Here is a 107,416-nt window from a genome sequence, read left to right as displayed (position 1 = left end):
TGAGTTCAAGTGTCCAGAGCACCACTGAGTGGCACAAGTCGAGTACTTGCTTAGCCTTGTTCTTTATTGTAGCTCAGTCTAAAAAACACACATCCTCAAACACGAGATCCTCTTTCCTGCAGAGTTTAGCTCTAACCCTAATCAAACACACTTGAGCATACAGTGTCTTCAGGATCATTCGAAAATCACAGGCGAGTGAGTTTGGTCAAGGTTGGAGCTAAACAGCGCATTGGCCCTCCCTTACAAGATTTGAGGAACCCTGCTTTATATGTTGAAATAAAAACAGAAATGTATGATAAAGTGCTCAATTACCAGTGGTTAAATACTCCACTGAGCAACATACTGCCTGTAGATGCATATATAAAAGTGTATTGTAGCAGTTTTTCACTTGTATGTTATTTTATCCGTTGTTTGCTTCAGTTGGTTGGACAAGCGTGTGATATGCAGTCGCAGCCGGTGATGGCGAGGACTTGGTGGTGTGTTTGTGTGCCGTTAGCGCAGCGCAGGGGAACATTCATGGGCACCGTGCCTGTAGCTGAGCAACACACACACTCACTCTCGACCTTGTGCTTGTCCAGTGAGTACATAGACTTGCTGCCACAGTGAGAGGAAAAGACAGATTAATAATATGTACATAGCTTCATGGTATTGCTGCAATAAAACATACAAATGCATTGACTTACTTTGCATAAAGTGAGTTCTATCTTCTCTTCTGACTGGCAGTCATCCACTCTAATGTAATTCAGCAAACCCACAGTCCTTCTGCACTCTGGCTCAGTACCTAAACAGACATATGCACACATCATGTTCAGATCAGTGAACATGATTTTCAGATCAACAACAACATCTAAATATAACTAAATAATAAAAGAAACATTATTGTTATAATAGTCCACTGTAAAATAAATAAAACAGTATTTAAGAAAAAATATATAGATATTATTTTATATTAAAACTAGAATTACAATACTAACATTTATGTCTTAATTTCTTCATTTTCAAATGTTCAAACCATCACATTTTATTTTGACGTAAAACAGTGTGGAGCCTCTGATTTGCTTCTTTTATGTCGATAAGCATTTCATCACAAATCTAGGAAGTTAAAGTGAGTGCAGAAATGAAGTTTGTGTGTTACAGTATTTACAGTGAACCGAGCAGCTCTGAGATCATGAAAAACACTGGATCATGAGCTGCCCACCTGTTAATGAACACAGTGACGTGCTTCACACGTGCATATATTTATTTAATTAAGTGGCAGACTTGTGATTTGATAATCTCACTAATCCATACCACAATTTCGGTTTTATTACGATTTATTGTGCAGCCATGGGAGGGAGTTTATAAACTGAGCAGGATATATGAATGATGGTTTTGGTGGTTGTTCTTACACATCTCACAGCAAGTGTCTCCAATCTGGCTTATTTTACCCTGTGGATAAAAAATACATTGTTTCACATTCATTATTGTGCGGCAAAATAAATGTTCTTTATTACAAATAGAAAGTAAAGTGTGTGTGTGTGTACCCCATGTTCCAGACAGCGTTTGCGGTCAAACAAGCATCTCCAGCACCAGTTCTTCATCTTTATTCACACTGCATGTGTGTTTAGTGCAGCCATCTGTACGCATTGCATTTGCCTGAATAGACACATACTGTATGTACAGATTTATGACACTATCTGTCTGAAAATCAGTAGAACATATAGAGCATTTATAGGGGTCTCAAACTACTGGCTCACAATGGAAGGTAGTTTCATATGACTCCTCAAGCATTTATAATTGATTTTTACATTTAGCTTGCAGATCACTTTACTTTCTGAATTTGAGTTTTCTTCTGTAGTATTCTTCAATGATTGATAAGCAGAGGCCTGATATAGACTCTACTGTTCTTACGTTTGGGATTGATAAGATTTAAAAGATTTTTGAAAGAAATCTCTTTTGTCACAAAGGCTACCTTTGTTTGATCAAACATGTAGTAAACAGTTATATTATGAAATATTATTACAATTTAAATTTCTTTTTGAATATATTTCAAAATATATTTTACCTGTGGTGCAAAGCTGAATTTTCAGCTTCATTACTCCCAATGTCACACGAAACTTCAGTAATCATACTAATAAACTAATTTGTTCAAAGAAACATTTTGATTATTGTTTTTAATTATTTTTTTAACCTGTTAACTGTGACTCACATTTTTGAAGATAGACTTGAATGTGCATGATACAAACCAAATTTTTTATAATTCATGACTGAAAACATTTTGTAACATGATTCTGATGTGCCATTTACATGGTAATGCAATGTCTGATTTTAAAATGGGTTTTGAAGGATGAATTTTGAGATTTTATGTTTTCAAGTGATATATAACTTCTGATGATTTCTAAAATGTGATTTTTTTTAAACAAAGGTCAAAACTCCTTTTGTAATGTAGATTTCTGAAGGTGCACTCTTGTCATAAATTCATCTATTACTTTTCCTACATAATTTTTAACAAAAAATATTGGTAAAATATATATTTGGGAGTCTTAGACCTTTCCAACGATATATAGTTTGTCAAGATTAGATTAAATTTGATTGTAATATAGTATAGTCAATGTAGGCGTCCTGTATACGGTACGGGGTGACATTTAACAGGTTAAATTCAAAATAGAAAGTTCCATATAACAGTGATTATTTGAAATATAAATATTTTTACAGTCACTATTGATCAATTAAATGGGTGGTCCATGCTCATTAAAAGTTATTTTAAATGGTAGTGTATATACTTCATGGGTGCATTTGCAATATTTGAAACGGTTCTTCTAAGCAAAGCTGCATGCTGAACATATGGCTTTTTTATTTTCTTGGCCATTAACTGTGTTTACTGGCAGGTAGAGGTAGTTAGTGGTGAGTGAGGGGGGATTCAAACCTGTGTCTTCCACAATTACTATTCTGGCTATTTTGACATTGACTCATGACTGTGTCTGCACATATTTATTACTTTCAGAGTGACCAGCTGTCCATCAGATCGTCGGATGCTACATGCAGTAACTACACAACGTCCACCGCAAGCATTAGGTATCGGCTCCAGTGTATACAGGTGCTGGTCATATAATAAGAATTTCATCAAAAAGTTGATTTATTTCACTAATTCCATTCAAAAAGTGAAACTTGTAGATTATAATCATTCATTACACACAGACCGATATATTTAAAATGTTTATTTCTTTTAATTTTGATGATTTTAACTGACAACTAAGGAAAATCCCAAATTCAGTTTCTCAGAAAATTTGAATATAATTTAAGACAATAATAAAAGAAAGGGTTTTTAGAAATCTTGGCCAACTGAAAAGTATGAACATGAAAAGCACTCAATACTTAGTTTGGGCTCCTTTTGCTTGAATTACTGCAGCGATGCGGCGTGGCATGGAGTGGATCAATCTGTGGCACTGCTCAGGTGTTAGAAGAGCCCAGGTTGCTCTGATAGTGGCCTTCAGCTCTTCTGCATTGTTGGGTCTGGCATATCACATCTTCCTCTTCACAATACCTCATAAATTTTCTATATGTTTAAGGTCAGGCGAGTTTGCTGGCCAGTTAAGAACAGAGATACCATGGTCCTTAAACCAGGTACATGAAGCTTTGGCACAGTGTGCAGGTGCCAAGTCCTGTTGGAAAATGAAATCAGCATCTCCATAAAGTTGTTCAATAGCAGGAAGCATGAAGTGCTCTAAAACTTCCTGGTATATGGCTGCGTTTTTGAATGGGTTTTGTTTCACAATCCTCTCCAGGATGCTGTTATCCTATTGCTTGTACACTTTTTTCCACCTCATCTTTCCCTTCCCTAAACCTCTCTATTAATGTGCTTGGACACAGAGCTCTGTGAATGGCCAGCCTCTTTTGTAATGACCTTTTGTGTCTTGCCCTCCATGTGCAAGGTGTCAATGGCACCAGGTGTCTTCAATATTGAACCTTTTCGAAATATTCTAATTTCCTGAGATACTGAATTTGGGATTTTCCTTAGTTGTCAGTTATAATCATAAAAAATAAAAGAAATAAACATTTGAATTATATCAGTGTGTGTGTAATGAATGAATATAATATACAAGATTCACCTTTTTAATGGAATTAGTGAAATAAATCAATTTTTTTGATGATATTCTAATTATATAACCAGCACCTGTATCCCTACAAAACAAAGCACACATGTGACTTTACTCATACATATAGAGCTGACAGTCCTTTTAGAAACTGTTTCCATAGAAATGAAGACTCTGTAATTGTTTATTTCTCCTCATGCCATATTTAATGACTGTCTTTCTCTTCTTATTTTCTTATTCAAAAGGCGTTTGAGGAGCGTTTGGCTTTAAGGACGTCAAAACCTGACACATCTAAGTGCAGCATATCCAACACAAAAATGTGAATGAAATTGAAGAGCTGCTTTTGAAAAGTAATGCTCCTTTTATCGCATTTTCATTGCATGCAAAAACAGCTTGGACATTTTCATGGGCAAGACATCTGCATTTGTGCTCTGTGGATGAAAGAAAGTCATATGGGTTTTAAACGACATGAGGGTAAGTAAATGATGAGAGAGCCATTTTTTTGGGTGAACTACCCCTTTAATAATCCTCAGAGTGCGGGTTTTACTTCTGAGAAGGGGGAGCAGCTCATCTTCCTGCAAGAGAGCCGATAACTCCTCTTATCTCTCACACACTCACAGAGTGTGCACACATCCAGCATCACTCGCTCACCAGCCTACTCACACACACACACACAGCAAGACCCCTAAAGTCAATCTGTTATGCACCAAGACATCTGCACACGGCACATCAGTATTCTGTATGTTAACTGTACGTCTTTACCGCAATAACAGTTTGATTCAGCATGCAGACATCCACTGGAACTGAAGAAAAAAAGCATTAATGTCTAAGGAAAGATGACAGAGAGCAGCGCTGTACGAGCAATGTGTGTACAGGCTCCAAAATTAACACTTTAGACACCGAATAGGATTTGACGAGTATTATTAAAAATCATCAGCTTCAGTCCGAATTCTTTTTTTTATTATTATTAATGGACATTTTTAACAAGACTTCAAGGAAAATGTTATCATTTTTTTAAATAAAATATCAAACTGCAATAGCTCATATAACAGCTCTATTTTTATATCACTGTGTTGTTATTAACGTTGACATGTTATGTTTTAATTTTTTTATTTGTACTATAAGTTTGCCTTTGCTGCTTTATGGTGCATTAAATGAATAAATAAATATTACGAGTCATATTAAATGATTCTTATGAATTGTTTAAATAAAACTTAATTTAAATTCAATACTGGCTTTGGTTTATCGGTATTAAACAATTATACATCTTTGTATTGTATATCTAATTGTTGGCATCTAAATTAAGATTTAGATGATCATGCAACTCTCACCTAAAGGAACACCGATTATGCAAAGATTTTACTCTTCAGATGAGTTGTGAATGTGAATTCCTAATATTTAGCTTTTTTGCCACAAATATGCAAAGAAAATTGCATTGTCATATTTGAATAAATATAAAAATTTGAAGCCTTTATCAATGTGGAATCATAAATAAATGTCCCGGGCTTACTATGCATGATTCATCACTGCCTGTTATTGTAAGTGAAAAAAATATGCCCCTTTCCTCATCAAGTAATAGCTTTTCTTCAGTTTTAAATTGTTTCCTGTTGTTTATATGACTAAGGGGAGGGAAATTAGATTATATTTGTACATTTTCTGAACAAAGTACTGTTGTTAGTAGCTGGCTGGGTATTTGGTTGCCACGATGTTCTTGGTGGTTAATTACTGACACAGTCAAAAGAGTTTATCATATTTTGGTCACTATATGGGAATCGATTTATAAAATAACCTCCTTTTTTGTGAATCTATAAAGAAATAATAGCTCCCCATCCAACATCATCCTGCATAATTTGAGGTATAATAAGAGACATTATATATGGAGACGGTCCACTAGTATAGAAAATAATGGGAGAAATTATAACACTTTCTATTTTGCATTGTAATGAAAAGAGCCAGTCTGAAAGCAGACTGAAAAATATAGTATTTTTGTGTGATTACAAAGCAGCATGATATGATTGTTGCCAGATTTTGTTCCTGATTAGAAATATGTTAAGCATAACATTTTTGTTCTTTTCTATTCTGGTTGTTTAGAGCTAAACATGCATGATTGGAAATAAACAATATCTTGTTTGTTAATGTCAAATCAAAATGACTTCTCTCTGGTGATGCATGTTGGATTTCTCCAATCATTAAGTCCACTTAAACGGTCTCGTTCGTACATATTTATCCCATTTTTGTGCAACATCCACATCTCAAAATCCATTGAACAATCGATGGATAGAACCAAGTCTCTTGTTTTCGAATCCATTTCACTTGGATGTATGACACAATATGAAAGAAAATATCTGTCTTTACTTCCATTTCATTGCAAATTTGAATGAACCCACTTTAAATGTTCTTTTTGTGCATACGTAAGTGCAGACAAATGTAATACCTGAAGTTAGGAATCCAAGGAATTCGAATCCCTTATGAAAGTATGCATAATAATATGCATGCTTTATAAAAAATCAGTCATAATATCATAGCCTGAAACTGATGAAATCAGATTAGTATTCATAAAGTATGTCACAATACAGAAGTTAAATGCATTGTAAAATCCACTACATATCATCTTTTAAAATGACTTATGATCTTTAAAAAATATTCAGAGTTCATAAAAATGAATCAAATTTAAAACAGTTCACAAATTAATACACACCCCTGCATCTTGAATTTAAAAGAAAAATGCTGATTTGCCAAAAAGGCCTTATATGATTATGAGTTAAAAAATATTAATAAAAACATTTGGTGACACTTCACTTACAGCGTTTATGTATAATGCATTATAAAAGGGTTATTGAATTATAACTATTCATATTGTGCATTTTTAAGGCATTATATTTTGTCATAAATAATAATAATAATAAAAACATTTTAAAAGCATAGTGTAACAATAAATTGGTAAGTGTTATAATGTATCAACTTTGGTTAGAAGTATTCATATTGTACAATGCATTATAATGTGCATTACAAGGCATAATTAATGCATTAAAATTACTTTTAAAATGCTTTCAATAAAGTGTTTTAATTATAGGTTTTTTTTTTTTACTGAAATAAGAATGAATGTTTTAATATATATGTATACAGTATATGTATCATGATTGATGTACATATCAAAATAACAAAAGCAGTTAATAGTCAAAAGTTCTCCTAAAATGAGAAAATAAACAAATAGGCGGTGATGATTTTCAAACAGAAAGGACGCACCAGAGGACAGATCTGGTTGCAGACAGGGTCCACACACTGAACAATATGCAGGCCGGTCTCTCAGTCTACTTGCTCCGTGCAGGTGTAGCTTTAACACTTCTCTTCCCACCTGCTCTCCACCTGGTAGACCACAGCGTCCACCAGACACACCTGCTCATATAAATAGTCGATTACATGCTGATTGCAGAGTACACTCATCAGGACATGGAGCTGCAAGGGCAAGTGAATAACACATGCGCAGCGAGAGCACAAAAGCGTACCAACCTTATCGGGCGTGTAGGTGACCTCTATGCAGCCGCAATCATTGGTGGTGGTCTCCGTGATGTAGCCCGGGGGGCAGGTGCGAGTGATGTTTTGACAGTCACACACACATTCACATGAATCGCAGCACTCCGACAGTGTGACCGACAGTGACTTGTATGCAGGGCAGGATGGTGTTGTTGTCACAGGGCACTGATCCTTTTTGCAAACTGAGAGAGGGCAGTAAATAGATTGATGTGATTGAAAACCATCTTTGTGAAATTAACAAGTGTGTGTGTGTGTGTGTGTGTGTGTGGCGGACAATCTCCTGGGTTTGTGAGGACAACACTGAGCCTGTGAGTGCAGTGAGGGGGATCTGACCGCTTACAGTTCAGGTCACACACAATAGACACACACAGTAGATTAACAACATTATCATTTGGTAGAGCCAACAGGTGTATCATATCTGTAAGTATGGGTGGTAAAAGCATCACATATCAAAGGCTCAAATATTTTCATTTCACGTGGATGGAATTGCGGAATCCGGTCATAAAAGTTGAATTTACAGTTGAATTCACATTTAAAGCAGAAAAAGACTGCTATTTCTACACATTCAGAGATGAAGATACAACTGGGGAAAAGACATGGAGGAGGTGTGTGTATTTATTTTAAGGAAAGCTGGTATAATACAGCAAAAGTATATAAGATTTGTAATTTAGGTACTGAACTTATCTTCCTCATGAATTCCCTCAGTTCTTTTTTATAGTAGTATAGATTCATCCCCGTGCCAAGAATGATACAGAATGGCATTTGAAAATGTTCTGGATAAACTTGATAATATATCCAAATATATTGCATTTTATATTATGTGGTTTTGATCATTGTATCATGGACAAATATTTAAAGGGATACTCCAACCCAAAATGAAAAGTTTGTCATTAATCACTCAACTCCATGTCGTTCCAAACCTGTAAAAGCTTAGTTCGTCTTCGGAACACAATTTAAGTTATTTTGGATGAAAACCGGGAGGCTCGTGACTGTCAAGTAAGTTACACTGTCAAAGTCCAGAAAAGTATGAAAGACGTCGTCAGAATAGTCCATCTGCCATCAGTGTTTCAACTGTAACGTTATGAAGCGATGAGAATACTGTTTGTAGGGCAAGAAAAACAAAAATGACGACTTTATTCAACAATTCCTCATCAACACGTCCACGTCTTCTCTGTTTCTCTCCATGTCACTCCAACTGCCTACGCTCTTCTGAATCCAGAATTTGGATAACCATAAAAAAAAGAGATGTATGAAATAAGTATTTTCAAAATAACAGCTGTCAAATCGATTAATCACGATAAATATACATACATGTATGTATTTTTGAAATGTATTTATATATACTTATATTTAATGTCGCAATTAATGAGTAGAATATACATTATGGATACATTAAATGTATAAATGCACATTATTTCTGTATTCTCTGTGTTAGATGTGTACAGCACTCAGATCCCGTCTTCTCCCGAAGAACCTCACATTGTCCACACTCTGGGGCTGTAGCACAGCAACTGTTGCCATGACAACACACTGAGAAACCACTTCAAGAAACGGGGCTGTTAATTGTGTAGTGCATGAGAGTGATAGTGAGAGACACATTGTGTCTTTACCTTCAGCATTGATGCAAGGCAACACTGTGCAGTTAATGCGCTGCTGATCCAGACACACACACACCAGAATCATGAGACTGCCAGAGGCTTATTGGTTTTATAAAGTGGTGGCAATAGCAAAATCAGAAATATGTGGTGTTTAATAAATGGTAAAATCAATATACTTTGTGGGTTTTCTCATGGTGGTCCAGACACTGGGTGCAGGTCTCTTCGCTTACACACTTATCTTCCATTAACACGGACCTTTCAGGGCAGAAACAGCCCTCTGTGGGGGTGTTCAAGCACGCTGATCCACTGCCCTTCATTAAACCATCACCCATCATGTCACCAGGACAGAACTGCCTCCCCGTCCGCACTGCTCCAAACATCTGCTTCGTCTGAGCATGACATGGCTACACACAGAAAATACAATGGGAAATTCAAGTATTCTGTATTCAGGTAGAACACAAATTATTAGTGACATGAATATACTGTAGGAAATAATGTGGGGAGAGATTTGATTGCGTCCAGAATAAATGTTTGGATATTATGTCATGTGACGGTTAAAGCTGGTTAAAATTGCAGGAAGGAAAATTGGAGAAATGGAGGTGGAGAAAGTTCTTACATTTTCATGATACCTTTAATAATGTACACTGATGAATTGAACACCATAATGGGATCAATTTTGATCACTAAATACTCACCTTCATGTTGTTTCAAACCGTTTTTTTTCCCTCCATGAAACACAGAATGTATTTTTTATTTGAAAGGATTATTTTATATGAAAATGTTTAATTCATTGCTTATTTGTTTTTATATTTTAATTTATTTATATATAAAATAACAATTTTATCACAAAATTCTATGGCATATCTTTAGAAGACTACTTTGTATTGTCCTTTTCAGAGTTTGGTCACTTTGAACCTCTGTTGGATGGCAAGATCTGTGTAAATATGTCTCTTCTTGTGGTTGTAATAGCAAGGTTTTGAACAACATGAGGGTGATTAAATAATGCCATCATTTTCATTTTTGGGGCAACTATTCCATAATACCACTGTATGCTGTATGATGTTTGCTTCTTTCTTTCAAGCTTGAGACTTTCATTACAGCACACAGATCTGTAATAACTCCTGTTTGTTCTGCTGATCAAAGTACCACCATCTCACTGAACTGAGACACGCAGGGTCCTCGCGGCTTCACTTCATGACTCATTAATCACAGAAGACTCCAGTCCTCCAGTCACACACTCCCTGCTGGATGCAGTAACAAGGTCACACACAGCATTAGGCTGGCAGGCCGCGGTCCGGCAGATCTGCACATAGTCCTGCAGGGGGACCAGCGCGTGACAGCGGCTGAACACCTCAGAGTTCAACACATCGCAGCCCTTCGTCACCCCCACGGCACACGACTGATCCTCCTGATGCTGGACACACTCATCCAGAGCCCGTTCCTTCAGATACACGTCAGGGTCTGTGGTCACTCGGCCGTCAGAAAACACCAGACCTGTGTGATCAGCAGAGATTGGCAAGTTATGTACATCACACACATACTGTATACTATGGCTGGTTGGGAAAAATGGTATGGGAGGTTAGGAAAGTGTAAAAAATGGCTCCATTTCGATTCAGGATGACACCCCCACAGGATGCTGAACTGGACTTTAAATTAGAATGACAGAAAAAGTGGATATGCAATACAAAGAAACATTTGTTTCGTGTTTAAATAAATTGTTAGATAATTAATTAAAATTTTACATTTGAAGAAATTAACATTTAAATATTAAAATAAATATCTACTATGTGTATATATTTTCAATACATTATATATAATACAATATATATATATATATATATATATATATATATATATATATATATATATATTCAATTATTAAATTCAAATATAATTCATTAACTTATTAAGAAAAAAATATTTAACGATTGAATTAAAGTTCTTATATGTGTGTGTGTGTGTGTGTGTATAAATATGAATACATACATGCACAGTCAGTCATCAAATTCAAATATAATTCTATAATTCTGAAGAAACATACATTTTAACTATTGAAATAAATACAAATTTCTATAGGTGACATTAGATTATTTCTAGGCCTATATCACAAATTGTTAATATTATTTTATGGAAATACACCATATAATTACGAATAAATATAAAATTTGTATTAACAAATGTTAAAACATTTATTTCATATGAAAAAAATCCATTCATATATATATGTGTGTGTGTGTGTGTGTGAATATGAAGATTTCATTTATATGGTAATTTCTCTCTTTCACTCTGTCTCTCTCTTTGTGTGTGTATATATATATATATATATAGTTTCATACCTATTTCATAATTCTTCAAATTTGAATTTGATAATTTTGCATGCAATCTTAAAGATTTTTTAGAAATGTAAATGAAATTTAGAATTCATTTCGAATAGCACACAACATGATACAGGCAGAATAATACTTTCCTAAGCAATCAATCTCCAAAAACTACAGTCGTAAGCTTAAAGGAAGTGTTTTTACCACATAAGCCAGTGGTGTTGGGTTTCATGGCGATGTCCATATTGAGCATAAATTGATTGCTGTGGGGAGTGAAGGTGAGTGTGAATCCATGCTGCTCTGATCTCAGCAGGTGCAGTATTGCACCAATCTGTGTGACAGTCACTCCCTCACTCCTGAATGGGACAGCAGTAATTACACCGCCCACAGTCGCCTGCAACACAGACAACATGTTGACCCTCACTGCTAACTTAGTGAACTTTGCAATGGATGCACTTTGCATGTCATCCTGTAGCACCACATTCATCCTGCCCTCTCTCAGCTCCAGACTCTTCATTCAGATCTGATTGGTCATGCTTTGACAGGCAGCTGTATGCAACACTAGCTCCGCCCCTCCTGAGCGAAGCAGCAAATAGGAGCAAGCGGCTCTCAGCTTCAGAGCCGCAACCAAAAATGACACAGCGTGACTAGTGAAGCTGCCCATACAACTACCTTGTAGGAATAAAAGTTTGCATATTAAAGCTAGAAGTTTATGCATTTTCATAATTCTCTAAATTGTTGTCACTTGGCTTCAGTGCATGATTAATTAAGTTTCTTTATGCCAAGATTGAGTAAAAATGACTATTTTTGGCAGTCTGATCACATAATGAGTCAAGAAAAAACAGGAACACAGGAAAGGTGTGGTGCAATGTATTGTGTGATATAATGGTGTCTAATGTGAGATTCATAACAGGATTGGTTGTTGTATAGTGAGGGATGTGTGTTTGTACAGGGGCAGGTCCAGGTACAGCCGTAGATGTGATTGTAGTGGAGGGCTGGGAGGCTCCATCTTCTCACAGTTGATGCGGTGGCTCTGTGCCATTACCGTTCCTGATGGGTTGCACAGCACTGAGTGACAACCATCTGGCAATGTCTCCCCAGACTGATGGAGAGAAAAAATAGAATAAATACTTACAAACCAGAACATCAGGAGCCTTCGTTAGTCAGCAGTAGATACTACACGAAAAATCCAAATAAAACCAAAATAACAATAGCTAAGTGCAAATATCAATTCAGAAAGGCTGCAATTTATTCACATATAGTATACTGAGGGATGTGTGTTTCAGAGTGAAGTGCAGCACTGTGTTCTTTTATACATGAACAACTCATGATCAAGTGTTTTCAGTGGCTCAGAAGTGCCTCGGTTCAAAGTAAAACCATCTGGAACTCTATCCCTGCATCCGCTCTATCATTGACTCATTTGTAACATGAATTTGAAAACACAGCACACGACAACTATCTTCTTAAACTTGTGAAGAAAAGTCCTTATAAACTGACACTGCAGTTTTTTTTATCCAAATAAAAGCTTGATGGCTTAACATTTGAAAATGAAGAAATTAAGACATCCATAAATATTATTATTGTAATATCATAGTTTTACTATAAAATAAAATAATAATAATTACATTATTTTTCTTAAATGCTTTTTTTATTTAACAGTGAAACATAAAAGGATTTTGTTTAATATTTGATCTAAGATGCTAATAATCATTATAATAACAATAATTATTTTACAATATGATGCAATTATTATTATATGTTATTTTAGTGGTATTGATACATAATCACAAAACTTTGGGCTAAATTGTGCAGCTCTACAAACCTGGAACATTATTATTTTCAATTTTATAATTTCAGAAAAAGCCCCAAACAGCCCTAAATCATGCAGCTAAAATGATAATTTATGCAAGTAAGTGAACGCAAACACTTCTGTCTACATGAGCTACTGTATGCATTTGTTGATTTCTGAAATGTTGTGTTAAAGGGGGCATTAGTATGAGCTGTTTTCAGTGGTCATTTTTCTTTTTAAGGCCAACAGACTGAAGAGACTCTTTAAAAGCAAACTGGTTCAAATGTTGACATTTATAGCTAAATGCCTAACATCAAACAGAGCTTTAATGGGATAAACATTTAAAAGTAACTCTATCGCCCCCTTGCGTTCAGAGGTTAGCTACTGCCATCATCACCCAAAAGTGCATGTGAAGTACAGTATGCATGCTGGTAAAGTCCAAGCATTCATGTTTGCAACATGCACAGAATATGTTACTAGCCGTAAATTAAATGAGTTGTTAGTGAACAGCTGTTGCTTTAAAGGTTTTCTGGCAGATGAAGTTACTGGTCCAGAATCAGTCTGGTTATACTGGTTACCCACTCCAATACGAAACACTGACACTCCTGTCTAGAACAAACACGTGTTGCTTGTAAGTCATAATGTTATGTGAATAAAATCATAGTAGTAGGAGTTTAAATGCATAATACTGTGTAAATAATGTAGATATTTGACAAAAAAAATATTACAGGAAAAATGCTGCAGTAGGAGTAGAGCAAAGAGTCAGCAGCTTTATAAATGCAAATGGATGTGGTGCATGTTGTTATATCGTAGTGCAGGATTTACTAACAAAGAAATCCTTGGTCTATTGCTGTATCAACATCAACTGTCATTAGTATGAGGACAATGGAGCTGTTATCTATGAAATTGAATTTATTCATAAGAAGGAACAAGACAGACATTCAGGAAATTGCCTCTTTTGTGCAATCTGAAGTAGCAGCCGGTGGCTGACTGCACTTCACTTTGATGTTATGCTCCTCATGAAGTTATGTAATCTAATAATGCTAGGACTTCATCTCATAATGCTACTACTTTATTCTTTTAAACTTTGCAATTTTTATTCTCATGAAACCCTGTTATTTTTTCAAAACACCATGATTTTATTCTCAAAATAGATTTTTTTAATATTTACATTGGTTGCACTTTATTTTACAGTGTACGTACATGTACTTATAGTGTACTTACAGTGTATTTATCTAAGAATGTTCTGGTACAACAAGGTAACTACATGGGGTAGGGTTAGGTTTAGGGGTAGGTTCAGGGTTAGTACCTAGTTATTACATAGTTATTGTAATTACTATAATAAGTACATAATATGTACATGAGGAATAGGACTGTAAAATAAAGTGCTACCACATTTTTGTAGTGACATGCTGTTTATTACTCATCTCTGTTTCAGACCCATCTCTAAAATAATTTGTGATTGTGATTTATTATTTTATTAACAAAGTTTTTACTTGCTAGATGGCTCTTGTGTTAGTAAGTCGTAGTGGCATCCTGTCGGTCACAACAGAAATGTAATAATTTTGACTTCCCCGTCCCTACCTTTGCAACTTAAAAATAAATCACATTTCATATATACAGTCAAATTATTTAAACAAAAATACCAGCTGCACGGTTTTGCTTTTAAATCTGGAATATATTGCCCCAAAGACTTTGAAAGACTGTTTTTACAGTCTGTGGGAGTTTAAGTTAGAGTGGAAATCAACAATGTACCATATATATGATTTTAATAAAGTTACATTTGTATTGAACCCTGAACATCACTTTAAAGTCCACTTAAAAGATTGAATTGATAAAGCTGTAAATAATTTCACAAACAGAAATATTTATCAAAACAGTAAAAATTTGTGAAACAGTAATGAAGCTCTTCTGATATGAATGTACCAGTCCTATTGTGTTTAAAGCTGCAGTTGGTAACTTTTGACGCTCTAGCGGTTAATAAACAGAACTGCTTGTGTCTTGCGGAAGAACATCGTAGCCGGAACTACTTCTCTCTGTTTATGTCTATGAAGAATCACGAAGGTACTGGGTTACTCCGCCGCAGTACCCCCGAAGCAATCTAAAATAGTCCGAATATAAACACTTATTATTCATATTCTACTGTCAGGACATAATGGCAGGTTTAACAAATATGTAAAAAATATATTTTTACAAAAGTTACCTACTGCAGCTTTAAGTGTTTAATAAATTTTATTGTGTTTGTTGACTCTCACAGTTACCATTCCAGGTGGACACATACAGCCAGACACACATGACTCACACACTCCATGTCCAGGTGCACTGCTCCGGGTGTGTGTTCACAGTGTGTGTGTGTGTGTGTGTGTGTGTTCACTGCTGTGTGTGTGCACTTTGGATGGGTTAAATGCAGAGCACGAATTCTGAGTATGGGTCACAATACTTGGCTGAATGTCATGTCATTTTCACTTTCAGATTCTGGTAGGTCTTGGCAGACTCTATCCCAGTGTAACCCCTCTCACCCGGGTCCTCTCTGACGCTCCTCGCACTCGCTCCGAGCGGGGCTCGAACCCGGGTCTTCCGGCATGGGAGGCGGACGCACTAACAAGGAGGCTAAATGGCTACAGCCACTAGCATCTGTCGCTAGTGCGTCTCTTGAGATCGGGGAGTGAGGTTTACCTGCACAGCACTGCTCGCTGGCCTCCGTTACACTCACCCCCCCTAAACCTCACTCCCAAATGGCTACAGCCACTAGCATCTGTCGCTAGTGCGTCTCTTGAGATCGGGGAGTGAGGTTTACCTGCACAGCACTGCTCGCTGGCCTCCGTTACACCAGCATTCCTCATACTCTCACACTCAAACGCTGCAGCGGAGGAGGACAAGAGATAAGCGCTGCCCTACAGATGAAACACACACTCATAGAATTCATTATATGTTCTTGTCTGAGCCACTTGACAATATTCTGTCCACTTTTGTGTCTCTGATGTGTTTAAGTACAATTGGGCTCCATTAGAAGCACAAAGACGTTTCCCAAAGAAGAGGTCATACAGAGTAGATCCAGTGGCTTCATTAGAAGTGCATTGCATGCATCCACTCTGAATACACTTACAAAAACATAGCCTAAAAAGCGAAAAATATGAACACAATAAGACAGGTCAGTTCAGGTGCTTGACCAAACATCAGGCTACCAAAAGCTTATGTGCATCTCTATGAAAAATAACTGTGATGTTTTTTTCCTGCTAACCAGATGGAGTGATGGTCACCAATCATGTCGCTGGGCTCAAAGATCTCTCCATTATGGTGGCATGAGCAGTGTTCGGGGGGCACACCGCGTCACTGAGGAAGAGTCCTCTGGGACAAAAACAGCCTTCCTCACAGAAGCCACAGCAATCACCTTCAGGCAGCGTCAGAAAGCGTCTGATTACACACACTCCCACATACCTCAGGTCAGTTCTGCACAAACACACACACAAACACACACATGTTTGGTCTCCTGTCCTAATAGTATCAAGTAAAGATCATGTTCCATGAAGATGTTTTGTAAATTTCCTACCGTAAATATATAAAAACTTAGTTTTTGAGTAGTAATATGCATTGCTAAAAACTTCATTTGGACAACTTCAAAGGAGATTTTCTCAGTATTTCGATTTTTCTGCACTTCAGATTCCAGATTTCCAAATAGTTGTATCTCAGCCAAATATTATCCTATCCTAACAAACCATACATCAATGGAAAGCTTATTTTTGTATAAATCTCAATTTCAAATTAAACTAAAAAATAACTAAAAAAATTTAAAATATATATTTAAATTAATGAAATGTTAATTTAAATACAAAAAAAAAACCTTACCACATTGAAGATATTTATTTCTTGTTGTAATCAAAAACTAATTTGGATATATTTTTTAGAAAACAAGACATAACATCTTCTATTCTCAAGTAAATGTGTCAGTTTCAGAATGACAATACATTTGTAGTGATAAATAAGTTGAAATACTAAAAAAATAAAATAAAATAAAAAACTTTTTTATGACATGTAAACAGACAGAATGAGCAACACAGTCTCACCCCTATTCGTCACATACTGCCGTTTGGTCATTTCCCCCTCACGTCCATAAGCAACGTTGAGGGTACCCCCTATTCGTCACTTGACAACGTAGAGGAGGGTCGTCCGATATTTGAATGCAAATCCCTCATCTTTGGATTTTGACGAACCTGGCTTATCCATCTAGCGGTTTTTCTGCGCTGGAAAGTATGGTTTCAGGCGATTAATTTTAATGCTGCTAATATTATGTTCATGTATTTTGCAGTAGCATGCTGCGCAAATACTGTTACAATCATTAATTGGTGAAGTGACCATATATTTTATTGGAGCAGAAACCCTGTTCTAAATCGGAATCACGCCTTTTTTCTTTTTTAATATAATTTTGGGCTACATTAAAATGGCATAATTGCAGGACTGCATATTTGCTGTAGGCTTAAACATGCCTTAATTTAAGTGGGATATTTTTAATTGTCGATGGTATATTTGCAATGGCTTATAGTGTATAGTGAGCCTGCTTTGTTGTTTTTTTTTTTTTTTTGCGACCAAAAAAATAAATAAATAAAAATAACACCTCAACAACAAAAAAATACCAATAGCATACTTTTATAGACCTTTCATCTCAATACTAATTATGAAGTTGTTATAAATAGCCTGCTGCGGAAATGTTTATATTACTTAATATGGACATATCCTTTGGCAAAGAGATGGATGCATTCTGGGGCGTGATGTGTTAAAATGTAATTGCTAATATATACCCATGTTTTCTTAGACATTTCTGCTGTCCCCTTTAAAATTTTGAGCGAGGATATAAAATATTAAGACTGTACTTTTTCATTATGATTTATATTTTGGCGCAATTTTGTGCAGCGCGTCACTGTGCGCGACCATCACAGAAACCATTGCCCAGCGCGATTCCACCACGGTAAGTCACTTACAACAGTCTAATAAGCAAGAGAAATGAATAGGCATTTAAACGTCCAAAATTAATACAATTACGAGTTTATATATATTAAAAAACATGGTGTGTGTGTGTGTGTGTGTGTGTGTGTATATATATGTATATAAATTCTATTAATAAACTTATTTTGAACGTGTAAATGCTTATTAATGGATTATTGGGGGATATATATATATATATATATATATATATATATATATATATATATATATATATATACGATATATATATATATATATATACGATATATATATATATATATATACGATATATATATATATATATATACGATATATATATATATATATATATATATATATATATATATACGATATATATATATATATATATATATATATATATATATATATATATATATATATATTATAATATGTAGTATGTATAATATGTAGTCACACAATGACTTCTTTTTAAAATCATTCATTTTTTTTATGATATTGTGATTGCATGTAACTTATCAACCAGAGCAGCATTTACTTTACATCTTAGCCTAGTAACGTTAGTTATTCATATTATAATATGTAGTTTGGTGATCTATTATTTTTTTATTTGTTCTTCTCTTTCTCTGCAGGTTCCTTAATCCCTCACCTTTAAAAAAAAAAACAGCACCTCATTACATTAAAAAGGCACTTTTAAGAGCCACATTTGTCTTGTATCTTGTTACTCTCTTTACTGTTGTATTGTTTTCTCTCTCTTGCTGTCTTACTGTCTCCCCCCCCCCATTCCTCTGAGTGTGGTTTTTGTTTGTTTGTTTTGTCTTTTTTTTTTGTCTGTGTGTTTATAGTGTGTTTATCTTTTGTGCCATGTCTGATCCTGAGATGGACTGTCTCCTAAATGAGATGAGTGACCTTGTCGATCAGGCTGAACATCAAGCTCACCTCCAACAGCTCATTAGCATGCACCAGGAAGCAGAACCATCCACCAGTCAGCCTTCCACCCGTAATCCATCCACCAGCCAGCCATCAAACAGCAAGCAAGATGTTAGGTGGATTAAGAGGGACAGTGATGGAAACATTATTTACAGCAGGCCCAGATCATCCCGGAAACAAGCAGGTACAATTTTTTTATTACATTAATGTTAATTAATATGTAGACTGCAGATCTAGTTTTGCATCTTGGAATGGTATACAACATGATCAAGTCATGGGTCTGAATTAGAACATATCTGAGGTTATTATTACGTACCTGTGTCTAGCATCAGGTAAAGTTTGTGTCATTGAGTGTAAAAAGTAAAAAAAAATGTTGCTACATCAGGTCCCAGTCACAGCCAGAGTCGAAAGACTGGTGTCTCTCATATCAGGGCTCCGGAAACCAGTGCGGAAATGACCAGTGACTTTCTTTCCATTACTGCAGGTGTGTTATTTATTTTGACTTCACTGGTTCAAACAGTATGTTCATTTATTATAAATTGGCCATTGTTCAATGCTATTCTCTTTTATTATAATAAACTACTGTTTTTAAATATTTTGCCTTGTTTTAACAGAGTCCTTCCTTCAAGAGCTTAAAAGCTCATTGTTTGAGGACATACATGAGGATGAAACGGCACTTCAAGCCTCAACAGACTGGTTGACCCGAAAGAGCCTCATATCAGGGTGGTGGGAGAAAGAGAGACCCCGACTGGTCAACACCATGGTGGCTCGACAACATGTGGCAAAACGGATCTGCCAACATTGTGGAAATGGTCCAGCCGTTATCCGTTGTTGTGACTGCCGACCACACCCATTCCTCTGTGGCCAGTGTGATGTCAGGGTCCACCGAGGTCACGTGTTCCACAACAGGGATTCGATGACCCATGCATTCTTTAATCCATTGCCTCCCACAACTTGTGTTGTGGAGAGGGTTCTAACCCAGTGTGGTAAGTTGTAGTTCTTAAAAGTCACATTCTTAGACTTGACTGAAAAACTGATAGGTCGAAGAAGCCGTCAAGTACATCTTGTTTAAAATAGTTGCCAGTAAATAAATGTTATTCTTTAATGCTTATCCATGTGTTTTTTTTTTTTTTCAAGAGCGTCTTGTACCTTTGGAGATGCCAGAGACAATATGCGGTTGTCAACGAGTATCGTCCAGTGTCATCGCAGGACAGTCCATAGTTGTGGTTACAATGAATGGTAAGAAGAACTTACTAGGTTTGGGTGGGGGTCACTTCTGTAGAAGTGTCTGCAGAATTTCACCCACAGCTATTTGCTGATCACACCTTGTATACTCCCTCATCACAATTATGCACATATACGGATCATGAATATGTTAAATTCATACATGTTACATTGTGCAAGAAATTTTCTTTATCATGGCTGCAAATCTAGAGGTTTCAATAGGTTGTGTGTTCATTTAGATTGGATGGGCCCAAGTATGTGATGGAAAACAATTAACCTTTGTTTGAATGGGGATAGTTAATTTGCCTGACAAAAGTATGACTTCCAATAGAGTGCCTTACAAAATGTTTGTAGAAGTGTCCTCCTGATTCACCTTAGTCACAGGTTCCCATATCAGTTGTCAGAATGACACACTTTGGTCTGTCAGACTTAACGTTGTGTATATATTTCCTTTTTCCAGGGCGATATGATCTCAGATTGCCTCAGATTAGATGCAAAGCATGTGAAGCCACTTGGAGTCCTGGAGTGGATGACCTGATCCGTAATGACTACTGGCCGGCCACTTCTCACTATTCAACTGTGTATGCAACAGATGTCCTTTTTTCTTTTGAAGAGCTGAAGATGGCAGCACCAGGGATATCTAGCCAAGCATTTCTTAGAATGCTGGATCAACGCACTGTTCGCTTTGGCCGTGTAAGTATTTGTGGTAATAATTGCGTAAATCCATAAATTATACTATGAGGGCATTATGGTGATGATAGTACACATGAACATTTACACTGTTTAGGAAACAAATTGTTAAATTTAGACCCTTTATAAACAACCATAAACTCATGTTCTCTTATCAGCAGTTTGCACTGAGACATTTCTGAAAAAAAAAACCCCAGGTCATTCTGAAGATCTCAACTTCAACTCCATTGGCTACAGACTTTGACATCTCCTCAATTTTATTTCCTGATCCCAGAAGTGTTCCCTTGGATTAATGGCCCAAACATAGCACAGGCTATATGGAACAATATGGAAGCTGTTGTTGCTCTCTTTGTGTATAGATTTAGACTGAATGTCAAACAATATCCTGTATTTTTAATGGCCAGGTCCCCCAAATACATCAGTGTATAGTGTATGAGTGAAGTCTACACATTGTTTATTTCCTTTGATATGTAGTACAAACATTCCAAAATGTATTTGATCCGTTTTACTGTTCTCCTTTGTTCTCTTTTACTGAACTCTTCTTTGAAACAGAATGGAAACATCACAGCAGACAGCTTCCGGAAAAGCTTCTTGGAGTGGGAAGCTGTCCGATTCGAAGTGGACAAATTATGCCAGGAGGACCACTTTAACTGCCCAGCATGCAGTCCAGACATGCTTGCAGTATCCGTTGATGGAAACCGTAAGCACTACAGATTCAAGAGTGCAGCTAGGTACTGTGTGTGCATGGATGGTCCATTACTTTGAAACTAACTGCTGTGAATTGAAAATCATATGAATATTTAAACTTAACATGTATCTCTTTTATTTAGATCGGAGGAAAAAGCCATCTTTGATGGCGTGTTCATCGCGAATGATGATGACGTCGCAAGATTCGTGGACTATGTCCATACCTCAACCAGTCATGTACACTTGCACAACTTCACTATATTTACCCATAAAACACCAAGTCCTACAGAGCACTTTGTTTGAACAAGTTTGGACTGTTAACCATGTTCCATGTTTTAGGTCTCTGGAAGAGGTGTCTGTGGAGGGCAATGGTCAGCGGCTCGTGAAACGTCTCAGAAGTCCTCAGGAAAAACAGATGAGGAGGGCCTGGAACTTGCTGTATGTCGTCATGGGGTTCTCCTTCGTGCCCTCAATATGTTCAGGGGCGAAATCTTTGCCTACCCCCTGTACCTCCAAAAGCAAATGGCCTGTAAGCCAGTTACATTTTTTGCAATGGATGTGGCATGCAAGTACTGGCCTTACCTCCAGAGAGTGACAGAGAAATGCCCTGAGCTTCAGGATCTCCTCAACATGAGGCCATTTCTTTCTGTTTTTCATGCCAAAGCTCATGATTTCAAATGTGAGGTAAGAAAAAATTATTGTCCATTACATTTTCTTTCCCTGAAATCCTGCATAAGATTGTTGCCACTTAGGTTTAGTTTTTTTTGTTTTTTTTTTAAAGGTAAAATGGAGTGGAGCATATCAGGAGGGGGCTGGTTCGACTCTTGGCGAAGAGGTGGAGCAGTGCAACGCCTTCCTCTCGAGGATTGCTGTTACGACAAAGCACATGTCAAAAGCGGGTAAGGAAACCAGTAAATTTTGATCCTGATTACACTGGTGAGCCACTTTGAGCTTATGCATATATGCTGACTCTGAAAATATAAATATCTGAATATATTAAACACAAATGGATGGATCGATTACAAGACCATCATCCTATTCTATTTGATGTAAGGATAATAAGGTAGGGCAGTTCGAAAATAAAAACACATCAGAGTACCATTCACCTACTGTCCTGCCATAGTGCTCTATGCCATTAAAATACTGTCCTGCATCACTGTTTCATGCTTTGTCTTCCCTGTCCTGTGCAATTACCTCACCCTTTCATGGGACAGTAATCAAATGGCACAAGACAGCAGATTAGTACCATAGTACTGTACTGTAAGTTATTATGTCTCAAAAGTTTGTGATTCAAGTCTGCACATTTTCTTCTCCTACTGCTACTGGAAAGAAGGGTGAAAATCTCATATTTTTTTATTTTTGCAGGACGCATTGACATGCTGACAATCATGGCCATGCGCTGGAACCAACAAAAGTTTGACAACTTGGCTTCTACCCTTGCCCGCCGATATCGGAAGATAAAGACACCAGTTTTCCCTTATGCAAAAATATAGACAACACTTGCCCAGATATTCTTCAATATATATTAAATGTACGGATGGTTGTATGTGTCGTGTCAGTTGTATTTTTTAGTGTCTTGATATACAATATTACATGTTCATATCACATATATTGATAGTCCATGTATATAAGAATATACTGTATATTTTATTAGTTATGTAATAGTGAAGGTACTTCACAATCCTTATCAACAATAGTCAAAATGGTAGGCGTTTCCCTCAATGTCATTTATGTTTGAAGGCCACAATAGCCCTGCAATGCCAGTTGCATAACCTGGAGGCCATGAAAACAGAAATGGACATCTCTGACAATCAACTGGAGAGGTGGATCATTGATATCAATGAGTGGGCAGAAGGTAGGAGATACTGTTTTATACTGTTTGATATGGTGCTTGATGTATCACTTCTGACTTATCTTGGCTGCAATTCCAACAATTGCAGACAATAAAGAACCTAACTAGCCTAACTATACTCAACCTTAGCTACAATTGTAGCCTCTCAGTTACAGAAAAATATAAAAGGGTTTTGGATTTTGCTCATACACAACAAATAACATTTTTTCATGGAATCAAGAAGCATATTTCTTATTTCTTAATTTCTTCCTCTCAGCAACAACATCCCCAAATGATGCTGATGTTGCCGCTGTTGCCAGCCGAATTGAGGAGCTGGTGGCAAGTGTTAAGAGGAAGTCCCAGCGTCTTTACAAGGATAGTGACGGATGCAAAGGACGTGCCCGAATCCGCCGAAAGATCAGGGAGGAAAAAAAAATCTTAAATTCTGTAGTGGAAAAATATAACACCTTGGTTCCTAATGCAGAAAAACTGACATTGGACACCATTCTATGTGACGAGAATGTTTGGCCATGGCAGCTTACCCACGGTGGTATGTACACAATTCTGTTGACTGTGTGAAATAGTCACATAGTGGGACAAAATCTGTCATGCCTCGATTTTAACCCCTGAAAATCTTTAAACACTAATCTTAAATACAACCGACTTATGTTTCATCCATGTATTCCAGACTCTGTAGATCTAAGGACAAAGAGGAAGGCGTTCGACATTGTGATGGCTGTAAGGAGACTTGAGGAGGAGAAGAGGATTCTTATTGCAGAGATGAACAAGCATTGGAAGTCTCTTTGCTCCCGTGCAGACACCCTGAAGCAGATGTCATCCCAGCTTGCTAATGTGACATCAGGTATGTATTTGTTATTATTGGCATACATTACAATATTTCTGAATGTTTCTAATTAATAAAGGCTCAATGTGTTTTAACATGTAAGGTGAAACGTGGGGCCTGCTTCAAGATGGTATCCGAGGTCTAAAGAGCTTGACATTGAAGAACAAGCAAGCAAGCAACAGCCTGGCAAAGCATGCAAAGACATTTTATGTTCAAGTTCTGACTGAAACAGAAATTAACTTTGATAGTCATTCTGAGGAATACGATACCAGTAGTGACTCTGAGCAAGATTAAACATGGCCAGAGTCCTTTTTTCTGCTGTTGTGTGCTGGGGAGGGCTGCTGGGACAGGTTGGTAAGGAAAGCTGGTTCTGTGTTTGGCATGGAGCTGGAGTTAAGTAGCAGTCTTCTGTCATGCTCAACATTGAGGAGGTCCTTTGTCCCCAGGGCAAACCAGCAACTCAATTTCATAGAGAAGATTAGGGGCATGAGTCTCACCCTGCGCCAACCATTACATCACTTTGTCTATTGTCTAGTATCCACTATCCATTTGACTTTTCTTTTAAATATATATATATATATATATATATATATATATATATATATATTTATTTATTTATAAGTTTCTGTTGTTCTATCTATTTTAACTTCTTTGTGTTCTTTTTGTTAAGCAGTACTATTATGCTCAGACTCTTTTTTCCATAGTCATATGAAATAGCAAAGTTTTGCACTGATGAAATCCCTGCACTGTTTACTTTTGCACTACCACCACTGCAAATCACTCCACAGCTGCCCATCATTTATCACAGGGTCAGTCCCTACCAGGTCTTTGTATTCAGTTGACATGCTCTTCACTTTTTACATTTGTGATTTTTGTTATGTGTCTGAGCTATGTATGTTGTTTTTGTGATTGTATAAGCTAATAAATGCTTTCATGCTTTAATAAGCTTTCATCATGACAATTTTTCCAATTCCTAGATACATCTTACATCAGGGATAGGCAACTCCGGTCCTGGAGGGCCACTATCCTGCAGAGTTTAGCTCCAACCCTAATTAAACACACCTGAACAAGGCAATCAGTGTTTTCGGGATTACTAGATAGATACAGGCAGGTGAGTTTTTCTGAGGGCTGAAGCTAAACTCTGCAGGATAGTGGCCCTCCAGGACCAGAGTCCATCTCACATGGATACACAGATAACATTTATTCAAAAAGATAATATGGCTAAATCTATCAATATTTATGTAGATGTTTTCAAGGTATTCAATACATTATTTTAATAATATAATTTCAGTCTTATTATTGGTAAAACATTACAGTATGCTGTAAGACAGAACACTACAATGTGGGCAGAGTGGGTCACATGTGAGTCCCATATCCTGCAATGCAGGCCAGGGGGTCTTCAACGCCAGTATAGCTTCAATGTACATATTTAGTCAACGGTTTTGTCACCAGCAACAACACTTTGCTCAGTTTTGAACTTTTTGAGTGTAGTTGAAGCCCATTCACAGCAGTCCACCCATCCCAGCCCGGAAGAACTACAAATAACACTAGCCTTGTAACTTGTCTTCTGTGGTGCGTTTCTAGTGGAAGCTGTATTTTTAAAATATAGTGATATTTTCCTCATAAGCAGATGTTGGCAATGTAGAATTTTGGATATACCCTGTTTTTTTTTGGGGGGGGGGGGGTGGGGGGGGTAGGATGGGGAACACACTGGTGTCATCAGATTTAAAAAATGTAATCGTTAGGTCAAAATAGCTTATTACCATATTTGACAGTGTTTACGGTTAAACATTGGACACCATATCTGCATGACAGCTAAGGTCCAAAGCTTTCTATAAAAGCTGGTACTGTGTGTGTAGCCTTCAAACATGTACTGGGTTCAAGGTTCAGAGCAGAGGTCAGTAATTCAAATCAGGAGTAATATATTCTCTTCAGACTCACATATGTTACTGTTGAGGCTGAGACCTTTCCAGTGATGTGCTTGCTATAGTCCTATGGCAATGTTTTAATTTTTACATATCATGAAGTCCACTTTGCAGGCAATATCCTCTTTTATGGTCCCCAGAGGGATGCCTTGAGTTCAAATGCTTCACACATAAGACTTAAAATATTATTTTATCATACACCCAACATATTAAACACAAACAAAGTAAGATGTAGCCAGATTGAAACACATCAAAGCCACAGTCTATTGCTCATCTTTCAACCTACACACAACGCATTATATCATGAAGCTATTGCACAACCACTGCAGCTTAAAGCAACATTATTTACTTTTTTTTAATTGAGGTAGGTTTAAATTAGAGCTCATACTTGCAGAGTTGTAAAAAGGTAGCAAAAATTTTACTCAAGTGAAAGTACAAGTTTACTCAATTAAAAGAGAACGAAAAATGCAATGGCACAGGTCAAACATGTATATTTAGTTCAACAACAACAATTAAAATGAAACAGTGTGGTTTTAATTCTAGAGTCCTAGAATTAAAACATACAACGTTAAAGTTTTTAAAGGCCACTTTATATGTTTTGTCTATTCAACAATGTCACTGCTAAAAGGACAATTCATCTTTTAAATGTTTGTTTGGGGCATTTAGAGATTTAACACATTTTGATAAAGAATTATTTGTGACCAATTAGATTAATGAGAAAAGCATGTAATTATTAAGATTAAAAAAACTATTCACTGACAGTCCTAATTCCTACTTAATGATTCACTTAATGACATTGTAAATACAACTTATCCACCACCTGATAAAAACATCACTAAACATGAACAATTAATTTAGCATATAATGTTTATCTAAACACTTTTTTGGAGATTTGTAACATTTAATAAAAAAAATTCCACCAAAAAATTATCATCACAGATTTTATTTGCACTCAGTTTTGTGCATTCAGCTAATAATATAACATAGCTATTGGCTATATAAAAACAGAACAAATTATCAATAAACCTTTTTGGGCGGGAAAATGCAACTTTGCTATATCTTTTGAAGCCAGACATTTACCTGAACTTTTGAAGCCAGACATTTACCTGATGAAAGTCATAATTGAAGTAGAAATATGTGTGTTTGATGCATGAAAACAATGATCATAAGTTCTCACGTCAGGCACACGTTTGAGCGTCTGTTTACCATATTTAATGTGCATAAGATAATGTAAAAATATAATGTACTTTTCAAGATGAAATAAAATTGTAAGGAGTAAAAAGTAGTTGTTTCTTCAGAAATATAATCAAGTTCAAGTAGTCAGTTTAAACTGTACTTGAGTGAAGTACAAATCCCCCAAAATAATACTTACCTGTAAGTACAGTAATCAAGTAAAATTACTCAAGTATTTTACACCTATGCATACTTGGCATGGAGAATAAAAACAAAACCGAGTTATGGTTAGAATAAGTGGGGACTGAGTGTATTTTATGTATAATGCAACATTTTCCTGATAATTAAGATCAGAAGCCTTTGATCATGAAGACATGAGGCCCACATTGCACAACCAGGCCTTAGATTTCCTACCACTGTCATGGGCCTTAGTAAACCGGCCCACAGTCAAGTCATTCAGTGTGAACAGATTGAGGTCCTTAGTGTCCTGGAATGCTCCCTATTGTCAGGGTAACATAGGAAACCTACCTCTCTCCCTGGTTTTATGACAAGAAAACATTAGACTTTAAAATTATATTGATGGCCAAGCTGGAATTGTTTCTGGCTTTAACAGTTTCCCAGGCTCATGTCTCCGGTCTTTCTGATCTCTTAAGTCTGATCACTTTATGTCATGCACATACTGTATGTTGATTGTTGACACAGAGGAAGGATGAGATTATTTGTGAAATTTGACACCAATCTGTCTTTGTATGAGGCAAAGGATATGAAAAAATGGCCTGAGCCTGAAAAATCATTGCTGACCTAGGTACCATTGATGAAAATTGATAAATGTGCCTCTTCTCTTCATTGGGAATGTTTAAAATGTCTTAAGAACTCTCATAATTGATCTGAACAGACAACCATGAGAACAAAAACAAACAGTGTTGTATGCTAGCGATCAGAGGTAAAAAAGGATTCAGTAATACATCCTGTCACCAGGAATAGGAGCCCATTTACTTTGCTCCAAAATTACCATCAATACTAACTAAAATTTTCATCATAAGTTAGTATAATGCCAATTTGGTACTTGTTCTGGTTGCCTTGGCTTTAGATTTTTTTAGTTGCTAAGATTGGCTTGCTAATCTGCCTTAAGGTGGACGAGGATGTAATTTTCTTCTAAAAAGAAACTTTGTTGTATTATTTTCCTGTTATCACTGTGAAGCTGCTTTGATACAATCTGTATTGTAAAAAGTGCTATAAGCTGTAAATAAAGGTGACTTGACTGTCACTACATGCAACTTTCGTCTCACTTTTCCCATCAAATACAGCACAAAGTCATGACACATTAATTATTCAGTGCAGTCAATGATTGACAGACAAATCATAAAATGTAACAATAGTGAATTTAATTATTGAGAAATATATACAAAACAAATAGTAAAACAGTATTAGTCATCAGGCGAATTTGCTGGCCGGCTCCCAGGTGTCCTCCCAGACTCTGCCACTGTAAAGAGTCCAAAAGTCATCTTACACACAGCATATACAGTACAGCTCACAACTAGTCTTCTGGCTCAAGTTTGAAGATATGTCATCTAAAATAAAGGTTTACCCTTTTTCTGTGGGATAATTTATTTTGGTTTATTTTATATGGTGTTTGTCAAGCATCAGTCATTTTGTTCAAGTGAAAACTGGACTCAGTCGCTTGGACACAGTCATCCCTACAGTCAACCATTTTTAAATGGTTAAGCCATTTTAAAATCGGCTTAACCGTGTTGCTATACAAATACTCACCACAACGGTGTGGGAACAGAAATGTGATTAAAGGCCTCTATGTCGGCCGCAGAGGGGGTCAGCAAAGACGCAATGGCACAACAAAGGCATCTGCGTCACATCTACATTTAACTATGAATTGGGCTTAAGACCCCCTCAGAGCTGAAGTGGACTAGAAAGTGATCTGCATCATCTCTAAGTGAACTCATAATGTGAACACAAAGAAAGAGTTGTTCACAGGCCTTTTAAATTGGACTACATTTGGTTCATAATGGGAGGTTTCACTTTGTAAAAAGAACTGTATGCTGTTTATCTAACTGTACAGCAAACACTTTATAAAATAGCCCAAACAGAGTTAGCAAATGTATGGGGCAAACAGGTTAGAATGTATTTGCTTCAGATGTCATATGACCAAACTTGAGCCAGATGACTACTTGAAGGCTGGTGTGCACATGTTCTCATGTGTTTAGTTCAGTTCACTTAGATAGTTCTTTGTGCCCAAAACAATTAGCGGTCCCACTTTTACTTCAAAATTCACTTTGAAGGCTGAAAGTTACCAGGTTTTAAAACACTAAGACTGTGTAGCTATTGACTAAATTACATCAGCCATCACTTACCAGGAAGAGCAAGGTAGCCAACGCACTTTCACCTCTGCTGCCTTCCCCTGCAGAAACATGCACACACACACACACACACACACACACACACACACACACACACACACACACACACACACACACACACACACAATCAATTTAGTGAAGTTACTGTAATGGTTTTACCATTCAAATAATGATGTTTTTACTTAGCTCTCTATACTGCTGTTCTTACTTGGAACATCATTAAGTTGACAAGAGTACTTATGTATTTTTTGTAAGCTCAATAAAAAATAAGAATATGCTGTTGCATTCTATTTGCATTGTTGTTTTTGTTTAGGATTTACAGTATGTCCCTTACAAAAAATAAGTTAATTCAAGTTTTCTATTAGTATACTTATTTTAAACAAACAATAAAAAAAAGTATACTTTATGCTTAAATTTTATAATTCTCAAAAATATACTTTATGTACTTTGTAGAAATACAATTATTACACTTAAGTGTACTTGACTTATACTGAGAGAAAAGTCCAATTATATTTGGCCTTTACTTGTACTCTATCTTTTGATCGAGATATACTTAAACGTATAATTAAGTATTCAAAGTATAATTGGCTTTTAGTTTTGTTAACGGTTTTTATCGAGTAGCCTATTAAATAAACTTTTTTTCTTTACATAGTTTTCATATACAGTCTTATGAAACTTGTGAAAATATCATTTAGAATATTGATATAAAACAGATATGTTTCTTATTCAGCATATCTGAAATTTTGTCTAGGCTAGTCCACTGGCATCAGTACATCAGAATTTACTTTAATTGTACTTTACTCTTTCCCCACCATTGACTGAATTTTCCAGCTATCAATGTTTTCACTGTCATACGATAGGATCCGCTATGGCACATAATTTAGTACAGAAACTAAACAAACGAGAAGAAAAAGCTGAACCAAGTGATAGTAAATTACTCACACAAATGTAAAATAACATGATCATCAAATATTAAACAGCTTGTAATTCAAAACTGCTTAAAACTGCTTGATCATCGTTCTGAATCTAATCAAGTCGCAGTCTTTAACACAAATTTGATTTTCTCAAATTCTTTGTTTAAAATGTTGCCTTTATGAAACTTACAGACATTCAAGTGTGGACAAAAAAGAAAGCATGAAGCTAATAAAATGTTATTAAAGTTAAAGTACAGTTAAATGTATACTTCATAAAATTAACTTGAAGTATACTTTTTTTTCTTGTGAGAGGGTTGATAGTTGAAAAAGTTTGATACCTACTGCTTAGTTTCTGTTTTGTCACATTTGGATTGAAAGATGAGACAATATGAGATAATCAGACAGCCTAATGAAAAATATGGTTCTACATCTTACCCCATTCATCCGTCTTTCCAATATTTTATCATATGGATAAATTGTCTGTCGACTGCATTTGCAACCTTAAATGACAAAGGCAAAAAAAAAACTTTGGTTCACTTCAAATGGGTCTGAGTTTGATTGAGGTGTTCATATATGAATCACTGTTCTTAGTTCACTTTGAGGGCTGAAAGAGACCAAGTGTGAATACACCCTGAGTTTGGTCCAATTAAAAGGGGGCTACATGCAGAAACAACTTTACACCCAATGATATACACATGGGGTACAAAGAATAGAAACAAATATACACAATGGGGTGCAAATAATGTCTACTTGCTTTTTGTTTTCTTCTTTTTGGCCAGGGTCGAGGGTGGGGCTTGTGTGGCTCCTGTACCTGTGGCTTAAGGTGCAAGGGGAAAAGATTAAGAATTATATATTCAGTATCTTGGAGAAGTGGCTTAATTAATAGAAGGGGGTGAAATTCACATTGGTAAACTTATTTTATATTAAAGCTGCGGTAGGTAACTTTTGACGCTTAATAAACAGAACTGCTTGCGTGTTGCGGAAGAACATCGTAGCCGGAACTACTTCTCTCTGTTTATGTCTATGAAGAATCACAAAGGTACTGGGTTACTCCGCCGCGGTACCCCCGAAGCAATCTAAAATAGTCCGAATATAAACACTTATTATAGGTGCACCCTAGTGATTCAGGACGAGCTAAAAACACGGTTTGGAAAACGGATTCATGATGTACTCGCTTATTATATACATTTTTCTACATTTTGAACACAAACAAAGTTACGGACCGCAGCTCTGATTGGTTATTTTTTACCGGGAGCGGATGACTTTTTGCAAATGGCGATAGGACACTGGGAGGAGCCAGAGGAGCTTGATTTTTTCACAAATTATCTGTCTCATATTCTACTGTCAGGACATAATGACAGGTTTAACAAATATGTAAAAAAATATATTTTTACAAAAGTTACCTTCTGCAGCTTTAATACAATGATTACAAAACCATGGGGCCAATTTACAGATGGGGTGCAAGGCAAGATTACTTTGTCTTTTCTTTAGTTGAGGTTGGATGGATGGTGGGGCTTGTCTGTCTTGGCCTGGGCTGGATGGTGGGGCTTAAGGTGCAAGGGAAAAAGGTTGAGAATTTTATATTCAGTATCTTGGAGGAGTGGCTTAATTAGTTAAAAGAGGTGAAATTCTCCATTTGTAACTTGTTTTATATTGTGCAGTAATTGCAAAAAAAAACATAGGACAAATTTACAGATGTGGTGGAATGCAAGCTTACTTACTTTGTCTTTTCCTTGGTGGTAGAAGCTCCACATGCTGCTGAGCCTGAGAGACGATTGGACATAGTTCAAGTGTAATCAGTTGGTGGTCTTGTGGGATTAGCTGGTCTAGGGGCTGGTCTTGCTGGGGCTGGTCTAGGGGCTGGTCTTGCTGGGGCTGGTCTAGGGGCTGGTCTTGCTGGGGCTGGTCTAGGGGCTGGTCTTGCTGGGGCTGGTCTAGGGGCTGGTCTTGCTGGGGCTGGGACACATCTGTTGTGAAGATAGCAAAAATATGACTTCAGTACAAATTGTCAAAGAAATCAACGACAAACACTAATGAACTATACATAAAACTTATCTTACCATCCAGTTTGATCATGAAGTCATATGCCCTCTTCATGCTGGTTAAGAAACGTGTGTTGTTCTGTGTCGGTGGCAGATGCGTTACTACATCTGCCATCAATTTTCCTGTGCCCTTGTGCCTCTGGCTGATAAATAATATGGGCATATAACCCAAGGCAGAAAGTTTTTGGACCTGAAATGAAACAAAGTAATTAACACATTTCCAATATATTTTGTTGCTACATTACTACATATATGGCAGTCCATTTACTATTTACAGTTTGCTTGGTGTACTACTTGATTCATAGCTCATCCCTATCCCTAGTCCCTGCCATCAGTTACACAAGTATTTTAAGATAAGTATAAGTCTAGAATATTACCTACTTATGTACATACACCAATGCATTTTCAATATTTTTTTCACAACAGAAGTACACCTGCATATTGTGTATTGGGAGCTTTTTGGCAAACTGTTTATCAGAGCAGCTTGAATGTGATGTACATTTATCACTTGAGTGTCATGTGTTGCAAAATAAATTTAATAGGGATGTATGGTGTGGTTTTTAAAGTGACTGTCTCTCTAAAATTTCATACTGACAAGATGTGCCAACTTCCAACATCCAGGCACGCATGTGAAGCTTGATACATAGCACACAGCATGGCTGCTATGTCTTCTATCCATCAACAAACAAGGTACCAAATATTGTATGTACTTTAGGCTTAATATTGATTATCACTCAATAAATGAAGCATGAGCATTTTTACTTACAGCTATTTGGGCAGAGGCCACCACCCGAGATGCATTTTTGTTTTTGATGACCCTCTGGCCCCAGTCATCATTAATTTTTGCAGTTTTCAATAACCGCTTGCTTGGCAGTGTGGCAAAACAAGCACTGCAGGTTTTGCGGTTAGCCTGCTGACGGACCTGGCAGCTTGGGCAAGGCCTGAATTTTGGCTTTGTCATTCTGAAATGTACACCCATATAAAAAATATAAATATTAAAAATCATACAGGGATCCAAACACACATGAGTACAAGACAGAGCTAGTCAATCTATTAGCATGTGTCATACAGCAGTAGGCTTTGCTTAACGTATCACTTTTCTAACATTATCAAAGGTAATATATTAGATCTGGAAGTTTGCAAACTGGCAAATTATCTAAGTGCAGAAAAACTATGAAACATAAAGATGCCAAGCGAGCTGTTTGCTTTCCTGTAGTCATAAAACATCTTTGAATACCGGCATTCCTCACAAAACTTAAGTTTGATTTACTTAGACTTCATGCAAACAGCAATATTATCTTATAGGTTGGCCTATATTGTGCAGACTCCTGCAAATTTAATATGGTGCAATAATCAGGTATTATATGCCAGTCTCTATCCATTAAATTGGTATATTGTGCACTTAAAACAACACCAACAAATTAATCTATATTCTTTGATCCCGACCTTTACACTTTCAGTTGATTAAAGTGACTGAAGAAGAGGCAGCAACCCAGTTCCTCCGTCCCTCTAAAAAACAACCACCACTCAGATGGTAGGGGAGAGAGTCAGGGATGGAGAGAGAGTGAGAGATAGAGATAGAGTGTGAGAGAGAGAGAGAGAGAGAAATAACAAGACAATAAAAAAATACAAATAAGACAATAAACAAGACAAATGTGGCTCTTAGAAGTGCCTAATGTAATGAGGTGCTGTTTTTTTTCAAAGGACAGGGATTAAGGAATCTGCAGAAAAAGAGAAGAACAAATCAAAAAAATAGTAGATCACCAAACTACATATTATAATGGATGGATAAACAAACAGGAATAACACACACACACACACACACACACACACACACACACACAGAGAGAGAGATACGGTATATATATATTTATATATCGCAATAATCCATTAATAAGCATTTATACGTTCAAAATAAGTTTATTAATAGATTGTATACACACACACACACCATGTTTTTTTAATATATATATATATATATATATATATATATATATATATATATATATATATTCGTAATTGTATTAATTTTGGACGTTTAAATGCCTATTCATTTCTCTTGCTTGTTGTAAGTGACTTACCGTGGTGGAATCGCGCTGGGCAATGGTTTCTGTGATGGTCGCGCACAGTGACGCGCTGCACAAAATTGCGCCAAAATATAAATTATAATGAAAAAGTACAGTCTTAATATTTTATATCCTCGCTCAAAATTTTAAAGGGGTCAGCAGAAATGTCTAAGGAAACATGGGTATATGTTAGCAATTACATTTTAACACATCACGCCCCAGAATGCATCCATCTCTTTGCCAAAGGATATGTCCATATTAAGTAATATAAACATTTCCGCAGCAGGCTATTTATCACAACTTCATAATTAGTATTGAGATGAAAGGTCTATAAAAGTATGCTATTGGTATTTTTTTGTTGTTGAGGTGTTATTTTTATTTATTTATTTTTGGTCGCAAAAAAAACAAAAAAAAAAAACAAAGCAGGCTCACTATACACTATAAGCCATTGCAAATATACCATCGACAATTAAAAATATCCCACTTAAATTAAGGCATGTTTAAGCCTAAAGCAAATATGCAGTCCTGCAATTATGCCATTTTAATGTAGCCCAAAATTATATTAAAAAAGAAAAAAGGCGTGATTCCGATTTAGAACAGGGTTTCTGCTCCAATAAAATATATGGTCACTTCACCAATTAATGATTGTAACAGTATTTGCGCAGCATGCTACTGCAAAATACATTAACATAATATTAGCAGCATTAAAATTAATCGCCTGAAACCATACTTTCCAGCGCAGAAAAACCGCTAGATGGATAAGCCAGGTTCGTCAAAATCCAAAGATGAGGGATTTGCATTCAAATATCGGACGACCCTCCTCTACGTTGTCAAGTGACGAATAGGGGGTACCCTCAACGTTGCTTATGGACGTGAGGGGGAAATGACCAAACGGCAGTATGTGACGAATAGGGGTGAGACTGTGTTGGAATGAGATATACCACAGTATCCATGTCCCCTCCAGTTGACTAGCACTCCCTTAGCTGGGAACAGGCCTTGTCCCAATAACACTAGGACACATTACCTAAAGGTCTGTGTTGCCATCTGGTGTTCAGTGCATATATATATCATGACATCATACTTTCAAGCAATCAAATTCCTAAAAGTGCTTTTATCTATAAATATGCATCTTTATTGGACTGTAACTGCCATCAATTAGTGTTTTGAATGCAACATTTTTAAACATTGACATGTGGTGTCCCTGATTTGTAATATTTGTTAATGTACATGTATCTGTATCTGTGTGTGAGTGTGTATTCCTCTCTTAGGGTTTAAAATGCAGGAATCTGGGGGTTGCAATTGAACATGGTCACAGTCTGCGTTCATCTTGCATGCGTTCCCGAATCCTTCGGCGCGTGTCTTCAGCAGCCCGCCCACTGTTAGGATGTCGTCTCCTTGGTTACTATTATAATTATCACACAGACCACACGTTTTCCCAGCATAGGCTGGGTTTAGCTGCAAACACACACACACACACACACACACATATGCTCACATATTAAGTTTGCAGCACGGGAGTATTTGATACTTGTCCCAGATTCGGCACACACAGACTCTATATTATGTACATGGGAAGTATTTCTGGATTATTTTCATCACGTAAAGCTCCCAGCATTCTCAGACACACAACATCTGATCCAGACTGCTGGAAATTCCAGCTAAAACCTGTTTTGGTGATTGAAAGAGGCTGTTTGGCAGAATGTTCACGCTGGTCTTTTCCATACATGAAAATAAATGGAAACAGAGGCCATCAAGCGTCAAAAGATTACAAGAAAACACCATAAAACTGATATCATATTTATTACAAAAGTGGTACATTACATTTACATTAAATTTACATTTAGCAGCAATTATTATCCAAAGCGAATTACAGTGCATTCAGGTTATATAATTATTATTCTTTTTTTACCTGTATGTGTGTTCCCTGGGAATTGCACCCACAACATTTTGCGCAGTTAACGCAATGCTCTGCTACTGAGCTGCAGGAACATATTATCTAATGGTATTCTAATGTAAATATATGGCAATATACTATATTATTATTTTTACTATTATATAAAACAATACAAATTTAGGTTTTTCCTCACACACGGCAATCAAATGACTTCAGAAGATTTGAAATACAGTGCACAAGTAATATGCACTGCACTACTTTTGTACATTTATGGTGCTTTTATTTTTCAAATTACTCAGGAGTTTGACAGCCTCAGTCAATATTCCTTTTTATTCTGTGGTATAGAGGAGTCAGAATTTATTTTTCTATTTCATGGAAAAAATTAAGTCTCACAGGTTTGGAATGATATGAGAGTAAATAAATGATAACCACTTTTATTTTGGTAGTGTGTATATATATATATATATATATATATATATATATATATATATATATACTATTATAGTATTTATTAACATTTTGAATCATGCTTTCAATTTTAATATTTTCATTTCTTTTGTTTAATTTTAGGATTCATTTTGTTAGTTTTGTACATTTTTAATTTTAGCTGTAATTTTATTTTATTTTTATTTTTATTTTAATTTTTTTTAAATTTTATTTATTTTAAAATTCAGCTTTGCATTGCAGGAATAAATTACATTATAAAAGTATATTAAAATAGAAAACCATTATTTAAAATTGCAATAATATTTCACAATATTACTGTTGTTTCTGTATTTTGGATCAAATAAATGTAGACTTGTTGTGCAGAAGAGAGTTCTTTTGAAAACATTAAAAATCCTTGATCCCAAACTTTTGAATGGGAGTGTGCAGTGTGTGTTCTTTGTAATTATTAATGATATTTACTAGCAATTTCTGAGTGATAATTTTTTTTACATTTTAGACATTTTTTCCCTTCAGTCTAGAATCTTTTTAGTTTTTTTTTGACATTCCAGTTTCCAAAAAAAAAAAAATTCAGTTTATCATGCACATTTGAATTCACCTTCAGTTAGCAATCCATAAGCATATATTTTGAATAGGATATTTGCCATTTGCTCCTTGTGACGGCATCCCATCAACAGAGAGGTGAAGCTCGAAGAATTCTCCCAGAAACAAAGTCACTCCTTTCCTCTTTCCATGAGAGAAATCACCAAGACACCGTAAACATGTACACAAAAGCAGGCATTTAATCATCTTGACAGTGTACAAACTCTGCCATAGCTTGTTTAATTCATGAAAACCTGTGTTTTTGTGTGTGACTGGCCTTTACCCAGTATTGAGAAGCTTCTGTGTTGGCTGTCTCCCGCCAGCATGTAGCTGCAGTCTCCAGGGAACTCATAAATCACACTGTCAAATGTGTGTATGTGTGACCAGACCCCTCCACTGACACCAACCCTACAGAGAAAAGAGGTAAAGAGAGTCAAGCACTTGCACACTTGTTTATAATCAAAGCAACAACTAATGTTTAAAAGTTAGGGGTCGGTAAGATTTTAAAAGCAACCAAGTCTGCATTTATTTGATCAAAAATATCATAAAAAATAATAATAATAATATTGAAAAATATAATTAAAGCTTTAAATAATTGTTTAATATTTTAATATGAAAAGTATGTAATTAAATGAATGTAATTTATTATTGTGATGGTAAAGCTGAATTTTCAGTCTCAACTAATCCTTTCAAAATCATTCTAATATGCTGTTTTGCTGCTCAAGAATAACATATTCTTATATTATTAATATAATTATTATGTTGAAAGATTACTATCTTTGTTAAAGCCGTGATATCTTTTTTTTATTAGGATTTAATTGTGAATAAAAAAAATTTGGTAACACCTTATTTAAAGCCTATATACTTAATGCGTTAAAAAATAGTAATGCACCTTATAATGCATTATAATGCATTCACTATCAATTCAGTGTTACACTATGCATTTTAAATTTGGTAATAATTATTTCTGACAAGATATAATGTATTACAGTGCACATTATGCATTATTATAATGCATTGTACTCTATAATAACCCTTTATAATGTATTAATGACTTTAAATAAAATTTTACAAAAAGTGTTTATTTAAAATGTGTTATTTTGTTATTATGACTTATGGGGAATTTAATGCATCCTTGCTGAATAAAAGTAAAAAATAAAAATAAAAAAAGCATGTTCAAAACTAACCTAAAAAAATTCAAGATGAAAACCTACAGGATTCTGCTCCATCCTTTCCATCTGCACAGTTACATCTGATTAAAGAAAGAGAAAGAAATCATAAGAGACTTAGTCCAGTTGGTAATCAGAATACCCTAGAAAGCATGTAGTGCATTGCAATGTTTAGGCACTCTATACTTTTTTCCTGAAAATGTAAATGCACTAATTGAAATGTCTAATGCACAATTGCTGGCTTCAACAATACATTGAAGAGAGCATTTGGAGGTTTCATTTAGTGAACAATAATGGCATAAGCTAAAACAAAGGTTCAGGTGGAAGTGAGAAACAAAGCAGAAATTCTGAGCACCAAAAACTCTGTCTGAGAGTTTTAGAGAAGTCGTATTCCATATAGACGGCACAGAAAGAATGCTGTTATTCTTAAGCATGAGCTTAGACAAAGTCCTTTAAGATGAGTCATGTCACTCTGCGGCCATCTTTGAAATGCCTCTCAGACATGCAAGTGCAACTCCTATTGGTTTGAATGGGGAAACATCAAATTCTCCAAAACTGTTCACTAAGCTTATGATTAAATTTAATATTTGAAATCACCAAAGAATTCTGACAACAATTCTGCTTATTTTCTAAGGCTAGACAAGCAAGTGCACATGTGCAGTCTTAAGCTCAGGTCTCAGAGCGCTGACTGCTTCTATAGCAACCAGATGCTTCTAACGGCAGCTGCAGTGATGCACTGACTTTACCGATAAGCAATTGGCTCTTTCATTAAGTAGGTGGGCTTCCTGCGAGTGAGCAGACATATTGAGTGTTGCATTTTTCCCCATTCAAAACTATACGAGTGACATGTCTTGGGTATTCTATAGTCTTTGGCTTAGGATGGGAAAACGAGCGTAATATATATTTACAAACATGCACTGGAAATACCCATGCATGGCTAAACATCAAAACATAAGCCTTAAACAACCAAACAGATGTCCACGGCTAATACAAGGATTTGAAATAATCACAGAAAAAAATGCATATTGTAATGCATATTCAGGACAGCGTGCTGGTAGTGTAACACCTGTTACCTTTGACCTCTGACCTCTGCCCAGCTGCAGGCTCCCAGCAACAGGTTCTCTGAAGCACTTTGCTGTGCAAGGTCTTTACTGTCCAGTGTCTCACAATCCTGAAGACATGACTGGAACCCAGTCCTAGAAGAAAAGAAACGCTTTATAAGAACAAGAGAGGGAGAGATGGTGTGATTCCTGTTTTTAAACTCAGAGAGGACAATAGGAGGAAGTCTGGGCATTGGAGGAACCGAAGGATTAGTCTGGAAGTGAAGACAGATAAGACAAACCAACAGAGGACCTTAGAGCCAAGCTAAACAGCATACACATGCACACAAACTGCAGCATATGCAGTGAGTTCACAGCCTCTGTGATGTAACCCGTCTGTAAAACTGAAAGATTAACTGTTGGAAAAACCTTACTGCAGCGGTGTATTCAGAGCATGTTCACATGAACTCCATTCATTATTAATATGGCTTTTGACATGCTATCATTCTTTGTTGTTCCCGAACTTGCTGGCAAAAACATGTCCTACATCAAATCCTTGCTTCAGGACCCAAACTGTACAGTACATTTGACATTAAGTGGCGACCCAACACAGCACTGAAAAGTAAATTAAAACAATGCCCAACAATTATGCTAATATATAGTAACATAAAATAGACTGAATAGGAAAATGTACATATGAACATTTACTCACCCTTAGGTCATCCAAGATGTAGATGAGTTTGTTTCTTCATCGGAACATATTTGGAGAAATTTAACATTACATCAGTTGCTCATGGGTGGATACTCTGCAGTGAATGGGTGCCATCTGAATGAGAGTCCAAACAGCTGATAAAAGCATCACAATAATCCACAAGTAATCAGTGTGACTCCAGTCTATACATGAATGCTTTGTAAAGTAAGAAGCTGCATGTTTAAATCCATCAAGACATTTAACCTTAAACTGTTGTTTTTTGGCTTAAATACCCAAAGTAGTCCATCATAATGCTGTCCATCCCCTGAAGAAAGGATGGCCCAAAAGTCCATCCCCTTTTGTCCTCTCGCATCAAAATCCACCAACAAATTTGTTTAGAACTTTTCTGGACTGTTTGCAAATAGTCCTTGATTTGTGCATACTTCTCACCTGATTCAGAAAAAACTTATTATTATTCTTTTTTACAGAAAGGTGTATTATGGATTATTTGGCAGAATACAGTCGAGTTGAGGGATGCACGGTATATAAAGTTAATAGTCCTAAGGAGAGAGAGAGAGAGAGAGACATATGTTATTGAGCTTTTACTCTCCGTCACAACCATACTTAATAAGCAGTGTAAATGAGGACATACTTTAGACTTGTCTAAATGTAAAGTTAATTATAAACACTACTAACCCAGCCCTATATTTCTGTATGTATTCTGGCACATTCCAGATCTCCATTCATCAGATATAAAACGTGTGTGGATGTTTATGACTGTTTATTCTGGATTATGAAATCATGTGTGTGGGAACTGTGAGTCAATGAGAGCTGCTGTGGTGCTTCACTTGGTTTTCATATTTTTAGTATGAAAAATTATGATTTTGGTTTAATTAAATATGAAGAAAAGTAGAAGATAAGGAACGTGAGATTAAATAATGCATCATAAGAAATTAAGAAATAGACAAAATCACACAACGATCTATTTGAAGGGTTTGATTAATACTAAATTATATCTCTTTCATTTCAATGAGAGAGACGTATTCAGTCAATCTTCATTTATGTTACAAAAAGCGGACAGGTGGCATTAACACCCGCAAATCTAAAGATGATAAAGTTCACGTATGCAACATTTAAAAATGCATGACAAGAAACCACTGGGCTCTGGTCTGACTGAGGTGACGTCATTCCATCATGACGTCATTATGATATATCATATATGCCCAGAGAATAAAGACTGAGTGCCGAATGGATCTTTCCATAAAATAAATGGTTAAAAAAATGAGTCCCAGAAATTCCCTAACAAGCATATCTAAATAAAGCGTACGCAGCGATTTTTATTAATCCTCCAAAAATAGCAACAATTCGACCTTTGGCACGTTTAATTTTGTCTCACCGAGCAAACGATTGTAAAGTTGGTCTTTGGCAGGAGGAATGAGTTTGTGTCTGTCGTGAGTTCTTCATGTGCGCGCGCTACACACTCACTCACACACGCGCGTAAAGTCAGACACAGCCGCACGCGCGAGCCGCCAGCGAGACACCGGGACACAGACGGATCTTTCACTTTCATTCAGTATTGTGTGAGGACAGACTGCTGCGATGGCGGCGTTGACCGGAGGAGAGATGTGCGTCAAGTATCTGATGTTCGTCTTCAATTTCATCTTCTGGGTGAGTGAGAAATGATTGATCTGTGGAGAGGTTGGCTCGCGCGCGGGACGTTGTTTTATAATTAACGCTACTCGCGATTTTCCTCAAAAGATACATTGATAAATGCGTGTGCATAGCGTCCCGTTTAAATTCTTAATTAGTTTAGATTGTAATTAATGACGTTGGGACGTCTGTGTGCAGCAATGCAACGGGATTGCAACCATTTGGTTGACCTAATTTGAAGGTTTTTAGCTCGCATTTCAGGACCCTGGTCGTGTAGTTAAAATACTGTGTGTGTGTGTGTGTGTGTGATGGGACAAGCACTGAATTTTGATAGTGTTTCCTCTGACTCCCCTCTGTTCGTGTTTGTGTGTCAGTTGTTCCCTCTCACGGCTGGACAGGCGCGTTCTGCTGATGTCCGTCCGATTCGTGAACAAATCGTTCATTTGAACTGGTTCTCTTAAATGAGTCATTCGAACCGATTCGCAAAGTGTTCAGTCTCGAACTCGAATTAGCATAGAACGCTTGTAGACAGTTTATAGTATGTATAAATTGTACGTAGTATGCTAATATGTGTAGTGCGCATCAGTCGGGTTGCAGAAGAAAAATGTGTATATAGAAATTGATTTTTAACTGTAACTTATACAACTTTAAAATACCTACTATGAGCTTTTGAGGTTTATGCATTTTTACATCCGAAGCAAGCATTTTGTTACCACAAGGAAAGGATGACGAATACGAAAAAAAACCGCTTATTAAAATGTTGGACTTCTAGGATGCTAAGATGCACAGTATGTTGAATAATGTATCCCACAATGCAATGCGTCTCACTTTTTATAAAATTTTCTGTCATTATGAACATTTAATAAGGTAATATCAATCTCTTTCTAAAAACTGCGTCTTCCCTCAATATTTGTTTTAACACTTTAAGACATTTTTACACAAAACTGCATTAAAAATAATTATATTTGTGATGAATGCACCTTTAGTGTCACAAAATGGTGTTTCAAATCTTTATATGCATATTACCACTACTATATAGCATGCAAAAGCAGTTTGCATTATGAATTTTGACCTAACATGTTATATTTCAGTAAGCAACAACAGACAATCAAGCTTGCACAGTTTGTTTTGGGCTTGAATCCATTTGGGTCTGCTCTGCTTTTTTTTTTTTTTTTTTTTTTTTTTTTTTTGGCAACACAGATCGCACCATACTGCAACGTTCATTCGGATGTTCAGTATCATGCCAGAGGTCAGCATATGCGTAATCGATAAGAATGGAACATTTTTGTACCCTCATCTCAAAATTAAATTGCACCAGCGGGAAAATGTCTGCAAAGTGTGGCCTTTTATTCACAGTCTAGAGCTCTGCAAACAGATCAATGATTGATCTTTCCATAGTGTTTACATATTATGGGAGAGCCGGCCTACAAATAGCTTATTTTTGTCATCTATCCACATTAAACTAGAGGAAAAAATCACCTTAAACAGTGCATTGAAATAAAAGACTAAAAGTGAAATTTTGAACCTGCTCACTGAAATGAACCAATTCACTACATGAATCTCTAATTCTTCAACGCAGTGAACATGACCCAAAGCCGTATGGTGTGTGTGTGTCCAGCCCGAGGGTTTATGTGAGCACGCGTCCTAGATTGTCTTTAATCTGCAAGTGTATTTATAGAGCATGATTATCTCATGGACAAACTCACTGTAAACTGCATTTGTTGTGGGTTTTGATGGGGAATAATGTGCACATTATGAAATTGTGTGGTGTGTGTATGTATGTTGGATCTGGTCTCATTCATTTGCAATCTGTAAATATTACTTAATATCCGCATTACTTAACACCTCCTCTGAGCTCACACACACACACACACACACACACACATACACACAGACACATATACACCTACACAGAGAGAGTGTATTAACATTAACATTAACATTACTGTCAAATATAAAACACATGTTTGTGACGTGGTAACTACTGGTAATGTCTTTTCAAAAAATATATTTAAAAAAATTTGGTGGGGGTTAAATTTGATTAAAAATAAATTAAGACTATTTAGAACCCTTATTTTTTTAGATTTAACATTATTTTTTAGGAAAATTAAGCACATTTACACCTAAATTATTCTTACCATGACATTCAAAAGTTATATGTCATATAATGTTAGTTTGTGTTGTACTAAATTTAGATTATGCTAAGTTTAATAAAAATAATTTTGTTCAGAAGATTATTTCCATTACATTTATAGTCACGAAAACTTGATTTTAGTTCTGTATTATTGATTTAGTGTAATATGGTAATGGGAATTCAAAGGTAAATCTGAGTCATTATCATGAAAATGTTGCAGTGAAAATAATGCTTCATTTTTGTAAAGCAAAATATCCATTTGTTTTTGGGATGAAATATGACCCAGCTAGAGCGTTAATGTCACCTGCAGACTTACACAACATGCTGCCTCCCACACACCTGTGAGCTCCTCCCACTGACTCACACAGACTATTGTGCAACACACAGACACTTTTCAGTTTTACTTTCGTTATACAAACAAAGTGAGGAAGGGCGTTTGTGAGCAGACTTTGTAGAAACTGATCTATTTAGCTGAGAGTGCTGGTGAAAGCATACGGTTTCCCTGAACGAGTGACTTGGACAACAGCAAAATGGGTGTTGATGGATGTCCAAAATGCATTAAAAATGCCATGTTTATCTTGAACTTTATCTTCTGGGTAGGTGCAACTTCATATTTGTGTGTGATTGTGTGAAAGTATTAGTGTTGTGTTTTTATGTGTGGAATGTGGTGGAAGGGCGAAGTGGGGTTGTTTTAATGGTGTTTGTTTAGCTAAGCAGTGGCATGGAGATTTGGAACAGATTTCTCAACCTTGAGTTTTTAAAACAAAAGATCTGGGTCAGAGAGAAAGAATCAAAGAGCAGGACATGAAACCGTTGCGATCAGCTTAGTGAGCAGGACTTGACTAGAAAGAACAATGAGTCACATGATATAATGAGGAGCTTGGTGTTTTTAAATCATAGGCTGAAAGATGATTGACCGGTGTGATGCATCTGTTTGTTTGTGTTTTTGTGCATAACTTTGAAACAAAATCTCATGGTGTTTTTCTTGAATGCAATAAGATTGCTTGACATTATTATGACATTATATATTACAGATGTTGAATCTGATCAAATGTGCTGCACATACTGTACCGTAATATTTTTAGTGTTAAAAAGGAAGCAAGCAGGATTTTTCCATGTGACAGAGTTTATTTTATCCCAGGATGGAGGAAGTAAAATCAGGCGTGCGGTTTTTCCAAAACCACAGATAAACATGCATACACACTGACTGTTTTTAGCATCACATGTCTAACAGATTGACCGAACTTGTGCCAGTTTTATTTGGATTCTGTCATGTAATATTGCTTGCTGGTTTCAGAGAAGATGAGTATAAGCCTCCGAGCCTATTGAGTTTTAATAATCGTTATTGCATAATTCATGCACCTTTTGTGTTGTGTTGTCTTTGTTTGAAGAAACACTGCTTAACACTGCCAGTGCACACCTGATCATATAAAAATAAGCATGCATTCTGACTGAAATATTGTTTCAAGTTACCTATAAATCCTATATATTTAATTATAATGTATTTAATTATAATATGATTCATTTGTACTTGTCTTTTATAGATAATAATGTATTGCAATTTATTTATATTTCTTTTGCAAGCCACCTATCAATTCTATTATGTTTTATAATAATAATGTTTTACTATTTTTGTATTTTTTGTTTCCAGTTCATTAATTATATACATTTTTTTTTTGTAATGTATTTTATATGTAATAATTTTATTTGTTTTTATAATAATAATAATAATAATAATAATAAATTGCCTTACTTTAACTTAAAGAACAGGACATATACTTGTCTAAATAAAATATATATACATAAAATACAATAATCCCATTAAATTAAGATACTTAACTGATGTATTTTTATTTTCTTTAATTTTAATGTATTGTAGTTTAATACACTTATATAATGAATAGTTGCTAATGAAGGGTGTGGGACTGTGTGATCAGGGTTTTCAGGATATAATTGTTCTGTGGCAGTAATTATCTACATGACATTTATGGTTTATATAATCCCATTAATGTAAAAAAAAAAAATAAGCAAAGGCTGGCAGCAAGCAGGCCAAGTGAATGGGAATGTAAACGGATGGCTTTTAGATCTCTTTAAATCAAGCCACCTCTGCTGAGATCATTATAGCTCTTTCTATTTAATGTTAAATGTGTCGTTCTGATCTGTGTGTATTTTAGTCTGTTTGTAAGTATTTCAGGGTGATTTATTCACAATCTCTTGTTGTTCTACCACAGATTGCAGGGACAGGCGTCTTGGCTGTTGGACTCTGGCTGAGGTTTGATCCCAAGACTAAAAGCTTGTTTGAAGGAGAGAACTCACCTTACGTCTTCTACACAGGTCAGTCGTAAAAACATGCTTTTTGTGCCGCCTCATGTGATGATCAGCCGCTTAAAGTGAGACTTGTGTTGTAGGTGTGTACATCCTCATTGCAGTCGGCGCGCTGATGATGGTTGTTGGATTTTTTGGATGTTGTGGTGCCATCCAGGAGTCCCCTTGCATGCTGGGATTGGTAATCCCCCTCATTATATTCTCAAATATCTTTACTTATAGTATTACGATGTTATCAGCCGTGGTGTTTGACTGTCGTGGTTGTTTTCCCACAGTTCTTCTTCTTCCTGTTGGTGATCTTTGCGGTCGAGGTGGCTGCTGGAATTTGGGGCTTTTCCAACCAGACCAAGGTGGGCGTCCCAAATTCTCAGTGCACATGCAAACACACCGATGATGCTCCTAATTCAAGCTACTATGATTGTGTCCATAGGTTACTGACGATATAACGACTTTCTACAAGGAAACATACAAAAACTACCAACAAACCAAACAACCAGCTCTGAAGGAAACACTCCGCCTCATCCAGCATGGAGTAAGATCTTGTTTCTCTCTTTCTAATATTCAGTACTGTGAGCTCTGTGAACACCAACTGCTAGTTGTTCCTCTGAAGCGCTCGTCTAACAGCCTGGGAGATTGTAAACATCTTCAGAACACGTTTGCTTGCTGTTTTTATGTGCTCTATGCATCAGATGCTTTCTCAAGCACTAATTATTCCTAGCTCATTGACTCCGATGCCTTGCTAATTCATGATGACATCTGTTCCTCATCTTCAGCTTAACTGCTGTGGACCGTCAGCAAACTCTAAGGATGATCTTGAAGGGACCTGCCCAGGAAAAGAGCCGTTTGATTTTCTCATTGCAAAGGTGCTTAAGTGCTTCATGTTGGTAGTTTTTATATTTACTATGTAGATGCCACTGATTACTGAGTTTTGTAATAAATTATCGGACAATATCCATATAGTGACTATGAAGTCTATGATAAAATAACAAATACATGTTAGCATAAAAATACAGATTCAAAAATGCTAAATGTGAGAACTATGGAAATAAAAGTATAGATAAATGTAAATATAAATACATTTAAAAAGAAATAAAATATTAGAAAAAAAATTATAAATTATGAAATTGATTTCATATTTATGCAGTCCTTATTTAATATTAATACAGTCCTTAACTTTGACTTTAATGTTATTTGAGAAATGATTTAATGCATGTTATTTTAGTATTTTTCTATATGCTATTAATATTTATTAATATTTCAAATTCTTTCATTTTTATGTTTAGTAATGTGTTTTTGTGTTTTTGACAATTTTTTTTATAATTCTTGAATATTCTAATTATTTCAAAAATATACATTTAGCTTTATATATATATATATATATATATATATATATATATATATATATATATTTATATATTTATATATATATATATATATATATATATATATATATATATATATATATTTTTTTTTTTTTTTTTTTTTTTTTTTTTTTCAGTTTTATTTTATGTCAAAATGAAAATGATTTTTCAAAGTTTTTGTTTTCGTTAACAATAACAACTTGAATTTACCAAGGCACATCGTTACTCCTTAAAATTGTAATTCGGTTTCATATCCATCTTTTTAATAGAATACACAAATACTTTGGTCAAATATCAGTCAATGACTGTGTAGCATTACAGTTGACAATGATGGACGAGATTCTTGTGGGCAGCAGGTCTGATTACAGGCGGTTTAGCTCCGATGTTTCTAACCTTTCTGTACGGCTCAGTGAAACATGCTGTTGTCAAGCAAGAGGTCATCATGGCATAGTAACTGTTTACAAAATTGAGAAAAGAGTTAAAAAGTGTTGAAGTGAAATGATGGTGCCTTTTCAAAAGGTGTTCTAAAGATCCAGCAGGGTTTAAGTAAACTAATGAACAAAGTCTTTACACAGCCCTGTTATATCAGACATATGAATTATGTCTAAATCTTGTTTAATGTGTTCAGAGCTGCCCTGATGCCATTGAGGAAGTCTTTAGCTCCAAACTTCATATTATTGGAGGCGTTGGAATCGGCATTGGAGTGATCATGGTAAACTTTATTCAATATAAATGTGTACATCTATGTCATTTTTATACATTTATATGCATATATAAAATGTTATATATAAATTATAAACATTTTATTTATATTGGTGTTCGTTCGTATTGTTTTTTGTACTGTAAGTCGGCTGTTCAGCATTTTGACCTTTTAGTAGATTTTGAACATTTTATAATTGTAAATTCTTAATTTAATATTTCATGAATTTAAAAACTCATTACCATTCAGAAGTTTTGGCTCAGTAGTTTTTTTGTTGTTTTTGTTTTTAGAAATTAATACTTCTATTCAGCAAGGATGCATTAAGTTGCATTAAGTGAAAGTTAAAGTATTTATACAGTATTACTTCCTAAAGAATTTCTATAAGAATAAATAATTTAACCAAATATTTCTATTTCAAATAAATGCTGATCTTCTGAACTTTCTAAATTATTTCTAAAAATAATTTAACCAAATATTTTTATTTCAAATAAATGCTGATCTTTCTGAACTTTCTATTCACGAAAGACTAAAAAAAATGCAATGCTTATACAAAAATATTAATAAGCGTTTTCAGCATTGATAATAAACAGAAATGTTTCTTGAGCAAATCAGCGTAATAGAATGATTTCTGAAGGTTTATACGACACTGAAGACTGGAGTAATATTCAGCTTTGCATTACAGGAATAAATCACATTTTAAAATTCATTCAAACAGAAAACTGTTCTTTTAAGAACATTACTGTTTTTCCACATCAAATAAATGCAGCCTTGGTGAGCATTCTTTCAAAAATCTAGAACATCTTATCAACTCAAAACTTTCCAATGCTAGATTCTACTAATGGTGCAGAAATTACAAAAAGCAGATTTAAATAGTTAAAAAGTATATCTCTTTGCACCTTGATTGTAATGCTTTTTTGAAGACATGAATTGTCACATGCACGTGTATGTGTGCGACTGACGTGTCACTGAAGAACTGTGTTCTCCGTGTGCGCAGATCTTCGGCATGATCTTCAGCATGATGCTGTGCTGTGCCATCCGGAAAACCTGGGAGATTGTGTGAGGGTCCGGTTGCCTGGGAAACTGCCAGTATATTTGTGTTGCATGATGTCTGTCCCAAAGCACTGTCTTGAACATGACCTCATCAGCTAAAAGCCAGTTAGCTCACTGCGTCAGGCACTCGATCTCTTCACGTCTCTGACTGACTGGAATTCACTCTTTTTCTTAGTGCAGCTGTATCACTGCTCACCAGTAATGAGAGAAAAGGCTTGGTTTAGCATTCCAAGCCCATTTGAAAAGGCCTTTATAAATCTTACTTTTTATATTTTTTTATCGTTCATAATAGATTTTAAGGATTAACCATTTGTTCGCTTTATTGTACTCGCTGTACTGGTTGATATGAATTGTTCTTGAACTTTTCTAATGTTTTGTTTCTGACTTGTGAATGGGGTCGGGTGATTTAGCCACATACGGCTCAAATAAAAGCCAAATTATTCATGCATTTTGTGGTGGAATGTTTTTTGCTGTATCCAGGATGAAGTGTGTTTGCATGGATTTGTTTTAATAGCCTTTATAAAAGGCCTATAAGAGTTATTGTGAAAGGGCTTAATGTCCAAAACATCATCAGTTTCCCATAATCACAGCGTGGCTCCATTATGTGACCGTTTACAACCTCTCAGTTTCCTTAATCTTGTTGTATCATTTCCTCTTTCCGTTCTTCTTCCTGTTTACTTTACTTGGTCTCATTTAGGACAAGATATGGCAAATGGAACAAAATCTGTACACTGGAAGTATTTGTCCCTTGCCTTAGGTTTTATGTGATCTCTGTTTCTCAAACACAACACTGGCACATTGTGAAAAAATGTTTATCTGCGTAAGAAGTGACAGTATGACTCACTAACAAACCCAAACAGATCCAGCAACAAAGAGAACAGAGTTTGAAATCATATTAAAGCACACCTTTTTCGTTGTGAGGGGTTATGCTTCCAAAACATTTAGCTTAACCTTCTTCCTGGTGTATATATAATCATAAACCAAGTGGATGTTGTTGTATAAGATGTTATCTAGTGTTGTTGAGTATCAGTTAGACACTATTATAGTTAGTCCTTTAATAGACCTTTTACATTTTTTATAATATTTGTATTTTCTAAATATGTCAGTAATTTTTATTTATTTATTTTAGTCCATCAAGTTCATTTAAATCAAATATTGCTTTGGGAATAAGATTAAATATGTTTATATATGATTTTATTTCTTTATAAAATCTTCTTTACTTAATGTTTATTGAACTTTTATAATAATAAAATTATAAAGATACAGGAGAATAGAAACAAACATATTATATATATTTCATTTTATTTTATTAGTTTTTTTATTGCTTTGGTTTTAGTTAGTAAAACCCTTCTATGGGCCTTGAAATACTTAAAAATACAAAATAATAATAATAAAAAAAAGCTTTCTTTATAGCGAAATGATTGTCAGTTGGTTTGATACTTTGTTATATTATTACTATTAAATAATCATTGACATAAATTGTCTATCAGTTTCAATCTCTATCTTAACAAATTACAGCAAAAAAAAGAAAATATAATTAATTATTATGATTATAACTTTATTATTGCGATTGTCACATTTGTGATTTTGCTTATTTCCCCCTCAAATATTTTGATACACTTGATATAACATGAACTTTGTTGCCCCCTGGTGGTCATTATGATTAATTATTTTGAACAAGAGGCAACTAAACAAACAAACTTTATAACTCAACAACTAATGTATTTCAGATGTTTATCAATTAGAGACCGAGAAAGAACTCTTGAGTTCCTGATGAGTCTTAATAGAAATACAGACTGGCTGACGTCTGAAGTGAACGAGCTCCATTACACTTCTAAAAGGTTTGATCACTTTAATGTAGCTGTAGGCTATACTAAAACACAGAGAGAGGAAGTGTGTTACAGTCTGTAAGCCTCTCATCGTCCTCTTCAGTACAATACTGAGCAGATGCTAGAGCTTTTTGACTTCACTTTTGTTTGGATGCAAATTAAGACAGTGTGTGCATCAGGACAAATCAGATGGTACAGGTGGGCTTCTATTTTCATGTTATTTCTAAAGATTTTACTCAAGAAACGTTGGTTTCTCTTTACATTAAGGTGTCATTTGTTAACAGTAGTAAATGTATTAACTAACATGAACGAACAATGAACAATACATTTATTACACTATTTATTAATATTCGTTAATGTTTATAAAAATACAGTTGTTCATCGTTTGTTCAGGTTAGTTCACAGTGCATTACTTATGTTAACAAACACAACTTATGATTTTAATAATGCATTAGTAAATGCTGAAATTAACTAAGATGAATAAATGCTGTAGAAGTATTGTTCATTCTAACATGTTAGCTAAAGTAGTTAACTAATTTTAACTGATGAATCTTATTCACTGAGTGGTAATGAAATGTCATATGCTTAAAAGTATTTAAATCTATAAAAAAATATATATCAATATATTAAATCTTGTCTCAATATTTTAAATGCATATTTTTAATTGAGGCTTGTGCATAAAAATATATTACTCTTCAATATACAGTATATGAGTGACTTTTGATGTGATTTGATAAATGATTTAATATGTTAGTCACTGGTGTGCATTTTAACATTATTTAATAAACAAATATATAAATAGATATATCAAAGCAATTAAATGCAGTTTTATTTTTATATTAACTATTAAATGACTTGACCAATAAAAAAAGTTATTAAATGCAGAGGAAAGTATAAATAAATAAAAGTATGGATACATTACTTAGTACATTTTGCACGTTGTATCTTATAATTTTATTTATTTATTTTACATTTATTGAATGATTAATTGTCTTTTACTAACTAATGTATAATATATACATATTAAAAATATATATTTTTATTTTAAAAATTATATGTTTTTGTTAAAATGTATTATATTTTATTGTAATATTGTTTAATAAATTTATAGGGGTTACAATTAAGTTTTTTCGATGCATTTCTCTGTACATTATAATACATTTCTTCAGTTCTATGTTTATTGTCCTGCATTAGAACAGTCATTAAAGCATGCGTGACTTTCACCACAGCAGCTCCGTGTGCAAACACACCAACTAGAGGATGCAATACTCCTGTCACACATGGAGTAGAAGCAGATAGAAACTATCCATCCTGTTTCTCAAGTGTGGGGGGTTTTGATCAGCTCGTGAGGGATGAGAACCGGGATTCATGGCATCCCTTGAGACCCCACATGACCTGCATTTTTGCACTAACCGTAGGATTGACCGCCGCCTGACCACTGACTGCTGCTTTACCTACCAGTGTCTTTCAGGTGGGACCCTGATCACCGGAGATGGATGATTTCACACCATCACTAATGGTTTCTGCTCTTTTCAAATGATCTGATCTGTGGCTATATTAAGGCTTTGAATAAGGTCAGCAATGAATAGGTTTGTTCTCAGCATCATATCCCAGTGGCAAGAGGTAACCGCTTGATTTTTTATTGCACTTTCCTTTGTTGGACTGTTTTAACTTGCATAGGATTTATATGTAATTTAATTTTTGTGGAAATCCTTCTCTGGCTGACCTGATTTTACAGCTGTGCTCTCCTTTGCAGAGCTGCATGTGCCTTTGAGGAAAAGGGGAAAGCAAAGGACAGTACGCTTGAATTTCTGTAGTGTACATGAGTACAAGCTCAAATCTGGTGCAAATGGCTGAAAACCCTGAAGACCCCCTTGTATTGTTGGAGATCCTGGAGGTGTTAGGTGCATGCCGTGGGAGCGTAACGTATGCAGATATTTGTGTCTATCTGAGTGGACACTTCAGCCTGCAACCGCTTTTAGATTTACGGAGTCTCTTATACTCCACCGCCTGTAGAGACCCCTGTTTCCCTGCCACCCTTTTCCGAGAGCGACTTCACCCACCCTGCAGCAACCGGCTTTCGGCGGCCGCTGATGTCGTCTCCCTGTTCAACCTGCTCATGCACACCCGCATGGCTCCTACATACACTCAGAACCTTCAGTCTTTGACGCCCTGTCAGGTCTGTGGGAAGGGATTTGTGCGTTACGACTGGCCGGCCGTCTTACCCGTCACAGGAGGAGGCACCGCCTCTGAGGACTGTAAATATGAGAACCTGCCTTGTGAAGCGTTCAGTCATAACACAGAGGCTTCACATGCTCAGATCACCTCCGCGTTGGTCGCTCAGCCCCACTCACACATGCACAACCGGGACAGCATGCAGAAATCACATTCTGGGGAGATTTCCATTGACGTGGATGATCAGGAGACTGGCAAGCCACCGGCGACCAATCAGGAAACCCGCGTCGCTCATTCAAGCTCCCAGAAGAGGAGTGCCTTTAAAAAAGGGCTCCACAAAATTCCACTCATATCCGTGGAAAGTGACGGCCAATGGACCCAGGGCCAAAGCCCAGATGGACCAAGATCCGATAGTGAGGACCTGATATACGCTTCCCAAAAGAACCCCTATCCAGACGCCACAGCATACTCAAACGACTACTACAACCCAGCATCGCATGCGCAAGACTATTCGTACACTCATTTGAAGGTACCTGAACTGGATGCACACGTGGCTGACACTCAATCCTACGATGATGCCGCAAACCCGTACGACCCTCAGACTCAGTGGCGTCAGGCGAAGCACGAGAGTTTGGACGAGCTCCAGACGTCCACCTACTTCGGCCCTTCGGTCTCCAGCCAAAAGCACCAAACCCCTGCTCTTCAAATCAAAAGCCACAGCTTGGACATCGACAGCAGGATGGCGGACGAAAGCCTTGAGCAGGAAACGACGAGGTTGCAGAAACCCAGATCAGAGCGGTCTGTCTTAGAGAAGTCTGGATTACGAAAGCCAGGATCTGTTAAACTTAGCTTCGACGGATCAAGCTTTGACGTTCCAGGTTTTGATCCTCGCATTGTCAGTTCGGTGCGGGATACCTTCAAGCGGCTGAGCGGCATGAGTTTAGACGCATGGTACGATTGGTCACCGAGCATTGATGGCATGGTAAGCATAGGCACCCAAACGGAGCCTGCAGATCGGCGCGCTTTACGAAGCCTCATGCTTGCCGATAAACTCTCCATCGACAACCCTGACATCGGCGAGGATGACATCAGCGCCATCTTCCGTTTCCTAGATGACATTAGCATGTGTGGCTCCATGGCAGTGCTGCCGGGGGAAGGAGGCGGAGCCCAGGAAGGGGGCGGAGCCGGGCTTCCAGAGAGGCGTGAACGTTTGGGAAAGTTAAGGAGGTTGTTTCACTCCTTGGAGGCACCAGAAGAGGGCGTTAGATGGGGCGTGGGGCGCCTGCTCCAACGAGTCACGGAGCTGGAGCAGCAGCTAGAGCCGATCGCAGAGCTACGTGAGCAGCTGGGCCTCGTGCTCTCCACGCTGAACCGTCTGGAAGAGCGGGAGCAGGTTGCATGCCCACACATACATCAAATGCACATACAGCCACAGCTCACACCAAGGCCTAGCTTTCAGCAACAGCAGGGCTCCCCGAGGACCAATTTAGTGGCAGAGGGCGTCAACGAGGCAGCAGCGAAACGCAGACGGCTGTTTGTGCGCAGGACATCCAGGAGCCACACAGAGAGCAGCGGATCGGAAGCCCCAAGAGAGTGGAGCATCAGCTTCAGCAAGGAGCCACACATACAGTCTGTTAAGGTATGTGTATATATATGTGTGTGAATGATTCATGGTATCCATCATTTTGTACACCTAGTAATAATACTATTGCATTAATGTAGTATTCAGAATTAGAACATACATGCATTTTTACTACTAGTCTCATTTGGACCTTATGTATATGTGCAGATAAAATAAACCTTGTCTGGCTTCTCAGTCGGATCATTTAGGTGGAGTACATAAAAGAGAGGGCTCTGTAGTGCAGGAAGTGATGGGCTTTCACCTTATGCCACCTGAGACCCACAATGCACCTCGCCGCACATCTGTCCATAGCATTACCCAGCATGTGACTGAACGCCCCAAAGTGACCTGGAGCCAATCAGACTTAACACCGCTGGATCTTCAGGTGACACCTCCAAATGTAATGTTTTCATTTGTGTTATGTTTTCATTTGAGTGAAAACATTTTCACTTCATGAATCTATATTTTTCTACAGTGTATTCTTGCTGGGGACAAACTGAACTAAACTAGAAAAAATATATATATATTGAATGGCAATATAGTTTTCTAAAGCGCTTAGGTTTTGATGAGGTTTCTATAACATGTTTTATAAGTCTGTGTAAAAAGGAACAGTTCACCTGATCAAGAACCTAATAAAAACATTATAAAAATCCACAAAAGTAATCCACATGACATTTAGTAATCAAATCATTCAAGACATTATTACATTCAAATAGAGTCCTCTATCCATAATAAAGCTGAATCAGGAGAGAAATATGCACATATTAAGCACCAATTACAAGAGTAAACCATTCTAAAAATTATATGTTGGTGGATTTTGGTGTTAGAGGATAATATGGTATGTTTTTTTTGGGGGGGGGGGGGGGGGGGTTGATTAGAAGCAACAGTTGACTTTAAAAGATGTTATCAGATGGACTGGAATGGTGTGGATTATTACGATGTTTTTATCAGCTGTTTGGATTCTCATTCTGACGGCACCCATTCAATGCAGAGGATCCAATAGTGAACAAGTGATGTAATGCTTCATTTCTCCAAATCTGTTCTGATGAAGAAACATACTCTAATCTTGGATTGGCTGAAGGTGTACATTTTCAGCCAATTTTCATGTTTGGGTGAACTATTTCTTTAATCTGGAATAATATTGGTTATTTTTAAAATGATCATTATTGTTTTTACATAAACATCATTGGGCTCTTTGGGAACCTAATCATTAAATCAATCTTAACAGAACATGAAAGAAAACATGATGAAACTGTTCAAAGTGTATATTAATGCAGATAAACTGGCACTTACAGTACTCAATTATTTTGTATATACATTTTGCAGGCCCCTGAGTCTTCAGAGTTCTGGACGGATGAAATTTACACGCCGGCCTCCGACACGCTCCTGCGGCGTTCGCATTCCTACATCCGTTGTAACAGGAACCAAGCGTACCGCATCGCTGCCCTCAGCATCACTGCCACCATCATCCTCATCCTCATCATCGTCATTCCAGTCAGCACCGTGTAATGTACATACAGTCACATGACACGCCTGAGGCTTCATTGAATGGTACAGTACGTGTTTATTAGATAAGGTTATCTAGATTTTAATGAACGCATGAATTCTTCATAAACCTAATTCAAGTAGCATGGCAGACTGTCCCAGTGTAAAACCTATGCAAAATAGACTGAATTTCCTGAAACCTGGGTCTTTTTGGAGTTTCCCTACCTTTAGTGTTGCTTGAATTTAAGCAGGTTTTCAGTTTAACGCTTATTCTGCACTTCATGGCTCGCGGACGTTCCGGTATGCCCTCTTTGTTGACGGACATTGGGGAGTTCCCATTAGTCTAATGTAATTCTGCTGAAACCTGAGACGGCAGCCACTTGCTCGCACAGCGGCACATGCTTTCCACATTCTTGCATTCCATTTAAATGTTTGGAAAATCCATTATTAGTTGCAAATTTACATGCAACTGCCCTTTAGATCTGCTAAATGTCCCCGTACTTGTTTTCGTTTGATCCATATTCTTCGCTACTAACCTGAATTTGTGGTGAACTCGATCACTACCAAAATAGTGCTCCAAAACATAACATCCTGCCTCACAAAAGCTTAAAAGAAAAGGAAAACAAGCCTCCAGAGATCCAGAATGGATGCATGATGGTGGATCAATACCGGCACACATTTTCAATTTGCTGAACAAAAGCACACTAAAGTTTTAATGGGCTGTGATGGGACTGAGTGAGGGAGGGAGGGGAGAGGCCGAGAGGAAGGAGCGTTTGTCCTCTTTTATTGAGCCTGGAGCTTACTGAGTCCTACTTCTGTCTGCTGCAGCTGATTAATGAGTGATTGGCTCAGGTAAAAGGGTTTCCCATTGGACCTGATGGGATTTTATCATGCAGTTTGATCTGAGATCGCTATTGTAATTCATCTTGCGCTACACACTAGAGAGGAAATGATACCTCGATCAATCACTTTTCTAAATGATCAGATTTGGTATCACAGGCAAAGTGAATCACCTACAAAAACAAGCAAAGTGCTGACAGCCGCTCAGACCAACTTAGCAAATGCATAATAAGCCCTGACAATGCTTTCAACAGCTGAAAACTGTAATGTGATGACAATTGAATGAGATGTCCTATTTTAAGGAGGCTATGTGGGAAAAGTTTTGACTTTTGACATGATTTTGATTGATATCTTTGTGTTCTTCTTGTAGAAATAGTCTGCATTTCTCTTCAGAATCATTCTTGTTTTTCATTCCATGATTGTATGAACTTATGCATTTCTGGATTGGGATTTTTCCTTTTTCAGGGCACCTTTGTCTTTTCATAAAGCTGGTTTTGGTTATTCAATGGTACTGTGTCTTGTGTGTCATTTTTTTCCACCAGTTAAACAAGCAGGAAGTTGCATAGGAAGCAGGTGGATCATGACAGTGGTTGGAGTGAGAGGTTTTCTTTAATAATATCTTAAATGCTTTTGCATACTGCTTGTTGCTTTTCCCAATGCAGTTTTAATATTTCAGAGCTCTCATAAACGTGTATTATCTATTTATGATCCGTCAGTTCCGTTATTGATGTGAAAGCACTTAACTGCACTTACACACATATCTCTCAAGCTCACATGAGGCTTCCTTCTAATGTACTTGATCTAAAATCTCCACTGCCCTTTTCTCTCTGCATACATACAGGATTGCGAAAGTGATTTGGCTTTATATTTGATAATGCTGCAAAATTCATTATAGAGATCATGAAACTTGAAACAATCAAACTTTGAGGAGTGAGCTAATTTAATTAGAAAATGATATATGATATGAATATGAAGAGAATTATTGAATGATGATTGTTGAATGATGAGATCATTTCTCATTTAATTCATGCTAATTTGTGTGTGTTTGACTGATGTCAAGGTGTTTATTTAATCAAGACATTTCTATAACTTCAGCCTATTATGTAGATACATTTCCAGTTGTTTTTATTGAAGATAAGTGCCTCAATGCCATATACCTTGGGAACAACAGTGAACACTGAGATTGTTTTATAAGCCAGTCAACTCTTAGTAACCTTAATAAATTACAATTAGTAAATTAATATGAAGACAAAATTGGTTGATGTATTACTGCAGGACGCCAGTATTGTATTTTTAAATGGAGATTAAATGTTACATTAAAAATGGGAGGTATTACTAAAAATATGTATTTAAAATAATTAATTTGTAGTTAAAATGATTAAAAGTATTATTTTAATTTACTGCATTTAAAATATAATTACAACAAATTAAAGGGTTCAAATCAACTTAATATATAGCCTAATTAAATGTTAATTTAAAATTAATTTACAGTTTTAAGACTTTTTTTCAGGAAAATAAAAAGTTAATTTTAAAATGATTGTAAAAAATCAAACTGGCGGCAAAAAGACGAACTTGTTACCTTGGACACGTAACTCACGCAAGCTCGGTAGCACACCAGTGTTGTTACGTATCCATAGTAACACTTCTTGCCTGTAGGCTGCAGTAGTCGCGTTTAGTTTCCTTTTGCGTTATACATTATATTTTTCCCAATTATCTGTCTGCCTGGTTTTACGGCGGCTGTTAAATGGCTCATGTGCGGACCTATAATCCACGCGTTCGTGTGGGCAACTGGAAAGAAGACGTAACTTTAGAAGAGGTTTGTTGTTTTAGCACATCTCATGTTTGTTGCTGTGAAGTCCAGACAGAGAAGCAAGAGAACAAGTGAGTAATGAACACTGTATCTGCAGGAAACTCTCCAGAACTTCATCCTACAAAAAGACAGAGGAGAACTCACTGTTCAGAAAGAAGGAGATCTGAGACAAAACATCCTGAAACCAGTAAGTCCAGAAAGCTTATATATATATATATATATATATATATATATATATATATATATATATATATATATATATATATATATATATATATATATATATAGTTTTTTTTGTAATTTTTTTTATTCACATTAAATTCTGGATATTTTTATGAAAATTAGCATATTTTTGTACATTTGTTTAAAAAAAAAAAAAAAAGACAATTTCTGCATATTTATACTTTAAACATGATGATCCATCAGGACCTAGGTCACTGAGTTTCTCTGATGCCATCTGGAGGGGGAAATATGACATAAAAAAGCAATTTATGTTACAGCCAATAGAGGGGCCTACAGTATCCTATGGAGATTCTTGAATTAGCCAAACAAGTGAAATCTTTAAAAGGGTCATATGTTCATATGCTCCTGTCATGTTGTGGAGGCGCTGTGTGTTTCGTTGTGAAAGCGGACACAACTAGAAATCAGTGGTTACATTTTATTTACAACACTGTTCCAGAACAGTTCAACCCAAATATTCAGAAGTGTACAGAGAACAAGTACTGTTTTCTGGGAGAGTAGCCTACAATGCCGTTGTTCTGAGAAATAATGCTGACTCACAGCCTGTAAGTAAGTTTTCATATTTAAAGTATATGCTGTTGGTGATTCATACTTTTTCAAAGTTTTGAGCAGTGTAGGGCAGTGATAGTTGTTTGTTGTTACTCAGATCATAAATGCAGACATGGTTTTATGTTTATGGCGCGCGAAGCAACGTACGCATAAAAAGACAGTATAAGTCATTATAATAAGTAATTATGTCCCCAGTGGATGAAACAAATGTCTCGTTTGTAATGGGTTTTATCTCATTGTGCCGCGAGAGGGCATCACAGTATTTTAAGGGGCGTAACATTTCCGTCACACACTTTAGGTATTCGGCCAATCATAATGCATTGGATAGCTGACCAATCAGAGCACACCTCGCTTTTCAGAACGATGTGCTTTGTAAAAATCGACGCGTTTCAGAAAGGCGGGGCATAGAGGAGGAACAATAATGTACAGTATGTGGAAAATAATGTGTACAAACCGCATAAACACAATTCATTACAACAAATACACAAAATAATGTTATTTTCTAGCAACATCATATGACCCCTTTAAAACGACACCAACATGATGCTTCATTAAGCTTTTATCATTATGCTTTCAGATACAAAAAAAAAATACATTTAAAAATCACCCCAAAAATAAAAATGACAGTCATTTCCCAAGGGAAACATTATGCATGCAATTATGTGTTTCAGTGGGAGTGTGTGTGCCTGTGTGTGTGGGTATGTGAGTTTTTTGTGCATTGGGGACATTCTGCAGTGTCAGCCTTTCGTTTGTGTATGAATCTTTTCTGGATTGTTTCAGATTTTGTGTAGTAAAAAATCAAATAAATAAAAATAAAAAATGCTTTTTTTTTCTCTCCATTCTATGACCGGGTCAAAATGACCTGTGAGGGACACTTTTATTACTTCTTATATAACACCCACTTAAACTGCTCAAATTCACTCAATTTGTTTGTAGTGTATTCTCATATCATAAGCCTCATACCATAATGATTAATGATCGATTTAAAAAATAAGGTTTTGGGATTTGGGATTTGGGAATGTATGTTGATCAACATCCCCCCAATAATCTTTGTTTTATTTACAACTTATGTGGTGCTGTGTTGCTCAAAAATGTTTTTGAGTTTTCTGCATGTGAGACTGATTCAGTTTTTTTGTTTAGGTGAGTCTTTCAGTGTCGCAGGATGGCTTTTTGCACTTCGGAGACACGGTCATGCTGGTGAACTCTGGAGGTGGAGAGCACGTGCAGCGTGGCTCCTGTGTCCTGAGCATCATTGCCGACAGCAGTAATATCACATCAAAGTCTGACACAAATTCAGTCCCCCACCTTCTCGGGCCCCTCCAAGTAGGCGGAGCCCACAGCATGACCCCCTGTGTTAGAAACGCCTTTATCATTACAAGGTATTGCACATGCACTTTCAAACTCGCTCAATTGCACACACACAGTGGCTGATCTGTTTTATCATCTGTGGTCTGTGCTTCAGTGTTGATGGGACCTCAGATGAAGAGGTGCTCAGATACGATCAAAGCTTTGCCCTGAGAACGACCGCAGGCTTTGCTGGAGAGGTAAACCAGCAAACGGCATGTATACAGTTTTATGTAATTACTGAGTTCCCGTGTCTCAGCATGCAGTCTGTTGGATTCCTCCTAGCTATTCCTCGCCAGTGATCACAGAACATTTCTGAAGTGTGCTAAGAAGTCTCGACTACAGGAGCTGAGCCTAGTAGAGGAGTTTGATTTCCTGTGCTGGTGGAAGGTGATTTACTTTGACCCCCAAGAAAGGCTTGAAAATGAAGGATACCCTGTTCAGGTTCACACTTTCATCTAAATCTTTTTCAGATGTACTTGTTGTTATTACTTAGTAACTTAATAATGTGGAGTGGATGCTTTGTTTTGGCAGGTTAACAGCAAGGTTTTGATTTCCCACTGTAAGACCAATCAATGTCTGGCTGCTCTGGGCAATCACATCCTATGGTAATATATTTCATATCTTAAGAGTAAGTGAATCATTTAAAGTGAGCTGGGAACAGCTACCTGTAAATATTACAAACACCAGTTAATCAGTTCCTAATGAATAACTAAATACTAAATCATTTTTATTATATATTATATTATTTTTCTATTGTTGATGTAATATGTCTATATTTTTATTTATAATTTTAGGTATTCTGTATTTTTATTTTATTTTAAATCTAATTTTAGAACTTTACATATATTAATATATATTTAAAATATCATATTTTATAATATGTAATATTTTATATAGAAAAAAACCTGCTTGAGCTAAAGAAGAGGTCTGCGTAGTTTATTGTTTAATTCTGTGTAGAATAATTGCTAGTGCTTATTCTTTTTTTTTGTGTGTGTGTGTGTTTAGGACTCCTTTTGGTAAAGAGTATGAACTCTCTGCTCACACCTTCTTGGATTCTCATAAAGCTGAGCGGGACAATAACCACTGGCTATTTTTCATGGCTCATCCAGCCAATCAGAATCAGAGCCTGATGCCCCCGCAACAAGACTCAGACATAACAGATGAGCAGAGAGAAAACCAAGAGGACATGCAAGTAAAAGAGTGCAGTTAAAAAAAGATAAAAGATAATAAAAGGAAATAAAAATCACACCAATAAATTTTTTTTGCAAATACAATATTTTATTTCTTAAAAAAATTCACTGTTATAGATCTGTTGAATTGTCTTGTACGAAAAGTTAAGATAATTCCATAAAGCTCCCAAAAGGAGGCAGCGTCCCCCCGTCCTCACTTCTGCCTCCTTCGGTTGACTAAAAGATTCATAAACCTGCTCAGCTCAGCATTAGTGTTTATACACACATTCACAGTCTTTGCTTTCAATGTTTCAATCTGCATCAAATGCTTTTACAAATTGCTCAATTCAGATGTTGTTTTTTATTTTTATTTCTTTGCTTTGTTTTCTTATTAATTTTATTTTTCTTCTTGTTTCTTGGTTTCTTTCTTTGTCCTTTGCTACGGCCTCCTTTTCCCCCATCGGTCACCTATACAGAGAACAAGAAATCATGTGCATTCTGTCATAACCATACACAGATATCTGAGCTTCCTTCCCATATATACACTACCGTTCAAAAGCTTGGGATCAGCGAGATCAATGAAATGAATACTTTTGCTCAGCAAGAATGCAGTAAATTGATCACTGATAGGTAGACATTTTTTCCACCACAGGAATAAATAACATCCATACATTTCTGTATTAAAAATAGAATAGTTATTTCAAATTGTAACAATATTTCACAAAAGTAAGTTTTTCTCTAATATTTTTGATCAAACAAATAAATAATTCAGAAACATAAAAAAAGCTTTTTTTTATCAGACCCCAAGCTTTTTAAACGGTAATGTACATCTGCAATAAATATTCATTGTAATTGCATGTTTATTGTAAATGAAAAAAGTTTCTCTATAATCATGCTGCCAACATAATTGCAAGTGATTTCGACGTGTTTGCACAAAAATCAGCATTTCACTGTAAGGCCAGTGAATCACAACTGAGATATTGCTTAATCAGAAGGAATCGAGAGACAGAGCAGAGGAGCTAAGGTTTTTAATAGGACACAGACATGGTACAAACAATCAGCACATAACATATGTAACCAACGACATGATTATTCATACACATCAACACATAAATAAAGAATAAATAAGGGTTTGAAAAATGGGACAGGAGATATAAATAAAGGGAGGTTTAAATATCTAGTTTACGTTTTTCCACTCGCTCCACTCGCTCCACTGAGAGAGGAGCAGCAGGTCTCTGCAGCGGCCCCTTATTTTTGTGATGGAACCCCGGACTTTGAACTTTGACCCCTCTTCCCATTCTTTAGTCTTCAGCTGAGAAGATAAAGAAGCAGGAAACGAGAATTAATTACAGCAGCTTTCTTAAAGGGACAGTTCATCCTAAAATAAAAACGATGACTTTCAGCGAGTAATGACTTGAATTTCAGTCTGTTCTCCACACAAACCCAGCGGATTTAAATGCCTTATTAAACATGGACTCATTTTTTATTTATTTTTTTACGTCTAGGGTTTTTTCTTTGGAATTTCTTCGGAGCATGTTCCCCATTTAAAGTCAATATTATGATAAACTTCCCCATGGAAGAAATAAATTCATACAGGTTTGGCATGTGGTTTTCATTCCTTTTTTGGTGAACCGTTTGTGTGTGCAAAGAGCATGTCATACCTTCCCATCGTGTCGTATCTCATACTCGATCTGATGCTTCAGAGGAAAGAAACTGTGGGGCTGCGGCCAGGTAGAGGGAGGCTCCACCTCTAATTCTACGATTTGATTGTCACTCCCCTCATTTTTTATAGTGCAGATTGAAATGTTTGGATTCGCTGGCTTAACTAGGATAAACAGAGAAAACATGTTCAATCAGTGATGATATGCTTTAGACCAGTGGTTTTCAACGCGGGGGTCGGGGGCCCACTAGAGGTCCCTAAGCAAATGATATACAGTCTGATCCAAGTGTAGATTTGAGCTTTGTTTTCGTCAATCATTAATAGCCAAGTGATTACCCGAAAATGAGAATTCGGTCATAATTTACTAACCGACAAGTTGTTCCAAACCTGTTTCATTCTTCTGAGAAAAAGGTATTTTCAACAATGTTGGTAGCCAAATAGTTACTGGTAGCCAGTGACTTCCACTGTGTGTTTGTTTTTTTCAGTGGTTCAATGGTTACTGTTTCACAACCTCAACGGCAACCAACATTCTTCCAAATATCATCTTTTGTGGTCAAAAGATGAAAGAAACTCATATGGGGTTTAGAACAACTTGAGGATGAGTAAATGACATAATTCCCTTTAACCCATATACTCACTGATGTCTCGTAGGTAGAAACTTTGTTCAGTTTTCATATAGCAGCATGTGGAAGCCGCCTCCCCTGTTATCAGCATCCGCTCGGACTCCTCGGAGTATGAATTAGTGGAATGTTGGAGAAAAAAAACCCCATCCACGGGCTGTGACACCCAGTCACCATTATCCCTAAATGGATACAATAAGCATGCGTGGTTGAGTCTACGATAAAATATAATGTATCTGGCCTTAATGTAATCTATAGGCGTGTATATATTTCTGATACCTTGTATTGCGAAGTCTGAAAGCAAATTCATCTGTAAAATCATTTATGGTCCAGGCGCATTTGATTTTTTCAGTGCAGGAAAACGTCTCAGCTGTGCAGTTGATATTAAAAGCTGAAAAGGAAGAAAGAAATTCACTGAAAAGCTGAGCCTGGCACTGAACTGACAAAACTTGAATTCTCTGACTGAAAGTAACTGCCTTCCTCTTTGTGGCCTAGACAGCCAGTAACTCAACAGGTAGCTTTTTCATGAAGTCACTTTTTAAGGAAACTAGTTTCAAACTGTTGATATCATCACATCTGTGTAATAACAAATAAAGGTTCTGAAACACAATATTCTACACACTGACAGAAGTATTTGTTTGGATGCTGCCTTTGATGACAACAACAAAAGATCTTCAAGATAAAAGTTCTTTACTGACATCAGTGGTTCCATGAAGAACCTTTAACATCCATGGAACCTTTCCATTCCACAAAGGGTTCTTTATAATGGAAAAAAGTTAGATTATTAAATATGTTCTATACTAGACACTTAAAGGATCTGTGAAGAACCAAAAATTGTTCCTCTAAGCCATCGCTGTGATGTTTAAGAGTGTGGAAAACATTTTCTCCTTGTTTGATAAGCTTTGTTATGCATGATTATATGGTTAGTTGTGTTTATTATTTGCATCTAGCATGTTTTTTTTTTCCTGCTGTTTGTTACTGTGAGGACACCATTAGTGAGAATCACGCATGTAACGAATGTGAGTTTACAGTTAAAGAAGTGACTTTTGTCAAATTAGATGAAGGATTTCATTTGCTTAATTGTACACATTTTATTTGGCTATCCCTTCTTAACTCTGTATACACAGCCTCTTATTCAGCTATTAGTAAAATACTGTGGTTTTGTGGTTTAAAACATTGTGGACAGTGTTTTAATGTGTGATGTATTAATGTAATATCGGATGGGTAACTCAGGCCATGGTTAATGAATATCAGGATGCCACATTTTTCTAAGATTAACACCCTTTTTTGGATTTTAGGAGGATGTTCCCATAATACACTCTTAAAAATAAAGATCCTTGTTCTTCATAAAGATATGTGGTTTAGTGAAGGACATTCAAAGATTAGACTTTGGTTCCATGAAGAACTTTTAACACCCGTGAAGGTTCTTCATAGTTAAAAAGTTCTTTAGATTATTAAAACCAATCCCAAATGGTTCTTTCAGGAAATGTTCACTGAAAGGATCTTCGGTGAACTAAACATTTTATGGCATCACTGCAAATAAATGAAAAAAAAAAAAAACGAGTTAACGAAAAATGGTTCTTTTACAAACTGTTCACCGAATCTTTGGGGAACCAAAAATTGTTTGTCTATGGCATTTCTGTGAACCCCTCCATCCCCCTCACCCTTTTTACAGCCTTTATTTTTAAGAATGTATGGCAAACATTAATCAATTATTATTGCTAACCATGAAAAGCGATTGCTTGATAGGAATGTTATAGATGATGTTCGGCAGATGTTCCCACCTGTAGTTTCTTTAGACTTGTCGAGCAGGAGATAGGTGTAGTCTTCAAGCCCCGAATCGCTCCAGCAGGTGTAATTCCCTGTCAGGTCTTCCTGCAGGTCAATCACGGTCAAATTCCGTCCACTGAGGATTTCAAATTCTGATTGCGATATGTTCTCTATGGTATTTGCGTCCTCTCGTCTCCATGTGATTACGTCTTTATCTGTTCTACAGGTCAGGGTAATGGATGCGTGTCTCTCAGCAATTTCAACTGCATAAAGAGAAACAATTCAGAACACAGCATGGGTGCCAGAATGTGTCTGTGTTTGTGTTTGTGGTGTGAACTAAATGTCTGTGAAATGGAAGTAAAACCAGTCAACTACTGTATTTTGTGAACATCTTCAATATAATTTATAAAACAAATAAATAATTATATTATATTATATGTTTAGTAAATACTTTTCTAGGTAAAAACCCAGTAGCCGGGGACTCCCCACTATAATATAAAACAGTGTGTGTGTGTGTACTCATGCTTAAATAATGATGTGGTCAGTAGGCTACACTCACATTTCTCAGGGAAAAAGTTCAGTGCAGACATCTTCATTATGCACAAACAGAAGAGAAGTGTGAACCTTATCAACCAAACCATCTGGAGAAAGAAACACCAAAATTGCAATGTTAATTGATTTATTAGTCACTTTCTATGAGCAAATGTAAAAAAAAAAAAAAAATGATTATAAGCAGCTTAATACATTAATAAAGAAATGGATGTATCGTTGAACATCAATAATGTAGCACTGAACATTAATAATTATTGTAGCGTGAATATAATGTTATACTGAAAATGTATCTATATTAATTGTAAAAAAAACCAGTCATAATATGCAATAATTATTAATTGCCAGTATTAAAAGTAGGGCATTTACAGATGGCCATGGACCAAAAATGAAAAAATAAAACATGTTCAGTAGAAGTTCAGTATTTGTATTAACATAGCAATTTAAAGGAATGTATAAAGGCATGATAGGCATTATCTACGTTTTATTTTCATTTGTATCTTTTTTAACTTAGTTATTTATTGCAGTTCATTTAAATAGTTTAAATTAAGTTACTATTTTTAAAAGTACAAATATTCTACATCACCAGATTAATATCGTCCCTTGAAACTATATATAGCTATGGCTATATATATATATATATATATATATATATATATCATCTGTTCTTAAAATGAAAATTTATTAAAAATAAAGATGGGATTGAAGTGAACGGAGTTGGTTGTGTAGATGTTTAGATCGTAATGCATGTCTTACCTTCGCTGCTGTTGCGTCAAATTCAGCGCAGAAATATCTGAAGTGTGATTGCGCGCCGCTCGCGTCCTCTCATGGGGTCTGTGTGCGCGCTTTTATACCCCACATTCCCACCACACGATAACACGTAACCCTTGGGCAAAAGTCTGCAGAATAATTCTCAGAACGAGTTCCCCTAGCGCTCAAAATGAACACGTGTTAAAAGTACGCTGAATTACTAAGAGAGGGGCTCTCGGTCATCACTCTTATTATAGACCAGTTTCACAAGTTAGAATGGCGCGATTTTAACAGTAGTATAGTATAGTTTAGAACAGTATAGTATAGTAGGCTCTTTGGATAAATGAACGATGTTTTCTACCTAAGAAAGTAAATAGTAAATAAAGATTATTTGAGAGCAGGTGTCTTAGACGCAGTAGTTAAAGCCCAAACTGGATGTATGTAAATACCATTTCAGCTCTACATCAATATTTCACATTTAATTGAATGTGTTATTTGCTGTATCCGCTGTACTTAACTGTGAAATTTATTAGCAATTTCAGAGCAGTCTGATGATCACATGCCCCTTCAGTATAATATCTATAGGTTAACAAAACAAAGTGAATAATAAAGTCCTTAAAAATGAGGGGGAAAATGACATATCTAACCTTATAATATTTACTATGCTGGTAATATTATATATTAAGTATATATTGCAATGTCAAAATGATTTTTTTTTCATTAAGAAGCAATATTTTTAACTTATTCTGTCACGATAAAGAAAATCTATTTAATAATTATTTTTTTTTATCATTATGTTAATTGTCAATGTTAATATTTTATGCCAGCTGTCAAATTAAATCCCTTTTTTGATCATTCATTTATCTTTTATCTTCAAAGCATTTACAGTATCTTCAAAACAACTTTATATTTGTTATATATTCAATAACACTTGCCTTTGAGATATTTATTTTAATAAAGTGCAGATTTTAAGGAGAACGCAACACTATCAGCTTTATTAGATTATAAACATTGTGTGAGTGGACAGGTTTTAGCCGCTCCTTGTTAATTGGTGTATTTTTTACATTCTTTTTCTAATAAGAAACTGAAAAATAACATGTGTGGGATGCATTTCAGAGCTTGATTAATCTAATCTAATTATTGCTGTTTTCGATTAAAACTGGAACAAGAGAGAAGATTTAATCGGTTTAGATGAAGAAACTGTGTTTGCCTTTTTTTTTTCTTGCAAGAATTTTGTTTTCCTGTCATCGATCGAAATCAGTCAAGCAGGACATGACCAGACTTTTAACCGCAAGTGCAAATATAAAGACTATTAGTGAGAGAAATAGGGAAGTGAGAGAGTCAGAAACATAAAAGAAAGCTGTAAAGTTCAGCAAGTTTCTGTAAGCACCAGATACAGTGCTAACACTTTTGTCTTATAGATAACAGTTAGTTTGCGCTTTGCCTGTAACTCTGTTAAAATGCACATCATTCAGAACAGTCTCTTTTTTGCTCAGTCTGTCTAAATTGTACATATATAAATATCGGGTCTGAATTTCCTCTAAAATAAATGTGTGACAGAAACCAAATTTGATGTAGATGTAGTTAAAGGAGATAAGACACCTGATAAATATCTGTGGTCAAGGCAGTGTAAATGTGTAGTACAGCAGTTCCTCTGTTCATGCTTTGCTTTGCAAATGAATTGAACACTGCACTTTTGTGTTGCACGCATGGGGAAACTGTGTCTGATGTAGGCGGCTGGCAGTTTTGGGTATTTCAGGAGACAAAATGTGGATGTTTTATTGCATTGTGTGCATGTTTGTGAACCTGTGCATGTTAAACTGATTCCTTCTAGGCATGTGTAAAAGTTTTCTTTTTTAAAAGGGAAAAGGGCTGACATCATTCTGGCAGCCCCCTTATCTCAGAGACGCAACACCTAGATATCAGTCATTAGGTGTTATCAAAATTCACTCGCCAAGCCGTGAATTTTCCTCAAGAGCACATAATGATGGAGATTAAGAATTTCTTTGCCATTACACCCTTTCTTCTGACTCACACATGTTTCACTTATTCATAAAATTAGAAAGTCGCATTGAAACTCAATTTGGGGCAATTCTGTCAAGGCAAGTGTTATCAGTCCAAAGGTGCAAAGTTGCTTTTTTTGTCACAACTTTAACTCGGCTATCTTATGAGGAACTCGGCTGTGATTCTCCCCTTTGTATATGTGCCCACGTCCTGAAAGCACCAAAGGGCACGTAGGTACTTCTTCTATGAAAAATGCTATTTGACTAATTAATGCTAAACTTGATGTTTCTGTTTCACTTAGAATAGGACTATGCCGAGTAGGACATTCTGAAAAGTCAAATACCCTGCTAATTTCTAGAAAGCCAGAATTGGCCTGTCCCTTGTCTAAATATCATGAACATGAAAGTACCGAATAAGGCCAGTCACTTCTCGTTGTGCTCTTTCATTTGGGTCACAAATAAACACGCTGTACATTCCTGTTCACACATTTACCTCTGTAACCTCTCGACACTTCTTCTGACGATATTGGGGTTATAGTTTAAAAGTTAAAATAATCTTTTTTTGACAAACTCTGTTTATGTATGTGAAATCATAATAAATTCTATCTATCTATCTATCTATCTATCTATCTATCTATCTATCTATCTATCTATCTATAATTCTGTTTTTCGTTCTGTGTATCTACTGTTTTATCTGTTGTTCTGTTTACATGTAATTTTATCTATAGTTCTTTCTTTCTGTCTATATATATTTTTTTAACTTTAAAATTACATAATATAGCAACTGTTTCCTAACTTTTTTTAAATTGCATAGACCTAGACAATAAAATGTTTGGGCTGATACCAGAAAATGTTTTTACTGTAATTTTTACTGTAATTGACATGTATATATTTATTATAAGGATTATAAAAACGAACTTATAAATATACAACTTTTTATGTTTTGTACAGCATTTTATTGGCAAAATATGCATTTAATATGCATCTCAATAAAGTGGAAAAGTTCATTTATCTCAGTAATTCAACTCAAATTGTGAAACTTGTGTATTAAATAAATTCAGTGCACACAGACTGAAATAGTTTAAGTCTTTGGTTCTTTTAATTATGATGATTTTGGCTCACATTTAACAAAAACCCACCAATTCACTTTTGAATTAAATCTCAACAAATGAGAATACTTCATAAGACCAATAAAAAAACAAATTAGTGAATTGTTGGCCTTCTGGAAAGTATGTTAATTTACTGTACATGTGCTCAGTACTTGGTAGGGGCTCCTTTTGCTTTAATTACTGCCTCAGTTCAGCGTGGCATGGAGGTGATCAGTTTGTGGCACTGCTGAGGTGGTCTTGAAGCCCAGGTTTCTTTGACAGTGGCCTTCACCTCATCTGCATTGTTTAGTCTCATTTCACCTTTTTTCCTCTTGACAATACCCCATGGATTCTCTCTGGGGTTCAGGTCTGGTGAGTTTTCTGGCCAGTCAATCACACCAACACCATGGTCATTTAACCAACTTTTGGTGCTTTTGGCAGTGTGGGCAGGTGCCAAATCCTGCTGGAAAATGAAATCAGCATCTACAAAAAGCTGGTCAGCCTCAGGAGTGGCTTAACAAGAGGAATACGGTAACTGTGGCCAAGTTTCCTGACACTTCTGTGTGTGGTGGCTCTTGATGCTTTGACCCCAGCCTCAGTCCATTACTTGTGAAGTTCTCTCAAATTCTTTAACTGATTTTGCTTGACAATCCTCATAAGGCTGTGGTTCTCTCGGTTGGTTGTGCATCTTTTTCTTCCAAACTTTTTCCTTCCACTCAACTTTCTGTTAAAGGGGTCGTATTATCCCCTTTTACAATGTCTTGGTTTTGTTTTGAGGGTGTACTAGAACAGACTCTCATTCTAGGTTGTTCGAAAAACCCATTATTTTTCACATATTTTACATTATTACAACACCCCTCTCCCCAGTTTGGCATGAATGACTCAAATAGTTCCTGTATCAAATAAAACTCCACCCACAGAAATACGAAATGTGTTGTGATTGGTTAGCTTGGCTAGTTGTCTGCTGCCATTGACAGCGCTCGGCGCCTGGTCAGGAGATGTCATGTCCCGTACCATAGTCGCCTGCTGCGAGCTTGAGTTGTAAATATTGTATCAAAATCAAATCAATTTGAGTGCGATTTGAACCAGGATGATTGTAACCACTCTATGTTCGTCTGCTTGGGAAAGCTAGCGTGTCTCCAGCATAGTGATAACACTCATTGCAATCTCTAGTGCTGCCCAACCAGGTTTCGTCCCATTCGTCAATATTTGTGATATCACAAATCCTGGAAAATATGCGTTGTAGTTCAAACGAGTTGGTTGTTGTAGTTTTTAAAAAAGTTATTTCTGTCAAATAAAATATTTCCTTTTGAATTAAACTTTGAACTTTATAACTTTGCAGATCATTTTATTCCTCAAACAGCAACATTACAGACTTACTAAAGTTGAAAAAGTGAAAAATGATTGGATACAGCACTCTGTGAACAGCCAGCTTCTTTGGCAATGAATGTTTGTGGCTTACCCTCTTTGTGAAGGATTTCATTGATTGTCTTCTGGATGACTGTCAGATCAGTAGTGTTCTCCATGATTGTTTGGCCTAGTGAACCAAACTGAGAGACCATTTTGAAGGCTCAGGAAACCTTTGCAGGCGTTTTGAGTTGACTGACTGATTGGCATGTCACTATATTTTAATTTGTTAAATTAACAATTAAAAGAACCAAAGACTTAAACTACTTCAGTCTGTGCACTGAATTTATTTAATACACAAGTTTCACAATTTGAGTTGAATTACTGAAATGAATGAACTTTTCCATGACATTCTAATTTATTGAGATGCACCTGTACATAAGGTGAAGTTTCCATGCTCCATATTACACTTTTTCACAATAATCTTAATAAAAGAACATTCATGTGTCTTTTTTTAACTAGACACATAACTCACAACAAATGATCAAAATGCATTTTTCAAAACACTTTTTCCACATGCTTTGATACAACACACATAAACGTAAGATCTATTGTTCATTGAACTAAAATCACCAGTTCAAAATGACAACATAATATAAAAGTATTACAATTTCAAAATGCAACTCACACATTACATCTGAATTGAGTGTCTACTCATTCATTACAACTATCAATTTATACAACTGCTCAAAATGCAACATAACGATTACTCTTGAAGCATAGTTTTTATGGAAAATAATGAACAATATAAAATGTTTAGATTATAAAAAATGAAGCAGCTGAGGACTGAGTATTTTCAGGTATGATCAGTTTCAAGATGCCTGTTGTTGGGAGAAAAAATATCCCAATCCCAAAATGTGTTTTTCCTACAATTAATGTCTTTTTGGGGGGAGCGATAGAGCTGGAAGCTGACGACAACCATTCATATTTTTGGATGAGGCAGGCTTTAACCTGGCCATGACATGGAGCCCAGTGGTTGAGGGGGGCCTGAGTACCCCCTACTGATTGTGATTTTGTGGAGCCCCATACCAAAATCAGTGCAATGGGGCCAGAATTCCTAGTGACGGCACTGAGAGCAATCATGGTTTCAGGCCCATCCACAGTTTATCACCTTATCTACCCCCATACTCCCCTTTCCTTGCCTGTTACCCGACTGAAATTTTTTTAAAGAAGGTTTACAACAGACACCCTCACAAACATGCCACTCTTCTCCAGGCCATAGATGATGTGTGCAAAGACATCACAGGAGGAGGCAATGTCAGGCCTGTATTTGCCATTCCAGACGTTTTATCCAAGATGTTTATCTTATCAAAACATGCATTACGATGTGGATGAGAACTTGTGGCCAAATCCACAGGACAGGGTTGATAAAAACATAGGAGTGCAGTGAGGAACACTTCAGTTGATATTTTACTGTATGCCAATGTAGCATTTTATTTTCTTATCTTTTTTTATGTTTTTTTTTTTTTTTACCCTGTTGTGAGTTCATTATTTCATCAATCATTTTCAAATTTTGTTTAATGATTCCAGTGTCTGTACTTTTCTCTTTAGTCTATTACAAAGATGCATGAATGTGGAGAACCATAATGAAAGCTGCATCATGTGTTTATATTTAATGATTGTACTGAAAGCTACACAGTGAAACTATGGGTATCTGTGTGTGGGTGATCTAAAGTAATGTTACTATGATATTTTATAATAAATGATTTTTTTTTAAAAACCAATGCTTCTGCAAATGCAAGGCTTGTTTAAAGATATGAACGCAAAATGCACACTTTTGAACACTGGACAGCCTGTGTTACAAATAATGTTTTGAGTTTTGTGTCTAGAGTTTTGGAAAATTGCACCAAGGTTCTGAAATTGGTGTCAAAATGATTGTAAAAAATAAAAAAAATAAAAAACACCTGGTATCTTCAGGAACTACACCCTGATTGAAAAATGTCATCAGGTTGAAAGTGGAGAAAACATTTTTTCTCTCTGTAATCTTTTATTTGGGTCACAAATAAACATGCTGTACATTCCTGTTCATTAGGACAGTGCATTAACCATCCTTCATCCTGTGCATTAACCTCAGTAACCTCTCGGCACTTTCTCTCACAACATTGGGGTTATAGTTCAAAAATAAATAAATACATAAATTACAAAATCAAGTCAGGATATCATTAGCCCAAGATGTCTTTTCAGAGAATATTATTTTGACCACCCTTTTTATCAAACTGAAAGTCAAAATGAACTCAATACAAGATTTACGGTGGGAGACATTTCAATGAGGAAAATTATACTTACTCTACATATCAAAAACATAATTTAAACAGAAAAGTACAGTAGTAAATGGAAATGTAGGCTAATTCTGTAAAACGATAGGCTATATATTTCCCCCTTTTAAATCAATGTGTAAATATTTGGGATGATATTGCCAAAAAATAGGTTTTACTGTAAGATGTATGATTTTCACATAATGGAAAAACTATTTCATGTTTTATACACCTTTTTTATTTTTTTTTTATTTTTTTTATGTGTCTAAATTTAAAGTAAAGTTCCCAGGCTCGAGCTAAAGATACTTTATTAAGGAAGTCCTGTTTGAAAAATGTCTTCAATAAGAAAGCGAAGAAAACGTATCTGATCATTTGCCGTTGCGTGCACAATATGTATTTGTTACGGAGCCCCGCACGTGACATGCAGGAAAAAATATTAGCCTAGGCTAAATCGTGTGCACGATTTACTAATTCGTTCCCTCACTGTACTAAAACGTGCACATTATTACTATTGCGTTCACTCGATTGATACATTTTGCGCACGATGTAAGTCGCTTTGGATATAAGCGTCTGCTAAATGGATACATTTAATTTAATTTAATCGTATGCACGTTTAAGTACATTACGGGAACGAATTAGTAAATCGTGCGCACAATTTATTTATTTTTTCTTGCATGTCATGAGCGGAGCTCCGTACTGTTTTCACAAAAGAACAGTTAGTTCCTCCTCTGTGTTCATGTGAGGTGTGCAGTAAAGTTGCCTCGAAACCGGAAATGTGACGTCACGCAATGGCTGCCTCCATGTGGCTGTAGAATCAACGTGATTCTGTTCATGTTTTCTTGTCTGTAACGTAAAGAAAAATCCCAAAATCTGTTTAAAAATTGGCGGAAACCACAATAAGGTAAGATGCACCCTATATTTAAAATATTCTGTAAAGAAACCTACAAGAGTTGAACTCCTGTCCTAATAGCGATGGAGGTATGAGAGTTATTAGGTGAGGAAACATATATGTTTCGTCCTGCATGCAGTTTTAACAAGCTGCATGTTTTAAGTAAATATTCCCATAGCTTTGGGAATTTTATTAACGTTATATAAAATAAATCGGAAACTTTTAGAAATGTGTCATTTGTTAATGATATTGTGTTAGCCAGATGTCTAAAAATGTAAACATTAAAAATGTATCAATTCAAAACATTTAGTATCACGTTGAAATCTATACCGTTCTCATGTATTCAAATTCTAAAGTCTGTGAACCTGTGCTTTGTGTTTGTTTTCTATAATGTTCCGTTGTCTTATATTGGATGTGTTGTATGCATTCTGACTGTGTGAATGCTGGAGTCTCCTGAAGTGTTGTTATATCACAGATCCTCAGAGTGAACCTGCTTTAGCTGAGAACCATCTTCATATCTCACATGGCTTCATTTAAACCCACCAAAGTTCAGTTCCTTCCTAAACTAGGAGAGAAAGTAACAGAGGAAACACTCTACTGGAAGAATTACAAGGTTTGAGACATTGTTGACCCATTTTATAATGTATATGGCCAAAGGGAAATAATATATAGGTTTTTGTTATTCAGTATTTATATACACTGACAGTCTGTGTTTTTTGTCTTTAGTCTCCTGTACAAATTAAAGAGTTTGGTGCTGTAACAAAGATCGACTTCTCTCCTCTCCCACCTCACAATTATGCCGTCACAGCCTCCACAAGAGTGAGACCATTTGTCTTTCATTTTCTTTTGTATTAACATGTTCATGTATTCCTTTTCATTTTTATTCAAAGTGACATATAGAGCTTTTCTTTTTCTCTGAATGGTTGTATCATTGTATCAGTTCTGTATATAGGTCTATTATTATAATAATATATACATTTCTATCTATCTATCTGTCTATCTATATACAACACACACAATTTATGTATCTGTTATACAGCCTTTATGCTGATTTTAATTAAAAAGTATACAGTAAACAGAACAAAAAAGTTGAGAAAAATAGAAAAAATAAATTGTTCTCATGTGTAAAATATTATAATGTTATTTGTATAAATATTGTTTATTGTATGAATATATTAAATAGTATGTATATACAGTGTGTTATATATACATTTATTTTATTTGAATTATTATGAATAGTAATAATAATAAATAGTTTTGAATTTTGAAAAAAAAAATGTAAACAAAAAAATCATCCATAGAGTAAATATGTAAAATACTTGTATACAATAATGAGAACCTTTGATGATGTGCTTAATTGTCCTGTGCATTATAAAAAAGTATGCAATGTGTAAAAACAACAGCAACAGAGAGACAGATCTGAACTTGTTTTTGTGAGACTCTCCCCTTAGAATTAAACCCATGTCAGAACTGTTGCTAGCATGATTCTACTCTCGCGTGTGCAGTATGCTGATATTATAATGTTCTGCATCAGATCCACATATACGGACCCCACTCTCAAGAGCCCATACGGAGCTTCACACGTTTTCGGGATACAGCATATGGAGGGAGCTTCAGAGGCGACGGGAAGCTTTTAGTGGCGGGAAGTGAAGAGGGACTCATCCGGCTGTTTGACATCAGCGGCCGAGTGGCTCTCAGACAGTTCGCAGGACACTCCAAGTATGACCGGGCATGAAATAAATGCAAAAAAAATAATGAGTTCAATCACCTGAATCCTTCAGATGACATTTTTCTCCCCTGTAAAACATCTCTGTCTGTTCTGCTGTCTCCTATGTGCAGGGCGGTTCATGTGACCTCGTTCCTGTCTGATGGCTTTCGTGTGGTGTCGGGGTCTGATGACCTGTCGTGCCGTGTGTGGGACGTTCCCAGTGCTGTTGAGCTCAGCTCGTTAACCGAACACACAGACTATATCAGAGCTCTCGCCCCCAGTAGACTCAACCCAGATCTGTTTGTCACAGGTAACCTGACGCTTTAATTCTCCTCTGCACCTCACAGATGATCACTGGATTCACCAGATCTGTACATCTAGTATTGACAGAAAAAATGAATGTGCGCACAAATCTACATCAATCTGAATGCTTTTGTTTCATAGTCGGAGAGGTTAAAACTACATTTGTGGAACTGCAGGATTTGCAGTCTGTTTGTTGGGCCAGTGGAGTGAAAATAAAAAAAATGTCCGCAATAAATTATTCTCATAAATTATCTTAGGTGATACAGAAATCACATTCCGATTTTAATTGTCGTTCTTCTCATATTTTAATATTATATCCATAAATACCTTGCTATAATGTTTGAATGTATTAAACATTTTATACTGTAGATAGATGGATATTATTTATTTTTATTAATAGCTAATAAAATAGTAAGAATAGTAAGATTTCTTAAAAAGAAATGTTTTTTTTTCAGCAAGGATGCATTAAATTGTCAACAAGTGTCAGTAAAGACATTTATAATGAATTTCTATAAATGTTATTTTGAACATTGTAATCATAAAGGTCCCTGAAGAAGAAAATTGAGCAGCTTCCACAAAAATGTTAAACTGTTTTCAGAATTTATAATATTAATTATTATTATTAATATTTATTGAATCAGCATATGAGAATGATTTCTAAAGAATCATGTGATACTGAAGACTGGAATTTGCATCAGATTAATAATTTCACAATATTACAGTTTTTACTGTATTTTTGATCAAATAAATGCAGCCTTGGTGAGCGAAAGAGACTTTCAGAAACACAAAAATCTTACCCACACCAAATGAAGTGGTAGTGTGTAATATTTCTTCTTAGGATTGTAAAGTTAATGTTTTGAGGAGTAGTTGATGTCTGTATGATTGTGGTCTCTGTTGCAGGTTCGTATGATCACACAGTGAAAGTGTTTGACATGCGGTCAGGGAGCAGTGTGATGACCATGCAACACGGCCATCCCGTGGAGTGTGTGCTGCTGTACCCATCAGAAGCCCTGCTGGTGTCCACAGGTGAACAACACTCCTCATTTAACCAATCAGGAGTTGGGGGTCGATTAGTAATGCTTAGAACCCCTTGCAACCATTTATTCTCATATATCATAATGCAGAAATATACTGTAGACCTGGTGCATTAATGCAGTTTTCAACTGCTGCGTTCTTTTATGTCAGCTTGAATGTGGCTCTTCCAAAAAACGGTTGAAATAAGTTGGTGTGTGTGTTACAGGAGGGCGCTATGTTAAAGTTTGGGACCTGTTGAAAGGCGGACAGGAGCTTGTTTCTCTTAAAAATCATCACAAGACAGTTACGTGTGCATGTCTGAGTTCTGTAGGCAACAAACTGCTCACAGGATCACTGGACAGGTGTGTCTGCATGTGCCAATCATTCTAAAGAAATGCTGTATGTGCTCATTCATGCATTTTCATGAGCCTGTGGGTTAATTTGTTTTGGTTGCTCTTCGTTTTAGGCACATCAAAGTGTATAACTCCTCTTATAAGGTTGTACATAATTTCGACTGTGATGCATCCATCCTTAGTATGGCTATTGCGGTATGTTTAGCTCATTCACTCAAATAAATCTATAAATATATATATAAATAATAATAATAAAAAAACTATATATATATATATAAACTTGATAAATGTAATTTTTCATTTGCACTTGAATTAGAGGGTTGTTTATTGTGGTTCTCCTTTAGCCTGATGATGAAGCGCTTGCTGTGGGGATGACCAATGGTGTGTTGAGTGTCAGACACAGGAAACACCAAAAAGACAAAGAGACGTTAACTAGTCGAAGGCGACGGGGCCCGTCATACCGGGTCTTTGTCAAGGGAAAGAACTTTATGCCCAGAGAGGTGATTATTTTATTTCATTTCATTTTACCACAGTGATTGAATAAATTAATTTTAATTACATTTCTTATTTGCTAGCATTTCACAAGAACCTTGTGCCAAAACATTTGATTTTTATTTGATGCTATTATTATTTAATTTAATTAAAAAACCATTTGATTTTAATTTTGACTTTTTCTGAATAGATTTTTTTTATTTACTTTAAGTCATGTTTACTTTGTTTAAGGCATGTAATTTCATAGGAGACCGTTTGAATGAACTTTTCTTCAGATGTGTCTTTTGATGTCTCTTTTAGGATGATTTCTTGGTCAGTAAACCAGTGAAGCAATACCTACGGAAATATGACAAACAGCTGAAAAGCTTTGAGGTGTCCAAAGCATTGGACACAGCTCTGCAGGTGAACACACACCTGTGTGTATATAATGCAATTTGATTTGTGATATGACTGTACAGATGAAGATATCATTAAATGTTTATGCATGTTTGACAGACATGGACACGCACCAGTAAACCAGATGTGACTGTAGCGGTTATTATAGAGCTTAACCGCAGAGGAACTCTGAAAAATGCTCTCGCAGGACGAAATGAAGAGAGCTTAACCAAGATCCTCAACTTCCTTCTCAAGTGAGTAACTCTCTCACATCTTATTCTGACACGCACATAGTCTTATGACTTCAGACTATCGGACAAAACATGATGGCTCATGTATAGTTGGAGGGGGAAGTTTATGAACTCTTCAGATAATTAAAAAAAAAAATGATTCTAGGAGAATTAAAATTCATTAATGTAGGAAAGATTACAAAATTTTCTAAGAATACAAAATATTCCTATTTGCTTTGGTTTCTCAAACTTTTTATGGGTGACTGGGTTATATTTCACTTAAAAATTGAAATGAAAAAAAAAATCACAAAGGCATTTTTAATGATTTTTTTTTTTTTGTCATTCAAGTGAATTTAAGTTTTTTTTTTTATTGTCATTGTTCTCACTGATGATGATTACTGTTATACTTTTAATTTTTTAGATATACATCATGGCAGTAGTTACTATATTTACATTTTCAATATCTTTTTCACATTTCAGTAATGAGGATTTACTGTAAATGTTTAATTGTCATAAAACTCTACATTGCAAAAGTCTTCCAAAATGAAATTTTATGGTAGAAAGAAATAGAAAAATACAGAAAAAAAAGAAATATAATTTTTTTTTTTTTTTCTCTCACTGCAATTGCAAATTTGCTAATTAATAAGCACACACATATACATAATTATAAGTAGAATTGTAATTTAATATTTTTTGTGTTTTAATATAAAGACAAAATAAAGTTTGTGTGTGTGTATTTGCATATCATTCAGAGTTTGTGTGGGATTTCAGCACTGTTAACATTCAGTGAAATGCATTCCATTAAATTCTTGTGACAAAACCGGAATTTCTTGTAATGATTAAAATGCCGGGAAATTCTTAGGCAGGTTCTCAGGGTGTCTTGCGGTTGAGAGTTTGGGTCACACATCACAAAAGTGACCCAGAACAGAACAGGAGGCCAAAATTATAAGCGTAAACTAAAGGTCACCAGATTTTCTTGATTCAAGGAATTTAATACCACAGGATTTATTTCTTGTCATAATGGCTTGCTATGAGAGTGTTTTTGTGTATTGTGTTTCAGGCACATCTTTGACCCACGCTTCTCACGGCCTCTGCTCTTGGTCGGGGATATTGTGCTGGGTGAGTTTCATATTGTATCATGTGCACGTGAGCAAATGAGAATGAAGAAGTGGACTGCTGCTTGCAAAATAGTATTGTTTTTCCTCTGTTTTTCAAACATGGGAAATGTGTGTGTTTAGATCTGTATCAGCAGGTTTTTCACCAGTCACCTGTAGTCGAGCGGCTGCTGCAGCGTCTTATGGACGTGTTGGGTCGGGAAGCAGAACTTCAGCAGGAGCTTATGCAGGTCTTGGGAATCCTGGACACACTTTTCGCATCGCTGACCCCCAGAAAAGAGGTCGCGGCCCTTGCTGCGCCACCAGTAGCGCAGGAGTCACAGCTACAAGCCGCCTGAAACTCATTACAAAACTCTCGTGACTCAAACGAAACATGCTGGACTTTGGCAGAGGCTTGGTGAAGAATGAAAGGGAAAACGGAAGGAAACAAACACGAGAGGCAGCTCTGGGAAAGATGTTGCCCAATCCCACTAAATTAACACCGTGTCAGTGTTTCCTCCGTTTCTGCTGATGTTTGCAGAATTTGAAACTGAGTTTTGTATATCCTTGTCATAAAATCTTCGGATCTGTGCGTTTTGGTTTGTTCTTTCTTTCTTTCTGTCATAATCAAATGCCTTAGTAGTGAAATACATTTACAATACATTTACAGTTGCTGCTTTTTGTCTTTCGTGTGATTGTGTTAGCCAATCAGAAAATGTGCCAATTTGTATGTCACTTATTGTGTGTATGCATACCTGTCTTTTGGAGAAAGAGTTTTGGGAAAAGGCTGAAGAGACAGTCATTCAGTGGCTGACAGAAGTTGGCACAATATGACCTGTATATTATAACTTAAAATCTATTACAACAAATAATCAAGAACTAGATTAAATCGATTTAATATTATAAATAATAATCTAAGGAACAATCATTTAAAAATCCATACCTCTCAAGCACTAATCTGACTATTGCTGACCTCCAGTGTAGCCATAATTTTACGGTTGTATAATATATTTTTTTTTTATGGAATACAATCTTTTAGCAATAGAAGGACAATTCAGTATCCTGATAGAATTTTTATAGCAGGAATTAGTCATTTTGGTCTAATGTGGCATGCAAAAGTTTAAGACGGTGCTGGAAAATACTAGTATTACTTTACTGCCAATAATTTGACTTTTGATGCATGAGGGCCAATTTCACATTTCTATCCCTATTATTTTTTATTTAATGCTGCGTTCTATTTTTCAAATAATTTTTGGGGCCCATTTTATTTTTTTACAAAATTTTTATCAATAGTAAAATATGTTAAAGCAAGACAAAATAAAAAAACAAAACATGAAATTTGGCTTATATTAATATTATTTGTTACTATTTAGAAAAATTTAATTTTCTATATATCGCAAGCTTTCAGGCACTCCTCTTTTTATGTTTCTTAAAATACATGCCAGGGAACTTGGAGCGATTAATAAAAAAATAAATATATATATTAATTATACATTTGTGTAAATAAAATGTACTTTTAATCAAACTTTAATTATTATACAAAATCTGCAGAAAGAGGAGCCTTGAGGACGTGGCAGTTCTAAACCAATGACATAATCACGTTTGGATTGAAGTGGACCAATCGCCAAGCGGTTCAGTCCACGTCTGCACAGGCGGCCCTGAGTGTAATCCTCAATCTGATTGGTCCGTTAAACGAGGCTTGAGTGTTATCTCCAATCTGATTGGTCAGTTGAGAGGGCAATCCAAAGGAAGCGTATCCCAATTCTCAAACTAGACATCCGGAGTTACTGAGATCAGCCGGGCGGTGTGAAACACTACAGAATTCACCTGGTAAAGTTGCAAATTTTCATTAAAACATGAAACGGTTTATACATATGTGCTGTGATATACAGTATTGTGCCTCGCTTTTTCATTTATGTCGTTTGAGAGTTGCGGGTATTTGCATGAGTTAGGCATAATGTTAGGAATTTAAATGATGTTTGCATGTCCAAATATTGGGAACATCCATTCAATTTTACAATGAAATAATTTATAAAAATACATAACATAAGTTATCTGGTAACAATTTATTACTCTAGTATCAGGGTAGTTTTGAGTGTGTGTGTGTACACGTAGGTATAGCTATCTAATATACTTGTGTGTGTGTGTGTGTGTGTGTGAAGAGTTTGCTTGCAAATCTAATCGTTTTCATAAATCATGTTTTTTATTGTTATGTTTTTGTGTTAGCTGTATTTTTTTATTTTATTATTATTTAATCAAAACAACCCAACTGCAGTTTGATGGATATTAATTTGAATGCAGGGTAAATTAAAACATGTTTTTTGAAAATTTTTAATTCTATTTTTGCACATTAACTCTTTGTATTTGACCCTGTTTAAAAAAAAAAAAAAGAGTGTACGAGAAGATGGACCTCCTGCCGCTGTTGTTGTTGGTCGTCCTCTGCGTTCTTCAGTCCTCCAGTAAACCCATGGAGAAGAAGGAGCGCGTCCATCACGATGCCCCCCTCAGCAACAAGGAGCACGAAGATGAGGAGAACTTCGACTATGACCACGAGGCTTTTCTCGGGCAAGAGGAGGCGAAGACCTTTGACCAGCTCACGCCAGAGGAGAGCAAAGAGAGACTGGGGTAAAAACACACGCAGCACACTTCATTGAGCTCTTCACTCGAGGAACTTCTCCAGCTCATTCACTCTCTCTTTCTATCTACAGTATGATTGTAGAAAAGATTGACGAGGATCACGACGGCTTTGTGACAGCTGATGAGATGAAACGGTGGATCAAACACGCTCAGAAGCGATGGATCTATGATGATGTGGACCGGCAGTGGCAGGCTCACGATCTCAACTCAGACACTTATGTCTCCTGGGAGGAATACCAGAACGCTACCTACGGCTACATCCTTGGTGTGTATAATGGGGTTATTGATTAATCATGTTTCAGAGGTTAAACCTAATTGAAATGCACGCAAATCTAATTTGGTGAACTGACCAGCTAAAGTCTAATTTTAAAAGTATTGAAATCGTATCAGTGTGCGACGACTCAGTAGTCAATATCTGTCCTCAAAACAAGAGATTAATTCAGGGGAAATGAATGGCTAGAAATCTAGACTGATGTGATGTGTATGTGTGTTTAGATGAAGCAGATCCCGAGGACGGTTTTAACTACAGGCAGATGATGGCTAGAGATGAGCGTCGTTTCAAGATGGCTGACCAAGATGGTGACATGAGGGCCAATAAGGAAGAGTTTACGGCGTTTCTTCATCCCGAGGAGTTTGACCACATGAAGGATATTATAGTGTTGGTACGTCTGGACAATCAGAATGCTAAAGATTTCTTCCATACACCTTTTCTGTTATGTTTTGTCACTGTTTACTCACCCAGATGATTCTATCTATCTGTCTGTATCTAAAATGTGCGTGTGTAATTTGGTTTTCAGGAGACCATGGAGGACATTGATAAAAATGGAGATGGTTTAATCGACCTTAATGAATATATTGGTAAGTGATGTGGTTTCCTTTTCAAGTGTGTTTGTGTGTATTTAAGAGCGATCGAAATCAGTTGTTTCCTGTTAATTGTATTGATCTTGTCTCACTTTTCCCCTGTTTGTCAGGTGATATGTACAGTCAGAACGGAGATGCCAATGAACCAGAATGGGTGAAAACCGAAAGAGAGCAGTTTACAGAGTTCAGGGATAAAAACAAAGATGGCCATATGAATATGGACGAGACCCGTGACTGGATCTTGCCCTCTGATTACGATCATGCAGAGGCTGAGGCCAAACATCTGCTGTATGAATCTGACGCAGATAAGGTAAATGCATGGTCATTCTCAGTAAAGGGACATTCTGCATAAGTCATTGCATCCTTAACTTATTTAACAATTTTATGTGAAAGTTTTCTATACCCCCAAATCCCTAAAACTGAAATTGAAAGCAAGTAAATCAACAATTCTGTCAACAAAAATTTAAGATTGTTGCATAAAAGCTGTAATTAAATTAATAGTTCAGCCAAAACAGAGCATTCTAGCATATTTGACTCACCCTTGTGTAATGCAAAGTTTATTTTACATTTTTGCATTTAGCAGATGCTTTTATCTAAAGTGACTTACATTGCATTTATGGTATATATTTTGATCAGTTAATGCATTCCCTGGCAATCAAACCTATGACCCATTAAAAACTTGTTTGAGCTACAAAAATTCAAATTTTATTTCTTAAATGAGCAGGTTGCCATAATTCTATATCGTTAATTTTGGTTTTCTTATCTTCCTTCCCCTTTGCAATTCATACGTGAAAAAAACCTGCCATAAAATGCCATAATTCTATTGGTTATCCATCAGATTCGTAACGCTTATTGATGGGGTGATGAAAGCAAAAATAAATAAATAATAATAATGAAACACTAACTGCTGACAATAATAAATGATGATATGATTGGTCTGTTTGTAGGATTATAATTTTTTTAATCTTAGCAGCTGCTTCAGTAACTTCTTTTACTTTCACGACAGGACGGACGCCTCACAAAGCAGGAAATCGTGGATAAGTATGACTTATTTGTCGGGAGCCAGGCAACAGATTTTGGAGAAGCACTGGTCCGGCACGATGAGTTTTAACTTTGCAAACTTTGCACCTGAAAAATGCGAAACGAACAATAATTTATTTTATGGTTTCAAGCATAACACATTGTGAATCATTACTGTGTTTACAAAACATTTCTGTTCTTCCACAGCATCTCGATCAAATGCTTTTTTTTTTTTTTTTTTTTTTGACCTTTTCCGTGAACACTTTTTTTTCATAGCTTAACTCCGCACCGTTGTATTCTGACGTGATTTCAAATGCACTGATGAAGTGGTATTCAGGTCAGCTTGTGAAGCTTGTCAAAGTTTGTCTGATGGTCTATATTGCACTAAAATGCGGCCATATAATGCAGCATAATGGCATGTGTGTAACCCGACACGGCATAGAGCAATAACCCCCACTAGCGTTTTACATGGCACAATATATAAACACTTTTTTTTTATGGTATATAAAAATAATACCCTCATGTAAACTACTTTTCTAAGTAATATAAAAGTTCTTTCAACCACTACATGTATGTGTTTATCTCCATTTAGCCAGAGGATGTATGATGTTTGACATGACGCCGTATTGAGTATGTTGCATAATTTCATGGTCTTACTTTGTCTTAAAATACATCCAACCAAAATGTTCTGGATTGGTTCCTGCAGCAACATGGATCAGAACATCAAGGATTGTTTTTGTCAATCTATGGACAGATAAAAGCTTTGTTTAAAATTGATCAATCAGCTGATTGGGTGCTCCTTTATGAACAAAACCCCTTGCATGAAGGGCTATTGAACATCCTTCCACCCACTGCAACCTGTCATTAAGAGCTTTATGAAGTGTTAGTACTCTCATTATTAGACTGTAAGCTGTTCTTTCCTCAAGTGCCTTCTTCTGTCTCCTTCAATCTTCAGACTGCTTTGACATTAATATGCCAGACTTTATTTCGGTTTTCTTACCTTTCTTCCCGAGACTGAACATGACCACCTCTCATTAGTATTAAATTTGTGTGTGTGTATATATATATTTGTGTGTTTATAATTGAATGTGAACTGTGTTTAGTATGCTGTGGTGTGGTAAATACTGTCTCATAGCTGAGAGTGTTTTCTCAATAAAATTGATGAAAATTAGCCACATTTTCAATTGGGTTTTCAAGTGAATTTCTTGTTTTTGTGCAGATTCTAATCCGATCCACAAGGGGGTGATCTGGTGACTTCTACTTTTTTAGGCACCTGTTTTTCCATTTCTTTGATATGATTCAATATTGTCGTAATGAATAAGTCCCACTTAAGTTTAAGTTAAACTGTTACACCACAAGCAGTCTATTGTTTGCCATCACCAGTACTGTTTATTTGAGTTTGCAATGCACAGTGCAATTTTTTCCAATACAAAGAAAGCATGTCCATGTGCAAAGATGTACTTTATATGTAGAAAGGACACAGAATGTCTGAAAACCATCGGTGCAGGGCTTGAATCTTGTATTACTCACCCATCCGTTCATTGTCTCGCTGAAACCAAATCTGTTTTTTTCCCATTTTACAAAAGCTCATTTGATGCGCAAGCTCAATTCAAACATTGAGTTGATTCAGTGTCACTCTTAGCTTTCGTCATTCTCCCGTAATCATCTCCCATCATTAGTTTCATCCGTGTCTGTGTAGTAGAAATATTCTATCTGTGTGTCGTGAGGATCATGAAGATAGTTCAGATGTTGACTGCTTGTATCTAGATTAGATATAGACTCCTCTTCTGGGCTACTGTCATCTAAATTTGTTGCAATGTCCTCGTTAACATAATATATGTTTGAGCTTGGGGTGTTGTCCGTCTCAACTCCCAGACGTTCCTCTGACCCATTGTATTGACCTGGATCAAGTGTTAATGTGCTTAGATGTGTTTGTAAGTTAATTACATCATGAATGTTTTGTACAGAACTTTCAGCTACTGAAACCTGTGGATCTAAATTAAGATCATCCGATTTTCTGGTACCATCTGTTTTAAAGCTTTCTGAATAATTAACGACAGGTTTATCAGCCTCTGAAACCAAGGCTTTGGGGTCAATGATATATGTCTCTATTTGAAAAATAGACAACTCTGCATGTGTAGTGTTTTGTGTTACTGTTCGATCTGTTTCTGGACTTTCAGTTGAGTGTCTTTGTAGATCAGACTTGAATCTGTGCTTTCCAGCTATTTTTTGGTCCCTTATTTCCTGTGGTTTTGCATGAATTTTGTCTTCTGTATTATGTGTTTCGCAGTCTCTGTTGACTCTTTTAAGGTGCATATGGAGTTTTTCTGACTCGATGCATATGTCATCACAGTATGAAGTGATTATTTGTGATTGGTTTTGAAGTTCTTCTTCTGGGAGATCTGAATCATCACTTTCTAATTCACAATCCATTTCTTCTAAATCAGGACAGATCTCCACCTCTGTTGTGAACGTAGTCTCTGTATTTTCTTCGCTCTCCTCATCCCATTCCCGAACCACAACGTAGTCGTGAAATGACACCGTTTTATTGTTAAACCTGTTCACGGGCCTCCCGTTGGGCCGCAGTGCCAGATAATTGCGTCTTGGTTCCCGTAACGATTTGTTGATGGGAACTGATGGTAAGTCCACTGATGTTGATGGAGGTGGTTCCTCTATTTTGGTGTAGATGCCCTGTTTGCCATAGAAAGGTGAGGCGGAGTGGTCGTACTCACTGAAAACCTCGTTGTGATATGAGAATGTTTCCTCCACTAAAGTCATTGGTTGGCTCTGGTTCATCTGTCAGAGAAAAACAGCTGGATTTACAGTTGGTTCCCTGAAAACATTTCTATTGTTTAAAAGCACAAATACAGAAGGGTTGCTATGGGAAATTTGAGTAATTGTCCTTATGACAATGGTGTTCACAAAGGGGGAATGGAATAACATTAACTCACCATCCGAAACCATCTCAGACACTAGACATGAAAAATCAAGAAATGCAAAATGATAATTTCAGAGACTTGTATTTTAAGCGTTCAAATATAGAAATTTTCTTTTTGGTGATGCAAAGCATCTTTACTCTAGTATTATCTTTATTTTAAGCACATATGCTGTCTCTAACATGTTTGTTGTGTTGGTTGCATGAATATAACATTTTGCTCATAAGATTACATGCCCCTTGCAAAATATGCAAAATATTAATAATTTTAACCAAATAAGAGGGATTATGAAAATTGCATGTTATTTTTATTCAGTACTGTCCAGCCCCAGCTCTTAATGAATTGAGTTCCCATCTTGAGCATCCTTAAATGTTTTAACCTTATAAGTAGTTATGTATGAGTCCCCCAATTGTCCTCCATGTGTGAATAGATGGATTTCAAAATCATAGTCGCAGTTTGAAAGTGTTCAAATTTGCCGAAAATGTTGGAAAACCAAAGAATGTGCATGAGCTGGAGGATTTTTCTGAAGAACATGAGGAAGTTGAACTAGCTGTCAGGAACAGCTATCACAACACAGTAGTGGATCATCCAGGAAACGAGAGACAGAATTAAGATTCAAGGGTGTGTAAACTTTTGAACGGGGTCATTTTTTATGAATTCGGTTATTACTTTGTCTTGTGTTATTTTGTCTTTGTCATCTGTTATGTGAAATAGCTTATTCGGGACACTATTAAACAATAAGATGCAATTTTCATGATCCCTCTTATTTTTTTAAAATGATTAACATTTTGTATATTCAATTGTATCTTGTCTTACCACATTAGGGTGTCTGTTGTCAGCCACACTGGTCCGGATGACAGGATCCCGCTTCTCTCTGATCATCCGTATGCACCGCACCAGTGTAAATAAGGTAACGCCCAGCAGGATCAGACACACCCCTGCCACGCCCTCTGCCCTGCCCACTGTCTCACCGCTATACACATGCCCCGCCCCCAAAGGACCCTGTGGAACTTATACAATAGATTTGTGTATTATTTATTATGTGTTTAGCCATGTATTGTTATTATACACTACCAGTCAAAAGTTAAAAAAAATCGTTAAATGTTGAAATATCTTCTTATGCTCAACAACGCTGCATTTTTTTTTCAAATCGAAAATACAGTAATAACAGTAATGTTGTGAAATATTATTACAATTTAAAATAACATTCTCCTATTTGAATATATTTTAAAACTGGATTCATTCCTGTAATGCAAAACTGAATTCTTAGCGCCCTCTACTTCAGTCTTTGTTGTCGCATATTATCCTTCAGAAAACTTTTGACTGGTTTATGTTGTGGAAAGCTTCGCACAAACAGTGCTTGCGTCTAGTTTGTTTCACTCATTAAAAGATACTTATTTTATGTTTTTGTATATTCCTAATTAAGATATAATCCAGAGAGTTTCTAGTACCTGGTTGACCTTTCTGAAGAACTTCCACATGCAATGCAGCTTTAACAGTGTCTCCTGATTCCAGATCAGTGGCCAGAACCTGCAACACAGTCATCAATTGTCTCATTTCAGACATTTTTGAAAATGGTACTGGAATATTTTTCAGATTCTGCCTATAAAAAATTTACAAATATATACAAAGAGAAGGTAATTAACACATTGAATTGAATTTAAAATATTGAAGTAGAAAGACTGAAGTAGTATTTTTTTTTTAAATCATAAAATGTTTATTTAGTCTTATGTAATACCTCTAGAAAATATTTGTGGCCAGGGTGTAGCAGGCGGGTTTTAGCGATGAGCAGTCCTTCTTGTGTAATGTAAAAGAGCTGAGAGCTGTTGTGTTGGGAGTTTAGAGAATACTGCTGTCTGGGATTGAAGCCCTTAAACCCACAAACAGAAACATAACTCCATATTTCATGCAATGATTGTTAAACCAGTGTCTCTGTGATGTTGACACTGGGGTGTCACTGTTATGTGGTTTTGTAATGTTGTGATCTTGTTGAGTCACGTACCTCAGTGAAATCTTGATCCGTGGCCTCCAGGATAAGTAATTTATTGCCGTACGTCATGACGAGTGAGGCAGGATTTGCTCTCTCGCTGACAAAGCCATGGTATGTTGAACGACTAAACTGTGGTGGAAACCTGTTTTCTGCCAGGACCCTCACCAGAACTGTGGCCACTGCATATTTTAGAGGGTCATCCGTCTGAGCTGCCTGAGCAGAAACATCACAATGATTTCAAAAAGAAAAATTAATAAAAGATTTCCCGTTTTTTTTAGAAAAGTTATTTATTTTTATATATTATAATATTATTTATATATTAAATTAGTTGTAATATTAAATGAAAAAATTTATTTTCAAATTTTTTTTTTACACGTTTTTGTTCTTTACTCTCAGACACACCATAACACGTAGTCTCAGTGTCGGGATCAGCAGTCGGTTCTCCACACGTCTGGTTAACCTCACCTCTCCAGAATTACTGTCAATGACGAATCTGCCATTATCTGCCCCTGTATCACAACAGACACACATATATAATCAAAATCAGTTCCAGGAGTTTGGTGAGGTTCAGTGGCAGAGGAAGGAGAAGCACCTGACAGGATGGTGTACTTTACTGGTGTTCTGAGACCCTCATCACCATCCACAGCTTGAATCGGACCCGGAAAGAAATCCAAGACAATGTCCTGAGTGACAAATAAATGGATGATAAGAAGGAATCAGATACATGAACATACCATGGGCCAGTAAGTACTTTTTTTTTTTTTTTTTTTTGCAAGGATGTATTAAATGTATCAAAAATTACAGTAAAGACTTTTATGCATATGCAAACGATTTCCACAACCCTAATTTCAGAAAATTTGGAATGTTTTGTGAAATGACATAAAATTAAGAACACGTTATCTGCTCGCTCTCTTTAACCTTTATTTAATTACAAATAAAAAATTCCAGTGTTTTCACTGAACTTAATTTTATTTTGTAAATCTAAACACATTTGTATTTATTTATTGTTTTGTCTCCAAATAAGTTAGGTCAGAGGCCATTTAACACTGAGTCACATCAACTTTCCCTTTAATAACAATGTTTCATTGTTTGGGAATTCAGGACACTTGCTAAAGTTTTGCAAGCTACATTTTTGTCCAATCTCGCTTAATAAAAGACTTATTATAAAAGATGCTCAGCAGTCCGTGATTGTCATTGTTTGATTCTCCTTTTCTTGACTGTGAATACCTTTCCAACAGGAGTCAGATCTGGACTGCAGGCAGGCCAGTCCAGCACATTCACTCTACGTTAGGCTATATTTAACATCAAAGCATGATGGTTCTTCTGCAATGCCATCTAGGGCTCAAAGGGGCCATGCACATTCAACTGAGGTTTTCTGCCTACTCTGGATTCCCTGAATCTTTTCACAATATTAGGTGTGGTATTTGGTGAAAGACCTAAATTATTTGCAATTTTGCATTGCAAAATGTAATTTTTGATTTGTTGGACACTTCTTTCATGAAATTTGGTTGCAAAGACTGAGCTGCTCCTTTTATACCCAAACATGATACCCTGACTTATTACCAATTCACCTGTTTACTTTGATCTGTTGGAGAACATATTAACGTGGAAATTCTATAACCTTTTCGCTTTTATTTGACCTCTGTCCTAACTTTTTTGGAGCGTGTTGCAGCCATCAAAATCAAGATTAGTTCATATTTACAAAATACACTTAAAGTGCATTCAGCGAGGACTTTGGATAACTTTTATTTGTACTTTTGTCAATTAAATAAAAGTTCAAGAGAATTAACAAATCTCAGATTCTTGATTTGATTTTATTGCGTTTTACAAAAAGTCCCAATTTGGGATTGGGGTTGTATTTCAAATAAAAGCTATTCTTTTGAATTCTCTATTCATCAAAAACCCTGGGGGAAAAAATGTATGTTTCCACAAAAATATAAGTTTTCAACAGTGATGATACGGTAATAAGAAATATTTTTTTTCAATTAGCATATTAAAATGATTTCTGAAGGATTATGTGACACTACATTAATATGTCTTTATATATTCACAGGACTTACCTGCTCGTTCTCTGTGATGTTGGCGGTGTACAGAGGATTGGCGCATATGCGGTTGCTGTGATTGGCTGAGAGAAGAGTGCAAGGCTGGAACTGTGGGTACTGGTCGTCCCCATCTATCACACTGATGATTATTGTTGCCGTTGTGTTGTAATGCTCATTTGTGTTTGTCTCCTAAAGCCACATCAATATCTGAGTAAATAACGGCTCAGTTTTTTCTCACATTTTTATCATCAGTGTTTTCTGTATGTGTTACCACTGCATAAAGAGTCAGTCGGAGCTGAGTTTTGATCTCATAGTCCAATGGCTTGTTGAGAACCACTTTGCCACTATTGTGTAAGTCCACTCGAAAATACCTGGCATCAGGCTGGAAATACACAAACACAAGTCCACAGACTATCAAACCCCTGTATCATAATAAAAGGTTAAAGGGATAGTTGACGATAGCCACTGACTTCCATAGTATTTTTTTTTGCTACCATCAACTTTTTGGTTACTAACATTCTTCAAACTATCTTCTTTTGTGTTTAACAGAAGAAAGAAAGTAATACAGGTTTGGAACAACTTAAGGATGAGTAAATGATGACAGAATTTGGTCTTTAAGTCAAACGAGGCTGCAGTAGGGCTAGCAGAAGGTTTCTACTGTGGATCTGATGAAATGTTTTGTTCACCTACTGATGTTTCATCGATGACGTATGTGAGTGTGTCTCCATCAGCATCTGTGGCCTGGACTGTAAACACTACAGAGTTCACCGCTGTCAACTAAACAAACACATCCAAGATGGGAGAAAATCTGAGAGATGGAGAAAATATATGCTTATATATGCAATATGCTGCTCAAAAACTTGGGAATCAGTAAGACTTGAAAGTTTGTTTTTGAAAGTCTCTTATGCCCACCAGAGCTGCATTTATTTGATCAAAAAACAGTAATATTACAGAAATATTATTACAATTTCAAATAACTGGTTTCTGTTTTAAAATGTAATTTATTCCTGTGATGCAAAGATGAATTTTCAGCATCATTACTCTTTCAGAAATCATTCTAATGTGATGATTTGCTGCTAAAAAAACATTTCTTATTAATATTATAAATATTTAAAACAGTTGCTGCTCCATATTCAAAAGAATAGCATTTATTTGAAATAGGAATCATCTTTATACGTCTTTACTATCACTTTTGATCAATTTAACTGATGTTGAATAAAATATTATTATGTAGAGAGAGAGAGAGAGAGAGAGAGAGAGAGAATTCACATTGACCCCAAACTTTTGAACAATAGTGAATGTTAATACACTACAAACGAAGAGAATGTATGTTGTGTTTTGTTTTACCTCGCTGAGCTGCAGGGGTTGAACTGATCTTTGTAGGAACTCGGGTTTGTTGTCATTCTCATTCAGAACCTCTACCAAGATCCTGTGTTCAGCCTGACAGCAACATTATTTTTATTTGACAAGTGAAAATTGGACTGATAAATCCAGTTTTCTAAACGGATAGTGCTGTACGTCACAGATTATTCAACTTACCTGTAGGGCTTTATGTTCGTAACACCTTACAGTTGCTGTTAAAACTGAGCCGTGTATCTGTAATATCATTACAGACAAATCATATTAATAGTTTAAACAAAATCATGTCAGAAGACGATAATATGAAGATTTTTTGGTTACACTTTATTTTAAGGTCCTTGTTACAGTGTAATTATACATTTAAGGACTGAATAATATTAATTAACTACATGCACTCTATATATAGGTAGGGTTAGGATAATGGTTTAGTTTAGGGTTATTTTAATGTAATAATGCATAATTTATTGTTATTATACAATAGTAAGTACATGTACATGAAACAAGGACACCTTAAAGTAAAGTGTTTCTGATTTTTGTTTTATGTTACCTCTCTATCAATAATCCTAGTTGATGTTGAGTTCAGTCTAATGGTTCTTCCCTCCAGATAAAACCAATCAGCATCTTTTCCAGAAAGTTTTAAGTGCAAATGATTGGATGATGATGGCTGTGCAGTGAAGCTGAGGTTGGCAATAAAAGTTCCCATCAGGCTGTTCTCTTTCACTTTGGCAAACACGTCATGTCCATCGTCACAATTGCTGGCTGTCAAAAATAGACACATTGTTTAATTAAATAACATTTATCTTGTACTTCTACTTGCAGTCTGCTGTAATGTAAAATGTTGGTTGGTTAATGGTAAATAAATTGCAAATTTATCTGATGATGTTTTAATTTGTCAATTATTAGATCATGTCTGATGCATTACAAGGCTCTTGTTGTTCAGCAAAGGTCGGACAGATTAGCCCGACTGGATTGTTGCCTGAATACTGCTTTGTCCTTAATTTTCAGTGGTGCATGGATTGGAATTTCTTAATTCTGTAATTCCCTGCTCAAACAGAAGAAAATTCTTTCAGAACTGTATTCGCCTGTTGTGCTCGGTACGTAGCTGTGTGAGGTCAATTGAAGTTGTATGGACACATGCATGTCAAATGTGTGTATATGTGAGTGTTTGTTTGTTTTCTGTGTGTGGTCTGTCTCTGTGTTTGTGTTTATACCAATTACAGAATGCCGGCTGACCGCAGAGTATAGCTGGCAGAATATAAGAATCTTCCAAAGTGGCTGTTCACTGAAGATCAACCTCAAAACCATCTCTCACTGACAGGATAAAAAACAGGTATGTTAAAAACAACATATTGCATTACTGTACTGTGTTATTGTGAATTGGCTGATTTAGCTCAAGAGTAGGAACTGGCTTAAATAGACCTAAATGCAGCCTGGAAATATACTATTCCATTTATGTTTAGAAGATCCAGAGTCACATGACCTTTAAATGTTTTTTAGCAAACAGCCCTGCTCCTTTAAGACCCATAAATCTTGTAAGGAAGTTCTCAGGAGACAGATAAGCCTTCTTATGTGCAAACACCCAAACACACACTCTTAGTTACACAGAGCTAATATAGCTAACTAAAACTGTGCTTATTTAGTTTTAAATAAAAATACATGTTAATAGAAACAAAATATAGAACAAATCTCCAAAAAATTTCGGAATGTCAAAATGTCCTTATTTTTTTATTTAGTTAAATGTGATGTACTAAAATAATTAAATTGAAATAAAAATAAATAAGAAATATGTAGACATGTAGACGAAATAACAAAAATAATCATCAAAAGTACTAAAACTTTAACTAAAATTGAAATTGCAAATTTGAACTCAAAATATTAATAAAAACTATAATAGTATCTCAAATATAAAAAGATAGTACTGTGCACAACATGCACTTTTCATTACTTTTTTAATGTTGAATTATTGTTAGAATTGTATTTATAAAATATTAAACATTTGCTAATATTTCACATTATCGGGAGTATTCATTTAGCTCTATCAAACTAAATCAATACAAATTGTCTTATATCCTTATTTTTCAACATTTGGCTGATAACTGGAATATTCTGGATCCCACATGACTTGTTTTAAGAGGATTAAAACTGGATTAAAGACTGAAAGAATCTGAAAAATAAGCACATAATTCTATAAAACTTTTATGTTTCCACCATTGTGTCAATGTGAAGACAAACACTCGTGCTAAGATGTGTGAACATGAACACAGATCTTTATAAAGTTATGTTTGCCACCAGTTATACAAGACTATTACCCAAGTCATTTGGAGCATCTCACTCTCTCTTACACCGAAGTTAAGACAAGCCAAAAATAGATTTCAGGACCATTTGAGCTCACAAATCCTGGTCATGCTTTATTCTCTAATCATTTTGATTATGCTACTATTGCATTTGAGACAAAGACAAGAAAGCATGTCATCCTACCTGTCCCATCTAACTGTTCTTCAGGTCCAGGTGTCCAGATTTTCTCTCCAAAGCTACATTATTACCATCCACAGAACTCTTTATTTTGGATGTGACAGTGTAAAAGAGAGTTCGAGTACAGAGTATGTGTGCGACTTGTGTGTGATAGTCCACCGCATGTCAGTGTTTGGATGAGTTGCGGGCGGTGGATTAGTCCGCGGTTTAGTGTTCAGACTCACTGGCTCAGAGCCAGGTTAAGAGGTCAAAACAAATGCCTCTGCTGGGTCTAACCATCATCCAAGGTCTAACCAATAGCATCACTTCACTCCTGGCCAATCAGATAACAGTATTCCAAGATGTCCAGTAGTAACCTTTAAGGAAAACTGTGTCATCACCAATATGTATATACTGTAATCAAACAAATACAGTGAATTACAAATGCAAAATATGGGATTCAAAATCTGGAAATTAACAGAAATGTTTGTCTATAATTGATTGAAGTTACTATTGTAAATATATTTAAAACTGCACAATTTCTACCAAGCCAACCCAAGCCAAATTCATCGTAATTTTTGTTTTAACTTTCAATAAATTTGTTTTTCATGACAAAATGTTGAATAAATTTGACAATTTTTTTTCTGTAGTGGTTTCAGACTTTGAAGCAGATAGATCTGAAGACATTTTTTAATGTCTCTGAACCGTAAGAGAAATGAAAACCTAGATAAAAGGAAATATTTAAAATTACTGAAAATTGGTTTAATTTATTTAGCCTATATTTCCTAAGACCCCTAAAGCCCAATGAAATGCATATTCAAAATATGGGTAATACCTGTAAAAAAAAAAAAAATAATAATAACAATAAAACAGGAACATTTCTGTCATATTAATCCCAAACCATTAGGATATTTTAAGGGACTTATGTTAGAGTGTGTACTGTATGCCACACAAATGTTTTCAGGATGCTGATGGTAAAGTGTAACAGCCTGTGTCTTGTGTTAATCTGACCTATTTTTGTCTCATCCTAGTGTATACCTTATGCTATAATAAACCCTGACAGAGAAGCACTTACACACACACACACACACACGCTAATAGAGTTGACTTGGAACTAAGGCAGGTAGAGATTAGAAGGCTGAAATAGTTTCCTCGTTTTAACCAATAAGACATCATAAACAAAGGTCATCTGAGTCTTTCACACCAATGATCTACTTTATGACACTAAATCATACTTACATACACAAACACTAATATAAATGATTTTTCCCTCTAAATAGAGGGTGGGAAAGTAAAAAAAAAAAAAGGTAAAAAATCCAAGATGAGTTTGTTTCTTCATCTGAACAGATTTGGAGAAATGTGTCATTACATTACTTGCTCAATAATGGATGCTCTGCAGTGAATGGGTGCCATCAGAACTAGAGTCATCATAATAACATCATAATATTCCACAAGTAATCCACAGTCCATCAGTTAACATCTTGGGAGATGAGATTTAAGTCCTGAAGAAACTATTTCTTTTAAGTGACCGATCAACTCAGATAGCCTACAATCAAGATTTCACGGCATAGAAAGATTGTTCAGGTATATAAATTCAGGGTTATATTTATTTGATTGTTTTTGGCACCTTTACCAGTGAACACCATTTTTTGTATACTACGGTACTATGATAAATACCAAACTACTAGAAAATACTGTAAGGGTAGATTATTATTAATTTAGTTAAAATGTATATTACTTCACATATATTTGCATTTTTAATACCTTTATGATATCATATATTATCATAATTCATATTTAATCGTTTTGGAATGCACATAGTCTGTTGAGCATTCCATAATGTTTGTAGCCTTCAGACAACGGTTGTGTTCTTCACTAAAAGTTCAGAAAACCGGAACTGAAATTCGAACGTTTTTTTCAATTGGCTGGAGAGAAGGAGGATCAGAGAAACACCGATCACAGGAGAGAGCTGCAGTCTCCTCCGACTGTCACATTTACAGCGTTTGTTTCACTCGCGGAGGACGGAAAATTACGAAACTTTGCCTTGTTTTGTTTGCAATCGACAGGAAAGCCACGAGCCCTCCAGCCAAACGAAAACGCATCCAGATGTTTCATGTCTGAGAGTCGCTGTCATACGAGACCAGACCAGAGGACTCATCCAGCTCTTCATCCGAGATCTCCCTTCATGTATTGATTTTTTATTTTATTTTAATGTATTTATAATCAGTTTCTTCTTCAAGTTTTCTCTGAAGATTTGAGGCAGGACTAAATTAGTCTGTCTGGTGAGAATGAAGCTGAAGGCTTTAGCTGGAGGTCTTTTCCTGAGTTTGCTTGTCCTCTGGAATGTTTGTGACTGTGTTGAGACTCATCAGGACGCGACCGAGACCGGTGAGTGCAGCTGTCAATCAAACACATGATACATTGATCGATATATTGTTTCTTTGATGTGTGCCGCCGCTACATTTTATCACTGCTGCGCTGATTTAGACATGCCAAAAGAAACACACACTAAAGTATTTATTAATATTTATTTATTCTTAATTTTCAATATTTACACTTTATTAAAATCACTAACTTGTCACACTAGGTGTACTCACAATAGGCGTTCTGAACCGTGCCCGAGCGTTTGACCCCGAAAAGCCCGGTTCGTTTGACTAGTGTGAGCGCTCAGGGCCGCGCTCGGGCGCGGTTCGTTTAGCCGGCCCTGGGGTCTCATTTATAAAACTCTCCGTAGATTTCATCCTAAAAGTGTACGTAGACACAAAAGATAGATTTTTTTTTTTTTTTTGCCAGAACCTGCGCAGAAATCCTTTTATAAATCCCAGTCAGGGGAAGTGCGTACGTGCATCTCCACCTCTGGAGCTTACAACTCCTTGTTTTACTATGCATAACCTTATCTGCACACCATTCACATGCATATTCGCATGCACGTGACATGTAACACAGAGACATTATGGAAATATGAGATGGGGAATGCCATTTGTCGCATACACATTCATTTTTAATGCTAAATATTATCCAGTATCTTATATTTTATAATAAATAAATGAAAACATTCATAAAAACAAGTTGTTCTGAGATATATTTTAGAATAGAGCTGATCTCATTCTTTTACACTGGCCAGATAGTTTTGCGACTGTTTTAAACAATTCAAATCAAATTAAATGTATGCAGTTTTTCTTGATGAACATCATTTTAGCTATTTTTATTGGAAACAGATAGGTCCATATTTATTGCAGTCTAAATACTTTTGTCTGGCTCGGCAAGTCACAGACTTATAAAAATTATAAAAAGGAAATGTGCAAATCTTACCGTTTTCTCCTAGTTATACCCTTCATATAGAGTGGTATTTTTCATAATGTTGTGGAGATGCCTTCACATGACATCAACACCTCTGTGTCATTGGACCTATTCAAACCGGACAATGGACCGTTGGACCATTGAATCCAGCAGTGTCCCCCATAATATCAAATTAAGTGCGCATCATTGATCATTGCTCTATCTTAAATATTTATCATAACATGTAATCTGTAGTTTAGTTTAAAGATGATTAATTGTGCACCTATAGCACTCATCGCTGTCAACAAAACATGCCACAGCAAAATTATGTAGCCTTTTGTTAATAAAATTATGTAATTGTTTTTTTTTTTTCAAAAAAGTTATGTAATTTCAGTGTTTATCTCCATTAATGCGAGTGGTGTATTTAATGTAAATGTGTATATCGACATGAAAACAGAGTTTAAAATCATTGATTACTTCATTACTTTTCTCACTCCAGGAAAAAGAGTTTGTATGCATGGTTGATAATTTCTGTACGGTGCCTACATGTTATGCCATGTTTATTTTTTATAAATCCCGATATGTGCGTGAAAAATTGCCTGCGCATGTTTCTATGCCCATTTTGTGCATACGCAACGTTTATAAATGAGACCCCTGGCCCAGTTGGAAGAGGTGGGCCAGGGCATGGTTCGGTTGGGCTTGGGCATGGTACGCATGCAGTGTGAGCGCTAACCACGCCGGAGCACAGAACAGATTTAGCGCTTTTTGTGTGCGCTAGCCTATTGTCATCATTATGACCGCAAACATATTCTATTACTACAACTTCACTACACTTTTCAATTAATTTAATTAAATCAAGTACATTTAAGTTTCTAATGGCTCTCTAACAGGAAATGTAGTTTGTGAGTAAACCTGAAAATTATTCCATTAACGTCAGCTGCCTCCTTAATAATTTGTGAAAATAAATGCACGGCATAAATTATAAATGAATTATTATTAACCCTTTGAGCGGTATGGTCCCACATATGGGATTTAGAACGTTCGTTGACGTCACATACTGCCAAATTCAAACACACATAATGCATATTTTAACTTTCAGACATTTAAACACACATAAGTACTAGTAAAACAACACATTTAGAGTAAAAAAACATACATATGTTCTTGGAAGCAACATTAACAATCCATTCTAATTTAATTTGCCTATGTGTCTTATTCATATCAGATACTCACCTTGTAAGAAACTATAAAGTTCACTCTATTCTTCACCCAGTTCACCAGCCACTTATAATTTGTATTTCAGGAGAAATTTATGAATTCACGTGCTGTAAATCCGACTGACAGGACTCTCTGAACTGCAGCGCAAACAAACATGGTGGTGCCCACCTCACATTACAGGATAGTTTAGAAAGATTTTTTAATGAGAAAACACACTCATTTCCAGGTGCATCTCAATAAATTAGAATGTTTATTTCAGTAATTAAAATCAAATTGTGAAACTTGTGTATTAAATAGTGCACACAGTCTGAAGTAGATTAAGTCTTTGGTTCTTTTAATTATGATGGTTTTGGCTCACATTTAACAAAAACCTACCAATTTACTCTCAACAAATGAGAATACTTTATAAGACCAATTAAAAAAAAATGTGAATTGTTGGCCTTCTGGAAAGTATGTTAATTTACTGTACATGTACTCAATACTTGGTAGGGGCTCCTTTTGCTTTAATTACTGTCTCAATTCGGTGTGGCATGGAGGTGATCAGTTTGTGTCAGGTGCCAAATCCTGCTGGAAAATGAAATCAGCATCTTCAAAAATATGGACAGGAAAAGGAAGCATGAAGTGCTCCAAAATTTCTTGGTAAACGGATGCAGTGACTTTGGTCAAAAAACACAATGGACCAACACCAGCAGATGACATTGCACCCCAAATCATCACTGACTGTGGAAACTTAACATTGGACTTCAAGCAACTTGGGCTATAAGCTTCTCCACCCTTCCTTCAGACTCTAAGACCTTGGTTTCCAAATAAAATACAAAACTTGCTCTCATCTGAAAAAAGGACTTTAGACTAATGGCAAAAATCCATTTCTTCTTCTCCTTGGCCCAGGTAAGATGCATCTGACGTTGTCTGTGGTTCAGGAGTGGCTTAACAAGAGGAATACAGCAACTGTGGCCAAGTTTCTTGACACGTCTTGATGCCTTGACCCCAGCCTCAGTCCATTCCTTGTGAAGTTCTCTAAAATTCTTGAATCCATTTTGCTTGAAAATCTTCATAAGGCTGCGGTTCACTCGATTGATTTTGCATCCTTTTCTTCCACACTTTTTAGTTCCAGTCAACTTTGTTAACATGCTTGTAGGGATGGGTGATATATCGCATGTGATTATCACACAAATTTCGTCAGTAAAGCCAGTTCCCTGATTAGCAGTAAATCGCCATCACCTGCTTTCAAATGGAGCGACATTTAATAGACAGAGCTGTAGATCACTTACAAGCTACGCAATATCCACTCATTATCTAAGGCGATTCATTTGCATTAATGAACGCGATATTAGCACCTGTATGTATGTAGCCTATGTATCACACTCATATCACATCTTGGTTTAGATAGAATAAAACGTCAGGTCAAACAATATCATGTATTTTTTTATTTAAATCTAGCTTTATTCACATTGGCCCATGGAAAACTCTATGAACACACTTGACTTGACTTGGCCAAAAGATGTAATCCCTGCCTCAGCAGTGAGTCCCTTATCAAGCACTTTACCAATTCAGCTACTATCTTCTTCACCTCCTGCTCATCTCTTTGGCCCGCATCACTCACTGCAGAGCAAGCCTGTTCTTGATAAATCTGCTGTGAGAACTTGGGAAATCCCGATGAGGAAGAAGTTGAAGTGATGTAGGCTACTGAAGTGAAATTCTTCATTGCTCCATCTATAACGCATTGTGATTGGATGTTTACACTGTAAATACAGGAGACAAACCAATGGGCTACTGGCTGCTCGCTGTCCCTGCATGATGGTCCTCGGCAAAAACAAACAAACAAACAAAAATACATTCCCTTTAGTGCGTCAGCCCACTTGGAAAATGCCCAGTATGCCTGATTACCAATCCATTTAAATTTAATTCGATTGATATCTAAAAATGCACAAATTCATAATTAATTAATCATAATTATGATTACAAACTAATCCCCTCCATATAATGAAAACCAAATTGCATATGAATAAAAAATGTTTTTTTTTTTTTTGCAATTCCACATTTATAATTACCATTATCGCAAACTAACTTTACCCCTCAATAAACATATTTTGAATTAGAATAATACATAAATATGTTACATTTTTCTAATTATTTACAGACCAACCCTACCCCTAATCTTTTGCATCAAAAATGTGCTCAGTTTTCACCATATTTTGACTTCAAGGATGTTCCCAAAGAGAGATTTTGATTGTGATTTTAGATTCAGACAGACAGTGCTGTACTCAAACCATAGCTAAGTTAAAGCATGCACAAACACACTGAGCACACAAGCACTTCTCTCTCTGTTGTCTGTGTCTCTGTTTGCCTCTATTTATCTGACAGTTTTTGATTTGCCCAGTGCCAGGTACATTTCTTCTTGCCAGCTATTTTTTTATTTTCAAAGGACCCTTTTAACTTCCACATAACCTTTGTTTCCTATCTTTCTTTCTGTCTCTGTCTAGTCTTTTAAGTTCCTGTCTCTTCTCAATTCAGTCTGCTTTCATACAGAAATACCTGAGATATAGATTAAGAGTGTGTGTCTGTGCATGTGTAGAGCAGTGTTGTCCTCAAGAAGCTTTAGAACAGTAAAGATCTGACTAGAGATGGAAAGTATTGTAATTAATTACAAATACTTCCGTTACAGTGCTTGAGTACACTGTAAAAAATGTGGAGTAGGATTTACTTGAAAAAAGCTTGCTAAGTTTTTTCACTCAGAAAATTGTAGTAAATTTACAAACATTTGCTAAGTAAAAGCCTAAACATAATTATTAGTAGGTTTAATTAGACATTTTTAAGTTAGGTTTGCTTGGAAATTCCCAGTTAATTTTGGTGACTCTTTGTTTCTGAATTTTACATTGTGTAGCCTAATGCTTATTACTGAAAAAAAGCGTACAACTGTATTTTTCTTTTGCAAATTTTGCACTCATATATTTTAAGTACAACTTAAACATTGAATTTAATAAAATCTGTGAGTTTATGCAATTTACTTTAACAAGGTAACACTGGTAAATCACCGTGTTATTAAAGCATTTGGTTCACTTGCAAACATGCAAATAAGCATGTAGACAGGCTGTTATCATTTTAAGATGATATGCCCACTCAATAAAATGAATAGCCACCTGAACACAGAGACCTCAATACTTGGTACACCACACACAATGACGGTAACAATCAGTGAATAGTGTTTGAGTATCAATGGGTCATTTTGAATAGAAAATAAACTCCAGGTGTCACAAAACAGTATGTTAGTAAAACAAACAACAACTAACAACTAAAATAAACAACTAACAACAAAAGCAACCATAAAACAGTGTACATTTTTAATTATTCATGCCCGCTTGCTGGGAAATATGGCATCATAACTTTGATATTTACTTAAAGAATCCTTGTAAACATAACAAACGGTTCCAAGTAAAATATACTTGAGTTTTAACTTTCATTTATACCTAGTCAGTTCCATTTGAATTTACTTATGTATTTAAGTAAAATAAATACAAATGAAACCTCAAGTAGCTTATTGAATTAAACATGATATTTTGAAGTAAAAAGACAAAATAGTATTTGTTTGTAAAATTTACTTAACTGATGCTATCTTTATTTACAAGTTCAAAAAATCATTTTTTACAGTGTATGACATATTTGACATATTTATTACAATAGAAACTATTCTGCCTTATTATGCGTCTGTATAAACCAATCCTAAAATTGTCATTAGGCAAACACAGGAAATAATTAACTACAAATGATGCTGAATAAATAATCTTTCCATTGATGTATGGTTTGTTAGGACAATATTTGGCCGAGATACAACTATTTGAAAATCTGGAATCTGAGGATGCAAAAAAATCTAAATAATGAGAAAATCACCTCTGAAGTTATCCATATGAATTTTTAGCAAAGCATATTACTAATCAAAAATAAAGTTTTGATATATTTTACATGATCTTTACTTAATTTCCTAATGATTTTTGGCATAAAAGAAAAATCGATAATTTTGTCCTATACAATGTTTTTTTTTTGGCTATTGTTACAAATATACCCCAGCAACTGACTGGTCTTGTTCTCCAGCGTCACATATACCACAGAACTGAATGATTACCAGGCATACAGCATGTGGCTTGTTAATGTCACTGATGTCATTCTACATGTGTCTTCTATTAGTAATCAACCTCTTGGAGGCTCTTAGCATCACTCACACTATCCCCGGGATCACTAAGGTCAATGGTCGTGACCCAAAGATGGCAGCCTGGCGTTTCCGTTCCAGCAGGCCTCATCTCAAACTACCCCAGACATTTTTGGACTACCTCTTCAACACCTCACAGGGCGTCCTGGGTTTGCACCTGGTGGGCAGTCAGCGCAGAGGCTCGGAGGCTACCCTCATCTCCTTCACCTCCTCTACCTTCCAGAAGAATGGCGATCGTCCCCTGCTGGAGCTCGTCTCCAACACTAAAGCAGACTGGCTTCAGCTGGAGTTCAGGTCAGCGGACGGCCTGCGGCCTGCGGTGCTAAAGTTGCCTGGCGGGAGTCCCTTTACGGGCAGAGGTTGGGTGAGGATGGCTCTGAGTGTGGAGCCCAGGCAGATTGTGCTGTATGTGGACTGCCAGGATGCCGTGGTGCTCAAACTGAAAGAAGGGGGACGAATCCTGACTCTGGACTTCCCACATGATCTGCAGGTTACCTTCTCCAGCACTGTAGGAAAAAAGTCCAGCAAGTTCATGGTGAGTTTACTGACACAAACAAATATGCACCTACATGCTAGTGTATCTGGACACCTATAAATCAGCCATTTTTTGACTTCTAATCAACTGATCCCAATTGGATTTTTAGTAAATGTCGAAAGTTAGTTCTCCTCAAGTTCTCACGGGTGTTCAGAATAACTACTGGTAAAGTTTTTCACAATAACTACACTATAACAATTTGGCGTAGGAATTACTCTTTTGGGTCATTCTGTGTCAAATCAAAGATAAACATATATATAGTGATAAAAGCCAAAATATGAAATGTCATGAATGAAAAGGCAATCCACTGGTTTGCTGAAGGGGGTAAAATTTGCATTTTTCACTTCAGATTCAGAGCCAACTTACAGGGGTGTAAAAATGACTTCAACAAGATTAATTTTATTTTACACAGATCGGTTGGCCTGCTAGTAAAATCGGTTTACTTTAGATGTCTTTGTTGCATTATGTGCCAATGGTGATCGTTCAGAAATGATGAAAAAACACTTTTCAAAGGTTTTTTTTTTCTCTCCAAAGTTTGCATGACTGTAACTCAAGAATAAATTGCCTTACTTGTGCCTATAACTGAAGAAGATATAAAAAATATTTCAATATGATTTTATATTATAATTAACTTTTCTTCGGAAATCTTCATATTCAGTCCCAAAGATATGGGGCTCTCAATGAGACTCAGTGATACTTTTTTTATTTAAACAATAATGTCTAAAGAATAAATCATGTTAAAATTAGAATTGTATCTTATTTTCCTCTGTCAAAATAATATGTTTTTGTAGCCTGAGTGCTAGAAATGCACTGAAATGGTCAAGTTGAGGCACATTGCCTTGCTCTCTGTAGTCTGTTCATGAGATTTTATATTTGAATCCATTTCAGGGAAATTTGGAAGAAGGGATTTTGTTCATTTTAACAGCTTCTAAAGCTACCAAGAGTTCAGATATGCAGTATTGTATCATGTTTGAAACAAAGTGAACAGCTATGTGGAAATGGTGGGGAAACAACCATTTTGGGACCAGATGGAGTATTTACAGCATCTATTGAATAAGAAAAAAATATTTTTCAAAATATGTTTGTTTTGTTTTGTTTTCAACAGAAGAAAAAAATGTCATACAGGTTTAGAATAACACAATGGTCAGTAAATTGACAACGTTGTAATTTTTGAGTGCACTGTGCCTTTAAAGCATTCTACAGAGGTGAATGTTCTGGTGTTGTCATTGCTCATCTGTTTTAGGACGTTA

The 107,416-nt window shown here is 36.0% G+C and overlaps 11 protein-coding genes across 23 annotated transcripts in view; 7 read left to right on the top strand and 4 right to left on the bottom strand.

Moving 5' to 3' along the window:
* Positions 1 to 416: 416 nt before the first annotated feature.
* On the bottom strand, positions 417 to 12,777 carry vwf (von Willebrand factor). Its single transcript, XM_052581767.1, is given in 21 exon segments — positions 417 to 608; positions 684 to 781; positions 1,389 to 1,428; positions 1,524 to 1,554; positions 1,556 to 1,635; positions 2,978 to 3,079; positions 4,621 to 4,728; positions 4,836 to 4,876; positions 7,307 to 7,469; positions 7,584 to 7,810; positions 7,876 to 7,974; positions 9,045 to 9,104; positions 9,218 to 9,321; positions 9,380 to 9,558; positions 9,561 to 9,609; positions 9,822 to 9,849; positions 10,416 to 10,454; positions 10,457 to 10,720; positions 11,725 to 12,195; positions 12,474 to 12,523; positions 12,525 to 12,777. Coding segments are annotated over 21 exon segments (2,571 nt in total). The 5' UTR covers positions 12,671 to 12,777.
* A 6,126-nt stretch (positions 12,778 to 18,903) lies between these two features.
* Positions 18,904 to 24,613, top strand: LOC127977246 (uncharacterized). The gene is made up of 13 exons (XM_052582027.1): positions 18,904 to 19,385; positions 19,587 to 19,685; positions 19,816 to 20,187; positions 20,339 to 20,440; positions 20,886 to 21,118; positions 21,668 to 21,846; positions 21,946 to 22,039; positions 22,142 to 22,486; positions 22,584 to 22,701; positions 23,168 to 23,657; positions 23,911 to 24,183; positions 24,322 to 24,495; positions 24,581 to 24,613. The coding sequence occupies exons 1-10, from the start codon at positions 19,136 to 19,138 to the stop codon at positions 23,293 to 23,295; spliced, it is 1,920 nt and encodes a 639-aa protein (XP_052437987.1). The 5' UTR covers positions 18,904 to 19,135; the 3' UTR covers positions 23,296 to 23,657; positions 23,911 to 24,183; positions 24,322 to 24,495; positions 24,581 to 24,613.
* Positions 24,614 to 28,940: 4,327 nt separating this feature from the next.
* Positions 28,941 to 35,892, bottom strand: LOC127977254 (uncharacterized). 3 transcript variants are annotated; one of them, XM_052582039.1, is made up of 11 exons: positions 34,985 to 35,892; positions 34,350 to 34,624; positions 33,670 to 33,865; positions 32,922 to 33,093; positions 32,783 to 32,828; positions 32,583 to 32,743; positions 32,337 to 32,408; positions 31,616 to 31,678; positions 31,297 to 31,361; positions 29,942 to 29,988; positions 28,941 to 29,058 (listed from the first exon to the last, which is right to left on the bottom strand). In XM_052582039.1, the coding sequence occupies exons 3-11, from the start codon at positions 33,862 to 33,864 to the stop codon at positions 29,010 to 29,012; spliced, it is 870 nt and encodes a 289-aa protein (XP_052437999.1). In that variant the 5' UTR covers position 33,865; positions 34,350 to 34,624; positions 34,985 to 35,892; the 3' UTR covers positions 28,941 to 29,009. The 3 variants fall into 3 exon arrangements, with proteins under 3 accessions (XP_052437999.1, XP_052437997.1, XP_052437998.1); XM_052582037.1 differs by having other exon boundaries at positions 32,583 to 32,828; XM_052582038.1 differs by lacking the exon at positions 34,985 to 35,892 and having other exon boundaries at positions 32,583 to 32,828; positions 34,350 to 34,815.
* A 6,379-nt stretch (positions 35,893 to 42,271) lies between these two features.
* On the top strand, positions 42,272 to 50,457 carry cd9a (CD9 molecule a). Of its 2 annotated transcripts, none has more exons than XM_052582041.1 (8): positions 42,272 to 42,457; positions 46,805 to 46,907; positions 46,982 to 47,079; positions 47,174 to 47,248; positions 47,329 to 47,430; positions 47,672 to 47,761; positions 48,888 to 48,971; positions 49,954 to 50,457. In XM_052582041.1, the coding sequence occupies exons 1-8, from the start codon at positions 42,389 to 42,391 to the stop codon at positions 50,017 to 50,019; spliced, it is 687 nt and encodes a 228-aa protein (XP_052438001.1). In that variant the 5' UTR covers positions 42,272 to 42,388; the 3' UTR covers positions 50,020 to 50,457. The 2 variants fall into 2 exon arrangements, with proteins under 2 accessions (XP_052438001.1, XP_052438002.1); XM_052582042.1 differs by lacking the exon at positions 42,272 to 42,457 and adding an exon at positions 44,975 to 45,169.
* Positions 50,458 to 52,987: 2,530 nt separating this feature from the next.
* Positions 52,988 to 58,465, top strand: si:dkey-88e18.8 (major intrinsically disordered Notch2-binding receptor 1). 2 transcript variants are annotated; one of them, XM_052582026.1, is made up of 3 exons: positions 52,988 to 55,652; positions 55,831 to 56,019; positions 56,961 to 58,465. In XM_052582026.1, the coding sequence occupies exons 1-3, from the start codon at positions 53,661 to 53,663 to the stop codon at positions 57,141 to 57,143; spliced, it is 2,364 nt and encodes a 787-aa protein (XP_052437986.1). In that variant the 5' UTR covers positions 52,988 to 53,660; the 3' UTR covers positions 57,144 to 58,465. The 2 variants fall into 2 exon arrangements, with proteins under 2 accessions (XP_052437986.1, XP_052437985.1); XM_052582025.1 differs by having other exon boundaries at positions 55,831 to 56,034.
* Positions 58,466 to 59,615: 1,150 nt separating this feature from the next.
* cfap161 (cilia and flagella associated protein 161) lies at positions 59,616 to 63,117 on the top strand. Its single transcript, XM_052582036.1, has 7 exons — positions 59,616 to 59,775; positions 59,867 to 59,956; positions 61,699 to 61,937; positions 62,021 to 62,102; positions 62,188 to 62,346; positions 62,437 to 62,510; positions 62,911 to 63,117. Exons 1-7 carry the CDS (start codon positions 59,704 to 59,706, stop codon positions 63,113 to 63,115), a joined length of 921 nt encoding a protein of 306 aa, XP_052437996.1. The 5' UTR covers positions 59,616 to 59,703; the 3' UTR covers positions 63,116 to 63,117.
* A 60-nt stretch (positions 63,118 to 63,177) lies between these two features.
* si:dkey-88e18.2 (interleukin-12 subunit beta) lies at positions 63,178 to 68,709 on the bottom strand. Of its 2 annotated transcripts, XM_052582033.1 has the most exons (8): positions 68,430 to 68,689; positions 67,684 to 67,765; positions 67,139 to 67,387; positions 65,634 to 65,745; positions 65,373 to 65,536; positions 64,736 to 64,899; positions 64,261 to 64,386; positions 63,178 to 63,542 (listed from the first exon to the last, which is right to left on the bottom strand). In XM_052582033.1, exons 2-8 carry the CDS (start codon positions 67,763 to 67,765, stop codon positions 63,417 to 63,419), a joined length of 1,023 nt encoding a protein of 340 aa, XP_052437993.1. In that variant the 5' UTR covers positions 68,430 to 68,689; the 3' UTR covers positions 63,178 to 63,416. The 2 variants fall into 2 exon arrangements, with proteins under 2 accessions (XP_052437993.1, XP_052437994.1); XM_052582034.1 differs by lacking the exon at positions 63,178 to 63,542 and having other exon boundaries at positions 64,086 to 64,386; positions 68,430 to 68,709.
* A 7,180-nt stretch (positions 68,710 to 75,889) lies between these two features.
* Positions 75,890 to 82,226, top strand: utp15 (UTP15 small subunit processome component). The gene is made up of 13 exons (XM_052582028.1): positions 75,890 to 76,077; positions 76,541 to 76,678; positions 76,792 to 76,884; positions 77,600 to 77,784; positions 77,905 to 78,083; positions 78,977 to 79,102; positions 79,317 to 79,452; positions 79,557 to 79,638; positions 79,788 to 79,943; positions 80,236 to 80,337; positions 80,431 to 80,564; positions 81,601 to 81,659; positions 81,779 to 82,226. The coding sequence occupies exons 2-13, from the start codon at positions 76,589 to 76,591 to the stop codon at positions 81,991 to 81,993; spliced, it is 1,557 nt and encodes a 518-aa protein (XP_052437988.1). The 5' UTR covers positions 75,890 to 76,077; positions 76,541 to 76,588; the 3' UTR covers positions 81,994 to 82,226.
* A 1,076-nt stretch (positions 82,227 to 83,302) lies between these two features.
* calub (calumenin b) lies at positions 83,303 to 87,336 on the top strand. Its single transcript, XM_052582035.1, has 7 exons — positions 83,303 to 83,464; positions 84,026 to 84,259; positions 84,343 to 84,536; positions 84,767 to 84,933; positions 85,069 to 85,129; positions 85,243 to 85,442; positions 86,139 to 87,336. Exons 2-7 carry the CDS (start codon positions 84,039 to 84,041, stop codon positions 86,241 to 86,243), a joined length of 948 nt encoding a protein of 315 aa, XP_052437995.1. The 5' UTR covers positions 83,303 to 83,464; positions 84,026 to 84,038; the 3' UTR covers positions 86,244 to 87,336.
* Positions 87,337 to 87,518: 182 nt separating this feature from the next.
* LOC127977243 (protocadherin beta-10) lies at positions 87,519 to 97,120 on the bottom strand. The gene is made up of 16 exons (XM_052582018.1): positions 96,958 to 97,120; positions 95,691 to 95,790; positions 95,027 to 95,238; positions 94,660 to 94,716; positions 94,468 to 94,560; positions 93,811 to 93,897; positions 93,392 to 93,502; positions 93,139 to 93,309; positions 91,671 to 91,761; positions 91,481 to 91,587; positions 91,091 to 91,291; positions 90,827 to 90,958; positions 90,540 to 90,618; positions 89,905 to 90,098; positions 89,104 to 89,124; positions 87,519 to 88,948 (listed from the first exon to the last, which is right to left on the bottom strand). The coding sequence occupies exons 2-16, from the start codon at positions 95,782 to 95,784 to the stop codon at positions 87,815 to 87,817; spliced, it is 2,784 nt and encodes a 927-aa protein (XP_052437978.1). The 5' UTR covers positions 95,785 to 95,790; positions 96,958 to 97,120; the 3' UTR covers positions 87,519 to 87,814.
* A 1,655-nt stretch (positions 97,121 to 98,775) lies between these two features.
* Positions 98,776 to 107,416, top strand: part of kcp (kielin cysteine rich BMP regulator) — a 41,847-nt gene continuing 33,206 nt past the window's right edge. For 7 of the 8 annotated variants that reach the window (XM_052581984.1, XM_052581983.1, XM_052581981.1 and 4 more), the window contains exons 1-2: positions 98,871 to 99,318; positions 105,610 to 106,166. In XM_052581984.1, coding sequence (XP_052437944.1) covers positions 99,219 to 99,318; positions 105,610 to 106,166 — 657 coding nt within the window. In that variant the 5' untranslated portion in view covers positions 98,871 to 99,218. Of the gene's footprint in view, positions 99,319 to 105,609; positions 106,167 to 107,416 lie in introns of all 8 variants that reach the window. The other variant, XM_052581977.1, reaches the window with a different exon arrangement.

This window comes from Carassius gibelio, chromosome B18 (genome assembly GCF_023724105.1).
Source record: "Carassius gibelio isolate Cgi1373 ecotype wild population from Czech Republic chromosome B18, carGib1.2-hapl.c, whole genome shotgun sequence".
Taxonomy (NCBI): Eukaryota; Metazoa; Chordata; class Actinopteri; order Cypriniformes; family Cyprinidae; genus Carassius; species Carassius gibelio.
This window is presented reverse-complemented; position numbering and strand designations above follow the sequence as displayed.

Bases quoted from the DNA above. Each gene is read 5' to 3' on its own strand.
- si:dkey-88e18.8 (XM_052582025.1), top strand. From the start codon at position 53,661: ATGAGTACAAGCTCAAATCTGGTGCAAATGGCTGAAAACCCTGAAGAC. The intron at 55,653-55,830 runs GTATGTGTATAT...CTGGCTTCTCAG, and splicing joins CACACATACAGTCTGTTAAG to TCGGATCATTTAGGTGGAGT. The intron at 56,035-56,960 runs GTAATGTTTTCA...TACATTTTGCAG, and splicing joins TTCAGGTGACACCTCCAAAT to GCCCCTGAGTCTTCAGAGTT.
- si:dkey-88e18.2 (XM_052582033.1), bottom strand. From the start codon at position 67,765: ATGGTTTGGTTGATAAGGTTCACACTTCTCTTCTGTTTGTGCATAATG. The intron at 65,537-65,633 runs GTATCAGAAATA...GTATCCATTTAG, and splicing joins TTCAGACTTCGCAATACAAG to GGATAATGGTGACTGGGTGT. The intron at 64,387-64,735 runs GTATGACATGCT...TTATCTTCTCAG, and splicing joins AGATACGACACGATGGGAAG to CTGAAGACTAAAGAATGGGA.
- LOC127977246 (XM_052582027.1), top strand. From the start codon at position 19,136: ATGTCTGATCCTGAGATGGACTGTCTCCTAAATGAGATGAGTGACCTT. The intron at 21,119-21,667 runs GTAAGTATTTGT...TCTTTGAAACAG, and splicing joins GCACTGTTCGCTTTGGCCGT to AATGGAAACATCACAGCAGA. The intron at 22,487-22,583 runs GTAAGAAAAAAT...TTTTTTTTAAAG, and splicing joins CTCATGATTTCAAATGTGAG to GTAAAATGGAGTGGAGCATA.
- calub (XM_052582035.1), top strand. From the start codon at position 84,039: ATGGACCTCCTGCCGCTGTTGTTGTTGGTCGTCCTCTGCGTTCTTCAG. The intron at 84,537-84,766 runs GTGTGTATAATG...ATGTGTGTTTAG, and splicing joins TACCTACGGCTACATCCTTG to ATGAAGCAGATCCCGAGGAC. The intron at 85,443-86,138 runs GTAAATGCATGG...CTTTCACGACAG, and splicing joins ATGAATCTGACGCAGATAAG to GACGGACGCCTCACAAAGCA.
- LOC127977254 (XM_052582037.1), bottom strand. From the start codon at position 33,864: ATGACAAAGCCAAAATTCAGGCCTTGCCCAAGCTGCCAGGTCCGTCAG. The intron at 33,094-33,669 runs GTAAGTAAAAAT...GTTTCATTTCAG, and splicing joins TGGCCTCTGCCCAAATAGCT to GTCCAAAAACTTTCTGCCTT. The intron at 29,989-31,296 runs GTAAGATGTAGA...ATGTTTCTGCAG, and splicing joins TGGAAAGACGGATGAATGGG to GGGAAGGCAGCAGAGGTGAA.
- LOC127977243 (XM_052582018.1), bottom strand. From the start codon at position 95,784: ATGGTTTTGAGGTTGATCTTCAGTGAACAGCCACTTTGGAAGATTCTT. The intron at 95,239-95,690 runs GTATAAACACAA...TATTTTTGACAG, and splicing joins CAGCCGGCATTCTGTAATTG to CCAGCAATTGTGACGATGGA. The intron at 93,503-93,810 runs GTAGGTGAACAA...GTGTATTTCCAG, and splicing joins ACGTCATCGATGAAACATCA to CCTGATGCCAGGTATTTTCG.
- utp15 (XM_052582028.1), top strand. From the start codon at position 76,589: ATGGCTTCATTTAAACCCACCAAAGTTCAGTTCCTTCCTAAACTAGGA. The intron at 79,453-79,556 runs GTGTGTCTGCAT...TCTTCGTTTTAG, and splicing joins CTCACAGGATCACTGGACAG to GCACATCAAAGTGTATAACT. The intron at 80,565-81,600 runs GTGAGTAACTCT...ATTGTGTTTCAG, and splicing joins ATCCTCAACTTCCTTCTCAA to GCACATCTTTGACCCACGCT.
- cd9a (XM_052582041.1), top strand. From the start codon at position 42,389: ATGGCGGCGTTGACCGGAGGAGAGATGTGCGTCAAGTATCTGATGTTC. The intron at 47,431-47,671 runs GTAAGATCTTGT...CCTCATCTTCAG, and splicing joins TCCGCCTCATCCAGCATGGA to CTTAACTGCTGTGGACCGTC. The intron at 47,762-48,887 runs GTGCTTAAGTGC...TAATGTGTTCAG, and splicing joins TTGATTTTCTCATTGCAAAG to AGCTGCCCTGATGCCATTGA.
- cfap161 (XM_052582036.1), top strand. From the start codon at position 59,704: ATGGCTCATGTGCGGACCTATAATCCACGCGTTCGTGTGGGCAACTGG. The intron at 61,938-62,020 runs GTATTGCACATG...TCTGTGCTTCAG, and splicing joins AACGCCTTTATCATTACAAG to TGTTGATGGGACCTCAGATG. The intron at 62,511-62,910 runs GTAATATATTTC...GTGTGTGTTTAG, and splicing joins CTGGGCAATCACATCCTATG to GACTCCTTTTGGTAAAGAGT.